At 44.9% G+C, this 144,179-nt stretch overlaps 2 protein-coding genes across 3 annotated transcripts in view; both read left to right on the top strand.

Annotated features, from left to right (window-relative positions):
* The window catches only part of LOC110506389 (coiled-coil domain-containing protein 102A), a 75,868-nt gene extending 60,515 nt beyond the window's left edge, over window positions 1-15,353 (top strand). Inside the window, exons 7-9 of the mRNA XM_036963790.1 lie at window positions 3,401-3,571; window positions 3,894-3,997; window positions 13,913-15,353. Of these exons, the coding sequence (XP_036819685.1) occupies window positions 3,401-3,571; window positions 3,894-3,997; window positions 13,913-14,042 (405 nt within the window). The 3' untranslated portion in view covers window positions 14,043-15,353. The remainder of the gene's footprint in view (window positions 1-3,400; window positions 3,572-3,893; window positions 3,998-13,912) is intronic.
* A 44,898-nt stretch (window positions 15,354-60,251) lies between these two features.
* Window positions 60,252-122,699, top strand: LOC110506388 (docking protein 4). Of its 2 annotated transcripts, none has more exons than XM_021585975.2 (9): window positions 60,252-60,575; window positions 90,813-91,114; window positions 108,408-108,515; window positions 112,261-112,375; window positions 112,491-112,610; window positions 120,288-120,477; window positions 121,082-121,220; window positions 121,321-121,435; window positions 121,617-122,699. In XM_021585975.2, the coding sequence occupies exons 2-9, from the start codon at window positions 91,049-91,051 to the stop codon at window positions 121,757-121,759; spliced, it is 996 nt and encodes a 331-aa protein (XP_021441650.1). In that variant the 5' UTR covers window positions 60,252-60,575; window positions 90,813-91,048; the 3' UTR covers window positions 121,760-122,699. The 2 variants fall into 2 exon arrangements, with proteins under 2 accessions (XP_021441650.1, XP_036819413.1); XM_036963518.1 differs by lacking the exon at window positions 60,252-60,575 and adding an exon at window positions 74,350-74,537.
* Window positions 122,700-144,179: the final 21,480 nt, after the last annotated feature.

Here is a 144,179-nt window from a genome sequence, read left to right as displayed (position 1 = left end):
CAGGCGGGAGACTCCGGCAACGCTGTAGAGGCGGAAAGCTCTGACAGCGCTAAACCGGCGGGAGACTCCAACAGCGCTGAAGAGGAGGAAGGCTCTGGCAGCGCTGAACAGGTGAGAGACTCCGACAGCGCTGGAGAGGAGGAAGGCTCCGACAGCGCTAAACAGGCGAGGCGCACTGTAGGCCTGATGCGTGGTGCTGGCACTGGTGGTACTGGGCCGAGGACACGCACAGGAAGCCTAGTGCGGGGAGCTGCTACCGGAGGGCTGGGGTGTGGAGGTGGCACAGGATGGGTTAGACCGTGAAGGCGTACTGGAGATCTTGAGAGCGGTGTTGGCACAGGACATGCAAGGCTAGGGAGGTACACAGGAGGCCTGGTACGTGAGACTGGCACTGTCTTCACCAGCTGACTAGCACGCACCTCAGGACGAGTAGAGAGCACTGACCCAGGTGCCAATAAATCCCCGACACGCTCCTTCGGGCGAATATCATATTTAAAGCACCAACACAGCAACTCCCTCATTTCACTCTCCTCCAATTTCTCCATTAACTCCTTCACAGTCTCTGCTTCGCTTACCTCCAACACCGGTTCTGGTCTCCTCCTTGGCTCCTCACGATAAACAGGGGGAGTTGGCTCAGGTCTGCGACCTGGCGTAGCCATACTCCCTGTTAGCCCCCCCCCAATAAATTTTTGAGGCTTACTCTCGGGCTTCCATCCGCTCCGTCGTGCTACTTCCTCATATTTGCGCCTCTCAGCTTTCGCCGCCTCCAGTTCTTCCTTGGGACGGCGATATTCTCCCGGTTGAGCCCATGGTCCACCATTATCTAATTCATACTCCCATGACGCTCTCTCCCACTGCGGCTGCTGCTGCTGCCTCTGTTCCTTCTTCGGCTGCACCTTGGTGCGGCTATACTCCCCTGGTTTAGCCCAGGGTCCTCTCCCGTCGAGGATTTCCTCCCATGTCCAGAAATCCTTACAACGTAACTCCTCTTTTTGCTGCTGCTGCTGCCTGTTGACACGCCGCTTGGTCCGTTGGTGGTGGGTGATTCTGTAACGGCTACCTCTGATGAAGAGGTAGAACAAGGATCGGACCAAAATGCAGCGTGTGGTTTACGATCCATGTTTATTAATAATACGAAACACGAATCTCCAATACAATACTACAAAACGTAACGAAACCCTAACAGCCTATATAGTGTGAACACAGGGACACATAGGACAGGAACAATCACCCAAAAACACACAGTGAAACCCAGGCTACCTAAATATGGTTCCCAATCAGAGACAATGACGAACACCTGCCTCTGACTGAGAACCATATCAGGCTGAACATAGAAATAGACAAACAAGACATGAAACATAGAATACCCACTCAGATCACACCCTGACCAATCAAAACATAGAAAATACAAAGTAAACTATGGTCAGGGCGTGACATAACCAAATTATTCATGTGATTATTATGTTATGCTATACGTCAGGCCCTATTGGTCACATGCATGCGATGCATACACGTGTCACATAAAGAGGGTTGAGGGAATAGGGAATGTAAAGACTGTTGATGTTCTGTGGTGGTTGCTGCAGCAGGGAGGAGAGAGAGACAACGTGCTGTCTTTTTTTTTGTAACACAGCACAGCAAGTCTGAGCGCAGGCCCAATCATTGCGGTCAGACTCCCTCTAGACATCCGTGTGTCTTAATTATTTCATCAAACAGTGCTCTTAAAACGCCAGACAAGCTCAGTGCATAAAGTTGATTTAAATAAAACACATTCTGTAGGATGTGTCTATATATGGAAAAAATACACGTTTTGAAATGTTGTCCAATCTATTTTCTTTCTGATTGGGCCAGCCGTATTAGAGAGGTTTTTGACTATGGTAGTGAGGGCTTGTGTTTACGAACGTGTCGGCGGATTGTCATTTTGATTTAAAGGTGTCAATAATTCTTAGATGTAGAAAATAATACGTTTTGGGAAGTTATTTTCTGACTTGGCCCCACATCGATTTGGGCATACGTAGTAGGCATATCACACTGCCAGTGGCGGACTGAGGCATTGCTTACACAGTTTATCACCTCAACTGCAAACCTCAACTTCCTCCCTTTGTTGTTGTGTTTTTTTGAAGTGGTATTTTTTCCCTTCCTGTTAAGTGGAGGGCTGGAGCACTGAATCAATACCATGGACCGTCTGCTTCAATAGGACCGCTCATCTAGCCAGGGCTGCTTGAGTGCTTGGCTATGCAGCTAGGGAATACCAATGCCCTTCCCTCCTCCTCCTCTCTCTCTCTCTCTCTCGCTTCCACTCTCCACTCTCTCAGTCTCTTCCTCCCGCCCTTGTCTCCCTCCCTCACTCCTGTTTGATTTCGCTGGCCTTGTAAAACAGTAGTGCATGCTGTTCTGCCCTGATCATACAGGAGAATCCTCAGGAGAACTCAACTGATGGGAGTGATGACAGTGGGGGTTAAGTCAAGACTGCACTCTGACTGTTCAATGCAAAGCAGAGAAATGAGAAACATGCTCGACTCATCTGAGATCTGTGAGCAGGGTTTTCTTTGTGGTTTTCTTTTCAAGTCTCTAGTTTTTGACAACAACAATAAGAAATAATAAAAGATAAGAATACGAACATAAAGTAAATGGCTCAGCAGAATAGAATCAACGTTTTGGCGTAACGGTAAATATAATACAGGAAGGCACGATTTATAGTGCAATATTTACACGCATTTTGAGGAAGGGGGGATTGGGGGGCAAGTGTTTAAACTGTCCTGTATTTAGCAATCATAATAAGAGACTGGTAGCAGCAGTTGTGGTGTGTGTGTGTGCGTGTGCGTGTGCGTGTGTGTGTGTGTGGATGTGTGCGTAAGTGAGTGCATCTGTGCTAAGGTGTGAAGAGTCAAGTGCAGGTGGTCAGTCCAGGTGGTCAGTCCAGGGGGTCAGTCCAGGGGGTCAGTCCAGGGGGTCAGTCCAGGTCAAGTGTTTCAAGGCTTCCTTTATGTTTTCTTCGTGTTCTTTATTCTCGCTGTACGGGTAATGGTTTGTAAGCGTTCAGCTCGGCACAAGCTTTTCCTGGCACAGTATGTCTTATTTCAATGGGAATCCGTACTTCTCCATCGCGTGAATGTGTTAAGGGTGCTCCTGCTTATTGATCAGTTCCTCAACGCTCTAACGAACAGTAGCAATGATGTCTAGCAGAACAAAGACCACAGAAACTCACTCAACTCACAAGGAATCTCTTGGAGGATCTGCTACTCGGGAATGCACTCTCATTTGACCCAACGGCATCCGACACCCATCCGTCATGCTTGAAACTGAAATTGACATATAAGCGCCGGTACTTAACGGGCCCGAGGCCCGATTTAAATCCACTCTAACAGACTAGCGGACTGACCCTGACCCCTCTGCTACTCAGGAGTTGGCAGACATGCGCCACATCCACTCCAAGGTGAAGAAGCAGTACCAGGACAAGATGGCCGAGCTGGCCCACGCCAACCGGAAGGTGGAGCAGCATGAGACAGAGGTGAAGAAGCTGAGGCTGAGGGTGGAGGAGCTGAAGAAAGAACTGGGTCAGGCGGAGGACGAGGTGAGCACCAACACACACCACATTCACTTATACGTGGATACATATACAGTTCCCTATGTAAATATTGGGACAATTAAGCATTTGGTTAATTTGAGGTTAAGGTTCAGACTGTCGGCTTTAATTTGAGTGTATTTTCATCCATATCTGTTGAACCGTTTAGAAATTACAGCACTTTCTGTACATCGTCCCCCCATTTTAGGGGAGAAAAAGTACTGGGATCAATACACTTATGTGTATTCAAGTAGTAAAAAGTGAAGTATTCCCTCCCTCCCTCCCTCCCTCCCTCCCTCCCTCCCTCCCTCCCTCCCTCCCTCCCTCTCAGCTGGATGAGGCCCATAATCAGACCAGGAAGCTACAGCGGTCTCTGGATGAGCAGGTGGAGCAGTCAGAGAACCTCCAGGTCCAACTGGAACATCTGCAGTCCCGGTACGATTGATTCTGACACACACACGCATGCGCACACACTCATCATATGCTCTCTCTCACACACACACACACACATGCGCACACACACACACACACTCACATACACACCTCTCATATATGCTCTCACACACACACTCTACCTATGTTTATCTACATGCAGGAAAAGCACACTTTCACACGTCCAATGTCATACCCTTCTCAGCGGTCTTTGGTAGTGTAAGATGTTTAATCAGACAGTGTATGGCTGCCATGCTTGTGTTCTAAACTCTAGTTCTCCCAGGTATCTTAGCTGGAGAATATTAGCCCACTGTGAGGCTTGTGTCTTAGTTTGTCAGGCAAGCAGCCCTGCTCCCACTAGGCCAGTCTGTCTACTAGCCGTCCTGTCCCCCCTCTCTCTCTCTCTCTCTCTCTCTCTCTCTCTCTCTCTCTCTCTCTCTCTCTCTCTCTCTCTCTCTCTCTCTTTCTCTCTTTCTCTCTGTCTCTCTCTCTCTCTCTCTCTCTGCCTTATCATTCCACCCGCGTCCCAGCTCATCCCCTCCGACAGCCAATCGCGGGCCGACCAGTCACAATTTACCGTAGTAACACAGAGCCTGTGTGCAGCATAGCGGTGCTGGCCCCCTGTAGCTTAGCAGAGGGGTGACAGGCGTGTTGGCATGGAAACGCCTTTAGGAACACACACACACACGGCCTCATGGAGCCCTGACCCGGAACAGTGAGGGAGTCAGGCCCCATCAGGTACCTAGTATAACATTGTACTGTACGTGGATGAACTCGCTCAACCCACATTAACCCTGATGCACGGGTCGTAGCTGGATAGGAGTGGGAATATTAATGGTTTTTAAAAAAAATGAAATATTAATAGATGAAGGATTTTGAGATTTAGTGGTTGTCCACTACCTCTCCGATTGGTATTTTACTATCCTATCACTCCTCTCTCTTTCTGTCATTTCTTTCTCTCCCATCTTTTCCGGCCACATGTAATGCTTTCTTTGATCTCTCTGCTCTGACTCTTTAAAGGGATAATGTGACATTATGGCAATAAAAGCCCTTTTTTCTACACACCCAGAGTCAGATGAACTAGCATACTAGCTGTTCCTATAGACCTTCAGTGATTGCTCAAACGCTAGTTAGCAATGGCTCCAGAAACGACCTACACCTTCCTTCAAACTACACTCAGCGTCATAAAAATGGTATCCATGAGTTCATCTGACCCTGGGGAAGTAGAAAAAAGTCATTGCCAAAATGTCTCACTATCCCTTTAACCAGGGGAATAGTTCTCACCACTTCCCAGCCTGTCTGTCTGAGATATAAATAGTTTAGTGGTCTCCCAGCTCCAGCCCAGTCTATGATCATAAAGCTAATGTCTAAATCAATACCTCAGACCAGGCCAGGTGATCCGGGAAAACCTCTGTTGCATTCTGGGACAGCCAGTACTGTGTGTGTGTGTGTGTGTGTGTGTGTGTGTGTGTGTGTGTGTGTGTGTGTGTGTGTGGGTGTGTGAGTGGTGGGGAAGGGGTGGTTAGTGGCCCAGCCTGCCAAATGCTTATTTTACTGTAGCTTGTTAAAAGTCCATCCTTCACATCGATTTATCAATCAATCCTCTGTGGATCGTCTAATCCTGTGCACACACGCTCAATGTCACAAGCGCACACACACACACACACACACACACACACACACACACACACACACACACACACACACACACACACACACAAACATACTCCACATAGCCTATACACACATGACCTTTGGCCCCCGGGTTTGTTAACAGGCCTAGGGTCAGTGGTGAGATAGTTGCAGACGGCGCTGAAGCATGTGGATATAATGGCCTGGGAGAAATGGAGAGGGAGATAAGAGATGGACGGACAGACAGACAGACAGACAGACAGACAGACAGACAGACAGACAGACAGACAGACAGACAAAGCTAGCCACCATGAGAAAGGTCCCTAACAATAGGGGGCGTTATTTTAACGCCGTCGCATGACACTGTCAGAACGTTGTTAAAACAGAAAGGTCCTGATCCGGAGGTGTGGTGATGTCATGTGAGGCATCTTTACACCAGGATCTGGCCTTTACGCTTTGCGATACTGTGCCCCTCCAATCTGTCACACTGGACATAAACAACTAGCCACTTCTATGGCTGGGGTGTAGGCCTATTCTACAAAGCAGAATCAATGAGTTAGCCAGCTAACTTGCCTTAATATTCTGAGATGACTTATAATTTCTTTGAAAAATAAGCTTGAAATGGGCATGGTCTAATTGATTCAACATCCAAAACCACATATCTAAGTTTAACTTCCTTAATGAACCATAAAATCAATAGTTATTCATGGCTGTTTATCAAAGTTAGCTGGCTAACTCATTGATCCTACTTTGTAGTGTACCCCTCTGGTCTGAAGACTGACAGCTTAATGGTCCACAACAAACCTTTCAGGATAGTGTGTGCATGTGATGGGAATGCATGTGCATGTGGTAAGAAAGGGTGTTTTTCTTTCTGTGTGTTGTGTCATTTCTGGTGGACCGGCAGGACGTTCAGATCTCTCCAAATACTCGGCACTCTGAAGGCAATTAGAAAGTGGATCAAATGAAGCATGTTCTTTTCTTTTGATTTCCCGTCACTGTAGCAGGCTTGTCTGTTTAGCGCAGTCCGGGGGCCAATTCAGACTTCAAAATGGGACGCAGGTTGTGGAGCGCCAACGATATTAGCAAAACTCTCTGGATGAACAGTGAGAGGCTTAACACGCACAGCCCCAATGTAGAGCTGTGGATGTTGACAGCAGGTTGTGTGCGCTGTCATTTGAAGTTCTCCTCTCGGCTTGTATGTCTTCCGAGGAGCCGCGTTAGTGGGTTTAACGTGATCTGAGAGGTGGTTATATCACAGAAGAGATGGAGTAGGAGAGGAGGATTAGAAAAGAGAGGGAAAGCGAGGGGGGGAAAATAACGTTGGTTTTGTCTATAGATTTAAGAGGAAGGGCTTAGGATTGTGTTGGTATTTGAGATCTTTCTAACCTTGATTTCTCTCTCCTTTCAATGTAACGTAAACCTTCATACTGTATATTCCCACGGAGTGTGCCACATTGCTGTTTGATATTGTACCAGCTGTGAACAGACAGAAATAACACATTAGCAGTTTAGCAAGGCTGTTGGCTTTATAGATTAGATTGATTTGCGTTCATGCATTTGTAGCAGAGGCTTTGTTGTGGAAGATATTGTGGAAGCAATTGGGCATGAGTTTGATAAATTAATTATAGTAGCAGCATGAAAATATAGACTACCCACTGGGCACAGACGCAATTTAATTGTTTGGGTTTGATTTCATTTTCTGTTGAGTTGTCAACTAACGTGAATTCGACGTGAAATCAACAAAACATTTCATGTCATTGGATTTAAGTTCACAGTTGTGTGGAAAAAACAGGAAATTTCCCTACGTTGATGACTTCTTAGCAAATCACATTTATGTTTTTGTAATGACATGGAAACAATGTTGATTCAACCAGTTTTTGCCCAGTGGGTATCATTTCTCTATCCCCCCACCCCCTCTCTCCCTCTCTTTCGCTCTCTCTCCCTCTCTTTCGCTCTCTTTCGCTCTCTTTCGCTCTCTCTCTCTCTCTCTCTCTTTCTCTCTCTTTCTCTCTCTCTCTCTCTCCCTTTCTCTCTCTCTCTCTCTCTCTCTCTCTCTCTCTCTCTCTCTCTCTCTCTCTCTCTCTCTCTCCCCCCCTCTTGTCTTTCAGATGTACTCTCTGACACCTTAAAATGGCCTTGCTAAGTGTTTGGGCAATGGAAAAGCTTTTAGTCGTTTAGTGGGTGACTGTGGTCAAAACAGTATTATGTGTAATTTAGCGCCATTAAAAGGATCTCTGTTCCTGTCAGTGAATCCCCCAGTATACTAACATGGCCTGGGGAAAACAGAGGGTCAATCTATGCCCCTGGCTCCATCATACTAGCCTGATTCCACATCTGTTGGTATTGTCCTGCTAACTCCTGTATATAGTCCATAACCACAGACATTGACAGGACAGCACAAACAGACCTGGAACCAGGCTAGCATTACACCACAGAGGATGGGAACAGAGAGTAGTAAATGGGAGCACTAACACAGATACTACTTCTTGGAAATACTTAACATAGTATATTCTGTACTTGCCAGGGTTTAGTTTTCTCTATGGCGGACATATCTTAGAGGCTGATTCTCTCTACCTGGTTGAATCATCTAATTTGACGGAGAGTGATCCCTGGCTGTGTGGGAGGCCGTGTTCTTTCTTTTTCTAAACTGAGGCTCAGTTCACCCTTGAGCCATTCTAGCTGTGCGTCATCACAACACACACAGCAGCGCACACTACTGCAGATTCACTGCGAACAGGCACGCCAATCCATCCTGCAAATTTCTAGAAATAGTTAAACTCTCTCACATCATAATAACATGAGTGGTTGTGTAGTTTTAATAAGGATGTTGTTTGTCAGGGAGTGAGGGAGTGTCCTTTGCTGGTTGAGCTGCAGCTCAGACCAGGGTCATCTATAATTGAGGAGGGAGTGGATTCATTATGTGAAGCTGTGTTGGGTCTTTGATGTGCAGAGTGAGGTGCTGAAGCCTGCGGGTGAGGGATCAGATATGGCCCCACAGAGCCACCGTGTCACATTAGTGTCACTTTGTCTCCCAACGGGATGATGCATGGGGCACAGCTCAACACTCACACTGAACAATCACTGAACACACACACACACTGATCAATCACTGAACACTCACACTGAACACACACTGAACAATCACTGAACACACAGCTCAACACACACTGCTCAATCACTGAACACTCTGATCAAACACTGAATACTCACACTGAACACACACTAAACGCTCACTAAGCACACACTAAACACACTGAACACACTAAACACACACTGAACACTCACACACTGAACACTCATACTGAACACACTGATCAAACACTGAACACTCACACTGAACACACTCTAAACGCTCACTAAACACACACTGAAGACTCACACACTGAAAACTCACACACTGAGCACTCATACTGAACACACTGATCAAAACTGAACACTCACACTGAACACACACTGAACAATCACTGAACACACAGCTCAACACTCACACTGAACAATCACTGAACAAACACTGAACACACACTGAACATACTAAACACACACTGAAAACTCACACTGAAGAAACACTGAACACTCATACTGAACACACACTGAACAATCACTGAACACACAGCTCAACACTCACACTGAACACAAACTGAATGTTCACTAAACACACACTGAACACACACTTAACACACACTGAACACACTAAACAAACACTCAAACACTGAACACACTAAACACACACTGAACACACACACACTGAACACTCACACACTGAACACTCACACTGAACACCCTGAACAAACACTGAACACTCCCACTGAACACACACTGAAAGCTCACTAAACACACACTGAACACTCACGCTGAACACCCTGAACAAACACTGAACACTCCCACTGAACACACACTGAAAGCTCACTAAACACACACTGAACACTCATGCTGAACACACTGAACAAGTACTGAACACTCACTGAACACACTAAACACAATAAACACATTCCAAACACAAACTGACCACTCACACTGAACACACACTGAACACGGACACTGAATACACTGAACAAACACTGCGCTATCACACTGAACACACACAGAACTCACACTAAACACACACTGATCTTACACTGAACGCTCACTAAACACACACTGATCACACACTGAACTCACACTGAACACTCAATGCTCACTAAACACACACTGAACACTTACACTGAACATATTGAACACACACTGAACACTCACTAAACACACTGAACACTCACACTGAACACACACTGAATGTTCACCAAACACACACTGAAGACACACTGAACACACTGCACTTTCATTAAACACACACTGAACACACACTGAACTTTCACTAAACACACACTGAACTCAAACTGAACACTCACTAAACACACACTGAACACACACACTCCTCTATTGCTGGTATTGTTGCACACTTGAACAATGTCACCGACTTTCAAGCGTGTAGAAGTTTAGAATGATTACTTTTCTTTTTTTTAAATCACAAGACAGACAGGGCACATCAGGCATGCCGCCTTTATCATCACTAGGTCTCCTTCTGACTATGATCATTAGTCTCTGTATCACAAATATGTCAATTCTCATTCTCTTAAAAGGATATAAACTTGTACTAAACACTTTTACTTTATAAAACAGTGAAGAAGTGATACTATGGACACATTCACATTTCCACTCATATTCGAGGTTACAGATGGCTAATTTCATAACTCACTGTGACGCACCACCTTGCCAGTTGGCTAGCTAGACACTCGGTTAGTATACAACACAGTAGGTGTATTTCTCTGTATCTGGAGAACATTAAAACAAGACTCTCTAATGTACTTGTCCTCTTGCTCAGTTGTGCACTGGTGCCTCCCACTCCTCTTTCTATTCTGGTTAGAGCCAGTTTGCTCTGTTCTGTGAAGGGAGTAGTACACAGCGTTGTACGAGATCTTCCGTTTCTTGGCAATTTTTTGCATGGAATAGCCTTCATTTCTCAGAAGAAGAATATACTGACGAGCTTCAGAAGAAAGTCTTTGTTTCTGGCCATTTTGAGCCTGTAATTGAACCCACAAATGCTGATGCTCCAGATACTCAACTAGTCTAAAGAAGGCCAGTTGTATGGCATCTTTAATCAGAACAACAGTTTTCAGCTGTGCTAACATAATTGCAAAAGGGTTTTCTAATGATCAATTAGTGTCACACTCTGACCTTAGTTATTTTATTATGTCTTTGTTTCAGTATGGTCAGGGCGTGAGTTGGGTGGATTGTCTATGTTCTTTTTTCTATAATTTGGGATTTCCTGTGTTCGGCCTGGTATGGTTCTCAATCAGAGGCAGCTGTCAATCGTTGTCCCTGATTGAGAATCATACTTAGGTAGCCTTTTTCCACCTGTGTTTCGTGGGTGTTTATTTCCTGTTTAGTGTTTTTTCATTCACCTTACGGGAGGGACTGTTTGTTGTCGTTTGTTGTTTTGTTCAGTGTTCAGTTATTTGATTAAAAACATGAACACTTACCACCCTGCGCTTTGGTCCTCACCTTCTTCCACCACAGACGATCGTTACAATTAGCCTTTTAAAATTATAAACTTGGATTAGCTAGCACAGCGTGCCATTGGAACACAGGAGTGATGGTTGCTGAAAATGGGCCTCTGTACGCCTATGTAGATATTCCATAAAAAATCTGCCGTTTCCAGCTACAATAGTTATTTACAACATTAACAATATCAACACTGTATTTCTGATAGATTTGATGTTATTTTAATGGACAGAAAATGTCAATTTCAAAGAGACCCCAAACTTTTGAACGGTAGTGTACATGGCACATCAGACATGCTGCCTCTATCATCACTAGGTCTCGTTCTACTGATGGTCAATAATCTAAGAGCCCTAAGACCTCTGAGATCTCTTAGTTGGCCTAACAGTGCCTGACATTGAGCATTAGTCAGTAATAACTACAATAACCATCTTTTACCCCAAAGTACTGGTCTGCTTTGCAGTACCATGTGATTGTCTAAAGATATTACCCATAATAATAATATAAAAAAGAAGGGTGGCTATTTTTTATGCCTAATATTTACATGGGTCCCACAGTATCATTACTGACTGATTTGCGCCCCCAGCTCACATTGATTACTCATGAACTTGGACAGCTCATAATGTAAATCTCACTATCTGTTTACAGCCAGCTCACCCACCCTCTCATATTCAATCAGTCAGTCAGTCAGTCAGTCAGTCAGTCAGTCAGTCAGTCAGTGAGTCCGTCAGTCAGTCAGTGAGTCCTTCAGTCAGTCAGTCCTTCAGTCAGTCAGTCAGTCAGTCAGTCAGTCAGTCAGTCAGTCAGTGAGTCCAGTCAGTCAGTGAGTCAGTCAGTCAGTCTGTGTCCGTCAGTCAGTCAGTCAGCCAGTCAGTGAGTCATTCAGTCATTCAGTCAGTCAGTCAGTCAGTAAGTCAGTCAGTGAGTCAGTCAGTGAGTCAGTCAGTCAGTCAGTCAGTCAGTGAGTCAGTCAATCCTTCAGTCAGTCAGTGAGCACTTCAGTCAGTGCGTCAGTCAGTCAGTGAGTCAGTCAGTGAGTCAGTCAGTGAATCAGTCAGTGAGTTAGTCAGTTAGTGAGTCCTTCAGTCAGTCAGTGAGTCAGTCAGTGAATCAGTCAGTGAGTTAGTCAGTTAGTGAGTCCTTCAGTCAGTCAGTGAGTCAGTCAGTGAGTCAGTCAGTGAATCAGTCAGTGAGTTAGTCAGTTAGTGAGTCCTTCAGTCAGTCAGTGAGTCAGTCAGTCAGACAATGGGTCAGTCAGTGAATCCTTCAGTCAGTGAGTCAGTCAGTCTGTCAGACAGTCAGTCAGTCAGTCAGTCAGTCAGTGAGTCAGTCAGTCAGTCAGTGAGTCAGTCACTCAGTAAGTCCTTTAGTCAGTCAGTGAGTCAGTCAGTCAGTCAGTGAGTCAGTCACTCAGTAAGTCCTTTAGTCAGTCAGTGAATCCTTCAGTCAGTCAGTCAGTCTGTCAGACAGTCAGTCAGTCAGTCAGTCAGTGAGTCAGTCAGTGAGTCAGTCAGTCAGTCAGTCAGTCAGTGAGTCAGTCACTCAGTAAGTCCTTTAGTCAGTCAATGAGTCAGTCAGTCAGATAGTTGGTCAGTCAGTGAGTCAGTCAGTCAGTCGCCAGTCAGTCCCAGGCAGGCAGTGGTGCAGTGGTGGCTGGCCTAGTGTTGTTAGCTATCGTAGGTTCATGAGTGCTACTGTCTAGTTGATCAGCAGTGTAACTGCATGTCCTGGGAGCTGGGCTGGTCTGGGGTCTTGGCTGGGCTCCTCCTCTCTAATGAGTCCTCTATTTACCTGGACAGCCTCAGACGCCAGGCATTGTCTTCAACACAAGTTTCCTGACGGTTAAGCTGTTGTGTCCTAATAAAGACTGACAGCAGATATACTGAACTTGCTACGACACAGGGGAAGGAAGGAGTTGGAGAAAGTAGAAGAGAGAGAAGGAGGGAGCTGGAGAAGGTAAAGAGAGAGTGAAACAGACAGGAAAGAGAGAGTGTGTTGGTTTAAGGAATTAACTGCGTCTGCTTTTCCTTTGTACCTGTTTGTCTTTGTCATTATGGCGCAGACCGAGCCGACTGCAAACACGCAGGTAGGATTTTGGGCCCAAGTCAAGGTGATGAATCATCTCAAAATGAAGATCAATTCGGCAAGCGGCTCGTTGATAAATAATTTAAGCTTTTCTCTGAGCCTCAGAGGGATTCATTACAGCCAGGCTTGATGGGAACCTTCTGCTGAATTTCAAAAAATGTACCTGGGTTGTAGAGAGCAGACCTCCCTCCGCCTTCTCTCTCTCTCTCTCTATTCCTCTCTCCCTCTCTCTTCCTGTCCCCCCACTCTACCTCTGTAGAGATAATGTTAGTATTTCACTGTTGTCCTTGTGATATGATCACCAGTATAGCAGCCGTGGCTCAGTAACTGGTCATTGCTGGCTAACTGAGTGTTACCTGGCAACGGAAGCAGCTCCGTTGTGCTGGGCTTTTAGGCAATGGTGAATTATGCATGGTTTGTTTATCCGACGCAGAGTCCTGAAATATGCCTTTGTTTACTCGCTCACCTTTGAGATCTCCACAGTGATTTTCTGGAAGAACTTTACCTTAGTTGTTGGGGGAATAATCAGACTTTTACAGGAGAAACAGAATTTTGACAGCCCTGGGCCTTTAAGTGCCAGTTGTGGAAAATGGAGATCAAAACCTGAAGTAGCCTTCTCACTCAAGGCCACTCACTCTTCCTCTCCTCTGTGTTCCTCTGTTCTAGACTGCGGCGGCAGAAGAGCCCGGGCCTGTTTGGGAAGATGAGGTCAGCTCGGTTCAGCCCGGAGAACCCAGACGGACCGCCCAGCGACCCTGACGAAGAGGAGGAGGAGCTACAGATCCAGATCCCATGAACAAAGGAAGGACACACAGACTCTGACTTAGGGCTCTTCATTTCACACCGTGTGTGTCCCATAGACAGACAGACTGATCGTTGGACAGCTGTGATCTCCATTGACCTGGCTCATCCTGTTAGAGACAAACACTGGCACATGGTTGTCATGGGCAAGGTTGCCATGGAACCCGTCGCCACCTGTACCCGTGAACTACAGAGCTACCAGCAGGGTTCCAGAGAGAGCCCTCCCTACACGACAACTGACAGTACACTACACTACCACACTACAGTACAACCCACAGTGCACTACAGTTACAAGCCACTACAGCCTGAGCCTACAGCCCTCTAGATCCCAACCATCATTACCATCACTCCCATATCTACAACACCCTCAGTGGTGAAACTCTCGCAATCACACTGCTACCCAATCCTCGGTCTGAAACTCATGCCTCCTCTTCCACCCTTCCTTCTCTTTCTCTTTCCTGAGTTCTGTCACCCAGTGAATGTTGTACAGTATCCTTCCTGATGTATCAAAACACTCAGGAAAGGGGCGTTGACCTAGCTGTGATGTTCCGGCAGTGTTCTGGGAATGTTATGTAATGCGTTTGGTATCGTTAGCTGTGCACACCGTTCAGTACAGTAAAGGTCATTAGCCATCAGGTCACTGTGCTATGGGTGTGTGCTCGGCGCCTGGCACCTGGGCTCATCATTAGTTCATCAGTGTTTTGGGCTCAGCCTCAGACAGCTAAATTCTCCCAGTATGAGGGACAGGTAGTATTCTTGGGAGAGACTGGGACCGGATATGAAGGGACATTAAGGGCCCTCCACCGCTATGTCCCCTCACCATAACTACTAAGGGACAAGGTGCTTATGTAGAGGACGGGTCCGTTAAGACCTACAGTATTTACCTTCTGGACATATTGGGTTGTTCATTCTGAAAGAAACGTTGGTGGTCAATACACACATCCTTAGAAAAAACGTAGGTGCCCGGGCTGATTAAGTACACTACTAGAGAAGCACAGAAAGGGCCTGCACACCGCACGGTTTTGATCCACCAGGATCTTCGTCAGGCCAAGACCCTCGTGGATGGTGACGTGGTCAATGATGTGGTCATTGGGAGCTTATTCAGTGTGCAGGCCTTTCTGTTCTGTTCATTCTGAAAGCAATAAGACAGCGGCTATCACTCCCGCTTACTCATCTGCTACTACAGGGACCAAGTTATTTTGTCACGGACATGCAAACTATTTATGTTCTTGTTTTTGATGATTGATCTGTAAACCACAGTGTTTTTTTTGTATTTAGCTCTATAAATGTTATGTGTACATGTAAACCTTGTCTCTTGCCATGATCATTGTGTCAGATGTGTGTGTGTACGTTTAAGACGGTGTAATATCTTGATAGAGGGTCATCTGAACATCAAAGCCGCCATGAACTCAACATGCGTGGAGGGGGGGTCAACGTTTGAATGCCTATTGTGACATGAGAGAAGTCGAGTACGACCTTCGGGCCAAGGTGGAGGTGAATCACGAAAGGAAAGACAGCCAGATGTGTTTCCCTCAAAAACAAGACACGTCTATCTCGGGATGTGTTATCTTCACGGCTCGGGGGCAGAAGAGAAACGCCATTGATGTTGTGTTACACAACATCGCCAGGTCCTTGTGTTCATACATTGGGAATCTGCTCGCAGAACACGGTATTGTCCAGCCCGCTGCAGTGATGTTTCCCCATAGTGCCATCAGTCTTACGACGTCTCTTAGAGGTCTGAGTCTAACGGGTCTCCTCTCCCAGCCCTCTGGCAGCAGGATAGTATCACACAGGAAGCTTCCCAAACAGGAGCTGTTCCTCCCATGGTCTAGTCGTCGTCCTCTTTTGTGCCAGTGGATTGAATTGAACATCCTTTGGCTGTTGTACTGTAACATAAAGTGACATTCACCCAAACTCTCATATGATAGGATTGTACACTGACCATTAGGAACACCTGCTCTTTCCATGACATAGACTGACCAGGTAAATGCAGGTGAAAGCTACAGTATGATCCCTTATTGATGTCACTTGTTAAATCCACTTCAATCAGTGTGGATGAAGGGGAGGAGAGGTTAAAGAAGGATTCTTGTGCCTTGAGACAATTGAGACATGGTTTGTGGATGTGTGCCATTCAGAGGGTGAATGGACAAGACAAAAGATTGAAGTGCCTTTGAACAGGGTATGGTAGTAAGTGTCAGGCACACCTGTTTGAGTGTGTCAAGAACTGCAACGCTGCTGAGTTTTTCACACTCAACAGTTTTCTGTGTGCATCAAGAATGGTCCACTAGCCGAAGAACTTCCAGCTAACTTGACACAACTGTGGGAAGCATTGCAGTCAACAAGGTCCAGCATCCCTGTGGAATGCTTTTGACACCATGCAGAGGCCATACCCCCAACAAATTGAACCTGTTCTGAGGGCAAAAGAGAATGCAACTCAATATTAGGAAGGTGTTCCTAATGTTTTGTACAATCACCTCTTCCTCAAACCTGTATGGTTGTTCATGTTTTGATGGCTGACACTGAGGTATTGGGTTGAGTGCAGGTTGAGGTGGAGTGCAGATATGGCTGGAGATCTCTGACAGAGCAGACCTCTGGTTCTCTCCGCTCTGACCTTTTCACTCTGTTCTCTCCTTTCTGTCCTCTTTTCGAAGCCCTCTTCTCTCTTTCCTCTTTTCTCCACCCTCTCTTCTCTGTCCTCTCTTCTCTCTCCTCTCCTCTCTGTCTTCTTCTCTCTGCCCTCTTCTCTGGCCTATCCTCTCTGGCCTCTTTTCTCCGCCCTCTCCTCTCTGTCCTCTGTTCTCTCTCCTCTCCTCTCTGTCTTCTTCTCTCTGCCTTCGCTCGGTCCTCTCTCATGTGACCAGGGCTCTGGGATGGCTCTCTGATATCCAGTGTACCGAAGACAATTCATTACAGCTCATTAAGCCCAGTGCATAAGGACAGAGAGAGAGATAGAAGCAAACAGACTGAAAAGGATAAGGGGAGAGTTCTGTCTGACAGCTTTGATCAGACCATTGGAATTAGGCTTCAGACTGTTCATCAATACCAACCATTTGCAGGTTGGGCTTTGGGGTCAGTTAGTGAGCAGAACATACTGTTTTTTTGCTTCTGCCTAATTCTATGCCCAGGCTATGTCGTATACGTTTGTGTGGTCACATTCATGCGAGTGTAATTGTATGGATCTGAGTCTGTGTGTTGTGTTCTATCTCTAAGCATGCAGTGTGTCTGGGGCTGTGTGAGGTTCATGCTGCATCAGGTTCTGTTCAGGCCCATTGGTTGCTGGGTCATTACTGAGGAGGCCCCAGTCACTCAGTCCCTGCGTCAGTCAGAGTCCCAGCCCTGCTATTCTCCGCTCTGCTCTACTCTGCTGTGTGGCTTCCCTCCAAGTCAGAGACCATTAGCATGAGCGACAGCAGGAAGAGGACCCAGATTACATTGCAGAGAGAGAGAGACAACACTTATCTTTCCTCCTCCTCTGTTCCTCTCTCTTTGTTGAAGTCTCCTCTCTGTCTCTGCTCTCGCTGCACCATGCCTACTTGAGTGTTACCAAAGCTGACGCCGGGTTTTTGTCTTTCCTGTTCAACTGAAGCAAGACCTGCACATACTTTTTCAGGGGCTTTATCGGCACGCACTAATAATTAAGTGTTCCGCATTACTGTATGGCTTGACCTGTAAAAATACTGTAAGAAATAATGTGGGCCTAAATCCATGTTATTGTAATCCCTATACGAATTCTATAGGAATCTATGCTTGTACAATACATGTGCACTCTCTGTGTATCTCTCTCGCTCTCTTGCTCGCTCTTCTACACGCTCACTCACGCTTGGGTGAACTTTAATGAGATTGAGGCAGACCAATGGTAACTGCCTGACTTTTAGCTCAGAGCCAACAATACAAGGCTATGGTGTGCGTTGGCTCTTCCCTGGCAGACATGATAGTAATTATAGTGTGTGATATGAACCTCCTCAGACAGGAAAGCTTAATTAATATGTTATACTACTCTGATTAAGCTCCATGTAGGTTGAAGGACTAAATCACAGATCAGCCTCAAATACTATTTCCTCCTTTCGATGGAGCTTGGAAGGCTATTTGTTCCGTTAGTCCCTATGTGTGCATATGTGTAGCAAGTGTGAGCTGGTGTGCATGAGGAATGAAAGAGAGTGAGTGAATGTGTTTGTGTGTGTGTGTGTGTGTGTGTGTGCACGTGCATGTTTATTTCAAATGGAAACGGTACAGAATGTGTTTGTTAATATGCTACGTAGTTGTTTGGAGAGTGCCCACATTGTTCCCTCCACTGGGAGGACTGGCATGGTACCACACCAATGTGGGCCGCTCTGACTGCGTCTGTCTCTGGGACTCACTCTACTCTCCCTTCTCTCTTCTCCCACACTGTCCTTGTTCAGCAGACACCCTCGACACCACCGCCACAGGAGAAAAAAAAGACAAAAAGGATGGCAGAATTGAGAACGTGCAGTGCAGTGGGATAGACTGACGCACCCTGACCGTATTTGATTGTTCTTCAGTATTATGACATTGCAAAAGCTTCACAGTGTGATGCTTCTAAACTGACACCAGGTTGTACGACTAGAGAGTGTTTATAGAGGGAATGTTCTTCATAGCTTCAAGTCGATCTCTGATTCTCAGTCTGAGCACCCAACCAATGTGTCCAACCCACTGTTTCTCCTCCTACCCACTGCTGCATGCTACTGCTGCCCATCTGGTTACAGATGAACCCTTCTGCTCACACACCAGTCGCTGGTCTGCTCCCAACGGCAAGACATCACTCCCTAATGTATGAGTGCACCGCAGTCTTCCTCCTATTGTTGTTCACTTAAGTTGGTTGCACTAAAATGCAAAGTTGCTGTGTTTTTCACACTCACCAGTTTCCCGTGTGTATCAAGAAGGTTCCACTACCCGAATGGTCCAAATTGTTCACCCTCCAAATGGTCTACCATCCAGCCAACTTGACACAACTGTGGGAAGCTTTGGAGTCAACATGGGCCAGCATCCCTGTGGAACGCTTTCGACACCTTGTAGAGTCCATGCCCTGACGAATTGAGGTTGTTCTGAGGGAGGTGGTGCAACTTAATATTAGGGAGGGGTTCCTAATGTTTGGTTTGCTCAGTGTACATTATACACAAGTAACATAACTTAGGCAACGGTTTATTGACAGATAGGCATATCCACATAATTTCACATACAACACACCCACGCACACAATCTGCTAACAACAGGTAATGAAATGTGCTCTCTCAGCTCGTTCCCATGGGTTTTTGTGTAATGAACTTGGTATAAACGGAGCTGTTTAATAAGTATTCAAAACCTCCGAAAACCAAAATGTATAAAATAAAATAAGAGGGTGCAAAACCCGTCGGACACCAGAACATAACTAGCACCAATACATACAACAAACAATCACCGACAAGGACATGAGGGGAAACAGAGGGTTAAATACACAACACGTAATTGATGGGATTGAAATCAGGTGTGATGGAAGACAAGACCAAACCAATGGAAAATGAAAAATGGATCAGTGATGGCTAGAAGGTCGGTGACGTCGACCGCCGAACACCACCCGAACAAGGTGAGGGACCAACTTCAGAGGAAGTCGTGACAGTACCCCCCCCCCTGACCCGCGGCTCCAGCAGTGCGTCAACACCGACCTCGGGGACAATCTGGAGGGCGAGGCGCAAGGCGATCCGGATGGGGACGGTGGAACTCTCACAGCATAGAAGGATCCAACACGTCCTCCAATGGAACCCAGCATCTCTCCTCCGGACCATACCCCTCCCAGTCCACGAGGTACTGAAGGCCCCTCACCCGACATCGCGAAAAGTATGGAACAAACGGAGTACGCTGGGGCCCCCTCGGTGTCCAGAGGGTGGCGGAGGAAGGGGGAAGCTGTAATCTGAAACAAACCTCATTCACTCTCCTCAGGACTTTAAATGGCCTCACAAACCGCGGACCCAGCTTCTGACAGGGCAGGCGGAGGGACAGGTTTCGGGTCGAGAGCCAGACCCGGTCCCACGGTGCGAACACCGGGGCCTCACTGCAGTGACGTTCTGCGCCAACATTCTGGCATTCTGCGCCCGTGTATTGACTATCGGGGTCTGAATCAGATCACTGTGAGGTATAGTTACCCGCTACCGCTCATAGGCACAGCGATAGAGTCAATGCACGGGTGCGCTTCTTCACTAGATCTCAGGAGCTCTTACAACCTGGTGCTTATCCGAGAGGGAGATGAGTGGAAGACGGCTTTTAGTACCACCTCGGCACTATGAGTACCTCGTCATGCCGTACGGGTTGATGAATGCGCCATCAGTCTTCCAAGCCTTCGTAGACAAGATTTTCAGGGAGCTGCACGGGCAGGGTGTGGTGGTGTATATTGATGACATCTTGATATACTCCGCTACACGCGCCACGCATATGTCCCTGGTGCGCAGGGTGCTTGGTCGCCTATTGGAGCTGCCTGTCTGCCTGTCTCTCCCAGCGGTCCATTGTCTTGACAACGCGGTCCATGGCGGTGCAAAGATGGTAAAGCATTGCTGCATGCTCCTGGACGCGCTCCTCCACCTCAATGGCCGGGGTACCTTCTCCTGCTGACTCCATAGTTCGGGTCGGTGATTCTGTAATGGGGTGCGTGCTGGTGGCAGGGAAGTCAGGCACAGGAGAATAAACTTGGTATAAACTGAGCTGTTTAACCTCTTAAACCTCTGGGGGCAGTATTTCATTTTTGGATGAAAAACGTTTCCGTTTTCAACAAGATATTTTGTCACGAAAAGATGCTTGACTATGCATATAATTGACAGCTTTGGAAAGAAAACACTCTGACGTTTCCAAACCTGCAAAGATATTGTCTGTGAGTGCCACATAACTAATGCTACAGGCGAAACCAAGATGAAATTTCATACAGGAAGTGAGCCAGATTTCGAATGCGCTGTGTTCCAATGTCTCCTTATTTGGCTGTGAATGCGTAAGGAATGAGCCTACACTTTCTGTCGTTTCCCCAAGGTGTTTGCAGCATTGTGACGTATTTGTAGGCATATCATTGGAAAATTGACCTTAAGACACTACATTTACCAGGTGTCCGCTCAGTGTCCTCCGTCAAAACTATTGCGTAATCTCCAAGTGCATGCATTTTTCCATTTTGAACAGAGGAGAAACAAAACTGCCACGAGTGATTTATCATCGAATAGATATGTGAAAAACACCTTGAGGATTGATTCTAAACAACGTTTGCCATGTTTCTGTTGATATTATGGAGTTAATTTGGAAAGAAGTTTGCGTTGTAATGACTGAATTTTCGGGGGTTTTTCTTAGCCAAATGTGATGAACAAAACGGAGCGATTTCTCCTACACAAATAATATTTTTGGAAAAACTGAACATTTGCTATCTAACTGAGAGTCTCCTCATTGAAAACATCCGAAGTTCTTCAAAGGTAAATTATTTTATTTGAATGCTTTTCTTGTTTTTGTGAAAATGTTGCCTGCTGAATGCTAGGCTTAATGCTATGCTAGCTATCAATACTCTTACACAAATGCTTGTGTAGCTATGGTTGAAAAGCATTTTTTGAAAATCTGAGATTACAGTGTTGTTAACAAAAGGCTACGCTTGTGAGCCAATATATTTATTTAATTTCATTTGCGATTTTCATGAATAGTTAACGTTGCGTTATGGTAATGAGCTTGAGGCTATAATTACGCTCCCGGATACGGGATTGCTCGTCGGAACAGGTTAATAAGTATTCAAAACCTCTGAAAATCAAAATGTATAAAATAAAGAACATAACTAGCACCAATACATACAACAAACAATCACCGGTAAGGACATGTAATTGATGGGATTGAAACCAGGTGTGATGGAAGACAAGACAAAACCAATGGAAACTGAAAAATGGATCAGTGATGGCTAGAAGGTCGGTGACGTTGACCGCCGAACACCGCCCGAACAAGGAGAGGGACCAACTTTGGCGGAAGTCGTGACAGTTTGTCAGTGGAAAAGTAATAACTGTGTGGGGTGAGCATGGATGCTACAACCATGTAACACTGTACTGTGAGTTTTTCCACATTTTGTTGTGTTACGGCCTGAATTGAAAATTTATCAAATGTAGATTGTATTGTCACCAGCCTACACATAATACCCCATAACGTCAAAGTGTATTTTTGACATTTTTATTAAAAGTTATATTACAAATGAAAAAATGAAAGGTTGAGTTCGTAAGTATTCAAACCCTTTGGCATGGCACGCCAAAATAAGTTCAGGAGTAAACATTTGTTTAACAAGTCACATAATAAGTTGCATGGACACACTGTGTGCAATAATAGTGTTTAACCTTATTCATCTCTGTACCCCACACATACAATTATCTGTAAGGTCCCTCAGTCAAGCAGTGAATGTCAAACACAGATTCAACCACAAAGACCAGGGAAGTTTTCAAATTCCTCGCAAAGAAGGGCACCTATTGGTAGATGGGTAAAAATAAAAAAGCAGACATTGAATATACCTTTGAGCACGGTGAAGTTTTTAATTACACTTTGGATAGTGTATCAATACACCCAGTCACTACAAAGATACAGGTGCCCTTCCTAACTCAGTTGCCGGAAAGGAAGGAAACTGCTCAGGGATTTCACCACGAGACCAATGGTGACTTTAAAACATTTACAGAGTTTAATGGCTGTGATAGGAGAAAACTGAGGATGGATCAATAACATTACTAACCTAATTGACTGTGTGAAAAGAAGGAAACCTTTACAGAATACAAATATAAAAACATGCATCCTGTTTGCAACAAGGCACTAAAGTAATACTGCAAAAAATGTGGCAAATCAATTAACTTTTTGTCCTGAATACAAAGTGTTATGTTTAGGGCAAATCCAATGCAACACATTACTGAGTACCATATTTTCTAAAGGCAATTACGGCTACAAAAAGAAAACCAGCCATGTCACGGACACCGACGTCTTGCTTCCAGACAAACTAAGCACCTTCTTTGCCCGCTTTGAGGATAATACAGTGCCACTGAAACAGCCCACTACCAAGGAATGCGAGCCCCCCCCCCCTCTCCTTCTCCTTGGCCGATGTGAATAAGACATTTAAACGTGTTAACCCTTGCAAGGCTGCCGGCCCAGACGGCATCCCTAGCCGCGTCCTCAGAGTGTGCTCAGACCAGGTGGCTGGTGTGTTTACTGACATATTCAATCACTCCCTATCCCAGTCTGCTGTTCCCACATGCTTCAAGATGGCCACCATTGTTCCTGTACCCAAGAAGGCAAAGATAACTGAACTAAATGACTATTTAGTGATGACTATTTAAATGACACTCACTTTTGTCATCATGAAGTGCAAGAAGGTGGAGTAGTGGAGAAGGTGGAAAGCTTTAAGTTCCTTGGCGTACACATCACAGACAAACTTGGCTTGTCACCTAAAACCTTCACAACTTTTACAGATGGACAATTGAGAGCATCCTGTCGGGCTGTATCACCGCCTGATACAGCAACTGCTCTGCCCTCAACCGCAAGGCTCTCCGGAGTGAGTTCTGAGCCACCTCCGCCCATGGAGAGAGTAAACCAGGATGTGGCTAGGTTTCTGCGGTCGTATTGCCAGGAGAATGGGCGAGGTACTCCGCCACTCCTCCACGAACATGTCGCCTTTTCAGTGCGTGTTGGGCTACCAGCCGGTCATGGCACCGTGGCATCAGAGCCAGACCGAAGCTCCTGCGGGGGAGGAGTGTGTGCAGCTCTCAAAGGAGACCTGGAGGGCCGTCCAGGAATCACTCAAACAAGCTGGTGGACGGCAGAAGAGGAGCGCTGACCGCCACCGCAGTGAGGCCCCCGTGAAATGTGTGTTCTCCAAACAAGCCGTTTCCTTCCTGGGTTATCGCATTTCCATTCCGGGGGTGGTGATGGAGTGTGACCGCGTAAAGGCCGTGCGTAATTGGCCGACTCCGACCACGGTAAAGGAGGTGCAGCGGTTTTTAGGGTTTGCCAATTACTACCGGAGGTTTATCCGGGGTTTTGGCCATGTGGCAGCTCCCATTACCTCACTGCTAAAGGAGGGGCCGGCGCGTTTATGGTGGTCAGCAGAGGCGGACAGAACTTTCAATCGTCTAAAGGCACTGTTTAGCAATGCTCCCGTGTTGGCCCATCCGGACCCCTCTTTGGCGTTCATAGTGGAGGTGGACGCGTCCGAGGCTGGGGTTGGAGCCGTGTTATCACAGCGCTCGGGCACGCCACTGAAGCTCCGCCCCTGCGCTTTCTTTTCGAAGAAGCTCGGTCTGGCAGAGTAAAACTATGATCTGGGGGACCGGGAGTTATTACCCCTGAAAGTACACCAGATTGGGTGCCTCCCCCTCCTTCTCTACAGACCTGTGCTGTGCTGTGGAGCTGTCCGTGTTTGTAGTCCCGACCATAGTTCATTATGTTCCTTTAGTTCATTGTGTAATCTCTCAGCCTTTCTCATTATGAAGCTAATGGGTTTGAGGCAGGAAAGGAGCAGATTAAATTGATCTGAGCATAATTATGCTTGGGGACTAGCAGATATTCACTTTCATCTCTGGATATGTGAGGGCACACCCCGTTGTGTGTGTGTGTGTGTGTGTGTGTGTGAAGGACATTACAGTGTAGTATGTACAGTATAGTATGTGTATGTTTTTTTTGTTATTCTGCTCCAAGCCATGTGCACAAGCATTCATATTTTGTCGTTTTTATTTTTCGTTGCTATGTGAGGATTTATGACTTTCAATGTTTAAATAGCCTGTGTCATTCACTTTTGCTGCGCTTCCAGCGACTGGCCTACACATGCCCTCATTTTCTCTTCTGCGTGTTATTTTCCATCCTGTTCTATTTCATTGTTCCATTATGTTTTTAACAGGCTGTTACATGTGTGTCAGACGTGTTCTGATGGGGTGATGATTTTACAGCTGGAGCTACACTTCTCCAGGCGACATCCAGATGCCCACTGGTAGGGGCACACACACACACACACACACACACACACACACACACACACACACACAATCCAGTATTTTGACTCTTGTAGGGCTGGTACTTGCCATTGAGACTGTGAGACTGACAGGTGAGATCAACATACTGTATCCTCAACACACATTGTTGGCTGGTGGCCAGAAGTAAATTTTATAACTTGGACGTGATTGAAAGGTAATTTGTAATTTAGACATTGTCAACAGGGCAGTTGTTTCTCCTGGATTTCATGAATGAGTAATGAAACTGAGAGGTTTGACTGTTTTAATGTGTCTTCTTTAATCTATTACCCCACTTGCTAGAGGCACAAATGGCAATTTGGCTGTGCGAAGGAGATGAAGCTAATCCAGAGTTCAGGCCTCTTAAAAATATTGCCTTTACTGGCTGATGGATTATGGCGGATGTTGTAAAATGAGGGAGTTTGGGGTGTAGATGCCTGTGAGATCTGCCCGTGCATCTGTGCGAGAATATACTGAACATCTCACATACTGTTGAGATCTGTTGAGAACAGGGAGCTAGTTAAGGGACAAAGAGGGGTAAAAACAATATAAACGGACGAGGTGATCGTTTTGAACAGGATTTTATCAATACTTCAAAGCTGTGATGATGCTGTTCGTAATGTGTTATCATCACACGGCTACAGTAAGTGCAAAGGCATGGAGAAAACATAAATTGAGCTTCTTTATCCCGCATTTCATTTGATAGCATTAAATTCTAATCTTCTTCTAATAAAACTGGGGCAATCTGGTGAGATTAGATATGTAATTTCTTATTCCATTTTGTGAGGGATCTGTCCCCACAGGGTGAGGAGGCAGCCAGGAAATGGTGACAGGACAATCAGTAGGGATTTCTAAAGAAAGGAACAAGAAAATTAGAATAAAAAAGTCCACACTTCGCTGTCAGAGTGAAAAAAGACTATACTGGATTCCAGAATGTAACAGACAGCAAATAAAGGAATAATAGACACTATCGCCTCACTGGCAACAAAAGACTCCATCCCTTTTCCTTTCAAAAAAAAATGTTACTTTGCCTCTTATGTGCTTGTCGTACATCAAAGTCCCGCCATGTTTTTCTCGTCATGTTCTTGGCTTCCCTTCCAAGCGTCGCAAAGCTCTGTCTCAGCACAGACATATCCAACAGAAAGACATTCCATCTGGGATTTCTCACAGAGCAGATTTAATTTCTCCACGTCTTTTTGTTTTCTCTCAGATCCACTGTGTCACATGGCCCTCGTGCCATATACTACATATCCCAAAACACTTGAAATAAATAGCTCTATTTTCTGCTGAAGTACTGAGTACTTGGTACTTTACTAATACTAGTAATAGTGTTATCAATGATTTTACCTTATCAACTGTCATAACAATTTGTTACATGTGTGATGCTGATACATTATGATTGCCAGGAAACTATGTACACTTCCTCTTCTGTATAGTTTCAGGGCTCAACCTGCCTTTAGACTGACTGGCGCTGTGTTCCTAACCTCTGGGTAAGAGACACAAATCACTTGTGCTTGCGCTGTGTCACATAGTATTTCTGTCAACAAGGGGCTATTTGTGTTTTTCTTTTAAACAGACATTCTGGTCTACAGATTTCTCGTTCAACAGAAACAGTAGAAGCTGAGTCTCCTGTATCCAGTGCACAGTGAGTCCTGGGCCCATATCCACAAAGCATCTCAGAGTGCGAGTGCTGAACTAGGATCTGTCCATACAATCCTATTCATTATGATCTCAAAGTCAAAACTGAACGCTAGATTCGCACTCCAACTCTGAGATGCTTTGTGGATACGGGCTTTGTGAGACTTAGTTCTGTCTCGTTGGTTGATAGCAGGGTGGCTACAGTCACCTGATTAAGATTTGCAGACTTCCACTAGACTCTTAGAAAAAGAGGTGCTACATAAAACCATAAAGGGTTCTTCAATTGTCACCCTTGGAGAACCCTCTGAAAATAACTATTTATGGTTCCAAGTAGTAACCCTTTCACTCATACAATGTTCTATGTGGAACCCTTTCACCACAAAAAGGTCCTTCGTAGAACTTTTTTCACCACCAAAGGATTCTACCTGGAACTAAAAAGGGTTATCCTATGGGGACCAAGAGAGTACTTGAAGCAATACTTGAAAATACTTGCAATACTGAATCCTTTTTTATAGTGACCCAGTTTGGCCACACCTAAAGCTGTGTTAGGAGGATTGAGGGGTACAAAGCATTTCTCTCTGCTGCCCGCCTGCCTGTCCTCTCCCCTGGAACAATAGCGGGCAGACTGGCTACACTTCCGTGAGTCATGTGACGACACAGAGCATGTGAGAGGAGAGCGCTCAGCTGCTTTTTGTTCTCCCTGAGAGAGGAGAAGAAGACAGAGTGTCTGGTCTCAGTGACAGTAATTACAGGTCCTGTCACCTGACTCCATTCTACCCGTCTATTACTCCCCATGTCGCTGTGCTCACAGACACAGAGCAGAGACAACACAAGCTGTCATAGTGTACACCCAGCACCCCCTCCTCACCCATCCTCATCCCCTCCACCCTCCTCTCCTCCTATTGAGAGTTCAGATGCAACGTGTGGTAATGGAGTTGATGTGAGTTCAGTTTCCAATGAACAAAGGTACCGGTACGGTGTATTGCGGTCGGTCACAACTTTCGCTGTGAAACTGAGGGCTGTTAAAGGGCCTGTCAAGGTTCATGTTAGATTACTTATTGTGTCTCACTGTCTAAGTGGCTTACAAAACAGCTTGCTGTGTCCAGACTGTCTGGGTTTACTGCGGCCTGGTGTTCTTTTTCCTCCACACCAAGAGAGCAGGTAAGGTTCAGGCGACATGCTCTGTTGGAGTTCAGTGATAGACAGATACAGTCCAAGCTCCACCATTTGTTGGGTAGTGGTGTTTGTTTCATGATGTTAGGAGCTGACTGTTCTTGTCTCATGTCTACTCTACAGACCCTCATCCTCTTATTCCTCCTTGGAGTGAGGGTTTAAGAAATAAACGGTACATAAAACAACAAACACAAACAATGCACTGACATGAAACAGAGTCAATAACACCAGAGGAAAGAACCAAGGGGACTGACAGATATAGGGAAGGTAATCAGAGCCCGACGAGACGGCTGAGGAGTAGGAGCCCGACGAGAAGGCGGAAGCGTGAGAGCCCGACGAGACGGCTGAGGTATGAGAGCCCGACGAGACGGCTGAGGCGTAGGGGCCCGACGAGACGGCTGAGGCGTAGGGGCCCTGACAAGACGGCTGAGGCGTAGGGGCACGACGAGACGGCTGAGGCGTGAGAGCCCGACGAGAAGGCGGAAGCGTGAGAGCCCGACGAGACGGCTGAGGTATGAGAGCCCGACGAGACGGCTGAGGCGTAGGGGCCCGACGAGACGGCTGAGGCGTAGGGGCCCTGACAAGACGGCTGAGGCGTAGGGGCACGACGAGACGGCTGAGGCGTGAGAGCCCGACGAGACGGCTGAGGCGTGAGAGCCCGACGAGACGGCTGAGGCGTGAGAGCCCGACGAGACGGCTGAGGCGTGAGAGCCTGACGAGAAGGCTGAGGTGTAGGAGCCCGACGAGACGGCTGAGGCGTGAGAGCCCGGCGAGCCGGCTGAGGCGTGAGAGACCGACGAGACGGCTGAGGCGTAGGAGCCCGACGAGCCGGCTGAGGCGTGAGAGCCCGACGAGCCGGCTGAGGCGTGAGAGCCCGACGAGCCGGCTGAGGCGTGAGAGCCCGACGAGCAGGCTGAGGCCTCCCTGGTAGCTCCTGTACTAACACCCGGACATGACATACCTTCCAACAGAAGAAAAAAAACATTCCCTGATGCTTTCCTTAGGTGAGGTGTTTTTCTGTAACGATGTACGCTGAGAGTTGGGAAGCAAGAACAGGGAGTGAGTGTTTAATAAATAAACGGTACATAAAACAACAAACACAAACAACATGAAACAGAGTCAATAACACCTGAGGAAAGAACCAAGGGGACTGACAGATATAGGGAAGGTAATCAAGGAGGTGATGGAGTCCAGGTGCACGTGACGATGGTGACAGGTGTGCGCAATAATCAGCAGCCTGGTGACCTAGAGGCCGGAGAGGGAGCACACGGTGACAAGTTGTGTGCACACACTCAAATAATAGCGTGAACCAAGTGTTGTGTTGAGCACTTCAGTACAGATCAACTTTATTATCCCACCAGAGGAAAATTCATTTGGTCATGTGCTTAAAAATACAGTACACAAAACATAAAAACACAGAATAATACACAATAAAATGAATTTGAAAGTGCAATAACCTACATATTTACAGCGAAAGAGCAATAAATGTCAAGGCTGTGGGTAACTGGTAAAAGTAGTCAGGCGCAGGAGAGCTGAGATGCGTGGACAAGGTATTTAATACAAGATAACACCAATATAAACACAATACTACAGTGCGGGAAAAATACCGGCACCACGACATAAACGGGCGTAATAACAAAACCCAGCAACAAAATACCAGCCGTCAGTAACAGCCTGATCAATAGAACAAACATGCACACAGACACTGGGGACACCGGAGGGTTAAATAATGAACATGTAATGGGGGAATTGCAACCAGGTGTGTAGAAAACAAAGACAAAACAAAGACTCCTTGCTGTCCCCAGTCCACCTGGCCATGCTGCTGCTCCAGTTTCAACTGTTCTGCCTGCGGCTATGGAATCCTGACCTGTTTACCGGACGTGCTACCTGTCCCAGAACTGCTGTTTTCAACTCTCTAGAGACGGCAGGAGTGGTAGAGATACTCTTAATGATCGGCTATGAAAAGCCAACTGACATTTACTCCTGAGGTGCTGACTTGCTGCACCCTCGACAACTACTGTGATTATTATTATTTGACCATGCTGGTCATTTATGGACATTTGAACATCTTGGCCATGTTCTGTTATAATCTCCATGCAGCACAGCCAGAAGAGGACTGGCCACCCCTCATAGCCTGGTTCCTCTCTAGGTTTCTTCCTAGGTTTTGGCCTTTCTAGGGAGTTTTTCCTAGCCACCGTGCTTCTACACCTGCATTGCTTGCTGTTTGGGGTTTTAGGCTGGGTTTATGTACAGCACTTGGAGATATCAGCTGATGTACGAAGGGCTATATAAATACATTTGATTTGATTTGATTTTAAATGGAAAATGAAAAGTCGATCGGCGATGGCTAGAAGGCCAGTGACATCGACCGACTGAACATCGCTCGAACAAGGAGAGGTACCGACTCCAGCAAAAGTCGTTACAATAAAGTGCAATATGCTGACCAATAGACTATCCATTGTACAGCCCAATGGCCGTTGGAATAAAAGAGTCCCCCGTCCCTGTTCTGATATTCTTTTGAAGATGTCTCTTTCCCCTTGTCTGGCTGCTGCTATGACTAAGTTTTGAGTGAAGGGGACGGGTACTGTCCTGTAAAATGCTTTCATATTTGTGACTGACCAGCTCGATTCGGTCTTACAGTGGTTCCTCCTTTAAAAGTTGCGTCATACTGCGGCACACCTTGGGTGCTGCCGCAGCATTCTGTGGCACGTCATTTAATTGTCAGCCATTTTTTCTGTTACTGCTAGTTCTGTTACTGCTAGTTTGCTAGTTTGACCACCAGAGGGCATCTTTGAGAAGCATTTGATAGTATTCCGTATTATTACCAGAGAATTTAAAACCTTTTTTGTAATAACATAGTATATGGGATTGATTGTAAGAAATTTGGCCTTAATTAATTTGATTAATATTATGGTGTTACTATTCAGAGAAAAATGAAAAACAAAACCCTCAGGGTTTCCGTTTGGATGGAATGGGAAATATGACGCTGTACAACATGACGGTCAGGAGTAAGCTACAGGATTGGAGGATTCTAAATTGTTTGCCTTCATTAGACAACCTTGTTCCAATATTTCTGTCAATCAGTGATATTTATTCCCATTGTAATTCGTTATGGATCCATAACTAAATCAACATCTGCATTTTGAAAGAGTATTTTTTATCATTATTTTATTAATGAAATATATGCTACTGTACAGTCTACAATACATACTGTAGTAAACATGGGAAAGTGCCTAATTCCTTACGTAAGGGAGAGCAGGCCATGTCTGTACTACAGAATGCAGTGCACACGGGTGACCGGTATTATTTCATAGTTGTGATGTCTTCACTATTATTCTACAATGTCAAAAATAGTAAAAATAAAGAAAAATCCTGGAATGAGTAGGTGTGTCCAAACTTTTGACCGGTACTTGTTTAATTAATTTGATTAATATTATGTTTTTTCTATTCGAAGAATAGATGGCACTGTACAACGTGACGGTCGGCAGTACAGTACTGGGCTATTTAGCTAAAGAATCCCGGCAGGGCACGAGGAAGGAGTAGGCTGTCCTTGTAAATAAGAATTTGTTCGGAACTGACCTGCCTAGTTAAATAAAGGTTACACTAAGAGCATAACATTTCTGCACCCTCATTTTCCAATTCTTTTCTAACCAATACCCAACTGGAGATTCAGTGAAAATAAAAATCTCATTGATTTATGAAGACCAGTCCCCATGCTTGCCTCAGAACAGCGCGAAACAGTGCTAAAATAGTTGTAGGCTTTTGCTTCTAAGTTTTTTATGCTCTTTAAATAAAAAAACCTACACCATTTTTAACAGCACATCACTCAACACTAGTGAGACTCATTTCACCTATGGTAGGCCTACAGGATATTGGAAAAAAATGTTTTCAATGACATGACTTTCTGACAATAATTACATTTAGAGGATTGGAGGACTCTAATATCTAAGGGGCATTTTCCGTTAGATATTCTCACATATCCTCAGGGGCTTTTTTTCTAAATTCATTAATAATAATAATCGCTTTGTTTAAAAAGTAATGATATTTTGGAGATTTTGTTTTCATTTAACCTAGAGTGAGCGAGAAAAAGGCAATTCTTGGACATGGGGTTAGCCATTCTCACTAATTTGTAAATAAAGCCAGTTTGTTTTTTACCCCCAAAAAATCTGGAGAAACCTAACTTGATTATTTAGCAGACATCACTTGCTTATATTCAGTCAACACATATCTTAAGAATTTAATGGAATAGTTTAACATTTTTGTTTCGTCATGCTTGTCTCAGAGCAGCACAAAACGTTGCTGAAATAGACGCCCACAGCGGGAAGATTATGTATTCTGTGCCCACTCGTGGTATCTCTCTTCGGTTACACATCCTTGGAATAGCAGAACAGCATAACGGTCCGGGCGGCCCTTGCAGTGCCCGGTGAGCAGTTGGTCAAGTTCTGTTGTCAGAAGAGGAAAGGAAATGCCAGGGTGAACCGACGACCTGATGAACCTGCAACGTACAGTATGTTGACTCTGCCTGTCAGAGGTGGAGTTCCAGAGCTCACAGGTTTGAGTTAGAAATGTAACACTTTAGAGTACTTAATCATTGAATACATTGCAAGTTGAGGGATTTTCACAACAGTAGCCGGGCTAAAAAAGTATATTGTCCTGCTAATATGCATGATGGGCTACATTCGTTATTGTAACCACAATGTCACACATAATTTGTATCTACCTTACTTTTAGAGTATGGAATTTAGAAATGTGAGCTTTTAATTATTAGTTGCACTGTTTTAGTTCAAAAGTGCAGACTTTTTTTCTTTATATGATTGTTTAAAGAAATGTTGTCCAAACTTGAAGTCTTCCGACTAGCTTGGAAAGACAGTACCGTGCAGTATCGAAGAGCCCTCACTGCTGCTCGATCATCCTATTTTTCCAACTTAATTGAGGAAAATAAGAACAATCCGAAATGTATTTTTGATACTGTCACAAAGCTAATTAAAAAGCAGCATTCCCCAAGAGAGTATGGCTTTCACTTCAGCAGTAATAAATTCATGAATATCTTTGAGGAAAAGATCATGATCTTTTATGGACTCTTTAAATCTGCGTCTTCCTCCAAAGCTCAGTTGTCCTGAGTCTGAACAACTCTGCCAGGACCTAGGATCAAGGGAGACACTCAAGTTTTTTAGTACTATATCTCTTGACACAATGATGAAAATAACCATGGCCTCTAAACCTTCAAGCTGAATACTGGACCCTATTCCAACTAAACTACTGAAAGAGCTGCTTCCTGTGCTTGGCCCTCCTATGTTGAACATAATAAATGGCTCTCTATCCACCGGATGTGTACCAAACTCACTTAAAGTGATAAAGCCTGTCTTGAAAAAGCCAAACCTTGTCCCAGAAAATATAAAAAACTATCGGCCTATATCGAATCTTCCATTCCTCTCTAAAATTTTAGAAAAAGCTGTTGCGCTGCAACTCACTGCCTTCCTGAAGACAAACAATGTATACTTCATAGCACTGAGACTGCACTTGTGAAGACGGTAAATTACCTTTTAATGGCTTCAGACCGAGGCTCTGCATCTGACCTTGTGCTCTTAGACCTTAGTGCTGCTTTTGATACCCTCGATCACCACATTCTTTTGGAGGAATTGGAAACCCAAATTGGTCTACACGGACAAGTTCTGGCCTGGTTTAGATCTTATCTGTCGGAAATATATCAATTTGTCTCTGTGAATGGTTTGTCCTCTGACAAATAAACTGTACATTTTGGTGTTCCTCAAGGTTCCGTTTTAGGACCACTATTGTTTTCACTATGTCATTCGAAAACGTAATGTTAACTTTCACTGCTATGCGGATGACACACAGCTGTACATTTCAATGAAACATGGTGAAGCACCAAAATTGCCCTCCCTAGAAGCCTGTGTTTCAGACATTAGGAAGTGGATGGCTGCAAACATTCTACTTTTAAACTCGGACAAAACAAAGATGCTTGTTCTAGTTCCCAAGAAACAAAGAGATCTTCTGTTGAATCTGACAATTAATCTTGATGGTTGTACAGTCGTCTCAAATAAAACTGTGAAGGACCTCGGCGTTACTCTGGACCCTGATCTCTCTTTTGACGAACATATCAACACTGTTTCAAGGACAGCTTTTTCCATCTACGTAACATTGTAAAAATCTGAAACTTTCTGTCCAAAAATGATGCAGAAAAATGAATCCATGCTTTTGTTACTTCTATGGGTTCTCTTTCGACTCCGTCTGCATATTTGCAATCAAATGCCAGAATTTTCTCCATATCCTTTTATTTATTTATCCATTATTTTACCAGGTAAGTTGACTGAGAACACATTCTCATTTGTCAGGACACCCGTTTAATGTCCCACCATCCGAAAGACGGCACCCTACACAGGGCAATCACTGCCCTGGGGCATTGGGATATTTTTTAGACCAGAGGAAAGAGTGCCTCCTACTGGCCCTCCAACACCACTTCCAGCAGCATCTGTTCTCTCATCCAGGGACTGAACAGAACCAACCCTGCTTAGCTTCAGAAGCAAGCCAGCAGTGGTATGCAGGGTGGTATGCTCCTTAGCTATAATACCCTAATTCCACTGATTTCAAAACACGTCCCCCAGGAAGTGGAGAGCAACACTTATGCAGTTCTACTATGTGCTATCTTTCAAAAAATCTGTGTTAGAAAGGATTACCTATACATACTGACCAGCTCATATTATAGACAGAAGCGTGCTACATGGCAGACCAATCCGAACTCATCTCTCGGCATGTCCAGCCCACTCATTATCTCAGCCAATCATGAGTAGCGGGAAGGTTGCTGACTTTTTCCATGACTAAACCAACTACGCTCGTAATTTAACAATTGCATTTGTATTTACAGATGGCATACACGTTTGTTATTAAGGCACATGGAAGTTCACATGTTCCAAAAGGCATTTCTGCCCAAAAACGCATTTATTTTTTATTTTTAAGTTTCCGTTCAAATGGCACTCCTGTGAAGTAGTGAAGCGCGACATAAGCAAAGGTTCCTGAAACGAGTCACATTTCTGGAGGATGAGTTTTGTGATTTTTGTGATTCTTGGTCTATACCAATTATCCTTCCTGTAGTCTTGATCAAGCGCCGAAACACTTGCACTTGCTCAAAAGACCAATCAGTTCTCTTCAGTGGAGAAGTTAAGTGGAGTGGTCTCCATGTTTGTCCTGGAAGTGGAGAGTCATACTTTCCACTTTCCTGGAAGTGGAGAGTCATAACAGACAAAAGCAGACTCTCACAGTGTGTATCAATCCAATACCTGAATTGGGTCATGGGTTATCTCAATTGAAATGTGCCAAGTTATCCTTCAAAATCTCGTCTTGTTGACTCGAGGGTATGTTCAAGGTAAAATATTGAGTGTGCAGGAACTCATTGTATTGGTAATGTTACTGATGCTATGCTTCTGACTTTGTGGGATGGCAAGTGATGTGTGCCAAAACAGTGACAGATGCGTTTGTTATCTCTCAGTTGGGAAATATTAGTTGCTACGAGATGATATAAAATGTTAGAGAGAGCAGTGGAAGAGGTCCAGGATTGTATTTGAGAGAGCCAAATTCTGCATAAAACAAAGGATGAGAATGTGTCTTCTAGGAGTGCTTAACAGGAGACGTCTTTGAGCTGGAAGGCACAAGTATATTCTCCATCCGAGCTTGAAGAAATTATGCTGTTTTGCCATCTGTTATGTGAAATACACAGTTCGGATTTGAACAACTTCACTTTTATTGCCCCTGATGTATGTAAAATAGCATTTGTTTCTGTGCTTACTCTTAATTTGCACATTTAATGGCCTGCCGAATGGGAGCTCCATGCTAATGAAGCCGTGCTGTCTGTCTCTCCACCGCAAGAGTTTATTTCACAGCAGGGGTGATTTCCGTCTGTTTTCTGTCATTATAAATTAATACATTTTGCATTATGATACTAATTTCCCTGTTCACTGCCTCCTCTTTTACTTGCTTGTTTTGGTAGTTAACCGTGTGCGTGGATGTGTGTGTGCAAGCCCGTGTACATGCATGCTCTTTGTTTACAGGTATGACATGCAGATAACATAATCAGTTCTGGAGTATTTTCTGTTTCTGCAACTGATCTGCAGACTCCACTCCAATGAGTAAGCCTGTCTCTTAGGGCAGTGGTTCCCAAACTATGGGTCGGGAACCACTTGTGGGTCTTGGCAGGGGTCCAGGTGGGTCGCTGGATTACATTTTTTTTTGTGTAGAAATTTACAGTACCAATCAAAAGTTTGGACACCCCTACTCATTCCATTCTATTTTCCACATTGTAGAATAATAGTGAAGACATCAAAACTATGAAACAACACATATGGAATCATGTAGTAACCAACAAATGTTAAACAAACAGATTCTTCAAAGTAGCCGCCCTTTGCCTTGATGACAGCTTTGCACACTCTCGGCATTCTCTCAACCAGCTTCATGAGGTAGTCACCTGGAATGTATTTCAATTAATAGCTGTGCCTTGTTAAAAGTTCATTTGAATTTGAGCCAATCAGTTGTGTTGTGACAAGATAGGGCTGGTATACAGATGATAGCCCTATTTGGTAAAAGACCAAGTCCATTTTATGGCAAGAACAGCTCAAATAAGCAAAAAGAAATGATAATCCATCATTACTTTAAGACATGAAGGTCAGTCAATCTGGAAAATTTCAAGAACTTTGAAAGTGCAGTCGCAAAAAACCATCAAGCGATATGATGAAACTGGCTCTCATGAGGACTGCCACATGAAAGGAAGACCCAGAGTTACCTCTGCTGCAGAGGATAAATTCATTAGATTTAACTGCACCTCAGATTGCAGCCCAAATAAATTATTCACAGAGTTCAAGTAACGGACACAACGTCAACTGTTCAGAGACTGCGTGAATCAGGCCTTCATGGTTGAATTGCGGCAAAGAAACCACTACTAAAGGACACCAATAATAAGAAGAGACTTGCTCTGAGGATCCATGCCAAATCTTTTCAGTCTCCTAAGGGGGAATAGGCGTTGTCGTGCCCTCTTCACAACTGTCTTAGTGTGTTTGGACCATGATATTTTGTTGGTGATGTGGACACCAAGGAGCTTGAAGCTCTCAACCTGTTCCACTACAGCCCCGTCGATGAGAACGGGAGCGTGCTCGGTCCTCTCTTTCCTGTAGTCCACAATCATTCCCTTCGTCTTGATCATGATGAGCGTGAGGCTGTTGTCCTGGCACCACACGGCCAAGTCTCTGACCTCCACCCTATAGGCTGTCTCATCAATGTCGGTGATCAGGCTTATCACTGTTGTGTCATCGGCAAACTTGATGATGGTGTTGGAGTCGTGCCTGGTCTTATTGTTTGGTCTGTGTTCGTTTTATTACCGCTCAACCCTTATGGTGGGTCGTGACTCAAAAAACACCTCAATTGCTGGGTCACGAAGTAAAAAAGTTTGCGAACCCCTGAGTTCAAAGTAAATGTTGTTTAATGTGACTGGGGAGATTCTAAAAAGGCAACTGTAGACAGAGCAAGGCCACTGTTAGCAAGGCAAAGGCAAGTAGAGAGCAGTCAGTAATTGAGGGATGGATGGAAGGATGGATGGAGGGAAAAAGAAAGGGGAAGGATGCTCATCTGGAAATCGAGCCAATTATTTCTCAGCTCTAAAAAGCTCAGGGTCCAGAGGACTCAGCAGGCCACAACTTCACTCAATATTTCAGAAGTGGGTCTACGGGAACAGTGTGGGTGTGGACCCTAGGGTTCATATAGGCCATACGACCTACTCTCCCTACACAATCTATGTCTGCATGGTAACACCGAACCTCACTATTTTCTCTCTCCTTGTTATATCTCCATCACACTCCCATCCACTAGCTCCCTAGCCTCCAACCCCAGGCCTAGGCTCCTCCACAATGTGTCCACTTTCCTAGTCCCAGCACTCCAACCCCAGTTCAGCAGGACAGCCTGCTGCATAACAACGTCCAATCATTATTTAGGAAATAAAAGACTGTTTTCTCCAACTTAGATTTATTCCTACTCCTGCTTATTTGACTATTTCCCTTCCCCTCTCTCTCCAAGCCAGAATTGTGGAGGTCTACAATTTTTTTTCTGAGGTCTTGGCTGATTTCTTTTGATTTTCCCATGATGCCAAACAAAGAGGCAGGGAGTTTGAAGGTACGCCTTGACATATATCCACAGGTACACCTTCAATTGACTCAAATGATGTCAATTAGCCTATCAGAAGCTTCTAAAGCCATGACATAATTTTGGGGAATTTTACAAGCTGTTTAAAGGCACAGTCAACTTAGTGTACAGTGAGGGAAAAAAATATTTGATCCCCTGCTGTTTTTGTACATTTGCCCACTGACAAAGAAATGATCAGTCTATAATTTTAATGGTAGGTTTATTTGAACAGTGAGAGACATAATAACAACAAAAGAATCCAGACAAACGCATGGACCGGTGGAATTCTGTCCAAATTTGAGATTTTTGGTTCCAACCACCATGTATTTGTGAGACGCAGAGTAGTACAATGGATGATCTCTGCATGTGTGGTTCCCACTGTGAATTATGGACGAGGAGGTGTGATGATGTGGGGGTGCATTGCTGTTGACACTGTAGGTGATTTATTTCAAATTTAAGGCACACTTAACCAGCATGGCTACCACCAGCATGGCTACCACAGCACAGCAATACGCCATCCCATCTGGTTTGCGCAACTCCAGGCTGTGTAAGGGCTATTTGACCAAGAAGGAGAGTGATGTAGTGCTGGATCAGATGACCTGGCCTCCACAATCACCCGACCTCAACCCAATTGAGATGGTTTGGGATGAGTTGGACCCCAGAGTGAAGGATAAGCAGCCATCAAGTGCCCAGCATATGTGGGAACTCCTTCTAGACTGTTGGAAAAGCATTCCAGGTGAAGCTGGTTGAGAGAATTCCAAAAGTGTGCAAAGCTGTGTTGTCACTTGACTTTTTACATTAATCTAAAGACTGTTATTTATCTAATCAACTAACTATGTTTAATTGTTACCTGATTAAATCAATAATGTAGCAATTAACTCATTAGGATCTGGGGCACCACGAGGGCAGTTTGACAGACTTACCATATCCCAAATTAAACTCTATTAAATCTATAAACAGTCAACTTGTTAATCATAACCTTGTATAATATCATCATTCTGAACAGTCGTAACATCCTTGTATCTGCAAAAACCCGAGGCTTACTTATGTTTTAGTACTACACAAGTTGATTTAATTATTTATTTACTAGCTTATTAAATGGGAACACAGGATAAACATCTACACTTAATACGTTAAAAACTGGTCCCTAGCGGAATGACAAAAATATGGCTGCTTGTTACAAAAGGCATAGAGAGGGCGAGGAAGAGAGAGGGCAGAGACACTTAACCTTGTTACATTTAGAAACTACTCTCAGTTATGGTACTCCATTAATTTGCACACGAACCACCGCCTGCTTGGAGTTAGAAATCATAAATGTATTTATGTGAAAGGCCGTATTTCTCTCTCGTAACTGGGCTGCCGTGGAAAGGGGTTTGGGCCTTTTTGCGGCACGCTTGTAAGGCTCTGATTGTCCAAAATGGTTACGACAAGTTTCATACTGTTGTCCTTCTTTGTAGATGTCCTGTATCCGGTGACTTGTCGTGTAGTCCTGAACAAAACTACAGAGTTGATTTTCCTTCCTGTGATAAGTTGCATCTCGGTGAGAGGTGTAGGAGTCAGGCGCAGGAGAGAAGGGATTTCTGAGAAGCGTGTCTAACATAGATATATGTATACATATATATATACACACATAGTCCACCAATACAAAATTGGCACAGATGAAAATCCAAAACTACGCTCTCGAAGGAACAGAAACTCGTGTCAATACACGGAGGAACAACCACAGTTCCGACACTACATACACGTACGTAATAGCGAAAACAATAAACAGCATAGATAATTGAACGCAAATACCCACAAGCTTAATCCTGCACGAATTAAGGCAGGCAACAGGTGCCCTATATACACACAGAAATAAAAGCAATTGAAAGCAGGTGTGAAATGGAACACAGACAAAACAACCAGAAAAGGAAAAAGGGATCTGTAGCGGCTAGTAAACCGCCGCCCGAACAGCGCCGCCCGAACAGAGCAGGATTTGTGCAGAGGAGTTACCTTCGGTAGAAGTCGTGACACTTCCATTCGCTCCTGAAAGATGTTTCTTGGAAGACATGCTAGCCAGCCGTGTCGATGGTTCCCAGTTGGGTGATGAGAATAGCATAATACGATGGTTAGAAAAGAGTAGTAGAATGGTCCCACTTAAATTCGCTTTTCTAGATACTTTACTTGAATCAGCCATACCAGTGATTGTTCTAGAGGTGAGTTTATCGTCTCTACCTCGTGTTGAGATTCAGAGTTCAAACCACTTTAAATGTGAGCTGCAGCTCTTACGTCTCTCTACAGTTTGTTATTAAGGGGCTGTTCTGTTAGGCTGACACGCTCCCTGACCTCACTCAAGGGGTAGTGGACTACTTACTTTGCACAGTTATAGAAACAATTTTCTCTTTTTGTATCTCAAATCACACCCCTCTCTTAACAAAAACACTTTCATCATTTTCATATTACATGCACAACGCATAGAATGGACACTTCACACATGTAGTGGGTATACTTTCCAAGTTACAGTATTTCCTTTATAAAATTTTTTATGACTTCACAAAATAACAAACAAAACGTCATTAGTGTTCTTTAGATCACCTCTGACCGTTCCCCACGTTCTATGTGAGAAATGTTGTTCCAGTAGTTCGCTTTAGAACGTGTTAGAGTTTCGTCTGGAAAAGTCTGTGAAACAAAGGCTCATTACTCTGGGGAACATTGGAGAGGGAAACCTGAATATTCTCTCCTTGATTTAAGTTGCTAACCCCCACCAGTTCCCTCCTCCCCCCTCTGCGGGTGAGAGGGGGTCTGGTTGAAGTTATTCATTGCAAACCTGATCTGACCTATTTGGATCCTCACAGGACAGTCATGACAGCTGTCAGCAAGGCAAATTGTAGCTACTTTGAAGAATCTAAAATATATTTTGTTTTGTTTCACACTTTTTTGGTTGCTACATGATTCCATATGAGTAGGTGTGTCCCAACGTTTGATTGGTACTGTGTATTGTTTTTTTTTTTTGTATACAGCACACTTCTGGCAAAACAGAATTCTGTTTTTCCTCCAGGTTTTCTTACATTTTCTTCAATGTTGCAAACTAGCATAAGTAACTACTCTCTGCAAAATGTGTCCTTCCCGGTGACGAACATAACATGTAGCACCAACGGGCATATGAGGGCCCTACCCCATCTCGAGATACTGAGTTCCATGCCATGTAGTGTTGATTCAAGGACTCAAGGAGTGGGCTATGTAGTGTCTTAGTGGTGTGGTGCTGGTGCAGATTCTACATGCATGGAGGATCCAACAACACAGTAGCACTGACACACAGAAACAGTTCAGCGACATCTAACATCAGTCTGACAATACACTGAGAGATATACAGTACATAAATGTACGGGATCTCCCACTTTCATCACCCCTTTTTCCAGGCCAAACATAGAGTCCACATAGCTGGGCTGAAGTTGGTGGTAAGGAGTAGGATGAAATGTTTGGCCGGCCGGCCATGGGTTTTAGGGGAGGTTCTCAGGTCATGAATCAGGGCTGTCAGCGTTCTCACGGCCCCTCAACACCGCTCTCGGGAAGAGCAAAAATCGATGAATGATTAAATATACGTCTCTTGTCTTCTGAAAGGCCAGAAGGTTTACAGGCGAGGAGATTTCTCAAAAATACAAATCCCCTTTTTTAAAGTATTGGACTGAGAGCAGAGAATCACAAAATAAAAAAGACAGACAGACAGACAGACGGGGAATAATGTCTAAACAGAAGGTAGTGGAGTTGTCCATTGAAGTGGGTGGCTCCAGTCTGCAGTGTTGGCTATACTGCTAATGGTGGAGTGGACAGAGCAGAGAGTTCCAGATCCCCAACTAGTCCATTAGCCCTGGCTGCTATCGGGCTGCCAAGCGATACGTCAAAGGCACCGTTTGTTATGGAAATCAAAACATTACCACAGCACCCCGTCAGAGATAAAAACGCATTTTAAGTGCACTTTGAGGCCGCTTACTCGCTGGCACTGTGCTGACCGGCTGGAGGAGGCGAGTGGACAGCGAGTGAAAGCCTCAAAGCAGTTATACGCTGGGAAAGTAAAGACAAACACAGACTTGCAGGAACGTAATGGAGAATGTAATATTAAAGCTTGAGTTGACGTGGTTGACAGTAGAACTGGTATTACACCTCTGGCTACCGTTAGACGGCACTTTCATGTCTCTGAAGACTTCCTGTGGGAAATGCTTACATATTTGCTGTCAGGAAGGTTGGGGAGTTTATTGATATTCGTTCCATGTCACGGAGGAGCAGGGAGGCGTGTGACACTTCCATTTAAGCCTGTGCTTATGTTCCCTTGGTCCTCACTCGCCCGCACACACTGCCAGGCTGTACTTTTTCCATTTAGCCAAGGGAACTTCCTCCAGTAGATTATGGAAGGGAAGAAAGTGGTCACAAACATGCTGATGAGCTAAAACAAATCTCCTGCACACAGAAAAAGGCCAACTTTCCTATTTTGTCCGTTTAAGCGGACTCTTAGGTTAAATACCACTGCAGCCTCCCACTTCTCTCCTTTTTTCTTCCTCTCTCTCCTCTCTTTCTCTCTCCCACACACAGCCATTGTCCATGTGTCCATAACTTTGTTAGCGTAGGCAATGATCTTTCCTTAATTCTGATGCCTACCACCAATTCCATACATGCACTAGGAAACTGAGAGAGATAGATGTAGTGGGCCCAGTGAATTTCTTTTGGGATTTCACATGCCTGCTGCTGCTGTGGATGGTTTACCCTTTCTCCCTGTCAGTCAGTGTGTGTGTGTAGGCAGTAGTACACACACACAAACACACACACACACACAATGTTTGTGGGAGATTGCCTTGTCTTCGGTGGCAGGTCCCTGGGTATTCTACGATAGCGTTCACCCCTGATTATTCTCAAACCCCCTCTCTCTTTCTCTCCCTCCCTATTTCACTTCCCTTGTCTGTTTTCTTTTCCTCTCTCTGCCTTTCCTTCTCCTCCCTCCTGTCCTCCTCTGTGATTTCTCTGTGGTGTCAGGCTTTCCAGTCATGGTCCTCGCCTGCCCCAGAGCCTGGACATTTGTGATCCCTCAGTCTGGTCTGTCCGTTATCTGTTGTTTCTCTGACTTGTCTTCTCAAATTACAACAACAACAACAACACTGCCAGACCGCCACTGTTGCATGAATTCAGTGTGCCTCTGAGCAGTGCACTGAAATCTCATTTCGCTTCCTTCTTTTTCTCTCCCGCTGATAAACGGAACGCTTCTGCAATATGAAACGTGGGGTATCGATCAAGGTGGTTTGTTCCAGCGCTGGGAGAGGATTTGATGTTTCTTCTGGTTAAAGATTCATACAGACTCAAATACACACTCTGGTACTATAGCATCTCAAAGGAGGACCAACGTGTTCTGCCACTGCTAATGCCATGCTTGTGGTCCTGTGTACTTTTCAGTTGGTAGTGCTTGGACTTTACAATGCCAAGTAACGTGGGTTTGATTCCCGCTGGGGCCCACTAGTACGAAAAATGAATGCAGATATGTCTGTTAGTCGCTTTGGATGAAAGTGTCTGCTAAATGGTACATATTACTGATATATATTTCTTAACACCTCTCTTCCTGTGACTATAATATGAACAGACAATATATGTCAAAGAAAAAGGTCTTGCCTTCAAGTGCTGGAGTTAACTCTCGCAATATGTCACTCTCTCTCTCACACCGGTATTCTCTCTCTTATTCTCCTCTCCTCTCCTCTCCTCTCCTCTCCTCTCCTCTCCTCTCCTCTCCTCTCCTCTCCTCTCCTCTCCTCTCATCTCATCTCATCTCATCTCATCTCATCTCATCTCATCTCATCTCATCTCCTCTCCTCTCCTCTCCTCTCCTCTCCTCTCCTCTCCTCTCCTCTCCTCTCCTCTCCTCTTATTCTCCTCTCCTCTCCTCTCCTCTCCTCTCCTCTCCTCTCCTCTCCTCTCCTCTCCTCTCCTCTCATCTCCTCTCCTCTCCTCTCCTCTCCTCTCCTCTCCTCTCCTCTCCTCTCCTCTTATTCTCCTCTCCTCTCCTCTCCTCTCCTCTCCTCTCCTCTCCTCTCCTCTCCTCTCCTCTCCTCTCCTCTCCTCTCCTCTCCTTTCCTTTCCTCTCCTCTCCTCTCCTCTCCTCTCCTCTCCTCTCCTCTCATCTCATCTCATCTCATCTCATCTCCTCTCCTCTCCTCTCCTCTCCTCTTATTCTCCTCTCCTCTCCTCTCCTCTCCTCTCCTCTCCTCTCCTCTCCTCTCCTCTCCTCTCCTCTCCTCTCCTCTCCTCTCCTCTCCTCTCCTCTCCTCTCCTCTCCTCTCCTCTCATCTCCTCTCCTCTCCTCTCCTCTCCTCTTATTCTCCTCTCCTCTCCTCTCCTCTCCTCTCCTCTCCTCTCCTCTCCTCTCCTCTCCTCTCCTCTCCTCTCATCTCATCTCATCTCCTCTCCTCTCCTCTCCTCTCCTCTTATTCTCCTCTCCTCTCCTCTCCTCTCCTCTCCTCTCCTCTCCTCTCCTCTCCTCTCCTCTCCTCTCCTCTCTTCTCCTCTCCTCTCCTCTCCTCTCCTCTCCTCTCCTCTCCTTTCCTTTCCTCTCCTCTCCTCTCCTCTCCTCTCCTCTCCTCTCCTCTCCTCTCCTCTCCTCTCCTCTCCTCTCCTCTCCTCTTATTCTCCTCTCCTCTCATCTCCTCTCCTCTCCTCTCCTCTCCTCTCCTCTCCTCTCCTCTCCTCTCCTCTCCTCTCCTCTCATCTCCTCTCCTCTCCTCTCCTCCCCCCCCCAGCTCAGAGTGATCATTAACAGTGAGAAGAGAGTAGTATGACCGTTGCAGAGTTGAGCCCATGAAATATTCAATGCCTCCTTCATGCTAAAACTGCCTCTAATCGAAAACGAGGAAACCAATCCCACCTCAGACCGTTTCTGGGACGCAGAGATGAAGCACACTTTGATTCCATTTTTATTCTATGGTTGAGGAGGAAAGGAGGGATAGTTGACATCTCATATGACTTGCAGCATCTGAATGCTTACCAGCAGTGGCTGGGTGCAGGCGCTGACAGCCAGGAGTGGATAAGCAGGCAGTGGCCAGTTGAGTCATATAGTAGAATGGCATGTGACAGGGAGTTTAAAACTTGCAACGCATCACTTGCCAAAACATTCGGGGATTTCATGGTCTCCCTTCCTTCCTATAAATCTTCATGTTAACCGAGAGGATTTCAGAGAGTAATCTGCTTACATACTGTACATCCAAACCAGCCGGAGGCAAGCTGAACATCACAGAGAACATTCACCGTATTGTTTTTGTCCTCTGTGGCCTCTATGTTTCTGAGCTTGGCGTCTGTTTTAATTTTTCCTTGTTGTGAGAAGGTCCATTCACACACTGCTGTGTGTGTCAGTGCAGTTCTTTGTGTGTGTGTGTGTGTGTGTGCAGTCACGCGCATGTGACAGACAAATGAAACCACCTCTAAATCAAATCAAATGTTATTCGTCATGCTTCGTAAACAACAGGTGTGGAATCACAGTGAAATGCTTACATTTGGGCCCTTTCCCACAATGCAGAGAGAAATTATAGGAAAGTAAAACATAATAATACACATAATAATAAAAGTACTAATAGATACAGCGACATTAGTACAAGCTGTAATGATGTCGCTGTCAGTCTGCGGTTGCCCCTGATGACTGTCAAAGTGGCCTCAGCAATGGGTTTGTGTTTCGGCGTTCTGGACCCTGTGGGACCTGTTAGCCAGCCCAAATTGCAGACTGATGTTTGGGAAGGCCAAAATAGCTACTCCTGATTCAGATTAATCACTTCCCCTGTGCCTGGGGTGCTGCTGTTTGACACACACACACACACACACACACACACACACACACACACACACACACACACACACACACACACACACACACACACACACACACACACACACACACACACACACAGACACAAGCACACACGCTCCTGCTGCTCACGACCAGACTTTCATATGTCACCGACTCTGCTTGTCAATCAGAACATAATTTCTCACCAAACAGAAGAGATGAGCGAGAGAGGCAGGGGAGGAGGAATGGAGGATGAACTATTGCACTCCCTGACTCCCTCTCCTGGCTAACAGGACAAAGGGTTAGCCCGAAGGATAATAAGAAATAACGAGTAACTGTCATATAGCCTAACACAGTAGTGAAGGGCAGAAGATGGGCAGTGGAACAGGCCAGTGAGGGTGTGAATGGTATCACAAAGTTCTCTTTTCTCTGATGAAAAGAGAAGGGAGGCAACACAGAACATCAAGATGGGTAGAAGTCAGTGGGGCTGTTTTCAGAGTGGGAAAGAAGGGTGCAGAGCTAGAAGAGGCTTTAGGGGGTGTCAAACAGGGACACAGCGGGGGTAAGAGGAGCAGAGAGGAGAGGAGGAGATATGCTTGGAGCAGGCTTTCATCTCAGGTAGAGAGGATGACAAACTGAAGCTGCTCTGTTTGGCTGTGGGGACATCCAGCTGGGTTAAAATAAAGTCCCTATCTTCTGCTATTTTGTTCTCTCTCTCTCTCTGTTTCTCCCCCCTCTCTCTCTTTCTCTCTCTGGGTGTGTATTGACCCCTCACCATGTGTGTTGTTTTGGGGCGTATGCTGATTTCTTCTGCTGTGTTGTGGTCATAGCCCTGATCTCAGAACAGACTGGGTCACCGACCCTCTTACTGTTATCACAGCTAATGAATGCTCGGACGCCTGCTGTGCTTCTCTTAGAAGCTATATAATAACACAAACATGATTGTTTGAGTGGGTTATATTATGTTACCCAACCTGCTATAGATTTTAGCACACCATATGCTCACTTGTGCACTTGACTGTCGTGCCCTTTTCATTTCAAACCTATGGATGAAACGTTTTGCTTCAGGTTTAAACATGAAGTTTGAACACACACTCCACAGTTAGCCTCAGGGCTGCCTGGGATTAAAGGCGCCAGTGTGAGAATAGTTGTTGATAATTAAAACGACAATTTCCCACAACCTGTTTTAGTGACAGGGGTATTATTCACAGTGTTATTGCTATCAGCCACGGACTGCACACACTGCTCAAAGCCAATAACTATTAGGATGTGTGAATGTATCTCTGCGTGATCGTTTTTCTAACTGTGCAGAATAGCAGTTTGCTTTTCAGAGAGGTGATGGGGGAGAGAGAGAGAGCGAGAGAAAGAGAGAGAGAGAGTCAGTGCCAGAAAGGCACTGCTCTGCAGCCAAAAGCCCTTTAATTCATAATGCTGCATGAGTTGCTTTCCTCCTCTCTGCCATCCATCATGCCACACAGATAATAGATGTGGTTATTATCACAAAAAGAGACTCTCATTGCTGATACAAGTTTCCCCAAAAAGATAATGGCATTCAAACAAAGGTAAGAAAAATACCTAATACTTTTTTTGGCGAGCAGGTTTCCATTTTTATTGTTTATGAAGTGACCTGATAAGTACAATGGCAGCATTTACCATCTGGCCAAGAGGAGAAACCAGACCATTAAGAAAACATGGCAGCGAGGCGAGAGAGATCCATTTTCTCACTGTTGATCAGATCCCTACGCCCATTTGCTGTGATGCAGCGTCAGTGAGTGGGTGATATTGGGATTCTCCCTCATGGCCACTCTCACAGAATTGTACACACCTTTCTCTACTTGGACAGTAAACCAAATGGTAATAACAATTCCAGTTAGTGTTTGTGAGCCTAAAGCATGTTGCACAGTCCTTCACTAAACCGTGTACATGTGGTAGACTGGTCATGAGTGGCAATCACATGATGTGTTTTACAGTTTTGTAGTAAATGTCTTCATATAATTAAGTTAATGGAGGATTGTGGAACTACTGATTTCACTTAGCCAGGATAGTGACAGGAGAATACTACATTTTTTACAGAGCGGTGCCATAGGAATCCATCCTTTATAGATTTTAATGGACGTGTCTACATCACTTATGAGACTATCTGTGTAGTGGAAAAAAATTGCAATTTACCTCCTCAGTAAATAAAAAGTGTTTCATACTGCACACTGTCTGCAGTCACTGTTTTTAGGCACTAAAACACAGACATGAACATACCAGTACGTCCTGCTGTAGATGTTAATCCCCCCCCCCCCCCCCCACACACACACACACACACACTCGCATAAATACAGTGGGGCAAAAAAGTATTTAGTCAGCCACCAATTGTCACCAAGTTCTTGTGTGGAGTTGCGCAAGTTCTTAAGTCTGTCATAGTTGAAGTGTGACCTATGATGAAAATTACAGGCCTCTCTCATCTTTTTAAGTGGAAGAACTTGCACAATTGGTGGCTGACTAAATACTTTTTTGCCCCACTGTACAAGAAAACATGATCTAGGACACTCATTTCCCACGCTGAGAGTAGTCTGTGAAGATGAGGACTGTTGGTAATGAAAGATGAGAAGAACGAAAATAAATGATGAGATGATGTCTAGGGTAGTGAATCATGAATACCTCACATTGCACTTTGTTCTGTGTGTGTGTGTGTGCGTGCATGCGTGTGTGCGTACATGCGTGCAGGCTGTCTACTGCTTTTCTGCATGAGTGATTGTCTGTTTATTTGTGTCTATTTGCAATTCATTCACACCACTCTCACGGTCCACTGTTTCTACTCTCTGGCATTCTACAACATGTCTCTAACACACAAGCTTCCATACAGCACGTACCGTACTACAAATTCTACCAGGGTAAACATAGAACATATTGCCAATTTCATAGTCCTTCAACCCAGAAATGGGGAATTGCATTAACAACTTGGACATGGACTCGAATGTTTCCGTTATGAATGACTCCTTTTTTGAAGAGTTAAATCTGCCATTCCGGGATAGTTTAGTCCTTTCACATCAAGCTGCATTGTCATGGCAACATGACATGCAGCTTTGGCGCTGCACCAGAATGAGCTAAGGGAGGAGAGAGAGACCTGACACACCAGTCACTGATGACTTGACTGAAACTCACTTGAGACACATCCTATTGAGACTTGATTTGGACTTTGTTGACAAGTCTCTCTCACCCAGACACCCACTCTTATAACATAGGTCCATAACCAACCACTTCTCCAATTCCACACACCACCAACCACTTAAAACCAATGATTCAGTCCTTCATCCAAACACACAGTCCATCGCATTTAACCATGTCAAGGTGACTGGGAATATGGCTGGTTACAAACAGTGTCAATCAAACAGGCAAAATGTCAGTATAGAGACAAAGTGGAGTCGCAATTCAACGGCTCAGACACGAGACGTATGTGGCAGAGACAATCACGGACTACAAATGGAAAACCAGCCATGTCACAGACACCGACGTCTTGCACCCAGCCAAGCTAAACACCTTCTTCGCCCGCTTTGAGGATAATACAGGCCCGCTACCACGGACTGTGGGCTCTCCTTCTCTGTGGCCAACATGAGTAAGCGTGTTAACCCTTGCAAGGCTGCCGGCCCCCTAGCCGGCATCGCTAGCCACGTCCTCAGTAGAGGGAGCAACCGCATATCCACATCAATGGGACCGCAGTGGAGAAGGTGGAAAGCTTCATGTTCCTCGGTGTACACATCACTGACAAACTGAAATGGTCCACCTACACAGACAGTGTGGTGAAGAAGACGCAACAGCGCCTCTTCAACCTCAGGAGGCTGGAGAAATGTGGCTTGGCACCTAAAAACCTCACAAACTTTTACAGATGCACAATTGAGAGCATCCTGTCAGACTATATCACCACCTGGTACGGCAACTGCACCGCCCGCAAGCGCAGGGCTTTTCAGAGGGTGGTGTGGTCTGCCCAATGCATCACCGGGGGCAAACTACCTACCCTCCAGGACACCTACAGTTCCCGATGTCACAGGAAGGCCAAACAGATCATCAAGGACAACAATCACCCGAGCCACTGCCTGTTCACCCCACTATCATCCAGAAGGAGAGGTCAGTTCAGGTGCATCAAACTGTGATCGAGAGACTTCTATCTCAAGGCCATCAGACTGTTAAATAGCCATCACTAGCACATTAGAGTCTACTGCACTATATACAGTACATAGACCTGAAATCACTGGCCACCTTAATAATGGAACATTAGTCACTTTAATAATGTTTACATCTTTTGCATTACTCAGGAACTTGAAGCTTTCCACCTTCTCCACTGCGGTCCCATTGATGTGGATATGGGGTTGGTCACTTCAGGCGCCGACAGAGATGGCCGCCTCGCTTCGCGTTCCTAGGAAACTATGCAGTTTTTTGTTTTTTTTACGTGTTATTTCTTACATTGGTACCCCAGGTAATCTTAGGTTTCATTACATACAGTCGGGAAGAACTACTGAATATAAGAGCAACATCAACTCACCATCAGTACGACCAGGAATATGACTTTCCCGAGGAGGATCCTGTGTTCTGTCTTTCACCCAGGACAACGGAATGGATCCCAGCCTGCGAGCCAAAACAAAGACGTCGTAAAAGAGGGAAACGAAGCGGTCTTCTGGTCAGGCTCCGGAGACGGGCACATCGCGTACCACTCCCTAGCATACTTCTCGCCAATGTCCAGTCTCTTGACAACAAGGTTGATGAAATCCGAGCAAGGGTAGAATTCCAGAGGGACATCAGAGACTGTAACGTTCTTTGCTTCACAGAAACATGGCTCACTCGAGAGACGCTAACGGAATCAGTGCAGCCAGCTGGTTTCTTCACGCATCGCGCCGACAGAAACAAACATCTTTCTGGTAAGAAGAGGGGCGGGGGCGTATGCCTTATGGTTAACGAGACGTGGTGTGGTCACAACAACATACAGGAACTCAAGTTTTTCTGTTCACCTGATTTAGAATTCCTCACAATCAAATGTCAACCGCATTATCTACCAAGGGAATTATCTTTGATTATAACACACAGCCATATATATTCCCCCCCAAGCAGACACATCGGTGGCTCTGAACAAACTTTATTTGACTCTTTGCAAACTGGAAACCACATATCCTGAGGCTGCATTCATTGTAGCTGGGGATTTTAACAAGGCTAAACTGAAAACAAGACTCCCTAAATTGTATCAGCATGTCAATTGCGCAACCAGGGCTAGTAAAACCTTGGATTATTACTATTCTAACTTCCGCGACGCATATAAGGCCCTCCTCCGCCCTTCTTTCGGAAATGCTGACCACAACTCCATTTTGTTGCTCCCTGCCTACAGACAGAAGCTAAAACAAGAAGCTCCCGCGCTCAGGTCTGTTCAACGCTGGTCCGACCAATCTGATTCCACGCTCCAAGACTGCTTCCATCACGTGGACTGGGATATGTTCCGCACTGCGTCCAACAACAACATTGACGAATACGCTGATTCGGTGAGCGAGTTCATCAGAACGTGCATTGAAGATGTCGTTCCCATAGAAACAATTAAAACATTCCCAAACCAGAAACAGTGGATTGATGGCAGCATTCGCGTGAAACTGAAAACTCGAACCACTGCTTTTAACCAGGGCAAGTTGACTGGAAACATGACCGAATACCAACAGTGTAGCTATTCCCTCCGCAAGGCAATCAAACAAGCTAAGCGTCAGTATAGAGACAAAGCAGAGTCGCAATTCAACGGCTCAGACACAAGGTATGTGGCAGGGTCTACAGTCAATCACGGATTACAAAAAGAAAACCATCCCCGTCACGGACCAGGATGTCTTGCTCCCAGGCAGACTAAATAACTTTTTTGCCCGCTTTGAGGACAATACAGTGCCACTGACACGGCCCGCAACCAAAACATGCGGACTCTCCTTCACTGCAACCGACGTGAGTAAAACATTTAAACGTGTTAACCCTCGCAAGGCTGCAGGCCCAGACGGCATCCCCAGCCGCGTCCTCAGAGCATGAGCAGACCAGCCGGCTGGTGTATTTACGGACATATTCAATCAATCCTTATCACAGTCTGCTGTTCCCACATGCTTCAAGATGGCCACCATTGTTCCTGTTCCCAAGAAAGCTAAGGTAACTGAGCTAAACGGCTACCGCCCCGTAGCACTCACTTCCGTCATCATGAAGTGCTTTAAGAGACTAGTCAAGGACCATATCACCTCCACACTACCTGACACCCTAGACCCACTCCAATTTGCTTACCGCCCAATTAGGTCCACAGACGATGCAATCTCAACCACACTGCACACTGCCCTAACCCATCTGGACAAGAGGAATACCTATGTGAGAATGCTGTTCATCGACTACAGCTCAGCATTTAACACCATAGTACCCTCCAAACTTGTCATCAAGCTCGAGACCCTGGGTCTCGACCCCGCCCTGTGTAACTGGGTACTGGACTTCCTGACAGGCCGCCCCCCAGGTGGTGAGGGTAGGTAACAACATCTCCACCCCGCTGATCCTCAACACTGGGGCCCCACAACGGTGCGTTCTGAGCCCTCTCCTGTACTCTCTGTTCACCCACGACTGTGTGGCCATGCACGCCTCCAACTCAATCATCAAGTTTGCGGACGACACTACAGTGGGAGGCTTGATTACCAACAACGACGAGACGGCCTACAGGGAGGAGGTGAGGGCCCTCGGAGTGTGGTGTCAGGAAAATAACCTCACACTCAACGTCAACAAAACAAAGGAGATGATTGTGGACTTCAGGAAACAACAGAGGGAGCACCCCCCTATCCACATTGATGGGACAGTAGTGGAGAGGGTAGTAAGTTTTAAGTTCCTCGGCGTACACATCACAGACAAACTGAATTGGTCCACCCACACAGACAGCATCGTGAAGAAGGCGCAGCAGCGCCTCTTCAACCTCAGGAGGCTGAAGAAATTTGGCTTGTCACCAAAAGCACTTACAAACTTCTACAGATGCACAATCGAGAGCATCCTGTTGGGCTGTATCACCGCCTGGTACGGCAACTGCTCCGCCCACAACCATAAGGCTCTCCAGAGGGTAGTGAGGTCTGCACAACGCATCACCGGGGGCAAACTACCTGCCCTCCAGGACACCTACACACGATGTCACAGGAAGGCCATAAAGATCATCAAGGACAACAACCACCCGAGCCACTGCCTGTTCACCCCGCTATCATCCAGAAGGCGAGGTCAGTACAGGTGCATCAAAGCAGGGACCGAGAGACTGAAAAACAGCTTCTATCTCAAGGCCATCAGACTGTTAAACAGCCACCACTAACATTGAGTGGCTGCTGCCAACACACTGACTCAACTCCAGCCACTTTAATAATGGAAATTGATGTAAAATATATCACTAGTCACTTTAAACAATGCTACTTAATATAATGTTTTCATACCCTACATTTTTAATCTCATATGTATATGTATATACTGTACTCTATATCATCTACTGCATCTTTATGTAATACATGTATCACTAGCCACTTTAAACTATGCCACTTTGTTTACATTCCCTACATTACTCATCTCATATGTATATACTGTACTCGATACCATCTACTGCATCTTGCCTATGCCGTTCTGTACCATCACTCATTCATATCTTTATGTACATATTCTTTATCCCTTTACACTTGTGTGTTTAAGGTAGTAGTTTTGGAATTGTTAGGTTAGATTACTCGTTGGTTATTACTGCATTGTCGGAACTAGAAGCACAAGCATTTCGCTACTCGCATTAACATCTGCTAACCATGTGTATGTGACAAATAAATTTGATTTGATGTATGTTTAAAGCCAGCCTTGAATTTGTCATTTGTGTTTTCAGAGCCACCAGTAACATGGTGATGGCTTGCTAAGGAAGCAGAGTAGAAGACTGGGTCACTATAGTTCTTCTGGGCTAATCAAATCACATTTTATTTGTCACATACACATGTTTAGCAGATGTTATTGCGGGTGTAGCGAAATGCTTGTGATTCTAGCTCCAACAGTGCAGTAATAACTAACAATTTCACAAAAATACACGCAATACAAACAAATCTAAAGTAAAGGAATAGAATAAAGAATATATAAATATTTGGATGAGCAATGTCAGAGTGGCATATTCTAAGATACAGTAGAATAGGACAGAATACTGTATATACATAAAACACTTGGTTGATGTTCTCTCTTGCTTTACTGCAGGTTGTTAATCAGTATGTAAAAAAGGGGAGGAGGAGGAGGAGAGATGGAGGGAGGGAGGGATGGAGGAGGAGAGATGGAGGAATGGAGGAGGAGAGATGGAGGAGGAGGGATGGAGGAGGAGAGATGGAGGAGGAGGGATGGAGGAGGAGAGATGGAGGAGGAGGGATGGAGGAGGAGGGATGGAGGAGGAGAGATGGAGGAGGAGGGATGGAGGAGGAGAGATGGAGGAGGAGAGATGGAGGAGGAGGGATGGAGGAGGAGAGATGGAGGAGGAGGGATGGAGGAGGAGAGACGGAGGAGGAGGGTTGGAGGAGGAGGGATGGAGGAGGAGAGACAGAGGAGGAGGGATGGAGGAGGAGAGATGGAGGAGGAGAGATGGAGGAGGAGGGATTGAGGAGGAGAGACGGAGGAGGGATGGAGGAGGAGAGATGGAGGAGGAGAGATGGAGAAGGAGGGATGGAGGAGGAGGGATAGAGGAGGATGGATTGAGGAGGAGAGATGGAGGAGGAGGGATGGAGGAGGAGAGATGGAGGAGGAGGGATGGAGGAGGAGGGATGGAGGAGGAGAGATGGAGGAGGAGGGATGGAGGAGGAGGGATGGAGGAGGAGAGATGGAGGAGGAGGGATGGAGGAGGAGGGATGGAGGAGGAGGGATGGAGGAGGAGAGATGGAGGAGGAGGGATGGAGGAGGAAGGATGGAGGAGGAGAGATGGAGGGATGGAGGAGGAGGGATGGAGGAGGAGGGATGGAGGAGGAGAGATGGAGGAGGAGGGATGGAGGAGGAGGAGAGATGGAAGAGGAGGGGTGGAGGAGGAGAGATGGAGGAGGAGGGATGGAGGAGGAGAGAAGGAGGAGGGATGGAGGAGGAGGGATGGAGGAGGAGAGATGGAGGAGGGATGGAAGAGGAGGGATGGAGGAGGAGGGATGGAGGAGGAGGGATGGAGGAGGAGGAGGGATGGAGGAGGAGGGATGGAGGAGGAGAGAAGGAGGAGGAGGGATGGAGGAGGAGGGATGGAGGAGGAGAGATGGAGGAGGAGAGATGGAGGAGGAGGAGGGATGGAGGAGGAAGGATGGAGGGATGGAGGAGGAGGGATGGAGGAGGAGGGATGGAGGAGGAGAGATGGAGGAGGAGAGATGGAGGAGGAGGGATGGAGGAGGAGAGATGGAGGAGGAGGGATGGAGGAGGAGAGACGGAGGAGGAGGGTTGGAGGAGGAGGGATGGAGGAGGAGAGAAGGAGGAGGGATGGAGGAGGAGGGATGGCTTAAGGAATAACTGGGAGAAGTGGTGGTAAAATAAAGACTTTTGGAGCACTGTCTCTCGTGGGAACGTTCTTCTCCAGAGGTGATTAACTGCTGTTGGTCTAGGGAGCCCAGGAGAGATACACACACAACCAGATGGAGAGGGAGAGAGGGAGGGATGGAGAGAGGGACAGTTAAAAGAGGAAAAAGGATGCAACGGATGGTTGAGTGTGTGGGAGTCGGAATTGATCATGTGAACAAATATCAGATATATAATACAATCTTTTTAGACAAAATACGCACTGCACTGTTGGAGTACACAGCATTAATATCCGACAGCGAGTCTGGAATCGATACTTTTCTCCATTACACTTACAAAACGTTATTCTATGGCCTACTGAAAAATGAAGGCAGCCCCTTTATGTAAGCTGTAGCATTTAATGTGACAATATGGAGGGCAAGGGACTGTTTGATTTATAGTTCCAAGGAGAGCCCACCTCCCATTCCTCCCAGAGTCATGCTGGAATAGTCCTGGACATAAAACATGTAGTATAGGCACTAGAATTGTAACGTTTGTCGTTGGTGGAGGAAGGAGAGGAGGACCAAAGTGCAGCGTGGTACGTATCCATAATACTTTTCATCCAGAACGAACACGGACAAAAACAACAAACCGATAAACCAACAGTACTGACAGGTGCAACAAACACTAACCAGAAAATAACTACCCACAAATCATCGTGGGAAAACAGGCTACCTAAGTATGGTTCTCAGAGACAAGGATCGACAGCTGCCTCTGATTGGGAACCATACCAGGCCAAACACAGAAATACAAAACCTAGAACAAAAACATAGAATCCCCACCACAACTCACGCCCTGATCAAACTAAAACAGAGAACTAAGGAACTAAGGTCAGGATGTGACAAGAATAGAATACAATAGAAAATAATAAAGATTTTGTATTCATTAAGTGTAACACAGTGTTTTTGACCTGCATTGAAATCCAATATGTATTTTGAAGCATAGCGGTGTGAAAGAGCAGATCTTGAACACTCCAGACACTGGCCCCCTCTGAGCCTTTGCAGGAGCGGTGTGATTCTGAGAGAGAAGAGAGAGGAACGTTCCAGAGTTACACTCAGATGACATGACATTACCCTGCTGGTGTTGTAGGGCCTCGTGCTGAATGGGTGCTTTTGTTCATTAAATAAATCATTATTTTGTGAAAATAGCCTTCCTACTGAGATGGCGGATTTTAATGAGGTCACAAATAGTCTGCCATTTTGGTTTATGGTCGTTATTATTTACATTTTGTGTGTGCATTCAATTTGCTTTTATTTTCCTCTTGGTAGAGTTGAACGTCGGAGGGAGAACACAATGAATGACTACACACACGCACGCACGCACGCACACACACACACATACACACATACACACACACACACACACACACACACACACACACACACACACACACACACACACACACACACACACAAACACACACACACACACACACACACACAGAGAGACATTGCAATATCAGCCGCGTGGTCTGTGGAGAGGGCACTGGGTGGGGTATTTTTTGATAGTGTAACAGACGAAAGGATTTGTACAATATATCTGGGGATGTTGTTTCTGTATTTTGCTGACATGTTTATACTCTACTCTGTCTAATTATCCAGTCATCAATACAAGTGACATTTGCCCCCGCACACCATACTGTCGAATCAAGGAGCAGCCTTCTCATATTCCATAACAAACTTATGCACGCAATAACCTGATAAGGTTCCCAGACACAGTGGAGAAAAAAACGAATGACATGATGAGAGAAAAAGAGATTTGCAGCCATGGTGTTCTTCTCTATAAAATCAGATCTACGTCTTCTACCCCCCTCTCTGTGTGAAATAAACAGTGGTGCGTTTCACTTGCCTGGCTGTAGCGTGAATGTTTAAATTAACATAAACACCACGCACACAGCCTCTGTCGGGAAAATAGCGTCTTTAACCCCGTAGGGGATGGAGTTGGTGAAGGGGTTGGGAGTGGGTGAGGGCCCGATAATGCAGTGGCGTGTGAAATGTGGAACAGCGAGTCATATTTCTCCCAGACACTCAGCACTAGCTCTCAAATGCTGCCATATGGCCCCGATTAAACTCATTTATGAAAGTCCCCCCCCACCACACTGAATGCGTAGTCTGCTGCTGCGTCTCCAAAGTGTTTGTCCTCTGCACTCAATTAGAAGAGTGTGTGTGCGTGCGTGCACGTTTTCCACTTTAAAGGTTACAGAGGGATACACATGTACTATTACCCTGAGGTTGTCTATGAGGTTGCTGTTGCTAATATAGATGAAAGAATGGGCCATCCCACTCACTCTCTTTAAACAGAGCCTGAGCTGTCCTCTCTGGACCACTAGAAGGAGAAGGCAGAACCAGCTGTGGTTTGGTCAGTATCAGACATAGCTAAAGGCTTCATTTAACAGACTGAGATAAAGATGAGTGGACACAAACAGAAACAGAAAATAATGCTTCACATGAGGTACACATCAAGGCCCATTTTAAAGGCTGGCGTAATAAAGCTTGTTTGTCTGAATGTGAAAATACAATAATATGGGGTAGATTTGCATGGACATGAGTATGTGTACAATACTGCAGCAAACGGTGTGAGTTTGTGATTAGCTGTACTATATGTGGTTATGTGTACTATCAGCACTGTCTGTGTGCCTGTGTGATGTGTGTATGTGTGCGTGCGTTCGCGTGTGTATGCACGTGTCTGCCTACCTGCATGCCTGTGTGAGTGAGCAGACAGAGGCCTGTCAGTGCAGGCCCTGGTGTCTGTCTTCCGTCCCATGTCAGCATTATCACAGATGCTTATCAACTCAGCGGCACCAGTCTCTCTCTGGACAGATTCCTCTCTGAACACCCCCCCCATCCTCCGTCCAACCCCTCTCCGGGCCTCCCCTTCCCTCCTCTGCCTCCTCCAGTGCCATCAAGCGATAGCACTCAGGGGGAACAACCGACTTGGACTGTTGGATCAAGCAATATTACATGGATCTGTTTTGTTGTAGTTCTGGATGAACGAGCCCTGATCTCTAATAGGCACGGTGTTGGCAGTTTGGCACAGAAATATGCACATATATACCACTTTTTTTTTGTTCTATTGAAAACTTCCCTGACTGCATTTAGGCCTCTTAAAATCAATGCAGAGGAGCCACTTAAAACTGTTGAGACACAACTAGTAAGAGAAACCACCATTATGTAAGACACTCAACAGGGGGAGACGAAGAAGGGGGATCCACAATGGAAAATTGTTCAATGAGACAATAGGTCACCAGAGGACACCAGTGTGCTTGGGACAGGACAGCATGGGGATGGAGGGATCATTCCATCCCTAGCAGCGAGGCCTGTTTCCTCTGAGCTCGTGAGACTCTGCTGCTCTGTTGCACATCACTTCCTGCGCCTCTCTGTTGTCAGGATGAACGCCAGGCGGGAGGAGGAGGAGAGGAGGGGTGGTGGGATTGAAGTTTCCACTGTGACATCACTGTTCTGTTCCGCTCTAACCCTGGATCCCTTAACCCTTACAAAAAGTCAGGAACCCTCTCCTCAAACCAACCAAACTATTTTTACCCCCCTCTTCCTCCTCCTGCAGTATTTCCCCATACCTCTATGTCTGTATTAAAGAAACAGACCTTTAACAGATCAACTGTGGTCTGATACAGTATGATTGACGAACAAACACAAGGGTTAAATTGCCTACACCCCAAGCCTGGTTTCTTTGTTTAACTGTGTGTTCTAGTGAGTCAGATGTTTGTCTTTGACTGGAGGGGTATCATCTATATCTGTTTATCCTTACTGTCTGTAATGGATATGAATCACCACCATCTTCCTGTGTTTATCAGCACTCTGCTCCTCTCTCATTTGTCTCTGCCTATCTCTACTTTCCTTCTGTCCATCCGACTGCAGCTGTTCAGCTCTAATCACCCCTGTCAGTATCCTGCAAGAGACTAGAAAGCCCAGTTCTGTGCAGCTTGACCTTCCTTAGCGTGCATACAAGTATGTGAATCTCTATGGTATGTTTGGGTATGTAGCCTACATGTAATTGACCTGCAATATTCCTGCTGCCCACAAAGGACTATGCCCAGTGAAACAGCTCAGATGTACCTGTCTTGACCTGTCAGTATTCTATAATTATTTTGCATTTCTATGCTAATATTCTCACCTGATTCACCAAGAGATTGATTACCCTTCATAGTGAATGATGAGGATCACCTCCGCTGGCAGAGCGCAGTGGAGCATTGCCGGAAAACTCCCCATCAGCATGAGCATTTCCAGTACAGTAGCAAGCCCCCCCCCCCCCCCCCCCCCCCCCCCCCCCCGTTGACCCGTTCAAAACTCTCTAGTAGTGGCCCCATGAAGTGTGAGTTAAAGGCTGCCGGTCACAATTACACACTAGCGGCGCTCTCACCCACATATTCCTCTGTGATGATATTTGAGTAAGGATACGACGTGTGATAGACGATGAAACAGTCAGCCCTGAAACGACATAGGCATACACGTAAATAGAGGACTCTGGCGGTGATATCATTGGCGCGTAAAGTTATAGTGCGTCATTGCAAATACTCCTGACTGAAACGGGTTTTCTGAGTCATCATATTCATTTTTTATATTCGGGTTTTATCTCACCACTTAGTGACAGTTTATATTCCCACGTTATACCCTGTAAACTATATGATATATGTTTTTACTAAATTGGCAGAGAGTAAAGAGAACGAACTTGGTAGGCCTATATCGAAACACGCATAGCAGGTTACATGTTCAATATTTTAAGATGCTTAAAACCTTTTCGGTAGAAATGTATCAATGTGGTAAAATGCTGCTCTCACCGTGAATGAGTACCCAATTGGAAATGATGAATAAATGATACGTGCGCAGCTCTTGGAGTTTTACGGTAAAAGGGTGGCTACTGAAACGTGGCTGGTTGAATTTGTGTCTATTTTGTTTGCAGCTCTGATCCGCTCCGTACAGCCCTATACAGTCATTGGTACAGCTCTGAGCAGCGCCAGCCGGGCTGGACAGAACATACCGAAGCCAGTTCTCCGTGAAGAGCGAGTCACCTCGGCGCGTTCGTCACAAATAAAACCACACAGCCAGAAGGCAGCCTATTCTCCGTCGATTCATGGAATTATTGTCAGGTGGCGTAGGTTGCATTTATTACCAATTCAGTTCGATAGTTGTGGCTTCCACCCATCCTGCCTGAAGGTCACAAGCGGAGCTGCTCAGCACCGACCGCCGCGCCCCTTCAGGACTTCGTCACCCAGGTAAATGTTTTTGAGCGTTAAATCGTTTAACATGGTGTACATTGTGTGTATAACATGGTGCACATTATGTGTATATTGAGCAATTGTTTGAGGTGTTGCTTTTAACAAGTTGCATTGCTTGCAACATGGATGTTATTAGATGATTCTATAATGCTATTTTGTTTAAAAGCCTACTGCAACTATGTCAGCTTGTTTTAATTAATTATGCATATGGAAGGAATATATTTTGTATGCTTGTTATTGTAAATGTATTTGTAGTATATATATATATATATATATATATATATATATATATATAAAAAATTATATTCTTTACCATTATGCATCTCCAATCGCCAATTGTAGGCTGCATAAACCCCAAATGCTACACGTAATAAGACTAACTGTATTTTCCTCTTAGACTATTCAACATTAACATTAACTATTGGCTATATATATTTATAGCATAAATAGTTGACGGGTATGGCTTTGGTCTGATAGTTTATCTTCTCTACCTTGGATAAGACCTATTGATTGAGAGTGGGCGATTAGCGGTAAGCAATGTACACAAAAAAGCGCGTGCCCGCGTTGTGTGTGTGGAGATAAAGAGATATTTAACATTCATGTTTTACAGACATGTTATAGGTTGGTATTTATATAAAATAATGATGGAATTCATTCATAATAGAGCTAAATAATTCAGATTTAATTCATGTTGTCTACATGTGAAATTAACAAAATGCTGAGGCCTGTTATAACATTTTGGATTAATAGATAAACCAAGACTTAAAGTAGGCCTATGTAATTTGGTGACATTTAGCACATTCCACTGACGGTGTAATAACAACTCAATAATGTGGAGTTTCCCGGCACCTTGTAAATCCCAAGACAATTAGCCTAATTAAAGTGAAATTGTACCTTTTTAGTATTTTTCTCTTGCAGATAAACGGGCATGTTTCACCCGGCTAATGAAACCGTGTCTCCTCTTATCTCGCTGGCCATAAATAAAGTCCTCCAGAGCGGATAATAAATTAGCTTGATAACTATGTTCAACAGAATGCTACATTTCTGGCATGAGTGAGGTCCACAGTGGATGTTTTCTGCAGTAGTTATCTTTAGTAAACCGCTTTGAGATATAGATGACAGTACAATAACTTATTAACCTGTAGCCGGGAAATCCAATTATTCTATATCAATTATTCTATAGGCATAGTGGGCGTAAACATTGTATTGCGACTGCGTGTGGCGCGCGCAGGGGAGGAGGTATGTGGCCTAATGAACAATGACCATTTATTTGATAGGAAAGTAGAAATCATGCAGTAGATTTCTAAGAGGACTTGAGGAGATGAGGGGCAACATGTCAGACATGGCCTTGCAGAGTTGCCTTGCGTCCTACGTGAAGTTCCAGGGATCGTGTCTTGTCTCTGTGCACACACAGCTGTTTGTTGTAACACACGACCCGCTGTCGGGGTTTGTTTGCGTCATAGCTGAACTCCCGCTGGGAGAGTGATTATTGATGTGTTATGAATGATGCAGAGACATGATTATATTACAATGTTTGTATATCCTACTGTTGTGCTTCTGATGTGTGTGTGCGTGCGTGCGTGCGCGTGGCTCAGCTGTCAGGTATAGAGACAGACTGTTTTTTCCAGCGCTGTTTTTTCCAACGCTAACCCGGTGGGACATCAGATCTATTGGAGCCACACTAAACAATAGTTCAATTTCGAGAAGATCAACAATGAGGAGAGAAGTCAATGCAATTCATCTGGAGCAGCTACCGCAGAGACAAAGAGCACTTTCTAGCACTTTCTCTCCCGGCTGCTGCACACTGAATCATTCTATCAATTCCAGGCCTTGGCTGCCTGGCACAACTTGCATGCCAACCGGTGATGTCTTCATGTGGGCATCAATACTTTGTTCTGCTCCAAAAAGTAAAAGGAGGGATGACAGGCAGGCCAGTGGATATCACACTACTTTAGCCAATAGCCTCACCCACATCACCACCATTATCTCCTCCCTGCCATACTGAACATTAGGAGTATGGCACGGCACTCATGAATCTTCTTAGGATACATCTAGGACTGTGGATCTGCCTGCATTCGCTCTTTCACTCAGGGCTCTCAACGACTACAGAATGGACAGGTCCATCCCTGTTCATTGATTTATGTAACGGCAACCCTTCACATGATACGGTCTCTCTGACTCACCTCCCTCTCTCTCTGTCTCTCTCTGCCGGTGCTACCGTCATGGACCGCTCATTGGTGTTTAGCAGAGCTGGGTGTGTGTATATTAGAGTATGGCAGGTCCAGGGTCAGTGGTTCAGAGGGGTATTTTACAGTGGTGTCTATGGTATTTTACAGTGAAATTTCATCACTTTGTTTCCAACTGTCTGCTGTTATTACAGACAGCCAAACATGCAATTAAACTCAGACAGTGTGGGCTCTGGGTATAGGCAGTTAACTCCCTCTGAATACACACACACACACACACACACACACACACACACACACACACACACACACACACACACACACACACACACACACACACACACACACACACACACACACACACACACACACACACACACACACACACACACACACACACACACACACACACACACACACACACACACTGGATTGGGTTCTGGAAGATTACAGGAGTAATGGGGAGGCACATCTGTCCTCCCACTCCAACGGTCCATGTTTTTTGGCAGAGGTGGTCATGTTGTGTGTCTGTGTTGGTGTGTATGCTGGCAGAGATGGCGTACACCGTACGTGTTCCCCTGAGGGTGAGGGCTGACTGTGCTGTGCTATGCTGCAGTGGGTTTAGTAGCGTTCTGTATGATCGATATGCTCCTGTCTTACTGTGAAATGAGTCAGAAAGGGCAATGTGGAGCCGGACGGCTGCTGTTGCTATGGCGGGAAGAAGAGTACACAGTTGCTATCAAGGGAAACAATGACTTGTGTGTCAATGTCACCACGCCTGTGCTGTTTTTTGGGAGCTTTGGGCTGATTTGTATCCACGTACATTATCTGTGTAATATGTTTGTGTGGACATGCGTGTGGGTATGGAAGAGAAAAAAATAATAGTATTTTTCTGTTCCTCTTTGTGTAGTTTTGAGAAGCTCTTTGTGTGTAGACGTGGTGTGTGTCTGAGAGAGAAGGCATGTGTGTGAGAGAGAGAATATACTGTAAAGGACCACATAAATCATTCAGAACATTATGTGCTGTGCGATGAGGGCGGTGCAGGAGCTAAGCTATGTGCTTTACTGTAAGTTAGAGTGCAAGTGCATGGCATACTATACAGTACACACCACATTACCATTTTGTGTGTTCTCTGAGAGAGAGGGGTGCATGCTATACGTTCATACTAGCCGGGAGGGGGGGTACTGTATGTGTGGCAGTAACCAGCACCTGGAGACAGAGGGAGATGGACGGAGGTTGAGAACGATGGGGATACATAGAGTAGGATGATAGATGGATGGAGGTTGAGAACGATGGGGATACATAGAGTAGGATGATAGATGGACGGAGGTTGAGAATGATGGGGATACATAGAGTAGGGTGATAGATGGACGGGTAGGTTGAGAACGATGGGGATGCATAGAGTAGGATGATAGATGGACGGAGGTTGAGAACGATGGGGATGCATTAGAGTAGGATGATAGATGGATGGAGGTTGAGAATGATGGGGATGCATTAGAGTAGGATGATAGATGGACGGCGGTTGAGAACGATGGGGATGCATAGAGTAGGAAGATAGATGGACGGAGGTTGAGAACGATGGGGATACATAGAGTAGGATGATAGATGGACGGAGGTTGAGAACGATGGGGATACATAGAGTAGGATGATAGATGGACGGAGGTTGAGAACGATGGGGATACATAGAGTAGGATGATAGATGGACGGAGGTTGAGAACGATGGGGATACATAGAGTAGGATGATAGATGGACGGAGGTTGAGAATGATGGGGATACATAGAGTAGGATGATAGATGGACGGGGAGGTTGAGAACGATGGGGATGCATAGAGTAGGATAATAGATGGACGGCAGTTGAGAACGATGGGGATGCATAGAGTAGGATGATAGATGGACGGGGAGGTTGAAAACGATGGGGATGCATAGAGTAGGATGGTAGATGGACGGGGAGGTTGAGAACGATGGGGATGCATAGAGTAGGATGATAGATGGACGGGGAGGTTGAGAACGATGGGGATGCATAGAGTAGGATGATAGATGGACAGGGAGGTTGAGAACGATGGGGATACATAGAGTAGGATGATAGATGGACGGAGATTGAGAACGATGGGGATCCATAGAGTAGGATGATAGATGGATGGAGGTTGAGAATGATGGGGATGCATTAGAGTAGGATGATAGATGGACGGCGGTTGAGAACGATGGGGATACATAGAGTAGGATGATAGATGGACGGAGGTTGAGAACGATGGGGATACATAGAGTAGGATGATAGATGGACAGAGGTTGAGAACGATGGGGATACATAGAGTAGGATGATAGATGGACGGAGGTTGAGAACGATGGGGATGCATAGAGTAGGATGATAGATGGATGGAGGTTGAGAACGATGGGGCTACATAGAGTAGGATGATAGATGGATGGAGGTTGAGAACGATTGGGATGCATTAGAGTAGGATGATGGAGGTTGAGAACGATGGGGATACATAGAGTAGGATGATAGATGGACGGAGGTTGAGAATGATGGGGATGCATTAGAGTAGGATGATAGATGGACGGAGGTTGAGAACGATGGGGATGCATAGAGTAGGATGATAGATGGACGGAGGTTGAGAACGATGGGGATGCATAGAGTAGGATGATAGATGGACGGAGGTTGAGAACGATGGGGATGCATAGAGTAGGATGATAGATGGACGGAGGTTGAGAACGATGGGGATACATAGAGTAGGATGATAGATGGACGGGGAGGTTGAGAACGATGGGGATGCATAGAGTAGGATGATAGATGGATGGAGGTTGAGAACGATTGGGATGCATTAGAGTAGGATGATAGATGGACGGAGGTTGAGAACGATGGGGATCCATAGAGTAGGATGATAGATGGATGGAGGTTGAGAATGATGGGGATGCATTAGAGTAGGATGATAGATGGACGGCGGTTGAGAACGATGGGGATACATAGAGTAGGATGATAGATGGACGGAGGTTGAGAACGATGGGGATACATAGAGTAGGATGATAGATGGACAGAGGTTGAGAACGATGGGGATACATAGAGTAGGATGATAGATGGACGGAGGTTGAGAACGATGGGGATGCATAGAGTAGGATGATAGATGGATGGAGGTTGAGAACGATGGGGATACATAGAGTAGGATGATAGATGGATGGAGGTTGAGAACGATTGGGATGCATTAGAGTAGGATGATAGATGGACGGAGGTTGAGAACGATGGGGATACATAGAGTAGGATGATAGATGGACGGAGGTTGAGAATGATGGGGATGCATTAGAGTAGGATGATAGATGGACGGAGGTTGAGAACGATGGGGATGCATAGAGTAGGATGATAGATGGACGGAGGTTGAGAACGATGGGGATGCATAGAGTAGGATGATAGATGGACGGAGGTTGAGAACGATGGGGATGCATAGAGTAGGATGATAGATGGACGGAGGTTGAGAACGATGGGGATACATAGAGTAGGATGATAGATGGACGGGGAGGTTGAGAACGATGGGGATGCATTATAGTAGGATGATAGATGGATGGAGGTTGAGAACGATGGGGATGCATTATAGTAGGATGATAGATGGACGGCGGTTGAGAACGATGGGGATGCATAGAGTAGGATGATAGATGGATGGAGGTTGAGAACGATGGGGATGCATAGAGTAGGATGATAGATGGACGGAGGTTGAGAACGATGGGGATGCATAGAGTAGGATGATAGATGGATGGAGGTTGAGAACGATGGGGATGCATAGAGTAGGATGATAGATGGACGGGGAGGTTGAGAACGATGGGGATACAGAGTAGGATGATAGATGGACGGGGAGGTTGAGAACGATGGGGATGCATAGAGTAGGATGATAGATGGACGGAGGTTGAGAACGATGGGGATGCATAGAGTAGGATGATAGATGGATGGAGGTTGAGAACGATGGGGATGCATAGAGTAGGATGATAGATGGACGGAGGTTGAGAACGATGGGGATGCATAGAGTAGGATGATAGATGGACGGAGGTTGAGAACGATGGGGATGCATAGAGTAGGATGATAGATGGACGGAGGTTGAGAACGATGGGGATACATAGAGTAGGATGATCGATGGATGCGGAGGAATGTTTCTGCCATAAAGTGCCCACCTTCCACATGCTCCTGATGTGGAAGTCATCTGTTTGAATACAACGCCCCTTCCACAACAATATGAGCTACCATACCAACCCTTTCACATGCGTGCGCAGATATGATCAACGTTATAAAATAGACTGCCGGCCGTTTGAGTGGTGCAAGTGATTTAGCCTGTAGATTGAACAGACGGACGGACGGACATACAGACATGTACTGTAGACAGACAATGTTTGTGCAGTATGGTTCCAGTGGAGACTAGCTGACTTGCTGTTCACTGTTGCTGCTGTTGCATCTGGGGACTGGAGCCGGGAGAGAGCAGGGCATTGTGGGAGTAGTCTGGTTCTGGTTGGTTGGCTTTGGCTCCAGCAGGCAGCCAGGGCCCAGCCACGGTCTGACAGCAGAAAGAGAGAGAGGGAAGGAGAAAGAGAGGGCCTGTAATTAGCACCAGGGTCTGTCTGCCGCATTCCACATCTGTAAATTACAGAGTGTAGTAGCCTGCCTGCCTGCCTACCTGCTTGCATGTCTGTCTGCTGAGCCGATAGAGCGTCCAGCTCTCTGCCACAATACCTTGTCTTCCCTTCCCTCCACTGGCTGAGCATATCCATACCCTCTCTCTCTCTCTCTCTCTCTCTCTCTATGCCTCTCTCTCTCTCTCTCTCTCTCTCTCTCTCTATCTCTCTCAGTTCAATTTAAGGGACTTAATTGGCATATGAAATGTCTCTCTCTCTCTGCGTGTGTGTTCGTCTTGCTATATCCATTTGTGTCTCCTTCTCGGTGTGCACGAGATTTCTCTCAATGCTTCCAGCATTTCCCTCTTCTCATTCTCTTCTCTCTACCCTCTCTTCCTGTCTCCATCTCTGCCCCCCCCCCCCCCCCCCCCCCCCCCCCACTAGCTCTCTCTCGTGTCTGCTACTGTGTGGTCAGGCCTACTGGCAGGCATGGCTGCGTTGCCTCTTGTTTTTTTCCCACATCACTTCCACAGCCTTTTTCATGCTGTGATTTGGAGTGGAAGGCTCCCCTCCTCCACTCGCCTCCCCTGAGTCTGGGCTTCATTGATTTGTTTTGATTTCAGCAACTTCAGTTCTCCGGGCTGGTAGGTCCGGAGCCGGCCCGCACAGTGACGCACTGCAAGACCAGGGACGGCGCGACCATGAGGCAGCATATCTGTTTCCTACGTGTAGTATGACTAGCTTTTCATGTCAGCTAACGAATGCACAGTACATCTCCAGACTAACTCTGAAGCATTTTTTAAGGGGAAAGGGATTGTGCTACTGTAAAATGGAAAACATTTAGCATATGAATGGATAACATCATCACGGATCAATTAAGTGTGAATGCGCATAAGGGCTCTTCAGAAAGGCAAGCAGAGGAAGTACATTTGTGTAGTTTAAATGGGTTTTTTAGGCTGGGGAAAGGAACATTTGTGAGTGTGTGGATTGGTGAATCTGTGAGTAAGAGTGAGAGCCTAGTCCCTTGTGTCTGTGTGCATGTCCTGTGTGCTCCCCCGGTGTGCCGCGTCCCCGGAGTGTGTCCCCATGTGTCCTCTGTGCGTCTCCGTGTCTGAGGCTGAGGCGGTGCTAATGGGATAGCTGTCTGGCCTGATGGATGAGGCCTGGCCAGGCTGAGATGGTGACCCTGTCGGGGGGCTGTGGTGGTTGTCTGTGGAGCCAGCCAGCCTGATGGAGCACTTGCTATGATTGGGTGCCACCGAAAGTGAGCTCACAGGGACCCCTCCGCACCCGCACCTTACTCATTCTCTCTGTCTTTCAGCTCTCTCTTTCTCTTTCTCTCTCTCTCTCTCTCTTCCTGACTCTCTCTCTCTCTTCCTGACTCTCTCTCTCTCTCTCTCTCTCTCTCTCTCTCTCTCTCTTCCTGACACCCCCTCTCTCTTCCTGACACCCCCTCTCTCTTCCTGACACACAAATCTCAAATAAAATCCTTCTTAGATTGCTCTCATAACCAATTAAAACTAACCAAATATAACCACGACTATTTACACATTATATGATAATGATATGGCAAGGGAAGGCAGGTGCCAACACTTCCTGACACTTCTCTCTTCCTGACACCCCCTCTCTCTTCCTGACACCCCCTCTCTCTTCCTGACACTCTCTCTCCTCCTGACACACACTCTCTCTCTCTCTCCTCCTGACACTCTCTCTCTCTCTCCTCCTGACACTCTCTCTCCTCTTGACACACTCTCTCTCTCTCTTCCTGACTCTCTCTCTCTCTCTCTCTCTCTTCCTCTCTCTCTCTCTCTCTCTCTTCCAGTCTCTCTCTTCCTGTCTCTCTCTCTCTCTTCCTGACACTCTCTCTCTCTCTTCCTGACACTCTCTCTCTCTCTTCCTGATACCCCCTCTCTCCTCCTGACACTCTCTCTCTCTCTCTTCCTGACACCCCCTCTCTCCTCCTGACACTCTCTCTCTCTCTCCTCCTGACACTCTCTCTCTCTCTCCTCCTGACACACACTCTCTCTCTCGCTCTTCCTGGCTCTCTCCCTGTCTCTCTCTCGCTCTCTCTTCCTGACACACTCTCACTCCTCCTGACACACTCTCTCTCTCTCTCTTTTCCTGTCTCTCTCTCTCTTTTCCTGTCTCTCTCTCTCTCTTCCTGTCTCTCTCTCTCTCTTCCTGACTCTCTCTTCCTGTCTCTCTCTCTCTCTTCCTGTTTCTCTCTCTCTCTCTCTCTCTCTTCCTGTCTCTCTCTTCCTGTCTCTCTCTCTCTCTCTCTCTCTTCCTGTCTCTCTCTCTCTCTCTTCCTGTCTCTCTCTCTCTCTCTTCCTGTCTCTCTCTCTCTCTCTTCCTGACTCTCTCTCCATTTGACCCTGGCCTGTACTACTAGTATATCTTCATTGATGGATGGCAGAATAGTACCCAGTTCCCAGCGACTATCACTATCCCACAGTTCAACAGTCTCTCTGACAGTGGATGTTTCCAGCAGAACGTTGCTGGAGATTCAGTGATGTTATGTGATTACCTCCAGTGCTTAAAAAAAAATACTAAAATATAATGTTGTATTGTCACATACCGGAAAGGTGCAGTGAAATGTGTTGTTTTACAGGGTAAACCACAGTAGTACCGCGCCCCTGGAGCAAATTCGTGTGCCTTGCTCAAGGTTAAGTGCCTTGCTCAGGTGTTTGAACCAGCGACCTTTCGGTTACTGGCTCAACGCTCTAGCCGCCAGGCTACCTGCACTGTGACAGTCATAGGAGTTTCACCTGGATGTCATCATCAGGAGTAATGTCAACTATATGGACATAGAGGATTTCATCATCAGGAGTAATGTCAACTATATGGACATAGAGGATGTCATCATCAGGAGTAATGTCAACTATATGGACATAGAGGATGTCATCATCAGGAGTAATGTCAACTATATGGACATAGAGGATGTCATCATCAGGAGTAATGTCAACTATATGGACATAGAGGATGTCATCATCAGGAGTAATGTCAACTATATGGACATAGAGGATGTCATCATCAGGAGTAATGTCAACTATATGGACATAGCGGATGTCATCATCAGGAGTAATGTCAACTATATGGACATAGAGGATGTCATCATCAGGAGTAATGTCAACTATATGGACATAGATGATGTCATCATCAGGAGTAATGTCAACTATATGGACATAGAGGATGTCATCATCAGGAGTAATGTCAACTATATGGACATAGAGGATGTCATCATCAGGAGTAATGTCAACTATATTGACATAGAGGATGTCATCATCAGGAGTAATGTCAACTATATGGACATAGAGGATGTCATCATCAGGAGTAATGTCAACTATATTGACATAGAGGATGTCATCATCAGGAGTAATGTCAACTATATGGACATATCAGCTCCTTTTTTTACAGGCACTGAAGGGGATGTTTACTACGATACTGGTATGATCTGTTCCACTTCTATCTGTCCATGCCTATATCTGGATGGATGGACGGATCCCAAACTGCTGATCCAGGATCTGTGTCCTCGCTCAAGCCTTTGGTAAACTAGAGGGCAAATACTGTTCCTGAATCAGAGCTTAGGTACTCTCAGCACATATCAGCCCAGAGGGACAGCAGTTGTACTCTGAGCCTGGTTCATTCTTACATCCTGTGTTCCCTCCCTCAACGACTGAAGAGTGGATCTCCTGAGTGCTCTGAAGCATTTACAGAGGATCAGACTCAACTTGAATCATTTATCCTGTTGACACAGAGATGCAGCCGTGTGTGGGGGGGTGGGGGGGGGGGGAATATATGTTTGTGTGTGTGGGGGGGTTCTGTGTGTGTGTGTGTGTGTGGGGGGGGGGGGGGGGGGGGGTTCTGTGTGTGTGTGTGTGTGTGGGGGGGGGGGGGGGGGGGGGGGGGGGGGCTTCTGTGTGTGTGTGTGTCTTTGTGCTATGAATGCACTCCACACACTTTAACTCCACAATGTTGTAGCTTTTCTTTCCTACAACTTCGTCTCTCATCTTTTCACCTTGGCCATGTATTCCCAGATTCCTTTCTGCGTGGTTCACGGCCCCCTGCCTGTCTGTCTGACTGTCATGTTTTGCAAGCGCCTCTCTAAATGTCTTTAACTATAGCCCTTTTCTGAGAGGAGGCAAGTTCAGCCCATCGTTTCAGGTAATTGTGTTTACGAGATTTTTGTTTTCTGTATCATTTTGGCTCTTCAAAGTAAATGTTTTCCTTCCCCGGTCTCCGTCTCTGGCCTGTGTGTGTTTATTCAACCTTGAGTTTAACAGGGAGTTATGCTGTGTGTGTGTGTGTCTGTCTGTGTCTGCCTCAAATTGTATCTTCCATCACAAACACGAGGGCGGCGCCATACTCAGTGCCCCCACCTTGTCATCTGTTAGAGAATGTGACAGCAGACCTACAGTCTGGTGAGTTATCATTGCGTTCACATTAAACTTACATGTCAGCAGAATGGGGAAGCTGTGTGTTGGCCCGTGATGAGTAAAGGTTTTGATATGCTATTCTGTGCATTGAAATATTTCGATGTGTTTACAACAGATCTTTTCCTTCGAAGAGGACACGTGCCCGTTCCCTTTCTCTTAAATTCTCCATTGGACTTAGTATTTATTGTTGGCAAGTGTAGTCTTGGTTCTGTAGAGGTCAAGGGAGGTGATGTACCCTTATTTACACCATATATGAGTTGGTTTCCTCATCATCTGTTGTGGAGCTCAAACCTGCTTTTCCAGACCTGCTACTCCGCTCTGCACTGCTTCTCTGCTGAGAGAAACACAACCTCTCTCTCTCTCTCTCTCTCTCTCTCTCTCTCTCTCTGCACTGCTTCTCTGCTGAGAGAAACACAACCTCTCTCTCTCTCTGCACTGCTTCTCTGCTGAGAGAAACACAACCTCTCTCTCTCTCTCTCTCTGCACTGCTTCTCTGCTGAGAGAAACACAACCTCTCTCTCTCTCTCTGCACTGCTTCTCTGCTGAGAGAAACACAACCTCTCTCTCTCTCTCTCTCTCTCTGCACTGCTTCTCTGCTGAGAGAAACACAACCTCTCTCTCTCTCTCTCTCTCTCTGCACTGCTTCTCTGCTGAGAGAAACACAACCTCTCTCTCTCTCTCTCTCTGCACTGCTTCTCTGCTGAGAGAAACACAACCTCTCTCTCTCTCTCTCTCTCTGCACTGCTTCTCTGCTGAGAGAAACACAACCTCTCTCTCTCTCTCTCTCTCTCTCTGCACTGCTTCTCTGCTGAGAGAAACACAACCTCTCTCTCTCTCTGCACTGCTTCTCTGCTGAGAGAAACACAACCTCTCTCTCTCTCTCTCTGCACTGCTTCTCTGCTGAGAGAAACACAACCTCTCTCTCTCTCTCTGCACTGCTTCTCTGCTGAGAGAAACACAACCTCTCTCTCTCTCTCTCTCTCTCTGCACTGCTTCTCTGCTGAGAGAAACACAACCTCTCTCTCTCTCTCTCTCTCTGCACTGCTTCTCTGCTGAGAGAAACACAACCTCTCTCTCTCTCTCTCTCTCTGCACTGCTTCTCTGCTGAGAGAAACACAACCTCTCTCTCTCTCTCTCTCTCTCTGCACTGCTTCTCTGCTGAGAGAAACACAACCTCTCTCTCTCTCTCTCTGCACTGCTTCTCTGCTGAGAGAAACACAACCTCTCTCTCTCTCTCTCTCTCTCTGCACTGCTTCTCTGCTGAGAGAAACACAACCTCTCTCTCTCTCTCCCTCTCTCTCTCTCTCTCTCTCTCTCTCTCTCTCTCTCTCTCTCTCTCTCTCTCTCTCTCTCTCTCTCTCTGCACTGCTTCTCTGCTGAGAGAAACACAACCTCTCTCTCTCTCTCTCTCTCTCTCTCTCTGCACTGCTTCTCTGCTGAGAGAAACACAACCTCTCTCTCTCTCTCCCTCTCTCTCTCTCTCTCTCTCTCTCTCTCTCTCTCTCTCTCTCTCTCTCTCTCTCTCTCTCTCTCTCTGCACTGCTTCTCTGCTGAGAGAAACACAACCTCTCTCTCTCTCTCTCTCTCTCTCTCTCTGCACTGCTTCTCTGCTGAGAGAAACACAACCTCTCTCTCTCTCTCTCTCTCTGCACTGTTTCTCTGCTGAGAGAAACACAACCTCTCTCTCTCTCTCTCTCTCTCTCTCTCTCTCTCTCTCTCTCTCTCTCTCTCTCTCTCTCTCTCTCTCTCTCTCTCTGCACTTAGAAGCAGTTAGTGACATCACACCTCTCCTGACATCTCTCAAGGTCTCATTTTTAGACACTTCCATCCGGTGTTGTTCCACATGTCAGAATGCCAGCAAGATCGGAGAGTGTGTACTGTATGTCTGTGAGAGAGTAGATTTCTGGCAGTGATTGAGTGTATGTGTCTCATCAGCAGAAATTCATTGAATATTGACTTTCAGGCAGTAAAGCTGAGCGGTTTGTAAACACATTGTACTGTAACAAGGGCAGGCTCTGTGAGTATCCATTTAGAGACAATGGATAACATGCCTCCATTGACCATCTAGAGAGCCATCCCCCTATAGAGCACCACAGATTAGCCTCCGTAGCAGTGTCATCACTCTGTCAACCCTGTCCCGTGATCTCTCTCACACTGACCCGGCTCCCTGCCTCTAAACAACTCTCTAAAAGAGCGGGAAAAAGAGAGTAAGAAGTCCGGGCTGGTTCTCTGGCTCCATATTGACTTCCTGGTCTCCACGGTCTCCACGGCAGGGAGCCTAGTGGTTAGAGCGTTGGACTCTGAACCGAAAGGTTGCAAGATTGAATCCCCGAGCTGACAAGGTAAAAATCTGTCGTTCTGCCCCTGAACAAGGCAGTTAACCCACTGGTCCTAGGCCATCATTGAAAATAAGGATTAGTTATTTAACTGACTTTGCCTTTCTTCTCTGTCTGTCTCTGCCTCTGTCTCTTTCACCTCGCTAATGCTAATGTTTCATTCTCTGTTTGACTGGGAAATAGTCGGTGAAACTTCCAGAGGTCCAAACCTCCAAGGATCACCCATGAGGCATACACGTTCCAGTCAGCTCTTTTCTCTTTTCTTTGACAACTTCCAATATTTTCCACTGAGACATTTTTGTAATAATGTATTTTTAGTTCTTGCGTCAGAGACGCTCACAGCTCATTAGCAGTGCTGAAGAGTTTGCACCATGCGGTCAGCAGCACACCTTAGGGAATAGAGATGGACTGACAGGTAACGTTCTTGTTGTTGGTTACTAGAACATTGACTTCTACCTTCCTGCTGTGTGTGTGTGTGTGTGTGTGTGTGTGTGTGTGTGTGTGTGTGTGTGTGTGTGTGTGTGTGTGTGTGTGTGTGTGTGTGTGTGTGTGTGTGTGTGTGTGTGTGTGTGTGTGTGTGTGTGTGTGTGCTGATGTGCTGTGGGATTAAATTTTTTATTTAACCTTTATTTAACAAGGCAAGTCAGTTAAGAACAAATTCTTATTTTACAATGACGGCCCAGGAACAGTGGGTTAACAGCCTTTTTCAGGGCCAGAACAACAGATTTTTACCTTGTCATCAGCTCAGGGATTCGATCTAGAAACCTGTCGGTTACTGGCCCAACGCTCCAACTACTAGGCTACCCGCCGCCCCAATGTGAATGTGTTGAGGCGGGTATTCTCTGATTAGCATCTACTGTTCTGATGCTAATCTGGCCTCATTACATTTCCTCTGCTGCTCTTTGGCTCTCGGGCTTTCGTTCTGTCTCCAAGGAAGTGTGTGTGCATGTCTATCTGTGCGTGTCTATCTGTACACGGATGTGCGTGGCTGACTGTGTGTGGCTGAGTGTTTTCCTGTCGTGGTACTGGTTGCGTGATTGGCCTTGTGATGGTTAGATATCCGTGTCATACCAGCCCATGGAGATTGAGATGTTGGGAAAACACTAACTATACTGTATCTCTAACGTCTAGACATTACATCTGAAAGTATGCCCTCAGTACCCTGCTATTCACCATTAGTCACCAGTCTGGCTGGCCTTGTCTAGCTGAGGGATGTTGCCCCAGACAGCCCCGAACCCCCAGACATGAACAGACCTCTCTCCCTCTCTTTCACTCACTCACTCACTCACTCACTCACTCACTCACTCACTCACTCACTCACTCACTCACTCACTCACTCAATGTGTTGACATTTTAGTTCACTTCTTTGGGATAGGGGGCGATATTTTGACGTCCGGATGAAAAGCGTACCCAGAGTAAACTGCCTGCTACTCAGGCCCAGAAGCTAAAAAAATAAATAAATCCTACCACTGATTTCAATGGCTGGCACTTTTATAACAGGGCGAAATCGTGCCCGATTGCAGTTCCTACGGCTTCCACTAGATGTCAACAGTCTTTAGAAAGAGCCAGAAATTGTAGTTTTTCTAGGTGGCTACCGTTTTGGCTGTAGTGTTTCCAAGCTCGTGAATGAGAGTGCGTTCTTTGGTATTTTTCTCTGGTAAAGACAATAACGATTCTCTGTCTTAAATTGTATAATTTATTTGCGTATTAGGGTGCCTAAGGTTTGATTATAAACGTTGATGGACTGATGGACTTTTTTGGATATGTTTATTGGTAACGTTTGGGATTAATTTTGTATGCATTTTGAAGGAAGGAATTGACTGATTATTGACTGAAGCGCGCCAGCTAAACTGAGTTTTTATAGATATAAAGAAGGAGTTTATTGAACAAAAGGACCATTTGTAATGTAACTGCGACCTTTTGGAGTGCCAACAGAAGAAGATCTTCAAAGGTAAGGCATATATTATATCGCTATTTCTGACTTTCGTGTCGCAACTCCCTGGTTGAAAATGATTTGTCATGCATTTGTGAGCTGGGCGCTGTCCACAGATAATCGCATGGTTTGCTTTCGCGGCAAAGCCTCTTTTTTACATCTGACACGGCAGCTGTGATTTCACGAAAGTTTAATATTTATAGTAATTTAATTTGAATTTGGCTCTCTGCGTCCCACTGATCCGCAATACGTGTTTGATATAGATATGTAGCTACAGCATAATAGAATGTGTGTAACACAGAAAGTATGCATGTTGATGATGTCAGGTCCAGGATATTGTGTGTCCTCCCATGAGCTCTCTGTGGCTCCGCCCGTCCTCTGTGTTTATTCTTAGTCCAGTACAAGATGATACAGTTAAGAGGCATTCCACACACACACACACACACACACACACACACACACACACACACACAGAGAGAGAGATAGTGTAAACCGTTCCTCCCTCTTTCTCTCTCTCCCACAGTCTCTTGCTGGCAGCTGTTTGTCTTTGATGTTTATTCACAGGAGTGTTGTTAAGGAGAGCCTGGGAGTTGGGGCCTGCCTACCACTTTGTTAGAATTCCTCACTTCACCGAGGCAATTACACAAAAACTCAGCAACCTAATGATTTAAAGTCCCCAGAAAGCATTGCAGGCAGACTGCTAGGTTATGGCGTAATATGTTTAAAATCTAATAACTGTCTCTTAGATGACAGCAACTGCTCCTTTCCCTCTCAATTTGCCCGAAGGGCTTCGATTAATAAAATATGTATTTTGTTTTTCTTCAGTGATACCACATACTGTAGATGAGAAGTTTTGTTTGTTAGAGATAGGAGAACGATTAGAGTGTTTTTGTGGAGACGGTCATGCCAACAGCCTTGTGATGGACTGTGTGGGGGTATGTGGAGGATGTGGGTGAAGAGGGAGGGGGAGAAGGACCTGGCCTGGCTCCAATTTGGACGAGGGCTTGACCAAAAGGCTCTGGGTTGTGTTAGAAATTAGACACCGCTTCAGAGATTAAGCCCTGTGTGCAAACGTCCGAATTCAGACACACACACACGCACAAGCACACACACACCCACACCCTCAAGGCGCCAGTCTCCCTGTAAGGTCTATGAGCTGTTCTGTTTTTTGTCCCTGGTTTGGCAGATGTTATTCATTGAGTTGAATGGGGAGAGAAAGGGGCTGATATTTTGACAGTGACTGAGGCACTGACTCTGAGGTGCAGTGTTCCCTAGACTTCTGCATAGTTACCCCACTATGTTAATGGGGTGGTACGCGTGTGTGTATGCATGCATGTGTGTGTTGCAGGCAGTGTGTGTGTTTGTGTGTGTGTGTGTCGCAGGCTGTGTGTGTGTGTGTCGCAGGCTGTGTGTGTGTCACAGGCAGTGTGTGTGTGTCGCAGGCAGTGTGTGTGTTTGTGTGCGTCACAGGCAGTGTGTGTGTGTGTCGCAGGCAGAGTGTATGTGTGTGTGTCGCAGGCAGTGTGTGGGGGTGTTGAGGGACACAGGAGGTTGGTGGCACCTTAATTGGGGAGGACGGGCTCGTGGTAATGACTGGGAGGAATCAGTGGAATGGTATCAAATACATCAAACTCATAGTTTTCCGGGTGTTTGATGCCATTCCATTTGCTCCGTTCCGGACGTTATTATGAGCCTCCTGTGTTGAGGGGAGAGTACAACCTAGGGCAGCACAGCAAGGGTGAAAAGATAATGTAGCATCAAAGCTCTTGTTAGCTCTACCTCCCTCTGTGACCCCTCTCTCCCTTTCTCTCTCTCTCTCTCTCTCTCTCTCTCTCTCTCTTTTCTCCATCCCTTTCTGTTCCAGTTATTGCTATCCCCCTTCTCTCGGCTAGGTCAAGACAAACGGTTCATTTTGCAGTAGCAGCAGAATCCACATCTCGAGGGGTCAGCAGTAGATTTGAGCAGCTTTAATAGACATCTCTGTATTTATTAAGGCTGGCTTATTGTCTCAATGGATGCTTGGTGAGCTCTCCTATCCCAGTGCAGTGGAAATCACATTCTCTAAGTTCTGTCGCGTTACATTACTGAAATAGAAATGCCATCAGACAGTCAAATGGAAGAACCTAAAAGGGTTATTCGGCTGTTCCCATAAGAGACCCCTTTACACAGACGGTTCTACCTGGAACCAAAAACAGTTCTCCTGTGGAGACAGCCGAAGAATCCTTTTGGAACCCTTTTTTTTCTCAGAGTGTATCACCTGTGGATTGCTTGTGACAGAAAACATTGTGAAATATAAATGTGATTGTGTGCTGCAAAATTGTGTTATGATGAGTTTCAAGTCACAAAAAAAACCAAAGAAATACAAAACAATGATGTGATGATGCATTGGCCACGCAAGTAAATAGCTTTGTCAAAAGTAGTGCACTATACAGGGAATATCATGCCATTTAGAACACAGGGTTAGTGTCTGTAACTTGGCCCCTACCTGTGTTTTCTTCCCACACCCCTTGGCTGGTAATGACCTGAGGGTGTGTTTTCACGGCACTGAAAGGGTCAGAGGGCGATCTGTGTGTGTGTGTGTGTGTGTGCTTTCACTGCAAGAGTTAACAATGTTTATCAGCTCCCAATGCACCCCAGACTTCATGTCCAAAAACACTCTGAAGTAGTAGGATGGAAAGATGATGCTCTTTAATCGGGTCATAAATGGGTTTGCATGGGATTATTAAGTTAATGTGTGTTATTTTGTGTCGTGTGTGTGTGTTGGTTTAGGATATGTGGGGTTTTATACACTGATAGGCTAGTTGGAGTGTTCGTGTCTGCCAGCTCCTAGTCAATTAGTCCTCCTATCCCTTTCTCCCTGTTTGTGTGAGTATGTAATGTGTGTGTGTGTGTGTAATGTGTATATATTTTGTGTGTATGTGTGTGTGTATGAGCTCGCTGGCTACGGGGCATTGTCTGATAGGACCTGCTTGGAGACAGAGTGTCTGGTCTGTCTATGAGGAGGGTGTTGAGGGGTGGGTGGGTGTGTGTGTGTGTGTGTGTGTGTGTGTGTGTGTGTGTGTGTGTGTTATCTATGACAGATAGTAGACGTGAGCAGACAAGGCATCGCGTCTGTTGTCGTTCCCTAGTGCCGGCTTCAGGCAAAATATCTCTCTCTCTCTCTCTCTCTCTCGCACTCTCTCTGTGTGTGTGTGTGTGTGTGTGAGAGAGAGAGAGAGAGAGAGAGAGAGGAGTGGTCTCTGTGAGTTCACTTTCGGTGGCACCCAATCAGAGCAAGACTATGTGTCTGTGTGCATTCATGCATCTGTGCCAGCATCCATCCTTGCACATATGCCTGTCCATGTATGTCTGCTGTCAGGACTTCATCAGTTGGGGAGGCTGAAGCCGAGGTTAGGTTGGGTGTGTGTGTCTGTTGGGTTGGGGTCACAGACAGGTGAGGGGGGACCTGGGGGAAATCTCCTGCTGCCTGGGCTCCAGTCCCCCCTGTCCCAGCCCTGCCAGTGACACGATCCCTCCCTCCCTCCTGCCTGCCATCACTCCCACCCTGCCTCTCCCTCCCTCCCTCCCATCCCTCCAAGCAGGTGACACAATGACAGAGAAACTTCTCTCTCTCTCTCTCTCTCTGCTGCCAAGCTGAAGGGGCAGGATTAGTAGTCAGTTCACTTCACTGCCTCATCTTTCTCTTATTTTCAGTTGTGGTTCTCTGCTCTGTCATCCATTCTTCCTGTTTTTCATTGTCGTCCTTTTTCCTCAGGCCTTTATTAGGCTTATTCCGCTTCCATTCTTGTCATGCCCTTTTCCCATTCTCCTTCCTCTCTCTTTGTTTTCTTTCAATCTCGCTTCATTTCCCCTCTTTCTGACTGTGTCATGTATTGTTGTCCACCACTGGAGGTTGGTGACACGTTAGTTGGGGAGGACAGGATCGTAGTAATGGCTGGAGCAGAATGAGTGGTTTGCATGCGTTTGATGCCCTTCCATTTGCTCCGGTCCGGCCATTATTATGAGCCATCCTCCCCTCAGCAGCCTCCACTGTTGACCACGTAGTGCTGTGTTATGGTTGCAGTGACGTACAGTGTGTGTTGTCCTCTGATAGAGGGTGTAAATACGGTGCTAGCGAGCATCTGAGCTCTGGAGCCTCTTCTCTGGCGGCACGATGAATGGCCTCTCTCTGCTGTCAGCTTTATTGCTCGTTTAGCACTTTGTCCCGCTCTCTCTCTCTCTCTCTTTCTCTCGCCCTCATTCTCAGAGTGCTTTTTGATGATGATAGAGCAGTGCATTGTGGGTTGTGCGGAGGTGGGAAGAGGAAGGTATTGGATGTGCCGTAGGGCCGGACTGGAGGAGCTCACGGTGCAGAGGGCGAGAGATAGTGTGTTCCTACACTGTGTTTGTGTTTACTGTGGGTGTGGACACGATTGTTTATCAGGGCTGCTAGTTCCTCACCTCTCCAGAGAGCCTCTCCTCCACTGGCTTAAAAGTTTCGGGTCATTATTCCTTCCTTTTCAAAAGCGGGAGAATGATCCTGCCTTCCACTGTCTCACTGTCCCCAGCCCCTCCTCCTCTCCCCTCTTCCTCTCTGAAAAGTTGACATGCTCTAAGAACAACTCACCCAGTGGACTGTGTGGTCAGAATACATTAGAATACTTTTTTTCAGCCCGCTCATTGTTAATAATCTCCTCTCCTTGACAGTCTCTCTCTCTCTCTCTCTCTCTCTCTCTCTCTCTCTCTCTCTCTCTCTCTCTCTCACTCTCACACTCTCTTTCCCCGCTCCCTCCCTCTCTTTAGCCCTCTCTCTCTCTCTCTCTCTCTCTCTCTCTCTCTCTCTCTCTCTCTCTCTCTCACTCTCTCTTTCCCCGCTCCCTCCCTCCCTCTCCCTCTCCCTCTCCCTCTCTCTAACTCTCTCTCTCTCTCTCCCCCTCTCCTCTCTCTCTCTCTCTCCCCCTCTCCTCTCTCTCTCTCCCCCTCCCCCTCACCCCCCTCTCTCCCTGTGTTTCTCCCAGTGAGCCAGGCATGGTGGTTTAAACCCGCTAGCAGTAGCCAAGCTGTATTAATTAAGAGTGACCTCTCACTTGTTCGGAAGTCAGCTGGGTTCCTTTAGCCCTCAGCATTGATTCCTCCTACCTCCTACTGGGGATAAAGACTTATTAGGGCAGAGAATCGGAGAATAGAGTTGGAATGAAACTATAACAATCACTTCTCATCCTCTCCTCCTTTTATTCCCTTTGTGGAGGATAAGCAGGTGTGTGTGTGTGTGTGTGTGTGTGTGTGTGTGTGTGTGTGTGTGTGTGATTGTATGAGAGCTTCAGCAGATGATGTGGGGTTTAATGGGATATGATACAAGGATTATGAGCCGGGGGGGGTTGTGCACAATGTGAGGAGGTTTAGGAGGATGAGATGGGAGGAAGGGAGGGCTGGCGAAAGGGGTGTTTCTGGGGCAGGAGGAACTCTGAAGGGACATGTGAGGTGACGCACACATACCCATGACTCCTCCATAATGGTACTATGACAAAATACAAAGTATTTGATTTCTGGCGTGAAGTTGGGTTTGAGGAGCTGTGAAGTGCAAGCAATAGGGTAAAGTCTGCAGTGCCCTACATCATGAGTCGGTAATATACACTGTGACACAACACACTCACACACTCACACACGATATCAGTTGACTCAGCGGTAGTGGTGGCAGGAGCCATAATTGCCTCACTGTAGCCAGCCAGAGAAATGGGGGAAATTCAATCAACCAATCACGAGGCCAGCTGAGTCCTCTTTCTTCACTTTGTGCCTGATTCCCGTTTCTTCCTGTTTAGTTTATTTGGATGGGGACAAGTACAAACACATTGACATGTTGAACAAACAATCGTCCGATGCATTGCCCCTCGTGTTTCTAGCTCACTCTAATTTTCCACACCCGTCTCTAGATGAAAACGAAAGGAAAGAAAGAAAGACATAATAACAAATCACACAGAAGGACATATCTGGACATTAGCATACCTCTATCCACAAAGCAGATGTCATTCTCTTTTCTTTCCATGTTCCCCTTTTCTCTCTATCCTCAACGTGTTTGATCAGTGTGTCCAGGTCAGTGCTGCGACTGCAGGTAATTCTCTCTGTGCTGACAGTGGAGACAAAAAGCTCCAGGGCGACAGAACCCCCCCCCTTCTAGAAACCATAAAACGTCCTTCACCACAAAATGGCCAAGTGGACGAAATGCGTAACAAAAGAGTGGAATGCACCTTGCCCTCTCTCTTTTTCTCTTTCTATCATCCCCACTGTCGTTCGAAGCGTAGTCCCAGGCTACTTCTATTCTCTGCAACCTTGTCCTTGTCCCTGAACCATTTGGCACAGCGAGCAGTCTCTTTTTGACTTTCTACTGCTTGCCTTGCTTGTTTGTCTCCTTGGACTCCATTTTCAAGTTATTGTTAAGTCAAACCGATTGGTTGATACCACAAAATTGAGTCAATATTTCTTGGAATTTCTGCATTGCCATTCCCTGCTCCTCTCAAATGAGCAGCCAGTCTAACTTAATCCCATGCTCCCATTTGTCTGTCGATATCATACCAGACCGTAAAATAAACGGATGTGCATTCATCGATTCTCACTTCCACGTCCACCTTTCATTGGCTCTCTGGTTCCCAGAAGGGCAGGCTGGCTTCGGGAATGAATTGGACACTGAATCCTGAAATGACCCCCAGACTCACAGCCACGGGCAGTTCCATTACACGTGTTTGAAAACAGGGCAGCGTTCAAATCCAAATAGACTGTGGCAATTGATTCTTGATCAATGATGAAATGATTCTAATCTCGCACGGGCGGGGGATCAATCGTGTTAATGTCCCGGGATTGGCTGAACTTAATTAGCTCAGGTCCCGGTCCATAGTTTATCTGGTGGTCTGCTTTTGGCCGGGGTCGTTATGTGACCCCATGCTGATTCAGATCGACCATCGTTTCTCTTAGAATAGCAGGGCTAACGGTCCCAGGACAATGTCCAGACCAGCCATTCGATGTCAAGTCTCTGTCATATCCTCTGTGTCAATCATTTCCGCCAGCCCTGTATCAACACACTGATCCATTCCTTTTCTGCTACCATCTTTAAAGAGTTTACGGTGTGTGTGTCAGACTCAAAGACGGAAAAGAAGAATGAAATGAGCTCTGAAATTTGGTGTGGCATTTTGTTAGCCATTATTGTAACGTCACTGTATACTATCACCCCAAGGAGCACCTTATCTTCCTCTTCATCCTCCCCATCTTTGTTCTCTCTGTCCTTTTCCTGCCCACATCCTCCCCTGACCTCAGCCCTTCTTCACAGCAGTCTGTCTGTCCTCATTAAGCGAGGGGAGAGATGGAGGGAGTAGACGGAGGGAAGGAGTGTTCCCTGGGCCTTTTCCCAGCTCTCTTCCCAGGGGGTCTGTTTTTGGTGTCAAATAATAATTGGTGTGTGTTTATTTGTGTGTGCGTGTGTGCGTGTGTGCGTGTGCGTGTGTGGAGAAGGAGTAGTACTGGTAGTCTTAAAAAACTGCACCGAGTCTGAAGAAAGCTCATGAGATACAGAGATGTTGTCAGGTTGAAAGAGTTTCTCTTGTGAGACTTTAGTGACGTAGTTGTCTGAGGTGTTCATTTGACTCCATTAATGATATCAAGATGGCGGAGCCTGATGAGCCCTTAATCACTGGCTCTTACTGGAGCAACAACAGTAACTCACAAACCTTCACAAGTGGAAGTTACCATTTACAACCCTCCTCCTGAGTTCTCTCTCTCTCTCTCGCTCTCTCTCTCTCTCTCTCTCTCTCTTCTTTTCTTCCATCTTTTCTCCCTCATGTAATGGAACAGTCATTGGTATTTTTACTGGTTGATCCTCCCTCTTGGCTGGCACCCCCTCTGCCATCTTGTTTACCATCTGCTTGTTGCCCCCTGTGGGGTAGACAGCCGTCTGCTTCGGGGGGAGGGGGGGGGGGCTGTCACATGATGCCCTCAGATTGCGGAGGGTGACGATGACTCATTATTATAAGGGTCCCATTTATAGAATAGACTGAGTGACATAGAGGTAAAAACAGAGACATGGTGTATAATCAATGGTGAAAGGAGAGAGATGGGTGACATTGACATGTGGGTGACAGAGGAAGTCAGAACGAGAGGGAACACGAATCTCTTGTATCTTTTCGTCACCCCCTAGATGGATGCTGTCTTCTCCATCACAGAGCAAATCTGAGCAAATCTGTCAAACTCACAGAGCTGAAGTTATTAACCCTATGAAGACGTGTTCCCACACACACACACACACACACACACATAGCATTACACTGTAGTCGATCTGCTCTCTGTCCTTCCCCTCCCCACCTGATCGATGGCTAGAATGCTCCATTCTTTTCACCTCACTAACCTCTCCAAAGGAATGGAAGTGAAGTGGCTCATGAAATTGACCTGACACAATCAACCACTTTTTCTGTCTCACTCTCTTTTTTTGTTCTCGTTTCCTCCCTCCCTGTCTCCCTCCCTCCGTGTCGCTCCCAGAGAGAAGATGACATATCTGGATCTGTCTTGCGCCTAATGTAGCATGATCTAATTCAGCTGAGATGGACACACCTGGCATTAGATTAACCTGCCCTGGGCACACCTGGTGCTCTGGGGATTTGATTAGGCTGTGATGGGCACAGCTGAGAGAGAGGACACGGGGATTGGATTCACCAGACAACTGGTACACATTGCAGGGAGAGCTGCTGTGCTGCTCTGCAGAGCTCATCTGTTAACTCATATACACACGGATGCATGTGCGCACACAGACATGTACACATGGAGGCACGCACGCACGGAGGCACACACACACACAGAAGGTCTGTCTGTTGGAGTACAGATGCTGAGGCGTCTGTTTGTAACTACAACCAATGTCGTGATGATAGTGTAGTCCCTCCCCTTTCCACATTCACTTACATTCTGTGTCCTGCTACTAACTCCCTCTATTCCTCTCGACTCCGGTTAACCAAGGCTCTCTAACACAATCTGCCTCTTAGCCTCAAGCTATCTCAGGCAGTATCACAATAAACATGCCCTCGCTCATAAGACTCAAACTGACACAGGCCTCTTTGCCTAGACACATTTAGCCTCCAGTAAACACAAACTTTCTGCATTCTCTCCTCCTCCTTCCAGCTAATCAGCTCTCCTGTGTTCTCTGCCCTGCCTAAGACTTCTGAATATAGATGTCTGATATGTACAACATCTATTACTTTACGGTAGACTCCAGTGAGTGGCTTGTATAATATCCTACCAGTGTGTGACCTGTTTTAAACGGTTGTCTGTGATTGGTTCAGTACTGTGTGCTGATAGGCTCACTGATATGTGTTTAACCAGAGAGGAAGAGGCGAAGCGAGAGGAGTAACTGGGCACCTAGCGAGGAGTATTTGTATGGAGGTCAACGAGTGTCACGGTCGTCATATGGAGGAGACCAAGGTGCAGCGTGAAATGACTACATCACTCTTTAATTAAAGAGAGAACACTGAACAAACTATACAAAACGAACCGTGAAGCTAATATGACTAGTGCAGACAGGCAACTAAACATAGAATAACAACCCACAAAATAACCTAGGAATATGGCTAACGATAAACAGCTGCCTCTGATTGAGAACCAATCGAGGCAACCATAGACATATAAACACCTAGACTAGAAAAACCCCAAGACATACAAAACCCCCTAGACAATACAAAAACGAAACAAACCACCCTTGTCACACCCTGACCTAACCAAATAATAAAGATAAAAAAAGATAAGGTCAGGGCGTGACAACGAGAGTTGAATTTGGTTAACAAAAAAATGAATAGCTTATTTGCTACATGTTTGCTTATTTGATCGAATGGAAGTTTTGTAATGCTTAGGTTTTTACGAGTGTACGAAGTAGGACACGTGACAACTTTGAGAAAAAAACACTTTATATCGAAGTTGAGCCTGTTGTTCACTGCCGTCTCATTGGCTGGAATGGTCCCACCTGCCTCCTCCCGACTGCCTTGCATTTTTGAAGACATTTATTTTCATTGTTAGAGCAGCCACTTGAGTATCTAGTATATATATATATATATATATATATATATATATGGATCATCTGTGGTTTAACACACATCCCTGCCTCTAGCTACCACCCCTCCCTCATCTCAACAGGTCAGGAGGTCCATGTAGCTGCTGGCTCTGTGTGTGTGGTTCAATCCATCTTCCAGCAACAGGTGCCGAGTGGACTCAGTATCGAACTCTGACATCGACAATACAACGCAGAGAGGAGAGAGGGAGCAGGTAGGGCCAGTCATCAGGCGAGAAGCGAAGAGAGGAAAGTGCATTTCAAGACATCCATAGAGTAGACTTGGCCTCAATGTTCCCTTAAAGCTGCACACGGGCGCGCAGCTCCCCCGGGACTGCCTTGCAGAATAAATTTCAGCCTGCACAAAGAAGCATGAGATTGAACTCCACTCAAGTTTCTAGTTTTCCCCTTTAGTTAACACTATCAACGTTTCCCTTTACTGTGTGAATTGTGCTCGAATCAATGCAATATTAGCTACTATCAATGCAACAACCTGAAGCTAAACAAAGTATGCAAGAGATTTTCTGTTAGGCAGAGCACATTGGAGTAGGATTCTATTGCATTTACAGGCATGACTCCGGCCCATACTGAGCTGGACTGTGTTTACAGCGTGAGGGGTTGCGAGTCGATGCGCTTGTTTTGAGATCAAAGCGAGAGCTGTGCACCTGTGCACATTTGTTCATATTCTTTGCTAAGTAAAGAGCTTTTTTTATGTCTTAAAGGGGCAGTGTTGTATTTTGAGACAGGCTTTGATAAGCTAAGTAGCCAATAGGCAGAGGGTAGCATAATTTGTCTGATTCTCTATTATAATGGTGTGGGAAAAATAATGATATTTATTTTGTGAAGTGGTTTCTTGCATCAAACAACAGAACATTTTCAGTCACCTCCTTGTCTGAAGGAGCATAGGTTCATTTCAATCCCTTTTTTTTTCAAGGAATGTAGGCATTTTCTCCATAGTTTTTTTATGGTAGGTCTACATTAGGATCAAATAGCGACGGTAGCGTACTTGGCCACTGGTATAACTGTAACTTAAAGTGGGTACAAACGCAGTGCTCACAGTAAACGCGCCAGAAGTTGCACAGAATTTTCACAACGTTCAAGTCTGCGCTCATCAGGCCTCATCTCGTTTTTTTTCAAAGATTACAATATGGGGAAAAAAACTATCTAGTAAAATAACATTCACAGATGAGTCACAGTAGGCTGTGCATGACTGATGTGTACAAGTATTCAGTTGGCAACTGACTTCTGATATGATTTGCCCCTTTTTAAATGACTTAATGATTGTGAATGAGATATGAGATCAAGCTCACAGACACGGTTCCCTATTGTTATTCCGAGCATGGCATATCTCTGCTCTCTCTGTCAGGGAGCTTTACATTGTCTCCTCTCTTCTCCCATAGCGCAGACAGGCCTTTTGGGAAAACACAGTTAGGTTCCCATGGTTACAGTGGATGTACTAAAAAGTTTTTTTTTTTAACCCTCTGAATTTTGCTCATTTTCCATAGTAACTTTCTCCTTCTTAATTTGTGCTCCTGGCACATTGTGCTTCATAGTCATTTGTATGCAGTGCAACTCCAGCTTCCTCCCTAAATGTGTGGCTGAGAGGAGCTGATGGGCTTTAAGAAGAGGTTTAGCAGCCAGCTGTGTGATATAACTTGTTCTCTAAAAAAGTAGAGAACAGACAACCCCCGAAAGGCCCTCCTCAAAGCAGCCTGTTATCAAGTCGCTCTGTTCCCAGAGACAGGCCTGTCTGCAGCCTTTTGTCTCAACCTACACTTACAGCCAGAACAGGTGTTCCTGCCTCGCCTTCATTTCAACACTGCTACCCCCGCCGTCTCACCTCACGTCCTTCTTTAACAAGCTGTTTGTTCCTCGTTCGCTGGGAGAGGAGCGAAGTGGGATTCGCTAATCTCTGAATTCATTATCCGCCTATTACCATCCCCGGCACCTGGGTCCCGACAGGCACTCCTGTGTTCCCTCCATCCTAAGCACACATTTATAAAGTAGCGACTGACTATACTGTCTGTCTGTTTCTAAAATCCCACTCCCAGCTCTGTGCTGTCCTAGTGCCTATGCTCCGTTGTGTAAAACAAGCGGAGTACAATGGAATGGTGTCCTGTTTTTCGAAAGATGACACATGGCGTGATAAGGCTTTGTTTCTGTAGGGACAATGTGTTCTCCCCACATGTTAATGCTAATGTGTTGCTCAGTGATACATCACCCGCGGGCCGTTTACTATCCGTCTCGGGGGGGGGGGGGGGGGGGGGGAGCTGCTGATGTGTATCGATCGTGAACACACACAAAAAAAAGAGGTAAATCAGCACATCTCCATGGTTATGGGGAGGTGGAGAGGGCGTAGAGGAGGGAGTCTGGAACGGGGCCCTGGCGTTTCGCTGTAGAGGCTAGCACAGAATCAATCGGTGCAGGATCAGAATCAATGGCATCGATGGCAATTTTTAGATTGGGTTTTGACAAGCTGATCCTCCATTCTGGGCACTCTTGCACTCTATTGCTCTTCCTCACACACCAGCCCACCTCTGGCTGCAAACAACAATCCCTGTTCTCCAGGTTATTCACTGCTGACCATGGACGTTGTTTGTAATAGGTGACTACATCTGTCATACTGCATGTGTAATGTGTAGAGTTGTGCTATCCCCCACGGAATCTTCAATCCCCTCCATACGTACACTATTGAAGCTCTGCTTAACTAAGCATGGCCCTGAGAGTGATTTTATCTCACCGGGGTGCACATTTGTCTCATCTGAATAGCTTTCATGGGATTTAATCGCTTTCCAATTGTGCTCCAAGATATAATGGCACATCAAGTGTGTCTCAAGCACTCCCACTATGCTAACATTAAGCCAATCCCATCCACATAAGGATCCTCTCCTCAGTCGACATATATTCTTGTTCCCAGCGATGGGCCTTTGCCAGTTACCACTTTCTTAGAATGTTGTTATAGCACTGGCAAGCTAGGCTACCCGCCATGGTGACACCAGCAGTCCCAGAGGGTCACAGTGGAGCCAGTCTGCAGATGTTTAGCTCTATATCTTGTGTGTGTGTGTGTGTGTGTTAGCCCCCTCCCCAGTGTGTGTGAGCCACCTCTCTAAACCAACAGTGCTGTGAGCGATTAGCCTGGCTCTGTCCTGGTTAATGAGGTCCTTGTTAAAGTTGGATGTCTCTGTTCCACCGTAGTCGGGGAGACTTAGCGCCAGTTCCTCAGGGAGAAGATGAACCCCACTGAGTTCTGCCCCAGCGAGCAGAATAGTGATGTGTGGGTTAACTTATAACCCGCAGTCCCCGCAGTTATATCCTCAGGGCGGGCGGGTTCAGGATCGTTAAATATTGTGTGGATGAAGGGTGGGTTGAATAAAGAAAACAGTACCTTCAAAATCCATTCTATTATTGTGCAGTTTATAGTTTATAGGTCACATTGAGGTTTTTCTTTCATTATTTTAGGCTGTCTGGCATTAGTGCTTAAGCCACAGGATCTAACTGTACAAGCGCCAAATAGCCTACACGCCAATCTCCAAATGTATTTGGGAAACGGCAGAAGAAGCTCAAGTCGATCCACAGAGACAAAAAGGACAATGTCCGAGTTTTAATTCAGTAGAGAAAAGCTGCGAAAGGGACAGTTGAAAATGAAGAGAAGGGAGGGCCAGAAAAGGTATGTTTGGGAAAGATTTGGTGGAGTGGTAAAAGAGGATGATAGCAGTTATGCTACGTTATGTGTGGTGATTGTGAGGCGCTATACAGTCACAAGACAGGGACTTCAAATAGGCCGATGGCACATCAAGGGAACTGTAGCCCACTGTTCAGATGGGTTAAATGGAAACTGAAGTCTGGACACTGACTGTAGGTCTATAACCTCTCACATATTAGCAATTGCGGGTGGGTGCGGGTGAACAAACAGCGTACCCGCGCACCATTAGAGCAGAACACTGACGATGGCATCATGTGGTCACAGGAAACACTCTGCCTGCCTGCCTGTCTGTCTCACTCTGCAATGCCCCCAAAGGAGTTTGTGCTGTGTGTGTGGGTCTGTCTCTGTGTCTGTGTGTGTCCCTGTGTGCATGCTTAAATTTAATCTGTGTGTGCGTGTGCATGTGTGCGTTTTGAATGTCTGAGTATGGGGCAATGATACCATCAGAACTACCGTCCTCACCTCATCCCCTCACTGTAGAGCTCTGCATAACATATGGCTATCCTCAATACTGGGTCAAACAGATCTGGCTCATTTACGCAAGAAGTCTCCATGATGTGTCTCCAACATTCTTTTGATTTCAGTTGTTATTGAAGTAGCTTTAGGATTTTTCAGAAAAGCATTAGAAACAATGATGAAGTAATAAAGTCTACGTTTGGTTTACAGCTGTCTGGCTGAACTTAAAATGAGTTTCTCCTCATTACTCTGTTTTCTTCCTGCTTGACTGGGAAGGATGGTCTCCAGAAGACGCTCTGTTTCCAAGCCCGTTCTAACGGTAGTTCCAGTAGCTCCGAGACAGAGGCGGTGCTGTACACTATACATAATGATGTGTCACAGAAGCCATGCTACCTACTTGCCCTCAATAATGGTGTCTGCCAAAGCAATGAATAATGGAGGATAATGTTCCGTGTGTCTGCATGCCACTACCATTCTCTCCTGCCACTTTAATGAATAATAGATCCCCTGTTTCTTCTCCTCTCTCTCTCCTTCTCTCTTTCTTTAGGGACTGCAAGGAAGGGACGAGGGGACAACGAGCTGCATTAGAGGAGTGAGGGCAGTCTGAGGGCAACAGGATCTGAAAAGGAAGACTTGGCTGATATAGAGGAGGGAGAAGGTAACCCCAGGACTTAAGAAGGGGGGGGAGGGGGAGGAGGGGGGTTAGGTGCAGCGCTGGACTGCAGGACTGAAGGACTGGATGCTAGCCTCCGTAGGCCCCAGCAGGTCCCAGCTCCCACAGAGATGGCCTCCAACTTCAACGACATCGTCAAGCAGGGATACGTCCGCATGCGCAGCAGGAAACTGGGGGTGAGTGGAGCCCCAAACTGAACTGGGGGTCTTTTGGGAGTCTCCGTCCTTAGCGAGGGATGTGTGTGTGTGTGTGTGTGTGTGTGTGTGTGTGTGTGTGTGTGCTTCTGCATGTCTTTTAACTGTCTGTATCTCATGAAAGAGAAAAGGAAGTATGGACGATAACGGCCTGTTTTGTGCTCCGTAGTGTAGTGACAGTTTGTTGGTTGATGTATTCATTGATTTTCTCTTCACCTCTGCTTCAAGCCATGAATATGAACATGAAGTATACATATCAGTATGGTAATGCATATGAGTCAGTGCTGAATGACGTACATCTGGTTGTTGGAATTAGTATTTTGGGGATGAGTCAGATGAATTATGTCAATGAACACAAATGAAATGTTTTAATTATACACTTATGAATATTAGTCAGTATGGAACAGACTGCCTGATTTACATTTGACATTTTAGCCTCCCGTATTTCTAGTCATCATAACGACTACGGAGCACAATTTATCTGCTTTAGTTGTATTGATTCTCCTCGAAACTGTAGAGGATTTTCATTCAGAGAAAATTCTCCTTTAAACGGCTCGTTTTTGGTGTCCCTCATTTCGAAGTATTGTTTTGTCTGTGTTGGCGTGAAGCCAGACTGAGGTGTGTCCTCACACTGAGGTCAAGCCCAGGCGTTATCAGAAGGAGACTGATAGCACGGAGGCGGAGTGATCGTGACACGTCGTGTGTCAGTGGAATAATGAACTGGCTTCAACCTGTTCTGTGAGAAAACGCCTTTATCAGACGAGGAAGGTAAACTGTCTGGTGAGAACACAGCCTGGTAAAAGAAGGGTTAGATTTGTATGGCAGGGCTGTTCTCTGTGTGATCCTCTCATGGTTTTCTTCATTTTCCCCATAGAACCATTTATGGTTCCAGGTAGAACCTTTTAGTGGCGAAAGGGTTCACTTGGAACCAAAAATAGTATTAGGCAAGTAGTTTGTGCATTAGTGGTTTAATCCTGCGGTCGTGTTTCTGTGCTCAGGGGTAAAGATACAGGCTTTAGTGTCAGTGTGGTGTGGCAGTCCTCTGTAATGCACAGACTCAGTTACAGACACTGTAGCTCTAAGGAGAGATTACCCATGTCTGTATCTCTCTACCTACCCAGAGGAGACAGTGGACTACACACACACACACACACACACACACACACACACACTGGTTTCTCTCTCAGCTGGTTTTGGCCCAGTATCTCTTATTGTGGTGGACATACATGTTGATTTATGACTTGGAGCCTTGTTGGATAGTCCCGAAGAGACCATCAGGCTAACCCCTCTCTTCTATCCCCTAACCATACCTACTGTTCTACCACCTCTTCCACCCAACCTCATACCTTCCTGCAGTGCTTTCTATCTCTGTGTCATGGCATGACGTCTCTTCTCTTCTCTGGCTGTAATTATTACAGGAGGCCTTGGGTTTCTGACCCGAGAAGAACACCACCACAGTAGTTTAGGCTTGTCTCTCTCTATGTCCTCCTCTACTCCATTTCTATCTCCTTCTTGCCTCTGTGGTGGAGTCACTAGGAAGTGTGCACTCAGCATGATTGGGGTTACCGTGGTGACGCATAGCTCCCCGGGGAAGCCAAGCAGTGGATTACCTGAGTTTGGTTTACACCCTCCTCTCTCATGTTCTCTCTCTCTGTTCACTTTCTCTGTCTGTCTGTCTGTCTATGTCGGTCTCTCTCTGTCTCTCTCTCTCTGTCGGTCTCTCTCTGTCGGTCTCTCTCTGTCGGTCTCTCTCTCTGTCGTTCTCTCTCTCTGTCGGTCTCTCTCTCTGTCGGTCTCTCTCTCTGTCGGTCTCTCTCTGTCGGTCTCTCTCTGTCGGTCTCTCTCTCTCTCTCTCTCTCTCTCTCTCTCTCTCTCTCTCGGAGTGCATGCTGGGAGTGAGTCGTCAAGCAGGAGTGATTGTGAGAACGAATGGAATTTATTTTCACTCTAATGGGTTTTGGTATGTACATATATATATATTGATTAGTTTAGTTGTTTTAAGGGTATATTGTTTAACTATCACTAAGCACGTATAGGGGTGGTGGGATCTTTGAGGTTGGTTTTTCGCGAGGGCACAACCAGCGGGTGGGGCTGGTTGTAATGGCCACTCGCGGAAGTGTAGAGTTTGAAAAACTTAGTCGGAGGCATGGAGTAAAAATTCCTGCTGCGGCTGGGTGTTCAGTGGAAGAATGTAGCTTGGCTGTGGGTGCTATCATTGGGTATGATAGCATCAAATCAGCCTCAAGGATGAATAGCGCTGTAGTGATATTCTTAGATTCAATTGAAAAGGTGAATAAGATAGTTGAGAGGGGTGTTGTGTTGCGGGAGACAAAGACGCCGGTATTTCCGCTTATGAATCCGGCGAAGAAAGTTATGCTTTCTAACGTGCCACCATTTGTTAGAGATGAAGTGTTAGAGCGAGAGTTATCTCGCCATGGTCAAATCGTATCTACAATAAAGAAGGTTATTTTTGGATGCAAATCTCCGTTGTTGAAACATGTCGTGTCTCATAGGAGACAAGTGCATATGATTTTAAAAAAGGAAGGAGATGAACTGAATTTAGCGTTTAGTTTTAAGATTGATGGATTTGATTATGTCTTCTATGCATCTACTGAATCAATGAAATGTTTTGGATGTGGAAGAGAGGGGCATTTGGTGCATAATTGTCCCGAGAATGAACGCGCTGAGCCTGGTAGTAGCTTTAGTGCCTAGGGTCTAGTGCCTTAGGGTCTAATTCTAAGAGAAAGGTAGAGATGGATAAATCAGGTGAAGATGAACAGGTTGTAGAGATGGGGTTTTCTTCTGGGGAGGATAGCGAGAGTGAGTCATCTGACGCGTCACAACAATATAGTGAGATAGATGGGGTGGAAGGGAGGTATGGGATCGAGAAGATACGTCAATTTCTGAAGTTGACAAAAGGGAAGAAATATATGCAGGATTACAATGTAACTGATTTTTTCCCTGAACGTGAATTGTTTATTGAATCAGCAAAGTTTCTGATGTCAAAAATTACAGGGGGAGGTTTGAAAAGCCCTGAAATTGCTAGACTCAAGAAAGTGGTCACGAGAGTAATAAGTGATGCAAATTCTAAAGAAAATGAAAGAGTTCAGTTGCAGTTTTAACTCTGTAAAGAGATGTGGTGGCTGTATCTTTCTCTGTATTTTTTTCTTATCCATGAGCAGTTTTAAGATATCTTCTTTAAACATAAATGGGGCAAGAGATGTTAAAAAAAGAGCCATGGTGTATGAGTTAATGAGGGGAAAGGGAAGTGACATAATTTTTCTACAAGAAACGCATAGTAATTTGGAAAATGAAGTTATGTGGCAACAGGAGTGGGGGGGGACAGTGGTGTGTAGTCATAAAAACTCAAAAAGTGGGGGTGTGGTCATCTTGTTCTCAAAAGGGTTTTTGCCTTTGTCATATGAGGTTGAAGAGGTAGTTGAGGGGAGGTTATTAAAAGTTAGAGCAAGGTATGAAAACATCAATATGTGTCTGATAAATGCATATGCCCCAGTGGTGACAGTTAATAGGGTATGTTTTTTAGAGACATTATCAAATACCATTGAGAAATGTAACAAAGAAGATTATTTGTTTATTGCTGGGGATTTTAACTGCACAGTTAGTGATTTAGATAGAAATCACCAAGAACCTCATATAGACTCAATGACGTTTTTAAAACGCCTTATTGTAACAAATGAACTGTGTGATATTTGGCGGAGTCAACATGGAGGAACAAGGCAGTACACCTGGGCGCATGTGAGAGAGAACATCATCTCTATGGCCAGGTTAGATAGGTTTTATGCTTTTGAGCATCAATCTCAGGTCTGTAAATCAAGTGTGATAACTCCAGTGGGATTTTCTGATCATTGTTTAATAACAGAGGTGGTGTTCATTAACGATGTAAAACCTAAAAGCGCATACTGGCATTTTAATATAACTTTATTGAGTGATGCTCACTTCAGGAATTGTTTCAGTTTTTTTTGGGAGAGGTGGAGGTCTCAAAAGGCCAGTTTTGTATCCCTTCAACAATGGTGGGATATAGGGAAAATCCAGATTCAACAATTTTGTAATCAATACACGAGGAATGTCACCAAGGATATCACCAGATCAATGAAAGCCCTAGAGATTGAAATAGTGGAACTCATGACGTTGGTTGAGACCACAGGAGATCGAGGCCATACTCAGGCCCTCAAGAGGAGAAAAGCTGCATTGGCAGATCTGCTGGGTATCAGAGCACAGGGGGCACTGGTGAGAAGTACATTTCAGGGCATATCTGAAATGGATGCCTCATCCAAATTTTTCTTTGGTTTAGAGAAAAAGAATGGACAAAGAAAAATTATTCATTGTCTCAAATCAGCTGTTGGACAAGAGCTCACTAGCCCTAGTGAAATTAGAAAGAGGGCAGTAGAGTTCTATGCTGAGCTCTACAAGTGTGAGTACAAAGAGGACAAAACAGTGACACAGCAGTTCTTTGATGGGCTCCCAAAGGTGCCTGCAGAAGCTCAGGTTGAGCTTGAGCAACCATTGTCTTTGCAGGATTTATACACTGCATTAAATGGCATGGAAAATGGAAGGGCACCAGGCATTGATGGGCTTCCCGTTGACTTTTTTAAGTCTTTTTGGGCTATGTTGGGAGAGGATTGGTTAGAAGTAGCTAATGATAGTTTAACCGGAGGGTTACTACCAATAAGCTGCAGAAGGGCTGTCCTCACCCTACTGCCTAAAAAGGGTGACCTGAGGGAGGTGAAGAACTGGAGGCCGGTGGCTTTATTGTGTACTGATTATAAAATATTGTCAAAGGCTTTGTCCAACAGGCTGAGGGAGGTGATGGGGCAAATCATACATACGGATCAGTCCTACTGTGTTCCTGGCAGGCAGATAGGGGATAACATTTCTTTGATTCGTGATTTTTTGGACGTCTCTAGGGCTATTGGGTTGGATGCTGGTCTAATTTCAATTGATCAGGAAAAGGCATTTGACCGAGTTGAACATCAATATTTATGGCACACGTTTGAGGCGTTTGGGTTCAGCTCTGGTTTTATTGCCATGATAAAGGTGATATATGGTGACATTGAAAGTGTATTGAAAGTTAACGGTGGTTTGAGTGCTCCTTTTAAAGTGTGTAGTGGTATTAGGCAAGGATGTTCTATGTCTGGGATGTTATATGCTATTGCTATAGAGCCACTACTAAATAGCATTAGAAGTCGCATTGCAGGGGTGTGCCTTTCAGAGGATATTCCTCCTATTCGTCTTTCAGCCTATGCTGATGATGTAGTTGTGCTAGTGAAAAATCAAGCGGAGGTGGATAGTTTGAGTCTAATGGTTGATCGTTTTAGGGGAATATCCTCTGCAAAGGTAAATTGGGAAAAGAATTGTGCTTTACAGATTGGAGAATGGTCTGGAGGGATCATGGCTTTGCCAGGGGGGCTAGAATGGTGTAAGGGAGGTTTTAAGTATATTGGAGTGTACCTAGGAGATGAGGGGACTATGGAAAAAAATTGGAGTGGGGTGGTTGAAATGGTGGAAGGGAGGATGAGGAGATGGCGTTGGTTACTATCTCGTATGTCATATAGGGGGCGCACTATTATAGTTAACAATGTGATTGCCTCTGCACTGTGGCATCGGTTGTCAGTTTTAGAACCACCATCTGGCCTTCTGGCTAAGATACAGGCAATTGTTGTGGATTTCTTTTGGGATAAATATCACTGGGTTCCACAAAGTGTTTTGTATTTGTCAAAAGAGGAGGGGGGACAAGGTATTGTACATCTTGCTAGTAGGGCTGCTGCTTTCCGGTTTCAGTTTATTCAAAGGTTGCTTTATGGACCGGAAAATGTGGTGTGGAGAGGGGTGACAGGTCTTATATTACAGCGGGTTGGAGGATTAGGTTTAAAGAAGGCTTTATTTCTGGTTGATAGTAGCCAGATTTCTAGGGAGGGAGTACCTCCGTTTTACAGAGGCCTTCTCAGAGTGTGGAGCGTAATGAAGGTGTCCAGAAGAACTTCAGCGGAGTCAGTGCATTGGCTGTTGGAGGAACCTCTGGTGTATGGGGTAAGACTGGATTGTACAACTGCAGCTGTTCCACATTTCTCCAAGATTCTGGTGAAGGGGAAAATCATCACCTTAAGACAGTTAATGGCCATGGCTGGGCCCGCCTTAATGGATGGAAGACGGGTGGCAGAACATTTGGGGATGAGGTCGGAAAGGATTGTCGGACAAATGCTGGGGAGCTGTAGGAAGGCTCTGTCAGCGGAAGAATGGGGTATGCTTAGTAGCCACAAGAAGAAGATGCAAGATGAAGACGTCTCATTTCCAAAACTAGGGATTACACCAAATATCCCAGAGTCAGAAAGAAAGGCGTTATTGCTGGATTTGAGAGGGTTGGAGGAGGTGGGTTTGGATGAGGTGAATGGGAAGGAATTGTATAGGGGGTGTGTCAAGGTGTTGAATAAAGATAAATTGAAAAATAGAAAAGATACTCCATGGAGGGTAAAATTGGGCATTGATGACAAGGTAAAGCCAGCATGGAGAGCACTGTACAAACCACCGTTACAAAAGGGTACTGGTGATATGCAATGGAGGGTTTTACATGGCATCATTGCAGTTAATGCTTTTGTATCTGTTATTAACTCAGATGTTAGAGATGGATGTCCTTTTTGTAATATAAGAGAAACCATTTTTCACTGTTTTATGGAGTGTGAGAGGATAAAACCTCTATTGGAAATGCTGGAATCTTTGTTTAAAGCTGTAGGGGAGTTTTTCAATAACACTGTTTTTATTTTGGGGTTTCAATATAGTAAACAACAGAAAAGAAAATGTCAAATGTTAAATTTTATTTTGGGACAAGCTAAGATGTCAATTTTTCTGAGTAGGAAACATAAGATAGAAACGGGATATGGGCAGGATGTAAGATGTGTTTTTAAAGGTTTAGTGAAAGCAAGAATAAAAGTAGATTTTGAGTTCTTTTCAGCTGTAAAAGATCTCCTATTATTTGAGGAGAAGTGGGCCTACGAAGGAGCGCTTTGTTTTGTAGAGGAGGGGAAATTATTTTTTGCTGCTGAAATAAGTTGAATGTATATGTTATGTATTTATTTTTGTTTAGGAATTACATTTGTTATTTCATTTCTGAAAAGGCAGTGTGTCATTTTTTATGTTAACACTTGAGTAAAAAATAAAGGTTTTATAAAAACTCAAACTCTCTCTCTCTCTCTCTCTCTCTCTCTCTCTCTGTCTGTCTCTCTTTGTCTGTCTGTCTCTCTCTGTCTCTCTCTGTCTGTCTCTCACTGTCTGTCTCTCACTGTCTCTCTCTCAATTCAATTTCAATTCAATTTTAGGGCTTTATTGGAATGGGAAGGATATGTTAACATTGCCAATGCAAGTGAAGTAGATAATAAACAAAAGTGAAATAAACAATAAAAATTAACAGTAAACATTACACTCACAGAAGTTCCAAAATAATAAAGACATTTCAAATGTCATATTATGTCTATGTACAGTGTTGTAACGCTCTGAAAATAGTTAAAGTACAAAACGGAAAGTAAATAAACATACAGCGCCTTGCAAAAGTACTCATCCCCCTTGGTGTTTTTCCTATTTTGTTGTATTACAACCTGTAATTTACATTTGATTTTTATTTGGGTTCCATGTAATGGACATATACAAAATAGTCCAAATTGGTGAAGTGAAATGAAAAAAAATAAACCAACATAAAAGTGGTGCGTTCATATGTATTCCCCCCCTTTGCTAGGAAGCCCCTAAATAAGATCTGGTGCAACCAATTACCTTCAGAAGTCACACAATTAGTTTGATTGCACACAGGTGGACTTTATTTAAGTGTCACTTGATCTGTCACATGATCTCAGTATATATACACCGGTTCTGAAAGGCCCCAGAGTCTGCAACACCACTAATCAAGGGGCACCACCAAGCAAGCACCATGAAGACCAAGGAGCTCTCCAAACAGGTCAGGGACAAAGTTGTGGAGAAGTACAGTTCAGGGTTGGGTTATAAAAGAATATCGGAAACTTTGAACATCCCACAGAGCGCCATTAAATCCATTATTAAAAAATGGAAATAATATGGCACCACAACAAACCTGCCAAGAGAGGGCCGCCCACCAAAATTCACGGACCAGGCAAGGAGGGCGTTAATCAGAGAGGCATCAAAGAGACCGAAGATAACCCTGAAGGAGCTGCAAAACTCCACAGAGCTGGGTTTTACGGAAGAGTGGCCAGAAAAAGCTATTGCTTAAAGAAAAACATAAGCAAACACGTTTGGTGTTCGCCAAATGGCATGTGGGAGACTCCCCAAACATATGGAAGAAGGTACTCTGGTCAGATGAGACTAAAATGTAGCTTTTTGGCCATCAAGGCAAATGCTATGTCTGGCGCAAACCCAACACCTCTCATCACCCCGAGAACACCATCTCTACAGTGAAGCATGGTGATGGCAGCATCATGCTGTGGGGATGTTTTTCATCAGCAGGGACTGGGAAACTGGTTAGAATTGAAGGAATGATGGAGGGTGCTAAATACAGGGGTTATTCTTGAGGGAAACCTGTTTCAGTCTTTAAGAGATTTGAGACTCTGGACGGAGGTTCACCTTCCAGCAGGACAATAACCCTAAGCATACTGCTAAAGCAACACTCCAGTGGTTTAAGGGGAAACATTTAAATGTCTTGGAATAGCCTAGTCAAAGCCCACACCTCAATCTAATTGAGAATCTGTGGTATGACTAAAATATTGCTGTACACTAGCAGAACCTATCCAACTTGAAGGAGCTGGAGCAGTTTTGCCTTGAAGAATGTGCAAAAATCCCAGTGGCTACATGTGCCAAGCTTATAGACACATACCCCAAGAGACTTGCAGCTGTAATTTCTGCAGAAGGAGGGGGGGGGGGGGGGTGAATAGCTCAAGTTTTCCTTTTTTTGTCTTATTTTTTGTTTGTTTCACAAGAAAATATTTTGCACCATTAAAAATGGTAGCCATGTTGTGTAAATCAAATCATACAAACCCCCCCCCCAAATTATTTTTATTCCAGGTTGTAAGGCAATAAAATGCCAAGTGGGGTGAATACTTTCGCAAGCCACTGTACATACTGTACGGATTGTATTTGCAATGTTGTTTGTTCTTCACTGGTTGCCATTTTCTTGTGGCAACAGGTCATAAATCTTGTTGCTGTGATGGCACCCAGTAGATATTGGAGTTTATCAAAATTGAGTTTTCAAATTCTTTGTGGATCTGTGTAATCCAAGGAAAATATGCGTCTCTAATATGGTCAAACATTTGGCAGGAGGTTAGGAAGTGCAGCTCAGTTTCCACCTAATTTTTTGTGGGCAGTGTGCACATAGGCAGTCCTGGCTTTCAAGAGAAGACAGGCTATGACGGCCTTTCTCAATAGCAAGGCTATGCTCACTGAGTCTGTACATAGTCAAAGCTTTCCTTCAGTTTGGGTCAGTCACAGTGGTAAGGTATTCTTCCGCTGTGTACTCTCTGTTTAGGGCCAAATAGCATTCTAGTTTGCTCAGTTTTTTTGTTGTTAATTCTTTCCAATGTGTCGAGTAATTATCTTTTTGTTTTCTCATGATTTGGCTGGGTCTAATTGTGTTGCTGTCCTGCGGCTCTGTGGGGTCTGTTTGTGTTTGTCAACAGAGCCCCAGGACCAGCTTGCTTAGGGGAATCTTCTTCAGGTTAATTTCTCTGTAGGTGATGGCTTTGTTATCCTGTCTACAATACTGGTTCCCAATTGGGAATCAACCCTCCCACGTGCAGCTGGAACGGTGGCGCATGGAACGCAAAAATATTCTTAAAAATATTTAACCTCCACACATTAACAAGTCCAATAGCTCAAATGAAAGATAAACATCTTGTTCATTTAGCCAGCAAGTCAGATTTCTAAAATGTTTTACGGCGAAAACATAGCACATATATATGTAAAACCACCACCAGACACAGCTCATTTCAATAGCCAAAACATGCAATCAACAAACGCAGGATTAAAAAATAAATCGCTCACTAACCTTTTGAAAATCTTCATCAGATGACAGTAATATGACATATTACACAGTACATATTTTTTTTTGTTCAATAATATGCCATTTATATCCATAAATGTCCATTTGCAGTGAGTTCACCTTCAGAAATTACTCAAAAACGCCCGCAGGAAATCTATGTAGCGCGGCAAGATAACGTAAAATAGACATCATAAACTTTGACTAAATATACATGTTCTACATATAGTTAGAAAGATACACTGCTTCTTTATGCAACCGCTGTGTTAGATTTATTTTTAACGTTACAGAAATCGCACACTATTCCATATTGTGAGACAGCGCTCAGTTCCAAGCTACATTTCCACGTAATGTTGGAGTCAACAGAAACACAGATTTAAGCATAAATATTCCCTTACCTTCGATGGTCTTCGTTCAGAATGTTCTGGAAGGCTTCATACTTACCCAATACATCGTTTGGTTTCAAGTCTTGCGTCTTTGTATTAGCTACTGCTAATAACATCAGCTGAAATGCACCCAAAACGTCCTCTGGTCCGGATAAGTTGCGCATCAAAACTTCAAAATTACACATTATATGTCGACTAAACAGGTCAAACTAAGTGCAGAAGCAAGCTTTATGATGTTTTAGACGTGCAAAACAAACTTCAATTCAATCGCCCATCGTCTGCCCTTCTCTTCAGTGCTGGAAACAAAGGAATGACTGTGACCAATTCGCGCCCATACGCACAGCCTATTCTCTCGTGGCACGCACTAATTTCACTCCCATAGGGTCAATTCTCGCGCGATTTGAACGGTTTGAAGCTCTAATGAAAGAGGACATCTAGCGGAAGAGATAGAAAGTGTCCCCAGAATCATAGCTGGTTGGGAAGGGTGGGGGCATGACGTCAAAGTTGCTCCAACTTTCATGGCCACAGAAACTAGTTTGGAAGAATGCCTGCCCTGTGAGTTCTGCTATACTTACAGACATAATTCCAACGGTTTTAGAATCTTTAGAGTGTTTTCTATCCAATAATAATTTTTATTTGCATATATTAACAATTTTTGAAAGATTTTTTTTCCAGTTTACTAGGGGTACCCAATCTCTCCAAAGGGGGCGTATGTCTGCCATATCCTCAACAGGATTTATGGAAGGTTTGGGAATCACTTCCTGGTTGTAGAATTTAATGTTTTTTTTCTGGATTTCGATAGTTAGCGGGTATCGGATATTTTTGCATGCAGTCTCAATTTGCTGTTTGTCCCATTTAGTCAATTCTTGCTTGATGAGCGGACCCCAGACCTCACAACCATAAAGGGCAATGGGTTCTATAACTGATTCAAGTATTTTTAACCAGATCCTAATTGGTATGTAGAATTTTATGTTCCTTTTGATGGAATAGAAAGCCCTTCTTGCCTTGTCTCAGCTTGTTCACAGCTTTGTGGAAGTTACCTGTGGCACTGATGTTTAGGCTGAGGTGCGAATAGTTTTTTGTGTGCTCTAGGGCAACGGTGTCTAGATGGAATTTGTATTTGTGTTCCGGAAATTTGTATTTGTGGTCCTTTTTTGGAACACCTTTATTTTTGTCTTACTGAGATTTACTGTCAGGGCCCAGTTCTTTCTGTCTGTCTCTCTTTCGCTGTCTCTCTCCTTCGCTGTCTCTCTCTCTCGCTGTCTCTCTCTCGCTGTCTCTCTCTGGAATCTTGTCACGGTGTGATTTTTCACGCCTTATTTTCTCCTCCTTCATTTCTGCCTCTTATTTCTCTTATTTTCCTTCTTTTTAGCCATTCATCCTCTCCCTGTGTTTTCTTCTCCTCCTCGCTGCATCTCCTTGCAGTGAGCACACAAAGTGAAATCAGAGGCCTTCACTCTGTCATTGTTTAAGTCGATTTCCCCCCCAGGTGTTCTGTATAATGAATTTGTGCGGAATAACAACACAATGCCATAAACTCCCGCATATGTGGCACAATTGCTATTTACAGCCGTGTTCCTGCTTATCCTCCAGTTCTGCTATGTAAATGTGTGAGTCCGCATTAGCAGTTGAAACCAAGCCTGTGTTCTGTTAGAAGTTGTAACGCTAGCTTCAATGGACAGCCGCCCAACTGGCCATGTCTCTCTGACACCACAGCTAGCCTGATTTTAAAGACTTCTAAAGACTATGGTCCAGTTGGTGTTCTGGCTTTCATCTCTGAAACAATTCCCTGATATTGTAGTTGGAGTTTAAATTTTATAAAGCCCTGTGGTTTTTGGGGATAACATTCCGCTGTGTTTGCTGAATGTTCTTCTGTGTGTCAGTGAGAGGAGGGCATGGTAAAGGGCTGTGATTGACAGCTGATGGTCCCAGAGGAGCGCTGGACCTGGGTGTGATAGTATAGCACCCAGAAGCTGTCTGATAGCTATCTGCTGCAGCCTAGGCCAGTATCCCAGAGTCGCCTCTTCACTGTTGACGTTGAGACTGGTGCTTTGCGGGTACTATTTAATGAAGCTGCAGGTTGAGGACTTGTGAGGAGTCTGTTTCTCAAACTAGACACTCTAATGTATTTGTCCTCTTGCTCAGTTGTGCACCGGGGCCTCCCACTCCTTTTTCTATTCTGGTTAGAGGCCAGTTTGTGCTGTTCTGTGAAGGGAGTAGTACACAGTGTTGTACCAGATCTTCAGTTTCTTGGCAATTTCTCGCATGGAATAGCCTTAATTTCTCAGAACAAGAATAGACTGACGAGTTTCAGAAGAAAGTCTTTGTTTCTGGCCATTTTGAGCCTGTAATCGAACCCACAAATGCTGATGCTCCAGATACTCAACTAGTCTAAAGAAGTCAATTTTTATTGCTTCTTTAATCAGAACAATAGTTTTCAGCTGTGCTAACATAATTGCAACAGGGTTTTCTAATGATCAAGTAACCTTTTTAAAATGATAATATTGGATGAGTTAACACAATGTGACATTGGAACACAGGAGTGATGGTTGCTGATGATGGGCCTCTGTACGCCTATGTAGATATTCCTTAAAAAATCTGCCGTTTTTTTCCCTGTCAAATGTGTACCCAGTCAGTCACCTTCCTCTCCTGCCAAAACCCTGCCAGTCTACTGCCACGCTGGCCTCACCATCTCGGTCTCTCCTCCATAGCCTATAAGAGCTGTTCCAGACCACTGCTCTTCTTTGCTCTGTCCTCAACCCTCCTCTCTCCTTCCCCCCTATCCGCTATTCCTCCTCCCCTCCAGCTCTCACTTTCACTCTCCCCAGAAGACCCTTGACTTCCCCAGTCATCTGGGCAGGCTAATTAACTCTCTCTCTTTCTCCCTCATCTCCTCACTATACCTTTCCCTTTCAGCCTCTCCCTCCTGCTGTGTGTCAGTTAAATTGCAGCAGTCCAATCAGACTAATAACAGGCTGTTTAGCATTCTGCTTCCGTTGGCGCTGTACTAGCTGGCTTCTCCTCGCCTCTTCTAGGCTCGGTGGAGGAACGGCCCTAATTGCTTCGCAGCCATCCCACTTGACTGTGTCCTGTTTTATAAGCAGGCCGGGAGGAACATCATGAGACACTTTACTGGTGAATCAACAGACGAGCCAAGGTTGATCAGGGAGGATGGAGAAGGTCTGAGGAGATCTGGTTTAGGTAAACACAATGTCAGCGAGGACGTGTTAAATCTTTAATCCCACCTGAAGAGAGAGAGGGCTGATTTGAACTGATTGACTGACTCCGACTCACTCAGACTGGGCAGAACCTTCTGGAATAACAGCTCGGTATCTTTGTCCTGATCTCTCCTGGTTTTGACCTACCACCGTGTGTCTAGTCTAGGAATGTCAGTATGATCCTGTGACTTTCCACTGTATAAACAGAGCCGACTGTATGATGCGTAGATTGCCTCTAGCTAGATATTACACTGACACACGACGGATCTGTGGTTTTGTTTCCTCACCACTTGTATCTGGCAGCGGTTGGGGAAAATTGCAAGCGAAACCTCCGAACGTTGTTTTCTCAAGTTCAGGCAATCCTAATGGCGTTAGGTCAAACTACTGTTTTGATGGGAGGGAGAATGATGTTGAAAATAACAAGCATCAGAAATCAAATGGCTCACTTTGAGAATCAAGCAGACTCCCTTCACCTCACAATCCCCCTGCCTCTCTGAGCCCGTTCCCACAGCTGCAGTGACAGATCTATCTCTCTCGTCTATCTCTCTCCTCTATTCCCGTCTCTCTCCTTTTTCATCCCCCGTTCTTATTTCTCTACCTGAGCCAGCCCCCCTGAGGAGCCAGTCATGGTGAGCTTCCAATGGGATCAGCTTAGAACGTTTGGATGCTGATTTATGTTTCCCATTCAGATTTCTAAGTGAATTTAGGGGAATTCGTTTTGAATAAGATGGTGTCAATCATTCCCATTAATTTTCTATTCAGACCTGCACATTTCTCATATTCTGAACCACACAGTGTGTGTGTGTGTGTGTGTGTGTGTGTGTGTGTGTGTGTGGTATAATAAGCTGGACATCAGCCTGGTGTCAACCTGTTACCGTTATTAGCCGGTTAATCCTGGGATCAGGCCGGGGTGGGGCTCGTCCCAATTGGGCTGCTGTGACAGGCAGGATCTCCTGGGAGCTAGGGGGGATTAATGTAGGCTAACTGCCTCTGGCCCCTTCTGGGGCAGTCGGGAGCCAGAGATGAGGAGGAGAACCAGGGTGGAGCCAATTAGACTGAGGAGGGCAATCTGAGTGGATTAGCAGAACGACTGTACAGGGAAGATGCATTAGTGGTGCAGGATGTAGTTCACGTGTGTGGGTATGTGGGTAATGTATTTACACACTACGCTGTATCTGGATTGTTGTGTTCCTGTTGTTGTGTCTAAAGAAGAACTCAGATATCACTCTCTGAAAGGGTTCTTAAAGGGGTGTAATGGCTGCGATATAGATCATTGATAACCCTTATGAATGCTGAGCCCACTCTCGGTAAGTGTGTGACTTGACTTTTCACATTCTCTTATCGGTCCCACTGGGGAGATCGATAGTTCCTTACTCATGCCCTACTAATGCAAGGTTCTCTCGCTCTCACTCACTCACTCACTCACTCACTCACTCACTCACTCACTCACTCACTCACTCACTCACTCACTCACTCACACCTCCCGGCCTGTTTACAGGGGATTAGCTCCACCTCAGGGGAGAGAGCCATGCAAGCATGTCTACCTGCCTGGAATATCAATGGTAACCTATAAAATACTTCCTTTTCACTGTTAAGAAATGGCATGGGAGCAGGGACATTTTGAATACAATGGGAGACCATCTGCACAAATCTCATTGTTACAGGCACCTTTGCTTTCAACAGATAAAGGAGAGGACTAAAGGTCTTTCTCTCGCTCTTTCTTTGTCTGTCTTTCTGTCCGTGGTGGCCAGAGTAATTCTCCCTGTAGAGGTGCTGTCAGGACCTGTGCTTTTTGACGTGGCTGGGTCAGTCTGTTTAAAATGCATTAGGCCTGGGTCAACAGGGCAGGGAGCATGGCTCCTCTCTTCTGGGGGACAAAGACCCTTGAAATTGGTGACAGCAGAGGTGGATAAGGTGGCTGACCTGTGACCTTAGGTTTGCTGTGCTCCGTCAGAGGTGATGGAGTGTGTGTGTGTGTGTGTGTGTGTGTGGATGGGCTGTTCCTGCCGCTGAACAGTATGATCAGAGAGACACTGAAATAGATTTTGGATTGCTTCAAATTCTCTTTTTTGAGGCAAGGTAGGCTAATACATGACTATTCAGTTCTGAACGATGTGACGTCCATCACTTCCTCATATTTAATGAGCCAAGGTATCGGAGCAGAATTAACAGCTCCCACTCCTCTCTCTCTCTCTCCCTCTGTCCCTGTCTACCATATCCTCGGTTTCACTCTCCCTTTCTTTTTTCATCTCTGTCGCTGCTCCTCCACCCACTAGCTTAATTACCAGGCTTCATAGTCAGTTTGCCTGGCAAGGCCTGATTGCTCTGAGCACTGGAGCTGAGGGCGGGGAAGAAGGGGGAGAACAGAGGGGGGCACGATAGTGGACTGCAAGATTGCCAACACACACACGCACACAGGTCCAATGAAGCACTGAGCCAATTGGTTTGGGATAACATTGGGGAGAATCAGGAGCTAGATGGCAGATACACAGACGTAACTCTCCATTGAACAGCTTAATATCGTTAAGACATAATGGACTGGTGAGCACCTGCTCTCAACACGCCGTCAGCTATCCCACTGAAGGTAGCGTTTTCATCCCGCTGATGCCAGGATCAGACAGGCAAACGGCGATAGAGGAGCCGAGGCCATCTTTTTGAAGGCTCCCTCTCTCCTCAAGGTTCAAACTCATTGTCACCAATTTAAAAAACGACACATCAGAGCAACGCTTTTTCCTTTCACCATGTCTCCATTTGAGCACGCTCACATTACGGTGTGCCTTTGTTGATGGCGCTCTTGTTTAATCTCTCGATAAATACAATTGCATATTTAATTGGTCTTGTTATCTCTGTCCCAGTGACACCGGTGTATGTCTGTCTACAGCAGTGAGACATTGTCACTCAGTTCAGGGTCTTTGTATTCATTATACTAAGTCAGTGCACTAAGGGATTTCACTGGCTCTGTGGCCCCTAGCTAATCAACAGGGATGTGATAATGGGTTAGGGAAAGCGGAATGTGGGGATTGGCTTAGGGATGGCTGGCCGTTCCGTACTGTACGGTGCAGGTCCTGAGGTTGCCCTGGCAACAGGAGGTTTGCTTTAGAAGGACAGTGGAACATCAATCAAATAAAGGCCCTGCCTTTTATAACAGATAAGGGGGATAAATGCCACTAAAGCAGTAGCTATCTTATTTGTGTGTGTGTGTGTGCGTGTGTGCGTGTGTGTATGTGTGTGTGTGTGTGTGTGTGTGTGTGTGTGTGTGCCTGTTTGCATTACTGCGATGGATTTCTCATTATTCCGTCAGGAGAGTTTGTGTCTTTGTCTGCCTCTTAACTCAATATCATATGTATAATAGAATTGTCTTGCATAAACAGAGTTTGACTGATGACAAGGACCCGGAGCGCTCCTTCTCATTTTCTACCTGTCTCGTTCTCTCTCATTCTCTCTGTGTCTCTCTTTCACTCATTGCTAATCACTAAATGCTATTTTGATTTTCTTCTAACGCTTCCTGGTTAATTGATCAGGTAAACCAGAGACAACCATTGTGTGCCTGCTCTTGATAGCAAAAGATTGTAAATCGTTATGCTTGAAATGGGGTGTATATGGTCCAAATTGACTTGCTGTTGGGTGGCTGGTTGCAGTATGTTAACTGTTGTTTTTGTGTTGAGATTTACCGTCGCTGCTGGCTGGTGTTTAAGAAGTCGTCCAGTAAAGGACCACGCAGACTGGAGAAGTACACTGATGAGAAGTCCGCTTACATCAGAGTCTGTCCTAAGGTACGAGTGCTGCATGATAAGTCACGTTTCAATTGACAAATGTCAGTTTGAAGGAGGATGTCTGTGTGCGGCGTGTATGGTATTACTGTGAGTGGGTGATACACATATATACAGTGCCTTGCGAAAGTATTCGGCCCCCTTGAACTTTGCGACCTTTTGCCACATTTCAGGCTTCAAACATAAAGATATAAAACTGTATTTTTTTGTGAAGAATCAACAACAAGTGGGACACAATCATGAAGTGGAACGACATTTATTGGATATTTCAAACTTTTTTAACAAATCAAAAACTGAAAAATTGGGCGTGCAAAATTATTCAGCCCCTTTACTTTCAGTGCAGCAAACTCTCTCCAGAAGTTCAGTGAGGATCTCTGAATGATCCAATGTTGACCTAAATGACTAATGATGATAAATACAATCCACCTGTGTGTAATCAAGTCTCCGTATAAATGCACCTGCACTGTGATAGTCTCAGAGGTCCGTTAAAAGCGCAGAGAGCATCATGAAGAACAAGGAACACACCAGGCAGGTCCGAGATACAGTTGTGAAGAAGTTTAAAGCCGGATTTGGATACAAAAATATTTCCCAAGCTTTAAACATCCCAAGGAGCACTGTGCAAGCGATAATATTGAAATGGAAGGAGTATCAGACCACTGCAAATCTACCAAGACCTGGCCGTCCCTCTAAACTTTCAGCTCATACAAGGAGAACACTGATCAGAGATGCAGCCAAGAGGCCCATGATCACTCTGGATGAACTGCAGAGATCTACAGCTGAGGTGGGAGACTCTGTCCATAGGACAACAATCAGTCGTATATTGCACAAATCTGGCCTTTATGGAAGAGTGGCAAGAAGAAAGCCATTTCTTAAAGATATCCATAAAAAGTGTTGTTTAAAGTTTGCCACAAGCCACCTGGGAGACACACCAAACATGTGGAAGAAGGTGCTCTGGTCAGATGAAACCAAAATTGAACTTTTTGGCAACAATGCAAAACGTTATGTTTGGCGTAAAAGCAACACAGCTGAACACACCATCCCCACTGTCAAACATGGTGGTGGCAGCATCATGGTTTGGGCCTGCTTTTCTTCAGCAGGGACAGGGAAGATGGTTAAAATTGATGGGGAGATGGATGGAGCCAAATACAGGACCATTCTGGAAGAAAACCTGATGGAGTCTGCAAAAGACCTGAGACTGGGACGGAGATTTGTCTTCCAACAAGACAATGATCCAAAACATAAAGCAAAATCTACAATGGAATGGTTCAAAAATAAACATATCCAGGTGTTAGAATGGCCAAGTCAAAGTCCAGACCTGAATCCAATCGAGAATCTGTGGAAAGAACTGAAAACTGCTGTTCACAAATGCTCTCCATCCAACCTCACTGAGCTCGAGCTGTTTTGCAAGGAGGAATGGGAAAAAATGTCAGTCTCTCGATGTGCAAAACTGATAGAGACATACCCCAAGCGACTTACAGCTGTAATCGCAGCAAAAGGTGGCGCTACAAAGTATTAACTTAAGGGGGCTGAATCATTTTGCACGCCCAATTTTTCAGTTTTTGATTTGTTAAAAAAGTTTGAAATATCCAATAAATGTCGTTCCACTTCATGATTGTGTCCCACTTGTTGTTGATTCTTCACAAAAAAATACAGTTTTATATCTTTATGTTTGAAGCCTGAAATGTGGCAAAAGGTCGCAAAGTTCAAGGGGGCCGAATATTTTCGCAAGGCACTGTATATACACAGTGGGGCAAAAAATTATTTAGTCAGCCACCAATTGTGCAAGTTCTCCCACTTAAAAAGATGAGAGCAGCCTGTAATTTTCATCATAGGTACACTTCAGCTATGACAGACACAATGAAAAAAATCCAGAAATCACATTGTAGGATTTTTAATGAATTTATTTGCAAATTATGATGGAAAATAAGTATTTGGTCAATAACAAAAGTTTATCTCAATACTTTGTTATATACCCTTTGTTGGCAATGACAGAAGTCAAACATTTTCTGTAAGTCTTCACAAGGTTTTCACACACTGTTGCTGGTATTTTGGCCCATTCCTCCATGCAGATGCTCCTCTAGAGCAGTGATGTTTTAGGGCTGTTGCTGGGCAACACGGACTTTCAACTCCCTCCAAAGATTTTCTATGGGGTTGAGATCCGGAGACTGGACCTTGAAATGCTTCTTACGAAGCCACTCCTTCGTTGCCCAGGCGGTGTGTTTGGGATCATTGTCATGCTGAAAGACCCAGCCACGTTTCATCTTCAATGCCCTTGCTGATGGAAGGAGGTTTTCACTCAAAATCTCACGATACATGGCCCCATTCATTCTTTCCTTTACACGGATCAGTCGTCCTGGTCCCTTTGCAGAGAAACAGCCCCAAAGCATGATGTTTCCACCCCCATGCTTCACAGTAGGTATGGTGTTCTTTGAATGCAACTCAGCATTCTTTGTTCTCCAAACACGACGAGTTGAGTTTTTACCAAAAAGTTATATTTTGGTTTCATCTGACCATATGACTTTCTCCCAATCTTCTTCTGGATCATCCAAATGCTCTCTAGCAAACTTCAGACGGGCCTGGCACTGCAGGATTTGAGTCCCTGGCGGCGTAGTGTGTTACTGATGGTAGGCTTTGTTACTTTGGTCCCAGCTCTCTGCAGGTCATTCACTAGGTCCCCCCGTGTGGTTCTGGGATTTTTGCTCACCGTTCTTGTGATAATTTTGACCCCACGGGTGAGATCTTGCGTGGAGCCCCAGATCGAGGGAGATTATCAGTGGTCTTGTATGTCTTCCATTTCCTAATAATTGCTCCCACAGTTGATTTCTTCAAACCAAGCTGCTTACCTATTGCAGATTCAGTCTTCCCAGCCTGGTGCAGGTCTACAATTTTGTTTCTGGTGTCCTTTGACAGCTCTTTGGTCTTGGCAATAGTGGAGTTTGGAGTGTGACTGTTTGAGGTTGTGGACAGGTGTCTTTTATACTGATAACAAGTTCAAACAGGTGCCATTAATACAGGTAACGAGTGGAGGACAGAGGAGCCTCTTATTAAAGAAGTTACAGGTCTGTGAGAGCCAGAAATCTTGCTTGTTTGTAGGTGACCAAATACTTATTTTCCACCATAATTTGCAAATAAATTCATTAAAAATCCTACAATGTGATTTTCTGGATTTTTTTTCTCATTTTATCTGTCAAAGTGATGAAAATTACAGGCCTCTCTCATCTTTTTAAGTGGGAGAACTTGCACAATTGGTGGCTGACTAAATACTTTTTTGCCCCACTGTGTGTGTGTGTGTGTGTGTGTGTGTGTGTGTGTGTGTGTGTGTGTGTCATTAGAAAGTCAGTCATTCAGTCCGTCTGTTCTCTGAGCCCCCTGTTTAGCTGCAGGGAGCAAACGTGCGTGTCTGAAAGGATCAACGCACACACACACACACACACACACATACACACACACACACACACACACACACACACACACACACACACACACACAGGAGGCTGAAGGAGATGAGAGTAACACAGATCAAAGCCAGCCTCCCACTCCCAGCCAGAATCCAGGTCTCTCTGAAGTGTGTGAGCATAGGGTGACCACTACACCTGACTTCAACACTCCCTCTTTCTCTCCTCTCCTTTCTCTCTGAAAACTGAATCCGGTCAACCGGCAGCACATCATACAGTATTTAGACAGCTTGTCTGACCCTTTCAACCTCTCTCCGTGTTTGTCTGATCTCTTGAACTTTCCTGTTGCCCAGGTGACCGAGATCAGCAATGTGAAGAATGTCACAAGGCTCCCAAGGGACACCAAGCGCCAGGCAGTAGCCATCGTCTTTACCGATGACACCTCGCGCATGTTCACCTGTGAATCAGGTGCTCCACACCACACCTACCTTATTGCAATATATGTTTTCTCACAGTGTACAATCATCTCTGAAGTTTCCTGTTTTATGACGTCTCTCTTTGCATCCCATTGGTCTAAACTTAGAGCTAGAAGCAGAGGAGTGGTTCAAAACCCTGTCAATCGAATGCCTGGGGACCCGCCTCAATGACATCAGTCTAGGAGAGCCAGACTTGCTGGCAGCAGGTGTTCAGTGTGAACATACAGGTGAGTGTCTGACCAGCACCATGGCACAGTCCTGCTCGACTTTGCTTTATGGCTATTTTTGCATTCATTATTTCTTTGTTTGCTCAGAATGTTTGCATTTTCCTACGATGACAAACACCTCTGGATCATGAATCGTAGGCTACACACTTATCTTTTAGCCTCCCAGATCTGGGAAACTACACTCCTTTGTTCCCCGCGCGGGCTTACCTGTTGCTGCTGACCAAGATAACCGAAGGCAACGAAGAAGAGGAAGTTATCACTATGCTTTCAACCATCTAAAAACACAACCAAATTCTAATGGAAATAAACAATGTCTGATTGTTGGTTCAGTTGTCATCTAAATGTGTTGTCACTGAGCTTTCAACCATTTTTTTAAAAAGCACAACAAATACAATGGCAGATATTTAGTGTTTCTACATCTTAACGTGTTATCACTGTGCTTCATCTAACAGCACGACCAAATGACCGGAATTGCAGTTGAGAGGACATTATAAAGTACATGGTGCAAAGTGATCAACGCTGTTCGGTTTTCTGCGCAGATTATTACAGCAATGGGGAAGATCTCTACAGATCTGCAGCCTCGCTGTCTTGAACATGACCCCTTTCTATGATGACATAAGAAGACATTTATAGTTACAGTATGCTAACCTCAAAATGTGGCCGTGGATGTGCTACTCGTTTCAACGTTGAATAACTACTGTCACATAAGTTTGTAAAATAGCCTTACCTTTAGGCTATTTACTATATTACAAAAGTAATATTGAATTGTGTTTGGTTGACAACGCAAACGAATATCAACATTTTAAAGGATATCTAATGCTTCGTCTGAGCCCCTGGCTTAATCCTCTTCTTTAACTGGAATTTTTGCTTTAGTTAGAGGTGAATCCAACATATCATTTATTGAGATACTGTATCGCATTTTCAACTCTGCTGATAGGTTTGCCAAAAACAATGTTGCCTTATAGCCTGTAACAAATGTGCCCACTCTGGTTTTGGTGCTTTCTCTCCAGCTGCTCATGAAGGCATTTCCACTGCCATCTGTCGCATAATTCATTTTACAGACACAATAAGATTCCACCTTGTCTAGCGTATTTTGTTTTGTCGACATTTGGAAAGTGTACAGAAAAATGTGCTGTTTCTATCAGGCCTGTCATTAAATGTTTTATCCGACATGTACTTTACTCACATTAAAAGATTGGATGGAAAACCTGGTTATTGAAAAATATTCCATGTCACAATGCACGTCACAATACATTGACAAATTACGTTGAAACAACATTGATTCAACCAGTTTGTTCCCAGTGGGATGGTTTATGGACACTCGACTCTGCTATTTAACCAGACGGCTTTTCCATTTTCCGTATGGATCGAACGGCGGCTTCTGGTAAGAGTAGGGAGAGGTGTACTCCTCCTCATCAACAATTCCTGGTGTACCGAAGTTGAAAACATCTTAAGCTCCTGTTCATCTGACCTGGAGTTTATGATGCTAAAATGTCAACCCCGCTATATGCTCAGAGAATTCACGCATGTTATTATCACAGCTGTGTACATACCGCCACAAGCGAACACCAAGGCGGCACTCAGCAAACTGTACATTAGCCAGAAAGAATCCTCACACCCGGAAGCAGTCTTTATTGTCATGGGGAATTTTAACCAAGCATGTGTGAAACTGATTCCTTCACTCTTCTGGGAATGCTTTTCACTAGATGTTGGAACATTGCTGCGAGGACTTGCTTCCATTCAGCCACAAGGGCATTTTGTGAAGTCGGGCACTGATGTTGGGCGATTAGGCCTGGCTAGCAGTCGGTTATACATTTCATCCCAAACGTGTTTGATGGGGTTGAGGTCAGCGCCCTGTGCAGGCCAGTCAAGTGCTGCAGCATTCAATGTCAGAAGAACAAACCCAGATGACCCGGTGGAGCACGATGTGTACAAGGGAAACACGTACGAGCTCAACCTATCCATTAGGGACCCAAAATGACAATACAGACTCAAACTTGAATTGATGTTCAACAAGGCTCACGACTCATGTGGCAAGGACTAGCGACTATCAAATACTAGAAAGGCAAATCCAGCTGTGTGGTGCCCACCAAAGCCTCCCTCCCGACAAGCTTAACACATTCTATGCATGCTTTGAAGCAGACAATACCGAGCCATCCAGGAAGACTCTCGCTGCTCCAGACGGCAAGGTGATTTTGCTCTCCGAGGCTGACTTGAGTTTGAGAACTGTCAAAAGAGTGAATACTCACAAAACCGCATCCTCAGAGTGTGTGCTGACCAGCTGGTGGGCATCTTCTCTGACATATTCAACTTGTATTCCGCACCTGCTTCAAGGAAACCACAATCATCCCAGTGCCAAAGAAAAACAAGGTGACATGCCTAATGACGATCAGCCCGTAGCACTTACCCCGGTCATCATGAAGTGCTTCGAGAGGCTGGTCATGGCCCACATCAAGACCAGCATGCCAGACACACTGGACCCACTACAATCTGCCTACCGCTCCAACAGATCCACGGAAGAGGCCATTTCCATTACTATTCACATGGCCGTAACACATCTGGACAAGAGGAACACCTACGTGATAATTCTGTTCATTGACAGTTCAGCATTCAACACTATAGTTCCCTCAACTCGTCACCAAGCTCAGAGCCCTGGGCTTGGTACATGAATTGCTCTGTTCACGACTATTAGGCAATCCAGCGGGTAGTGAAGACGGCTCAGAACGTCTCTGAGACCGTGCTCCCACCAATCCTGGACAATTACTCGAAACGGGACCTGTTCATTCTGAAGAAAGTTGATCAGGAGGAGTATGGGGATCCAACGTTTGAGGGGGAGGTCCGAAACCCAGATGACCCTGATGTAGCGTGGGCTGTCAGGAGGGATAGCACATGCAGCTTCTACCAGCCCCCTCCTCCCACAGACATCGAGAGGATGAGGAACAACATGATCAAGGAGCAGAAGGTCTTTGCCCTCATCAAAGAGATTCTCACCTACATGGGGTTCATGTGGATGTTGCTCCTGGTGGCGTATGGTCAGCGGGACCCTAACGCTTACTTCCTGACTCAGCACATTTGGCAGCTTCAGCCAAGGGATCTAAGACAGCATGAGCCACAGAGATGCGTTCACCTGGGCAAATACCTCTCTGCTCAGCAACCTCTTTGGAGAGTTCCCAGGTTTCATCACAGATGGACTGGTTGGTAATGCCCGTCTTCGCCAGATGAGGGTGCAGAAGAACTCATGTGGCATCGCCCGCTCCATGCACCAGGCTGTACCTGACTGTCATGGTCCATACTCATGGGAGGTGGAGGACATGAGCTCCTATGGGCCAGGCTGGAACCGCTCTGCGAGTGAAAACACCTCAAAGACCCTCCGCAGCCCCTGGCAGTACCAAACCCAGGCCCGACTCAGATCCCAACCCATCTGGGGCAGTGTGGTTCTCCACAGGGGAGGGGGGGTTTGTGGTGGAGTCAGTTCTGTGAATCACAGAATGCTAGCAGTACCCTTCAGTATCTGTTTGACAACACCTGGCTTGATATGTTCACCTGAGCAGTCTTTGTAGAGGTCACATTGTCACACTCGTGCTGTAGAGCGTTCCAGTTTCGCAGTGAGCTGCAGAGTGTCCGACTATACCAGTCCACCGGTGGACTCCACATCTTTGTCATGGCCTCTGAGGTCATCTATTTCCTCTTTATCCTCTACTACATGTATGTTCAGGGCAAGCTAATGAAGCAGCAGGAGTGGGCTTAATTCAAGACAAAGTGCAACCGCCTGGAGCTCGCCATCATCCTCCTGAGCTGGAGTACATTGTCTGTCTTCATTAAGAGGACCGTGTTAGGGAACCGGGACATGGAGTACTACCACAACCATAAAGACCAGTTTTCCAGTTTCCACGAGACAGCCACAGCAGATGTAGTGCTGGGGTATCTGATCGCATTCCTGGTGCTACTGGCTACAGTGGCATCTGCTGAGGCTCAACCCCAAGCTACACATGATCACAGCCGCACTGCAACGAGCCTGGACTGACATACCAGGCTTCCTCGTAGTTATCACCATTATGTTCCTGGCCTATTCTATCACTTCTTATGTGATGTATGGCTGGAAGCTGTACTCTTATAGGACTCTCTTGGATGCTGCTCTGACCATGGTTAGCTTGTAACTGGGCATCTTCAACTATGACGAGGTTCTTGGTTACAACCCGGTGCGTTCCTCATTGGATCCTGCATTATATTCATGACCTTTGTGGTTCTGAACCTGTTCATCTCAGTCATCCTGGTGGTGTTTACTCAAGAGAAAATACATCACAAGCCCTCAGAGGAGGAAGAGATAGTGGAGCTGATGCTGATGAAGCTCTGCAGCTTGTTTGGAATAAAAATTAAGAATGGCATGACTGCCTCAGCAACTAACAGAGGATTCTCCACTATATCCTCATAGATGATTACTTCTAAGTAATGGTGTACCACGCTGTATGTATTCACAGGGAGCTGTCATTTTCAGTTCTGTTATTTCATAGGAGCAGTGATGCATTTTGTTGACTTGTTGCCTCTAGCAGTTTAGTTGTCTAATATATCATGCATAAATGAGGCTATTTGTGCCGTTTTGTGATCTGAAGCAAAGCTTTCAAAATATAGAGGAAATAACAACTCCTTCTGCTACCTCACTTTTCTGTCACAAATACACATATGTTTGGTTACTATGATGACATGTAAGGAGACAACAATGAGGAGGTGAGCAGGATACAAAGATATTGCTAATACAACAACATTGGAATTACAGTTGAAGTCGGAGGTTTACATAAACCTTAGCCAAATACATTTAAACTCTGTTTTTCACAATACCTGACATTTAATCCTAGTAAATAAATCCCCGTTTTAGGTCAGTTAGGATCACCACTTTATTTTAAGAATGTGAAATGTCAGAATAATAGTAGAGTGATTTATTTCAGCTTTTATTTCTTTCATCACATGCCCATTGGGTCAGAAGTTTACATACACTCAATTAGTATTTGGTAGCATTGCCTTTAAATAGTTTAATTTGGGTCAAACGTTTCGGTTAGCCTTCCACAAGCTTCCCACAATAAGTTGGGTGAATTTTGGCCCATTCCTCCTGACAGAGCTGGTGTAACTGAGTCAGGTTTGACCCATTTGCGACCAAGCTTTAACTTCCTGACTGATGTATTGAGATGTTGCTTCAATATATCCACATAATTTTCCTGCCTCATCATGCCATCAATTTTGTGAAGTGCATCAGTCCCTCCTGCAGCAAAGCACCCCCACGACATGATGCTGCCACCCCCGTGCTTCACGGTTGGCATGGTGTTCTTCGGCTTGCAAGCCTCCCCCTTTTCCTCCAAACATAACGATGGTCATTATGGCCAAACAGTTCTATTTTTGTTTCATCAGACCAGAGGACATTTTTCCAGATCTGTGCCTCAACATAATCCTGTCTCGGAGCTCGACAGACAATTCATTCGACCTCATGGCTTGGTTTTTGCTCTGACATGCACTGTCAACTGTGGGATCTTATATTGACAGATGTGTGCCTTTCCAAATCATGTCCAGTCAATTGAATTTACCACAGGTGGACTCCAATCAAGTTGTAGAAACATCTCATGCATGATCAATGGAAACAGGATGCACTTGAGCTAAACTTCAAGTCCCATAGCAAAGGGTCTGAATACTTATGTAAATAAGGTATTGCAGTTCTTTAGTTTGAAAACATTTGCAAACGTTTCTAAAAACCTGTTTTCTCTTGGTCATTATGGGGTATTGCGGGTAGATTGATGAGGATTATCTGTAACGTAACAAAATGTGGAAAAAGTCGAGGTGTCTGAATACATTGCAAAGGCACTGTATACCGTATATATAAACTCAGCAAAAAAAAAGAAACAACCCTGTCTTTCAAAGATATTTCGTAAAAACTCCAAATAACTTCACAGATCTTCATTGTAAAGGGTTAAAACACTGTTTCCCAAGCGTGTTCAATGAACCATAAACAATGAATCAACATGCACCTGTGGAACGGTCGTTAAGACACTAATAGCTTTCAGATGGTAGGTAATTAAGGTCACAGTTATGAAAACTTAGGACACTAAAGAGGCCTTTCTACTGACTCTGAAAAACACCAAAAGAAAGATGCCCAGGGTCCCTGCTCATCTGTGTGAACGTGCCTTAGGTATGCAGCAAGGAGGCATGAGGACTGAAGATGTGGCCAGGGCAATAAATTGCTATGTCTGTACTGTGAGACGCCCAAGACAGCGCTACAGGGAGACAGAGCGGACAGCTGATTGTCCTCGCAGTTGTAGACCACGTGTAACAACACCTGCACAGGATCGGTACATCCGAACATCACATCTGTGGGACAGGTACAAGATGGCAACAACATCTGCCCTAGTTACACCAGGAAGGCACAATCCCGCCATCAGTGCTCACTGTCCGCATTAGGCTGAGAGAGGCTGGACTGAGGGCTTGTAGGCCTGCAGGTCCTCACCAGACATCACCGGCAACAATGTCGCCTATGGGCACAAACCCACCGTCGCTGGACCAGACAGGACTGGCAAAAAGTGCTCTTCACTGACGGGTCGTGGTTTTGTCTCACCAGGAGGTGGTGGTCGGATTTGCTTTTATCGTCGAAGGAATGAGCGTTACACCGAGGCCTGTACTCTGGAGCGGGATCGATTTGGAGGTGGAGTGTCCCTCATGGTCTGGGGCGGTGTGTCACAGCATCATTGGACTGAGCTTGTTGTCATTGCAGACAATCTCAGCGATGTGAGTTACAGGGAAGACATCCTCCTCCCTCATGTGGTACCCTTCCTGCAGGCTCATCTTGACATGACCCTCCAGCATGACAATGCCACCAGCCATACTGCTCGTTCTGTGCATGATTTCCTACAAGACAGGAATGTCAGTGTTCCGCCATGGCCAGCAAAGAGCTCGGATCTCAATCCCATTGAGCACTTCTGGGACCTGTTGGATCGGAGGGTGAGGGCTAGGGCCATTCCCCCCAGAAATGTCCGGGAACTTGCAGGTGCCTTGGTGGAAGAGTGGGGTAACATCTCACAGCAAGAACTGGCAAATCTGGTGCAGTCCATGAGGAGGAGATGCACTGCAGTACTTAATGCAGCTGGTGGCCACACCAGATACTGACTGTTACTTTTGATTTTGACCACCCTTTCGTTCAGGGACACATTATTCCATTTCTGTTAGTCACATGTCTGTGGAACTTGTTCAGTTTATGTCTCAGTTGTTGAATCTTGTTATGTTCATACAAATATTTACACATGTTAAGTTTGCTGAAAAATAAAAGCAGTTGACAGTGAGAGGACGTTTCTTTTTTTTGCTGAGTTTATATTTTTCAAACACCCCACACACGAGCTGTTCACTTTACCGTTGGAATATGGGGTCTGATACCAACAGTTTCTATCTACAAGCCATCAGAATGCTGAACACTTAAACTGGACTGACCACCTGCACTGACTTTTTACACACACACACACACATTCATGCTACACACACACAACACAGCTGCTGCTACCAGTCTCTTATTATTATTGCTAAATGGATCATCCTCTCTGAGATGCTATGTGGATACGGGTCCTGGCTTTCTACAAGTCACTTTATAATGTGTGGTATGTCATGCTGAACTAAGACTAGTAATATCCCTTCCTGTCTCCCTGTCAGAGCGTTTCAATGTGTTCCTACTGCCCTGTCCTAACCTGGACATCTATGGGGAGTGTATGATGCAGATCACCCATGAGAATATCTACCTGTGGGACATCCACAACCCTCGCACCAAACTGGTTACCTGGCCTCTCTGCTCCCTGCGCCGCTACGGACGAGATGCCACGCGCTTCACCTTCGAGGCTGGACGGTGAGGGAGGGAGGGAGGGAGGGAGTGGTATGGAGAGTGAGGGATGGGGAGAAGAATGCAAAGGCTGCAGAAAAGCAGGACTGTGTAACCAGTTGTCTGTGCCTAGCCCATAGATCGCTTGATGAAACACGCATACGGACCACACACACTCATGCTCGCACATGCGTGCACACACACACACACACACACACATACACAGTCAGTCAGACAGACAGGTGCCCTGCCCAGGAGAGCCTCATAAAGAGATTGATTGAATAGATTAGAGGAAAATCAATGGTGAGCGAGGCGTTCTTATCTCCTCCTGTGCTTTGATAAACTTGAAAAGAAAGGATTCGGTCCACTTGCAGGGTGCCCCCCAAAGGACAAAGATAAGAGTGTACTGCCAGTAGGGGGAACGTAGTCCCACACTGCACCCTGGTGGTGGTTAGAATGCAGTACGATTGGCTGTCAATTGCTTGAGAACAATTTGTGGTAAATACAGTGTGCCTGCAAAATGACTGTTTAAAAAACATACCTATATATGGTCAATTGTCGATTATTACTTATATTATGGCCTGTATACACATGCAGGGTGTACTGAGCAGTGTGTGTTGGTGTGTTCCAGGATGTGTGACAGTGGAGAAGGCCTGTACACATTCCAGACGCGGGAGGGAGAACAGATCTACCAGAGAGTCCACTCCTCCACCCTGGCCATCGCTGAGCAGCACAAGAGAGTTTTGATGGAGATGGAGAAGAACAGCAGAGTAAGGCACAGTTACACACACACACACACACACACACACACAAAATATTCTCTCTGGTGGTTATATAATACTGTGTTTTTTATCATTTTTTCTCTCTCAGTTGTCTAAAGGTTCTGAGACGGGCTCCTACCCCTGTACACCCACGGCCATCCTGCCCCGCAGTGCCTTTTGGCACCATATCACTGGCACCCAGGGGGGCATGGACCCAGCCCATGGTAAACCACAGCCTAGACTACAATCTCAACCACACAGCACTGGGGCTAGAGTGGGAACATTGGTCTGAATATGAACATGGGGTCTGGAGTTTAACGAATCATACAGAAGCTTATAGAGTAGGCTGCACCTGTAGACATGACTTTTTCTCGTCTGTCTCTTGTGTCCTGTCCTGTCCTGTAGGTGACATGTTTGGTGGTTCTCAGACTGGCGCTGATGCAGACCTGCTCTCCACCCGGCTGCCCTCAGAGCCACGCCACTCTACCATGCCCCTGGCACACAGCCAACACTCCCCCGTCCGCTACCCCACCTACCCCAGCCAGTGATCTCAGGGGTGCATTGCAGACCCCTAGCCTCCTCCACCACAACCCTACTCTGTACCCGAACACTCCTCCCATTCTCCTTTCTCTGCAGCGCTCACCTCGACTCCAAGCCCCCTCATCTACCCTCCAGCCAATCAGGTTGGGGTGGGGTCATAAGACCTCCCCTAAAGCTGGTAGCTCTGTGAAGCAGGACGTGACAGCGCCTCTAGTCTTCTCTTCAAAGAATGCTTACCTGAAGGAACTTCAACCCCCAGAATCCCTCACTGTGGGGTCAAAGTGCATTGTGTGAGCCGGCAGTGGCATGTTGCCTCTTAGTGAGCTGACATTGTGGCATGGTGCATCGCTCTCTGCTCTGCTGTGGGCATGGAGGAGGAACAGAGGAGGAGGGGTGTGAGCTGTAAGGATGTGATTTAGTGGGTGTCCTCTCTTCTAACCCCTGTGAAATCGTGTTTTTCTTCTGACGGGATTCACCTCAACCCCCTTCGCAAAAGACCTCTACTTGTACCTCATGCCAGCTCTTAGCAAAGTTCAATGTTACGGGCTCAGGACGTCCCCATATAGCTCTTATTGGGGGTCAGAACAGAAGGACCCCTTCCTACCATCCAGCTCCAGCATGATAATGATTGTGGCGCTAGCTCCAACCCATAACCTCAATCTGACAGACGCGTATGTAAGACGACAGTTTCCTCCCAAGAACTGGCCTTGGCTTCCAAGTCTGTGTGTGTGTGGGTGGAAGAGAGACTGTCCCTGGACTATCATCCACACAAACACCTGGTCTAATTCCACAGAGAAACAATGGACCACTTGTCTTTCATCTTTCTTTCTTTTACTTCTTTTTTAAAAACTTGTAGCAGACATAGCTGACTGCCTTGTATTCTGTTCTGTCTGATAAAGAAAATAGACATAGATTTTTCTGGGAGGATAGAGAGAGGCGAGGGAGGGAGGGAGGGAGGGAGGGAGGGAGGGAGGGAGGGAGGGAGGGAGGGAGGGAGGGAGGGAGGGAGGGAGGGAGGGAGGGAGGGAGGGAGAGCCACATGCCTCTGAAGTCATGACTTTGTTTGTTGTTTTCTCTTGGTTTCCTGCCATTGGGTTGTGAAGACATCCAAGGCTGTTCATAATGGTAGTGGAACCCTGTCCTCTGTGTGTGTACTGCATGAATGGAATACACAGTTACTGACAAATGGCCACTTTAAAACCAATGTTACGAGAGAATTTAGACATGGTAAATAATAAACTAGATTTAAAAATGTAAATGTCACAAAGATGTAGCCACTCCCTCGAACCTCATCATTGTTGTGGAGGTCTGAGGGAGACACCACGGACTGTGTCATAGTGTGGCTCCTCATTGAGTTTCCTGTCAGGCACAAGAGTATAATGAACTAGTGAAGTTGTGATAATCATTATTAATGTCCCGTGTTTGTAGTTTCACAGACTTTCTGGTGTGTGGGGTGGGTTACCGCCTGACCAAAATGGCTCTTGACATGTTTGCACTTGAAGATAACATTATTTTTTTTTTAAATGTGTTTTGATAAATCAGGAGGCATTGCTCTTAATTTGGGTCATGTGAGGGATAAGCACAGATCTAGGGCGGGTCCATATGTTACCTGCCTCAGAGGACCCTCACATGGAGTCCTTTTATTTTAGGGCTGTAGCCTAGATACTGCTGGTGGGTTAGTTAGTAGATGACTGTTGCACAAAGAGAGAAAAACATGTATTTATATCTGGGAGTACAGTATAAAACCTGCCCTCTACAGAGTTCTTACATAAGATTGGGTTTACAACTAATAATGCTAATTATTTAAACCCATCTCAACATTAGCGTATTTGATTGACTATGAACTAAGATTTTCCAACTGTGTATTTATTTGTGACACTTGGATATAACCCAGCAAATGCACCCTGTAGTGAGATTATCTATATATATATATATACACACACACACACACACACACACACACACACACACACACAAGTTTTAATGACTTCAACGTAAGTGTATGTAAACTTCCGACAATATACAGTTGAAGTTGGAAGTTTACATACACTTAGGTTGGAGTAATTAAAACTCGTTTTTCAACCACTCCACAAATTTCTTGTTAACAAACTATAGTTTTGGCAAGTCGGTTAGGACATCTACTTTGTGCATGACACAAGTAATTTTTCCAACAATTGTTTACAGACAGATTATTTCACTTATAATTCACTGTATTAAAATTCCAGTGGGTCAGAAGTTTACATACACTAAGTTGACTGTGCCTTTTAAACAGCTTGGAAAATTCCAGAAAAGGATGTCATGGCTTTAGAAGCTTCTGAATTACATCATTTGAGTCAATTGGAGGTGAACCTGTGGATGTGTTTCAAGGCCTACCTTCAAACTCAGTGCCTTTTTGCTTGACATCATAGAAAAGTCAAAAGAAATCAGCCAAGACCTCAGAAAAAAAATCATTGGGAGCAATTTCCAAATGCTTGAAGGTACCACTATTGTACAAACAATATTACGCAAGTATAAACACCATGGAACCATGCAGCCGTCATACCGCTCGGGAAGGAGACGCATTCTGTCTCCTAGAAATTAATGTACTTTGGTATGAAAAGTGCAAATCAATCCCAGAACAATAGCAAAGGACCTTGTGATGATGCTGGAGGAAACAGGTACAAAAGTATCTATGTCCACAGTAAAATGAGTCCTATATCAACATCACCTAAAAGGCCGCTCAGCAAGGAAGAAGCCACGGCTCCAAAACCGCCATAAAAAAAGCCAGACTGGTTTGCAACTGCACATGGGGACAAAGATTGTACTTTCTGGAGAAATGTCCTCTGGTCTGATGAAACAAAAATATAACTGTTTGGCCATAATGACCATCATTATGTTTGGAGGAAAAAGGGGGATGCTTGCAAGCCGAAGAACACCATCCCAACCGTGAAGCACGGGGGTGGCAGCAACATGTTGTGAGGGTGCTTTGCTGCAGGAGGGACTGGTGCACTTCACAAAATAGATGGCATCATGAGGTAGGAAAATTGTGAATATATTGAAGCAACATCTCAAGACATCAGGCAGGAAGTTAAAGCTTGGTCGCAAATGGATCTTCCAAATGGACAATGACCCCAAGCATACTTCCAAAGTTGTGGCAAAATGGCTATAGGACAACAAAGTCAAGGTATTGGAGTGGCCATCACAAATCCCTGACCTCAATCCCATAGAATATTTGTGGGCAGAACTTAAAAAGCTTGTGCCAGCAAGGAGGCCAACCAACCTGACTCAGTTACACCAGCTCTGTCAGGAGGAAAGGGCCAGAATTCACACAACTTACTGTGGGAAGCTTGTGTATGGCTAGCTACCCGAAACGTTTGACCCAAGTTAAACAATTTAAAGGCAATGCTACCAAATACTAATTGAGTGTATGTGAACTTCTGACCCACTGGGAATGTGATGAAAGAAATAAAAGCTGAAATAAATAATTCTCTCTACTATTATTCTGACATTTCACATTCTTAAAATAAAGTGGTGATCCTAACTGACCTAAGACAGGGAATTTTTTATAGGATTAAATGTCAGGAATTGTGAAAAACTGAGTTTAAATGTATTTGGCTAAGGTGTATGTAAACTTCCGACTTCAACTGTATATATATATATATATATATATATATATATATATATATATATATATATATATATATATATATATATATACATATACATATCACACACACAGTATATCACCACTGTTAACGTTATTGTACGTGAAGCTTATAAAATGAGGTAATTTTCGAATCTCATTGACAAGGATGTTTTGGTAGGGACATTGTGTAATGCTATTTATTTGAGTTGGCCAGAGTGGGACAGTCTGTCTAAGGCTACTTATTAAATGCTGGAATCCAATAAAACTCACATTTAAACTTTCAGTATTATTTATCTCATGTTAACATAAAGGGCTAAGCTTTTTGTTGAACATTAATCTTTACCCTATGTATTGTGCGATTGTATACATACATGAGTTGTTGTTGCTGCCCTCTTGGGCTCTTGTATATACAGTACAACTATTTATTTCACATCATGTAGTCTCTAGATGTGTGTGTGAGAGCGTGTGATGTGTATGTTCTGTGACAGGGATTATTTGGGGGACGTTTCTTTGAAATGCATGCACTCAACACATTTTTATACTGTGTAACGATGGCAAGATTGAAATGTTGTGGACTTGTTTGTCCAGCTATGTGGGTGAAGATTTTTAGAGACGATTACTCGGCACAGGGAAATAAAGATCAAAGATTCACCTGATCATGGGGTCATCTAAGTGATTTTACTGATTGGATGAAAGAGAGATGTTACCGTGGGGATGATGTATGGAGGGGAAGGATGGATATATAATTCTTCTGGAATGGGAGGAGTTTTCATACTCCCTCCATGGGTCCTAAAGTATGACGTTTCATTCCACTTAGACCCCTTTACCTCCTCTCCTGACAACTCCTTTGCCTTAGACTTCGTGTATGTTTCCATCGCTGCTCTTTCTCTTGGTTCTCTTTTTTTATTGTGGCCATCTGGTGAAAACCCACTCTCCAAAACAGAAGCGTTTCAGGAAATTGAAAAGATTATCATATTTTCCCATGAACAAACATAAAATGACGAAATTTCAGAAGGATTCATTTGTCCTATAGTCATGAAATGTTCGGAGTACATTGAGGTGAGTTAGTGCTTTCAATAAAAATATATATATATTTTTAAATTGGGCAAAACATTTTAGTTTGGTTTTCATCAGACAGCAAGTGACATCATAGAAAGTGCTTGAACAGTTTTTTTCATAACAATTCCATGGGCCAAATCCCTCCTGGATAAGAATTGCAATAGGACTGGATATCTCATGATGGATTGAACATCTGTTTTTTTTGTGGTGGTGAAAATATTGTTTTATTACAGTGTTTGTAAATCATTTCACAGACACGTTGGATCACTCCTTAGTTTTGTGGTTGACTCTGGGTTGTTTCCACAGAAATCCCAACATGCATGTTATTTAACATCAATACCACGACGTAGCAGGAACACAGATGCAAACTTAACCTCACATATCACATACAATTCACTTGCACGTTTGTATATTTAACAATACTTTAACTACATTTTACAACTACTAGTGGACTAGATTGTGGGCCAAGCCAACTGTCTACAAATAATCAATTTCACCAGGATTTTTGAGAAATATAAAACATATTTTGCTATCTTTGTTTGCCAGTTGTCCAGCACAGTCTTGTTAGGTTTAGGAACCTATTTCGGCTGGTGAGGAATGACTTGGACAAGCTGAGGGACCCTAATTTCAAACATGTTCCTCCTCCATGTTAATAAATCGGCTAAATGTGTGTTCAGAAAGTTTAAGAGTTGAATTATTCAAAGCACATTTCAGACATTCAGACATTTATTTCAGACATTCACCACAATGTGTGATTCCTCAGTCAAACCATTCACAGCATCAGAGCACTTAAAAGACGGCCACCCGGAGAAGGAAGACAGGCTGTCCTCTATACAAGCCATTACATTACAGTCACATTGAGCAACTCTTCATGTCAAATTATTGGTATATGTTCATTGTACTATTCCTGGTATCTCTTTAGTTTTGTTTGCACCTAATGGAGAACTTCTAAACCCAACTTCCTCTCCTCTCCAAAAAGAAAGGAGGACCAAAGCACTCTTCATATAATTAATTAAAATGCTTTAATTTGTTTGCATGTTCAATGGAAACAAAGTTTAAAACCCCCTTTCCATCGGGGTTTCTCCCAGCTAGGGCCTTGTTACTTTTCTCTGAGAGCTTTAACCTTCTCATCAATCTGGAAGTTACAACCCCATACAGTCCCTATAAAATTGGGAATAGTGCTTAAATTGATCATGAAATTAAAACATTATTACAAATTGTTATCTGTCTTGTAACGTACTTCACTCTGTCTCTGTGCATTTCCTTTGGTTGAGGCACGTGGTGGGATTTTTGGAGGCCACACTAAACAGGACATAGTAGGACTATAGTTTTGTGTGGGCTCAGCGCCTAGGACCCTGATGTAGGTCTGCTATGAGCATGTCTGCATTGAAACCCCTGTTGCATGAATTCCTTTAACAAAATGCCATGTGTGTCCTGTAATGTTTGTGTTATTAACATTTTTCAGTTTTTCAATTAAAAAATGAATAAAAAAATACACTGTAAAGAATGGTTGTGGCTTACTTATCCTGCCTCATCACATTATCATTTCAATGTAGGCATACAGTGCCTTGCGAAAGTATTCGGCCCCCTTGAACTTTGCGACCTTTTGCCACATTTCAGGCTTCAAACATAAAGATATAAAACTGTATTTTTTTGTGAAGAATCAACAACAAGTGGGACACAATCATGAAGTGGAACGACATTTATTAGATATTTCAAACTTTTTTAACAAATCAAAAACTGAAAAATTGGGCGTGCAAAATTATTCAGCCCCTTTACTTTCAGTGCAGCAAACTCTCTCCAGAATTTCAGTGAGGATCTCTGAATGATCCAATGTTGACCTAAATGACTAATGTTGATAAATACAATCCACCTGTGTGTAATCAAGTCTCCGTATAAATGCACCTGCACTGTGATAGTCTCAGAGGTCCGTTAAAAGCGCAGAGAGCATCATGAAGAACAAGGAACACACCAGGCAGGTCCGAGATACTGTTGTGAAGAAGTTTAAAGCCGGATTTGGATACAAAAAGATTTCCCAAGCTTTAAACATCCCAAGGAGCACTGTGCAAGCGATAATATTGAAATGGAAGGAGTATCAGACCACTGCAAATCTACCAAGACCTGGCCGTCCCTCTAAACTTTCAGCTCATACAAGGAGAAGACTGATCAGAGATGCAGCCAAGAGGCCCATGATCACTCTGGATGAACTGCAGAGATCTACAGCTGAGGTGGGAGACTCTGTCCATAGGACAATCAGTCGTATATTGCACAAATCTGGCCTTTATGGAAGAGTGGCAAGAAGAAAGCCATTTCTTAAAGATATCCATAAAAAGTGTTGTTTAAAGTTTGCCACAAGCCACCTGGGAGACACACCAAACATGTGGAAGAAGGTGCTCTGGTCAGATGAAACCAAAATTGAACTTTTTGGCAACAATGCAAAACGTTATGTTTGGCGTAAAAGCAACACAGCTGAACACACCATCCCCACTGTCAAACATGGTGGTGGCAGCATCATGGTTTGGGCCTGCTTTTCTTCAGCAGGGACAGGGAAGATGGTTAAAATTGATGGGAAGATGGATGGAGCCAAATACAGGACCTTTCTGGAAGAAAACCTGATGGAGTCTGCAAAAGACCTGAGACTGGGACGGAGATTTGTCTTCCAACAAGACAATGATCCAAAACATAAAGCAAAATCTACAATGGAATGGTTCAAAAATAAACATATCCAGGTGTTAGAATGGCCAAGTCAAAGTCCAGACCTGAATCCAATTGAGAATCTGTGGAAAGAACTGAAAACTGCTGTTCACAAATGCTCTCCATCCAACCTCACTGAGCTCGAGCTGTTTGGCAAGGAGGAATGGGAAAAAAAATTCAGTCTCTCGATGTGCAAAACTGATAGAGACATACCCCAAGCGACTTACAGCTGTAATCACAGCAAAAGGTGGCGGTACAAAGTATTAACTTAAGGGGGCTGAATAATTTTGCACGCCCAATTTTTCAGTTTTTGATTTGTTAAAAAAGTTTTAAATATCCAATAAATGTCGTTCCACTTCATGATTGTGTCCCACTTGTTGTTGATTCTTCATAAAAAAAGACAGTTTTATATCTTTATGTTTGAAGCCTGAAATGTGGCAAAAGGTCGCAAAGTTCAAGGGGGCCGAATACTTTCGCAAGGCACTGTATCACCTTTCGCACATTGAAATCTATATATTTTTTTAAAACCAAAGCTGCGTACCCCCTCTAGCACCAGGGTCAGCGCACTGGTGCTAGAACGCACAAATGTTGTTTTTTTGCCATCATTGTAAGCCTGCCACATACACACTATACGACACATAAGAATTAGTTTTTGTCACAACCCGGCTCGTGGTTAGTGACAAAGAGCTCTAGTAGGACCAGGGCACACATACTAATGTAATAATAAATCATTTTGTTATTTCTTTAACCATCTTACATATGAAACCTTATTTGTTCATCGGAAATTGTGAATAACTCACCACCGGTTAATGAGAAGGGTGTGCTTAAAAGGATGCACATAACTCTGCAGTGTTTGGGTTGCATTGGAGAGAGTCTCCTTTTTTTTAAATAATATGTTTATTATTTTACAATAAAAAATCTAATAAAAAAGACAACAATACTAACAATGACATTCATTGTACTGTTGAATGGGATGGCCAATGTAGAGGACAAAACAAAACTTAACTCACACATACACAACATAAAACAAAATCATATTTGGTGGTACATGTATAGGAAGACAGCATATAGTCATTACAAGCAGTGTAGTTAAGCCAAAAATAAATATTGAGTGGAGTACAGCACAGAGTAGCAGCAGATCGTCAACCCAGTTATGAAGCGGGACTAGACCATTTATCCAGTATCGGCTGCCATATTTTGTAAAACATTGGACTTCTATTGGAGGTATTGTATCGAATCTTTTCCATATGTATTACATTTCCTAAGTCCCGTAACCACATTTCAAAGGTAGGTACAGTCTCCAGTTTCCAAAATTGCAATATGAGCCTTTTGGCTAATAGAGTACAAAGAGAGACAGCTTTCCCTTCGTGATTATTCCCATCAACTGTGCCAAACAGAGCGGTCAATGGGTCTGGGGCTAGAACTCTATCAAAGGCTCTAGATAAATAATCAAAAATGAGAGCCCAGTAAACATGTAACTTAGGACATGTCCAGAATAAGTGGGTCAACGTCCCCTCATCCTGCTTGCACCTCTCACACAGTGGTGAGGTGTCCGGGAATATTTTATGCAGTTTTACTTTTGAGTAATGTAACCTGTGTATCACCTTAAACTGTACAAGGTTGTGTCTGGCATTCACTGAACTGTGGTTTATATTCCTGAGAGCTTCTACCCAGTCCTCATCTGAGATTTCTGAGCCAAGTTCTTGTTCCCAAGCCCTTTTAATGGTGTCTGTGGATACCTCTATGTGGGCTTGTAGCACATCATACAGTCAGTCTAGAGACCGACCCTTTTGAATGGGGTTTGACAAGGATCAAGCTATCTAATGTAGGACTATTTGGCTTCATGCCATACTGTGGGATATGTGTCCTTACAAAATTCCTGATTTGGAGGTATCTGAAAAAATGTGTTGTTGGCATGTTGAACTTTCCTTGTAATTGTTGAAATGAAGCTAACTGACCATCTATGTATAGATTACCAATTGTTGTGAGCCCCTTCTCCCTCCACTGTGAAAACACCACATCATCCAATGCGGGGTGGACAGCATGATTCAGGCAAATCGGGCTGTCAATGTATACAGTGGGTATGTTAAGAAAATACCTAATCTGTTTCCAGATCCTAAGCGTATGACAAATGACTGGGTTAGAGTCATAAGTGGATTTTTTCACATATGATGGGCTATTAACAAGTGCAGGGAGTGAGGAACGTTGACAGGAGGCCTGCTCAATCAAAAGCCATGCAGGCATATCCTTCTGTCTCATCGCAGGTAAACTTTCCCTCCAGAAAGACACAATGTTCAGATTAACAGCCCAATAATACAGTTTAAAGTGAGGAAGGCCAAAGCCCCCCTCTATCTTGTCCTTGCATAAATGCTTCTTTGAAATTCTGGCTGCCTTGTTATCCCATAAAAATGGAGTTACTATTGAATCCAGTTTCTTAAAATAGCTTTGTGGTATGAAATTGGGTAGACATTGGAAGAGGTAGAGAAACCTGGGTAGGACAACCATTTTAATAGCGTTTATACGACCAACCAAGGAGATAGGCAGAGTTTTCCAAAAATCTATATTTTGTTTAAGCTGATATATTTTCATGTCCCAATTCACTTTCAATAGCTGATCAAGGTCTCTTGTCACTACAATGCCAAGGCTTGTGAACTTGTCCATCACTGTTCTAAACGGGGTAGATTGCAGAAATTGCATATCCACAGGCCGTGATATTGGCATCAACTCACTTTTTTGCCAGTTTATCTTGTAGCCAGAGAAGGAGCCAAATGTGTTTATCAAGTTAAGTAAGGGTGGAATAGAAGTTTTAGGCTTGGACAAAAACAAAAGCACATCGTCTGCATATAGGGACATTTTGTGCTGTGTGTCCTTTATTTTAACAGAAGCTATATCGGCACATGCCCGAATGCGAGTAGCAAGGGGTTCCATGGCTATAGCGAAGAGAGCTTATGATCGTGATACATTACGTTGAAAAGACGTCTCAAATTGTAGTGTATATGTCGGCCCGGGATAAAACCTGTCTGGTCAGGGTGTATGATGTCAGAAATATATGTTTTCAATCGGTTTGCCAATATCTTTGTCAACACCTTGTTTTCTATGGGGAGTAACGACACGGGGCGGCGATAAGACGACATCTCAATGGAATCTCTAGCTTTTTTCAAGATCAGTGCTATTGTAGCCTCATACAGTGTTTGCGGGAGTTTGGCATTTTCTTTGGATTGTTTAAACATTCGCAACATAAGTGGAGCTAGACTGGCACAGTACTTCTTATAGAAATCTATTACATATCCATCGGGCCCAGGGGCCTTGCTGTTTGAAAACGGTGCTATCGCTGTGTTAATTTCCTCCACAGTTATCCCTGCATCAAGTGCAGCAGCTGCCCCCCTGTCTAGTTCAGGAAGTTCACATTCAGCGAGAAAGCGTTCCATAGTTTGTGGATCAGTAGCATCGCATTTTGATTGGTATAGCTCTGAGTAAAACCGCGCAAAGCATTTATTAATATCCTGCGGATCTGTTACTATTTTACCCTTCTTGTCTTTTATTTTGTGAATAGCTCTAGATGCCTGTACATGCCTTAGCTGTCTTGCTAATAATTTATGTGGTTTGTCACCCAGTTCAAAATAACTTTGTTGCGTTCTAGCAAGTAAAGAGCCCACCCGTTTCGAAAGGATGGTATTGTATTCATATTTTAACTTTGTGATCTTCTCAAGGACTGTATACGAGGAATTCGTCCTAAAAACGTTCTCCTGTCCCCCTAACTCTCTTTCAATTTCTCTTAGCCTAGTATTGGCGCGTTTCTTCATCTCTGATGTATAAGAAATAATGTAACCACTAATCACAGCCTTTAGAGATTCCCAAAGGGTGGAGTCGTCAACATCCCCCGTGTCATTAGTTCCGAGGAAAAAGGCAATCTGCTCCTTCAAATACTGACAAAAAGCCTCATCTTTCAACAGGTATGCGTCTAAGCGCCACGGTCGCCGACTTGTCGACATATTGTCGAGTTTCAGCACCATGGACACAGGAGAGTGGTCCGTAATTAGAATAGGGTGATAGGTAACCGACTCAGCCGCTGAGATTAGTTTGGAGTCCAACAAAAAATAGTCAATTCTGGAATATGATTTATGAACTGATGAAAAGAAAGAGTAATCCATGTCTGTTGGGTGCGTCAGTCTCCAAATATCGACAATGTTAAGGTTTGTCATCAATGTATTTAGACAGACACTGGCATTTGATTGTTGAAGTGACCTTGATAGCTGTTTATCTAAAAGAGGATCTAACGTACAGTTAAAGTCCCCTCCAACAATAACACTTGTATCCAAGATATTTGGTATGTCCTTAAATACCCTTTGAAAAAATAATGGATCATCGAAGTTGGGTCCATATAAATTGACCAAGGTTACTGGTTTCGAATTCAGTGTACCAGCCACAACAATATACCGACCATTAGGATCTGAAATCGAGGATGAGTAAACAAACAGAATGTTTTTCCTTATCAGGATTGCTACCCCTCTCGCTTTTGCATCAAAGTTAGACTGGTATATCTGACCGATCCAGCCGACTCGTAGCTTGGCCTGAGCGGAGCGTTTAATACGAGTTTCTTGAAGAAGCACTATGTCAGCACCCAGTGATTTAAGATGAGAGAAAACCTTAGCTCGCTTCACCACATGCCCTAAGCCGTTACAGTTCCAGCTGACCATCTTTATTCCACCTGGTCTACTCTGTGCTCTGTCACTATGTGGCATTTCTTATTTTAGAGCAAATTGTTGCTGTCATACAAAACTCAGAAGAAAAACGTCCCGCCGTGCGGGAGCTTGTCATGCCACCTGTACTAATAATAAACGTGAACATAAAACACATACCCCATCCCCCTCCCGTCCCTTTACTGAGTGACTTCCCCAAACGAAGCACTCCTTGGCTAACACACAAAATTTAGGGTGTCTAGACATACGGCTTGAACTAACTCGTTGTCTATAGATGCTCCGCATATACACTGGGGCCCCACAAGGGTGCGTTCTGAGCCCTCTCCTGTACTCCCTGTTCACCCACGACTGCGTGGCCACGCACGCCCCCAACTCAATCATCAAGTTTGCGGACGACACTACAGTGGTAGGCTTGATTACCAACAACGACGAGACGAGACGAGGAGGTGAGGGCCCTCGGAGTGTGGTGTCAGGAAAATAACCTCACACTCAACGTCAACAAAACTAAGGAGATGATTGTGGACTTCAGGAAACAGCAGAGGGAACACCCCCCTATCCACATCGATGGAACAGTAGTGGAGAGGGTAGCAAGTTTTAAGTTCCTCGGCATACACATCACAGACAAACTGAATTGGTCCACTCACACAGACAGCATTGTGAAGAAGGCGCAGCAGCGCCTCTTCAACATCAGGAGGCTGAAGAAATTCGGCATGCCACCAAAAGCACTCACAAACTTCTACAGATGCACAATCGAGAGCATCCTGCCGGGCTGTATCACCGCCTGGTACGGCAACTGCTCCGCCCTCAACCGTAAGGCTCTCCAGAGGGTAGTGAGGTCTGCACAACGCATCACCGGAGGCAAACTACCTGCCCTCCAGGACACCTACACCACCCGATGTCACAGGAAGGCCATAAAGATCATCAAGGACATCAACCACCCGAGCCACTGCCTGTTCACCCCGTTATCATCCAGAAGGCGAGGTCAGTACAGGTGCATCAAAGCTGGGACCGAGAGACTGAAAAACAGCTTCTATCTCAAGGCCATCAGACTGTTAAACAGCCACCACTAACATTGAGTGGCTGCTGCCAACACACTGACACTGACTCAACTCCAGCCACTTTAATAATGGGAATTGATGGGAAATTATGTAAATATATCACTAGCCACTTTAAACAATGCTACCTTATATAATGTTACTTACCCTACATTATTCATCTCATATGCATACGTATATACTGTACTCTATATCATCGACTGTATCCTTATGTAATACATGTATCACTAGCCACTTTAACTATGCCACTTTGTTTACATACTCATCTCATATGTATATACTGTACTCGATACCATCTACTGTATCTTGCCTATGCTGCTCTGTACCATCACGCATTCATATATCCTTATGTACATATTCTTTATCCCCTCACACTGTGTACAAGACAGTAGTTTTGGAATTGTTAGTTAGATTACTTGTTGGTTATTACTGCATTGTCGGAACTAGAAGCACAAGCATTTCGCTACACTCGCATTAACATCTGCTAACCATGTGTATGTGACAAATAAAATTTGATTTGATTTGATATACGCTAATATTAAATAACACTTAACACTTAACTCTCACGTTAGGGGGTGAGTGGCGCTAAAGCATGATGTGCCAAACAATGCTATATTAGCCACAACATCTCACCAATCATAAGTCCCAAATTCTGATCTTCTAATCGAAAAGACATAGTCCGGAAATCCAAACACATTCCTTGCCTGTATTTGGTCATTTACCCGGCTGACACAGCCGTTCTGTATCCTCAGCCAGGGAGCTTGCTTAAGCTTAAGCTTAAGATCTGGGTAGAAAGACACCCTGGCTCCGTTGAAGTTAAGGGGGAACTTTTGACTAGGCAGCTTGAGGATGAGATCCCTGGTCTGGGGATAGTGGAGCCGTACAATGAACGGCCTTGGTGGCCCGCCCTTGGCCGGCTTCGTTGCCTGAGATCTGTGTGCGCGGTCGATCAGGATGGCCGTTTTGAAGTGTTCGCTCCCCAGCAGGGCCGGTATCAGCTCCGAGACAAATTCAATGGGTTTCCCTTTCTCAGTGTCCTCCTGGATGCCACATATTCGGATGTTCTGGCGTCTTGAATGCGACTCAAGCATTTCCAGTCGGGCTTTCAGGGTTTTGTTGTCATTTTTGAACGTTGCACACTGTTTCTCTATGCCCTGTAGCCTGGCCTCGTGATCGCCTGTCGTCTGCTCAACCTCATGCACCCTTCTCTGAGTTGCCTTCACAGTTTCGAGTCCCAATACTATTTGAGATATCAGCCAACCTTGTGTCCACCTTCTTGCTTAGTGAGTTTATGGCAGCCAGTATGTCACTTTGGGTAGGCTCTGTGGGGGACTCTAGCCTCTTCAGCTAACTCCTCGTGGGTTGGCGACGTTGAAATTGGTTCGTTGTCTATCTCATTCAAATGATCTTGTTTAGCGCCCCCTTTTCTGGTGCCTTTTCCCTTTGTCATATTTGTTTGAAGATATAGGTCGTGAGAGGTTAAGATAAATACTAATTTGTTTCAAAATAGAGCGGAGCTCTAGCAAAGCACGTCTTCTCCATTGCACGCTCTCTAGCGCCCCCTTGGAGAGACTCTCAGTCTTAAATCATTTCCCACACACAGTCTGCCTGTATTCAGTTGTCATGCTAGTGAGGGCCTAGAATCCACTCTCACATAGGTATGTGTTTGCAAAGGGCATCAGTGTCTTAACAGTGCGATTTGCCAAGGCAGGATACTCTCCCAATTCAGAAATCTGGCAGTGGCTTCTGATTAAATTTTCACAGAACACTTGTTACAATTTCGATGAGGCTCTCTTGTTCACATATTGTTAAGTGGACTGGAGGCAGGGCATGAAAGGGATAATGAATCCAGTTGTTTGAGTCATCCGTTTCGGGAAAGTACCTGCGTAATTGCGCACCTAAATCACTCAAGTGCTTCACTATATCACATTTGACATTGTCCGTAAGCTTGAGTTCATTTTCACACAAAATAATCATACAATGATGGAAAAACCTGTGTGTTGTCCTTGTTAACAGAGAAGAGCTCCAACTTCTTAATCATAGCCTCAATTTTGTCCCTCACATTGAATATAGTTGCGGAGAGTCCCTGTAATCCTAGATACAGATCATTCAGGCGAGATGCAAGCGGTCATCATGCAAGCGGTCAGACAAGTGAAAATTATGGTCAGTAAAGAAAAGTTTAAGCTCGTCTCTCAATTTAAAAAATTGCGTCAATACTTTGCCCCTTGATAACCAGCGCACTTCTGTATGTTGTAAAAGCGTTACATGGTCGCTGCCCATATCATTGCATATTGCAGAAAATACATGAGAGTTCAGAGGCCTTGCTTTAACAAAGTTAACCATTTTCACTGTAGTGTCCAAAACGTATGTCAAGCTGTCAGGCATTCCCTTTGCAGCAAGAGCCTCTCGGTTGATGCTGCAGTGTACCAACTGCTTGCACGCACGTTACCACTCCACTATCTCTCCATGTCATGGATTTTGCGCCATCAGTATAGACACCAACACATCTTGACCACCAAAGTCCATTTGATGTCACAAAGCTGTCCAGTACTTTAAAAATATCCTCCCCTGTTGTCCTGGTTTCCAGTGGTTTGCAGAAGAGGATGTCTTCCTTAATTGACCCCCCCCCCCCCCCCCCCCCATAAACGTAACAGACATATACCAGGAGCTGTGCCAGGCCCGCAATGTCTGTTGACTCATCCAGCTGTAAAGTGTAGAATTCACTGGCTTGAATGCGAAGTAGTAATTGTTTCAAAACATCTCCTGCCATGTCACTGATGCGTCGTGAAACAGTGTTGTTTGATGAAGACATTGTCTGTATAGTTTTTTGGGGCCTTTTCCCCCAGTATTGTCCCAGCCATATCCGCGTCAGCAGGAAGAATTAAGTCCTCCACAATAGTATGGGGCTTGCCTGTCCTAGCCACTCGGTAGCTCACCATAAAAGACGCTTCTAGCCCCTTCCTATTAATGGTATCTTGCTTTTATACATGTCCTACTACTCGAAAGTCGTCTTAATTCCCGCTCTAAAAACTACCTTGATTTATTTTTCAAAGTGGCATGTTTTGTTTCTAAATGTCTGTGCAAGAGTGAAGGTTTCATCGAGTTGTGAGATAGTACTTTTGCACATATAACACACTGTGGCTGAGGAAAGGCACTACTCCCAATTTAAGTGAACCCCCAATCAATGTAGTTCTCATCATATTTACGCCTCTTCGATGGTCCAACGTCCCTGTCTGTTGTTCAGTGCTTTCCCGGGTAAGGGGGCAGTAGATCTTCGGCTGCATCAGATTCACAACTGTTAGTGTCCATGCTAGCTGGGCTAACAACAAATGTAGAATTACTGATGCTAGCATTGGATGTGCTCGTGGAAGCAGAACAACTTGTCGTCGACAGGTGCAGGTGTAGTACTGCTGGTAATAACATAACTACCAGTAGAGCTTGTATGTGTCTCTATGGACATGGGCCGTACTTTTTTTTAACCATTTATCAATTTTCGAGCAAACCAAATGAGCTGCAGCTACGTTTGGCTACATACGGTCCGTATGTAGCCAAACGTAGCTGCTGCTTGGTGGAAAAAACTCACTCAAATGTATTTTGATTTTTTAAATGTATTGGGCGTACCCTCGGCGGCATTGCGTGTTCCCCTGGGGGTATGGGTACCCCAGTTTGGGAATACCTGCCCTTACAAGAGCTGCTCTTTAAAGATGATACGTCTGTCTTTGTATACAATAGGGACACCTAGTGGTGTAATAGAGCCTAGGTCCATGACCATAGACCACAGTATCAGACTGGGTTGTTAATCTGGTATCAGTGCCACAACCAGGACATTACCTAAAGTGTTTTATAATGGCGTGCCTTTACTTACTAGATCTATGTACTATTACATTAATAGCAAAAGTAAATCAATAGAGTCATTAAATGACCACAATGAGCTTTTTATCCTTGAATTTGCATGGGATTGTGCTCCCGTACACAGGACTACTATTTATGTATGTGCGTACCTGATATCTAAATGTAAATATAAATGAGAATAGGGGCTGTGGGCTCATTGTGGAGAGAGTTGACGGTGAAGAAGATGTAGAAGGCAGAGCCAGTCAACCAGCACCTACAGACAGACAGAGATACAGAGAGAGAGACAGAGAGAGAAAGAGGGAAGGTGGAAAACAAAAGAGTCTTATACACAGTCACGTACATATAAAGACAGGGACAAAGTCAGTCAGTTTTTTACAGAGAGAAAGAGAAAGTATTTGTTGTAGTCTCCATATTTGCAACAAGCGACAATTATGGTAACTACTATGCCAGGTATTCCTGAAAGAGATTAGGAACATTTTCATTGAATTGCCCCACACAATCTAGTAAATCTATATAAAATATATGGATGAGCAGTGACAGAGCAGCTAAGATGCAATAGATAGTAAAGAATAGGTACTGTAGTATACAGTATATACATATGAGATAAGTAATGTGAGATGTAAACATTCTTAAAGTGGCGTTATTAAAGTGACTAGTGCTCCATTTATTAAAGTGGCCAATGCTATCAAGTCTGTAGGTAGGCAGCCGCCTCTCTGTGCTAGTGGTGGCTGTTTAAAAATCTGATGGCCTTGAGATAGAAGCTGTTTTTAAATCTCTCTGTCCCAGCTTTGATGCACCTGTACTGACCTCGCTTTCTGGATGGAAGCGGGTGATCAGGCAGTGGCTCTGGTGGTTATTGTCCTTGATCTTTTTTGCCTTCCTGTGCCATCAGGTGTTGTAGCTGTCCTGGAGGGCAGGTTTTCGTACCGGGCGGTGATACAGCCCGACAGGTTGCTCTCGATTGTGCACCTGTAAAAGTTAGTGAGGGTTTTCGGTGACAAGCCACATTTTTTCAGCCTCCTGAGTTTCAAGAGGCTCTGTTGTGCCTTCTTCACCACACTATCTGTGTGCTTGCACAGGAATACTCATCACTATATCTCCGTGCATTCAAATTGCCATCGATAAAATGCAATTGTGTTCGTTGTCTGTAGCTTATGCCTGCCCATACCATAACCCCACCGCCACCATGGGGCACCCCTTTCCCCTCTGTTCAGCAACCAACGCCATACACGTGGTCTGTGGTTGTGAGGCCGGTTGGAAATTCTCTTGAACGACGTACAGAAATTAACATTAAATTATCTGGCAACAGCTCTGGTGGACATTCCTGCATTCAGCATGCCAAATGCACACTCCCACAAACTTGAGACATCTGTGGCATTGTGTGGTGTGACAAAACTGCACATTTTAGTGTAGCCTTTTATTGTCCCCAGCACAAGGTGTACTTGTGTAATGATCATGCTGCTTAATCAGCTTCATGCTGTTTAATCATGCTACACTTGTCAGGTGGATGGATTATCTTGTCTAAGGAGAAATGCTCACTAACAAGGATGTAAACACAATTGTGCACAACATTTGAGAGAAATAAGCTTTTTGTGCATATGGAACATTTCTGGATCATTTATTTAAGCTCATGAAACATGGGACCAACACTTTACATGTTGAGTTTATATTTTTGTTCAGTGTTTGTCTATATACATAGACAAACATTGGCATATAATGGCCTTTACTGAAGAGCTCAGTGTCTTTTAACGAGGCACCGTTGTAGGACCCCACCTTTCTAACAAGTCAGTTTGTCAAATTTCTTCCCTGCTAGAGCTGTTGTGAAGTGGAAACGTGTAAGAGCAACAACGGCTCAGCCGCAAAGTGGTGGGCCATGCAAGCTCACAGAGAAGTGGTCGGCCACACAAGCTCACAGAACGGGACATCCGAGTGCTGTGCTCGGTTGCAACACTCACTACTGAGTGCCAAACTGCCTTTGGAAGGACCATCAGCACAATAACTGTTCGTCGGGAGCATCATGAAATGGGTTTCCATGGCCGAGCAGACGCACACAAGCCTAAGATCACCATATGCAATGCCAAGCGTCGACAGGAGTGTTGTAAAGTTTGCCGCCATTGGACTCTGGAGCAGTAAAACGTGATGAATGAGTGATGAATCACGCTTCACTATCTGGCAGTCTGACAGACAAATCTGGGTTTGGCGGATGCCAGGAGAACGCTACCTGCCTGAATGCATAGTGGCAACTGTAAAGTTTGGTGAAGGAGGAATAATTGACTGGGGCTTTTATTCATGGTTCGGGCTAGGCCCCTTAGTTCCAGTGAAGGGAAATCAGCATACAATGACATTCTAGACAAGTCTGTGCTTCCAACTTTGTGGAAACAGTTTGGGGAAGGCCCTTTCCTGTTTCAGCATTACAATGCCCCCGTGCACAAAGTGAGGTCCATACAGAAATAGTTTGTTGAGATTGGTGTGGAAGAACTTGACTGGCCTGCATAGAGCCCTGACCTGAACGCCATCGAACACCTTTGGGATGGATTGGAACGCTGAATGCGAGCCAGGCCTAATTGCGCAACATCAGTGCTCAACAGACAGTCATTGTCCTCACTCAACCTCACTACCTCACTGTCCCAATACTTTTTGAGCTCACTGTATTTTCATGTTATGGTCTTGTGAAGGTTGGCTGAATTCTGGCAAGGAGGATGTTCTTTTATCTCATTATGTCTACAGATTCTCCCGTCTCCCTGGTTTTGTTTTTACTGAAATGTTCATACTGGAGACTGTTATCAGAAGTAACTATGTAAACTATAATTTATAGTGTAGCTGTTAAGGAATGCATTGCCATTAATTGGAAGGTTGCTTATCCTCACACAATGTCACAATGGATGGCAGGAATGTCAAGTTATGTCTCACTAGATTTGATTTATTACAAGATGAAGGGTATACTGGGCAACTTTCATAAGGTCTGGATGCCTGACATGGAATACAGTATGACAAAATAAGTGTTTTTTGGTCATTTTTTTTTTCAAACCTTTCCCTTGGGAAAAAAAAGGTGGTAAGGAAATTGTGTTGGGGAGAGAGTAGAGTTATTGACTAGACTGGTGGGCTTCGGGCGTGCAGGCAGCTCGGGCTGGCTGGGTGGTCTGGCTGAAATTTGACCTAGAGGATGTCTTGATAAAGTCAACCAAAAGTAGTTGTACTTCATTTTTTAAAGAGTTGTTCATTTGTTAGGCTATTGGTTGAAGGTACAACACAATATTGATTATTGAATTACATTTGATCTAGTTCAGTCTTATCAATCACATAAACATATAATCTCTTCCCTAGCTTGATGACTGTGGGCATTTTTTGCTTAGAGACGACTAGAAAGACCATGGGTCATGTTAGATTGTTGTTACAGGAATTAAATTGCTCTGTTTTAATACCCAATTAAAATTAAACACTCTGTCAATTCATAAGGATTTGTAAGACCCTTATTCTATAATAATGGACAGAGCCCAGTCTTAAAGTCAATCAGCAGAGTTTATTCACGAGAGTACTGCTCCTTTCACATTTCACCACAGGTTATAAACTGAAAATGACGTCATTAGTTTCAGTACCAACCCGTGCCATCTCCGTTCCAGTACAAAGGCTGTATGGTTCTCACATCGTCTCTCCCTATTAAGATAATATACGACCGAGCTTAAGACAGCTTGTGTAGATAAGCCTTCTAGCCAGACTGGAGATAAAATTAATCCATTTCCACCAAGGAACAGACAGTCATTGTTCTAATTCTTGATTATATTTACACACATTATACTCAGTAATAGGATTAAAAAGATAATTAGTACATATACAGTAACATAATAGTATTCTGATTAGTACATGTACAGTAACATAATAGTATTCTGATTGGTACATCCTGATTGAAATGTATACATAATTAGTTATTATAGATAAAAATTCCCTTAACAATTGTGTAGAAATGCAGGAAATGAGCTTTAGATTCCAAAAAGGCCGATCCCCAAGGCAGGTTATGTTCACCCACTTCTAAAAAAAAAGTTGTGCCCCTGTGTAAATTTTATTTTTCTGTATTTCATTTTCAAAACATTTGCAAAATGTTCTAAAAACATGTATTTTTTACTTAGTCATTACTTGGTATTGTGTGTTGAGGGGTGAGAACAAATATAGATTTAATACATTTTGAATTCAGGCGGTAACACAACAAAATGTGGAATAAGTCAAGGGGTATAAGTACTTTCTGAATGCCGACTTGGGAGAATGACGATCGGCAAAACACAGCTGATCAGTATCAAAAGTAAAAATACAGACTGGCCTGCTACTGTGCCTTTCTAGACCTTATAAAGTGCAGAGAGGAGACCCACAACTGATCCAAATGGAATTAAACATTCAAATCACAGGGCTTTTGCGTCATTATTTAAATGACATGGTCTGTGCAGTTTACAGCCTACAGTAAAATTGTACTCACTTGTACTCTGAAAGCGATGAAAACTGAAAACAATAATGCTTATCTAGGGAGGATATTCTTGATTATCCATAAACAAGAATAATACGGCATCTTTTTGAGTTGCTTGTCTTCACTGTTCTTGCATACGCAATGACACACCTGGCAATGACACACCTGGCAATGACACACCTGGCAATGACACGCAAATACATCATTTACACAAATGACACAATCAAAAAATAAATAATTTTGTAACAATTCAATTCACATCCTGGCAAATATAGTTATGTTATGATAAGGTACCATCTACTTGACTAATATAGGCTTAATGTTATCTCAGCTATCCCAGAGGCTAGGAGGCTATATTCTGTAGGTCTGTTCTGAAAAAAAACAGACATCAACGTTATCCAAAATGAAACAGATGGACTTCAAACGGACATTGTCATTCAGAGGATTTTGGATGGCAATCAAAGAAACGGAAAGGCACCAGTTGACAGTTGATCACTCCATCTTACCCTCACGCACAACGGTGAGTGATAGATCGGATAGCCAAACATATTTTATTCTCTTCAGAGACGGGGATGAAAATCATTTGAACCTAATTGATATGTTGGGTATTTGCCTGGGACTATACGCATCAAAAGTGAATATGCATGGAATGTGCGTCACAAAATACAACAAAATGCACAACAAAAAAGTGAAATAAACAGCACAACATTGAAAAGTTAAAAAAATATATGGTATTATGAGCACAGTAAGCTACCTGGAAACACATTTTTATTGTTGTGATTACGCTTTCATTTATGCTTATGTTTGTATGTTAAAAACCTACATACTAAGTATTGTGCCTCTGTGGTAATAAAATGGAAGCAGTGGTATTAGTAGTAAAAGGTTTAACCATGTTAGTCAGGGACTGGCCTCAGCTGGATGCATCGCCCTTGAAGAAGTTACAGTGGTTGCCGTGGAGACAGATTCTTTCTCTGGCCGAGTTAAAGACCA

This window comes from Oncorhynchus mykiss, chromosome 26, assembly GCF_013265735.2.
Source record: "Oncorhynchus mykiss isolate Arlee chromosome 26, USDA_OmykA_1.1, whole genome shotgun sequence".
Taxonomy (NCBI): Eukaryota; Metazoa; Chordata; class Actinopteri; order Salmoniformes; family Salmonidae; genus Oncorhynchus; species Oncorhynchus mykiss.
Note: the sequence above shows the minus strand (reverse complement) of the source record. Positions and strands in the feature narration are given on the sequence as shown.

Excerpts from the sequence above, each read along its gene's own strand:
- LOC110506388 (XM_021585975.2), top strand. The coding sequence starts at position 91,049 with ATGGCCTCCAACTTCAACGACATCGTCAAGCAGGGATACGTCCGCATG. Across the intron at positions 112,611-120,287 it reads TGTTCAGTGTGAACATACAG|AGCGTTTCAATGTGTTCCTA; the intron begins GTGAGTGTCTGA and ends TCTCCCTGTCAG. Across the intron at positions 121,221-121,320 it reads AGATGGAGAAGAACAGCAGA|TTGTCTAAAGGTTCTGAGAC; the intron begins GTAAGGCACAGT and ends TTTCTCTCTCAG.